This window comes from Numida meleagris, chromosome 3, assembly GCF_002078875.1.
Source record: "Numida meleagris isolate 19003 breed g44 Domestic line chromosome 3, NumMel1.0, whole genome shotgun sequence".
NCBI classification, from domain to species: Eukaryota; Metazoa; Chordata; class Aves; order Galliformes; family Numididae; genus Numida; species Numida meleagris.
The window spans coordinates 91,007,335-91,151,513 of record NC_034411.1 but is presented as its reverse complement, the minus strand read 5'-3'; the positions used below and the strand labels follow the sequence as shown (position 1 = coordinate 91,151,513).

At 36.4% G+C, this 144,179-nt stretch overlaps 2 long non-coding RNA genes across 4 annotated transcripts; one reads left to right on the top strand and one right to left on the bottom strand.

Moving 5' to 3' along the window:
• Positions 48,830–81,391, top strand: LOC110396782. 2 transcript variants are annotated; one of them, XR_002437255.1, is made up of 4 exons: positions 48,830–49,026; positions 55,931–55,993; positions 60,936–61,094; positions 80,627–81,391. It is a non-coding gene; the product is annotated as an uncharacterized LOC110396782 (long non-coding RNA). The 2 variants fall into 2 exon arrangements; XR_002437254.1 differs by lacking the exon at positions 80,627–81,391 and adding an exon at positions 69,019–69,155 and having other exon boundaries at positions 48,833–49,026.
• On the bottom strand, positions 67,254–73,234 carry LOC110396781. Of its 2 annotated transcripts, none has more exons than XR_002437253.1 (5): positions 71,314–73,234; positions 71,103–71,211; positions 70,444–70,568; positions 69,048–69,288; positions 67,254–68,729 (listed from the first exon to the last, which is right to left on the bottom strand). It is a non-coding gene; the product is annotated as an uncharacterized LOC110396781 (long non-coding RNA). The 2 variants fall into 2 exon arrangements; XR_002437252.1 differs by having other exon boundaries at positions 71,090–71,211; positions 71,314–73,233.

The window sequence follows — 144,179 nt, the reverse complement described above, 5'->3', positions numbered from 1 at the left end:
AAATTGTTGTTAGATTGTCTGTTGCACAGAATAACTGCACATAGCATGCAAAGGATTATTGTCAAAAAATTGTACATTTAAAAATAGTATATATTATGAAATCAAGAAGCCTTCCTGTTGATTTATAGATCAGTTATTTTAATTTAATAATACTTATCTTCTCTGCTATAGACTTCTGGTCCTGTTGAATTAACTGCTGATGTAACCTAAGAGACAAATTTTTTTTTTTGTCTGAAAATCTGTTTTTGCTTTCTTTTGAAAATCTATGTTAAAAAAATTGAAAATTGCTGAGACTATCACATTTAATTGAATTTAATTTTCTTACATTGATTTCAACTTCTGCTCTGAATGGGGAAATAAAAGTTAGCTTATCTTGTTAAATGTAGAACATGACATTATCTAGAGGGCTGTTGGTTTAGTATTTCTATGTGCCTTATGAGACCTTCAGCTCTAGATGTTTTTAGATTGGTGAAATTAACACCTTTCAGATAGGATGAAACTCACACTATTATAGCAAAGCAGTCTACACAGCTTAGTTAAACATCCTGATAAATAGAAAAAAAAATAGATTATCTGAAATAGGATTCTTCCCCAGTGCCTTTACTGCCAGCTGCTATTAATCTCCATTTAAAACTGCATGGGCAAAATATCAACTGGAATGCTGTGACCAATTTGGGCTATCGCCAAGGCATCCACAGACGACAGTTGAGAAGAACTGGAATGCTGCAGAAACAGACATGTAAACAGAGATTGAAATATGTGGAGTTCAGTTCAGGGAGGGAATGATGATGGAAATGTGATAGCAATCTTTAAGTACATAAAAAGTTGGTGCAGACAAGAAGGAAGCAATATATTATCCAAATGAAAAAGAAGCAGAATTATTTTAATACTGTGAATTCATGTTGTACCTTCAGGAAAACAAACAAACAACAAACAAAAAAAAACAACCACAAATAAAACTGACAGTGAAGTGCTAAAACAGATTGCCAGAAATTGTGGAGTCTAAATATAGATCTTCAAAAATGGATTAGAACAATTGAAGAATGAGAAGGAACATATGAAAACCTCCTTTGGGGCAGGAACAAATTTAGATTAGCTTCTGAAACTTTTTTAGCCTATATTTTTTCTATTTTATTGAATATTTTTTTCAAAAGCATCTACTTCTAAACACGTATAGGTAGGTCTGAAAAAAGGGTTTTCTAACCCCAAGGATGAAATAAATGGTGGACTCCTGGATAGGAGAGAATGACCTGCCAAGCATTGCCTTTCCCTTTACATCCTTGTGATTTATGTAGATATGGCAACATTTAAAAAATCATTTAAGGCTTAGACTCTGGACTTTTGAAAGTTATTAAGTCTGAGACATTTGAGCATTGCTCTAATCTGGACTACAGTATTTTACTGATGAAGATTAAGTTTCTAAGTGTTGTGTTCAAGGGTTGGATAGCAACACTGAAGAACATTAAAATAATCAAATTTTCAGGATTGACTCCTGAAGTAATGGTCAGGTGTCTAATATATAAAGGTGTGGGAAGTATTTGATGAACAGTGGGCATATTTATTAGAACATGCTCGAGTAATCCCTGGAGTGTCCTTGGAGGCCTGAGACGAGGAACAGCTGTTGTGTTGCAAGGTCAAACATCTACACCTCCAGGTTGTGCTTTACGGGACTGCTAACCACTATCTAACTGCAAGAATGCCTATGTGATGATATCCGCTGTCCAATTAGCAGTGTTGTAGCGCGCGACGCCTACCTGATGCTCTATAAATGTTGTAGTCGAATTGCAATAAATTAAGCACTACGCGATAACCATATTGGTACAGAGGGTGACTTCGGCGTGCGCGTTGCGACATAAAGGTATTTTGGAACCTTATTTTTTTTCAATAGACAATAATCCTTTTCACCTTTAAAAAGGGAATTGAGCTTTGAATAATTTAAAAATATTGAAACGATGGAATCTATGTCCTGTTGTTGCTATCCTAATAAGGGAACTCCTGCCCTAGTATCTATGGAATTTTACTTGAATACAGAAAGGAAGATCAGGGCCTTGGAGACCCATGGAAATGTTCAGAGTGATCTATATGGTATATGTCATGTCAGAGCCAGAACACAACTCACATTGCTTCCTGACATGACGTACTCAGCAACTGCCAGCTCTCAGATCCCCAGGTAGCATGTTTTATAGGACTGAGGCTCATTTGTAAGGCATCAACTGTAAGAAGAAAGCTCATTAGAAAAGTTTAGGACATATAAAGTATTTTGCAGTAGCTATATTGCTCTGCTTGTGCACATTCCTCTCTTGGGTGGTAGCTGTTGGGGATTACTTTGAGGATGAGAAAACTTGATTATCCGGAAAAGGAAAGCCTGTTTGAGAAACTTTTTGGTGTTAACTGCTATCTTTCTATACTTTATTTGAAAGCATGGCTGTTTTCTTTCTGTTTCTAAAGAAGAAGGAAGGTGGAAAAAACTTCAGAGAGAAGGAAAATGTCCTTTAAAATAAAGTTTAAACTTTATTTACTAACTAAATATCCTCTCACTAGCAGGCAGAAATTCTGATGACACAGTGATGGGTACAGGTAGGCCAGATAAGACAAACAGACATCCTCCTGAGGCCCTTTGGTGTGTAAAGATAACTTTAGCACTTTTCAGGTTAGCTTTGTTCCTTGCTTTAAAGCTATTTTTGCATTAAAAAGAGACTTTAGTCCTCTGAAGTGTTATGGAGCTGAGACAGCCTGCAGACAAGAGACACTTCATGTAATCAGTGTTTCTGTATAGAGTTCAGTGTTTTTGTTAGCAATATTTCCTGCTCAAAAGTGTATGTAATGCATTGTAGAAATAGTGTGTTTTGTAATAAACACTGTAAAACACACTGTGATAGGATATTGTTGGTGTAATGAGGACTTCTTTTGCTGTTGTTTCTCATCACATTTAAGAAAGGACATTTTTTGTAAGAGGAGTTAATATGGCACGTGTGTAACCACAATTTCCATTATCACTTAATGACCATCAAGACCTTTCTGACAATTTGAAATAATATTACAGATGTTTTAAATGTCATGCTTGCTCAGGTATCACCTCTTAATGTGAGCAGCAACCACAAAAAGAAAGGCTTCTTCTTCAAATTGGAATCCAATTATTCTGACATGAAAAAGCAACTTAAAAAAATCACCCAACAATTTCATTAGAATTAGAATAGTAAACATGAATAACATAGAAACAATTTTTTTATATCAATAGATTATGAAATTAATTTAGTGCAGTGACATAGCCAGCCATACAATTTCAGAAATGTTTTAGTAAACAAAAAAGTTTGGATTTGAGATCTGAGTCTAGACGCATATGCCAAGCATTCCAACTGCTACTATTTTTCTAATCATTGATTACAGATTTCTTAGTTTGGTAAGGTAAATGGCTTGCTTGTAAATCCCATCGTTCACTCAAATGTCAGAAAAAGAGGTAAATAGTAAGTAAAAGAGGGAACTAAGTAAAAGAGATCTTTCTCATTTAATGACAGAACCAGGAGGTGCTAGCTAGTTCTTTTCAGATTCCAACAAGAAAGGCATAAACTTTTCCAAGACAGATGATCACGGACTGATAGAGTAATGGAAAAGGTGATAGCAAGTTATAAAATACCATATCTCTTCTGATACTGATAATCTTGAGACATTAGAGTACCAGATGGACCTCTGGTCAAGGCATAGTGTACTGCACACTTCCTGTCCCTGATGAGGTTTGGCAGCTCTAAGAGCACCTGTACTTTTGCAGTGGCTTGCTCACAGTACCAATCAGTCAGAGCCTGACAACAGTCAAGCTGTTGAGTTTGATATAAAGGAAATAATACCTTTAGCTTCAAGTATTTCTTAAGATTTTGGATGTGTCCAACATTTTTTTTTCTGTTAGTGGGGCAATTTAATCTAGTGAAGTTGAATAAATCCATCTGTTGATTTATTTGGGAAAAAAAAAGAATGAAGACCTTATGCTATAATAACGAGTGCCAGCTATATAAAAAAAAGAAACCCACCTATACTTAATTTCTTTCTCTATTCTAAACACACTTCATGATTTTAACCAGATTTCCTGGATGAAGATCCAGAGAAAGTCTTAGATGTTGTTTCCAAATTTTTAGCAGCTATGCCCTCCCTATTTTGCTGTGAGGACCACTCTTTCTGGCCTGTGGTCACACTCACTCGGATGTTACAGTGCTACATGAGCTCAAAATATCTGGCTTGGAAACTGCTAATTTGGGTCACTCAAGCAAATACAACGAGGAGATACCTAGGCTAGCTCTGAAAAAGCCAGCACTCAGGCCTTTGCAGCACAGAGGTCATAGATAGAAAGCAAGGCAGCTGTATCAGTATTTTTTTTACCCCTGGCTAGTTAGTCTTGTTTTTATAGGTCCAGTTATCCTAAGGAATGGTCAGATCAAGATGTACCACCTTCACATTCTTTGCTGGAGATGAACTGTTAATGTAGCATCAGAACTTTCTATTACATGAACTTACAGACATTCGATTCCCTTCTATACAACAATAGATATATGTACAAATTCTGCAGATCTAACACAGACAAGAAAGGAAAGCAAAATGGGACTGAAATGGTTGCATCTATTGAAGTATTTGTCATTAACAAAATAATCCAAAATAATTTATGTTACAGGATGAGTAATGCATTCTGCTTCTGCGTAATGGTAGGATGTGGGGCAGAATTTGTGCTTCTTATTTAATGAGAATTATGAAGAGACTCATTTGGCTTGCTATACCACAGACTTTTGTATCATATCAAATTAAGTCAGTAAGCCAGCAAGCTCTGCCGTTAGACTTGCCCTTCAATGCAGACACTGATGCCTCTCTACTTTGCTCAAAGCATCTCTCATTCTGTAATTTAGAAAATGATCCCTGGGAATGTTTTACATCTGAGGACTCAGTTCAGACAGGCTTTTGTCTAATAACAATGTTGCCACATAAAACATGATATTAGAAATGTCATCTTACATTAGTAAAGGGTCAGCTCAGAATAAAGCTATTGTCATCACTGCTAATCAAACTCAAAAGTGGAACCAGACTAACACCGAAAATATTGTAAGATTTTTTTCATAAAATGATTTGCTTTGACTCTGCTTATGTCCCTATTATATTCTCTCTCCACTGCTACTGACAAGAATATAAATACAAATTGTGCATCTCAAGAGAAAAACTTAGAAACCTCTACTAAAAGAGAATTGAGTAAACACATCCTCATTTGAGCATGGCAGCATCATAATGAGGAACAAAGTCAGGAAAAGTAATTTTACTGTTACACAAAGACATCAAAATATAATAAGATATGGTAATGCAAAGCTAAGATGAACAATATAAACTCTGCTTGTAATGACCTCCTATAATAGCCATACCTTTGAATTGCATTGTATTAATTTAAAATTACATCCATCCTCCACACCATAGCATCACAAAAGCTTCAGAATAATACTGTTGTTTTCAAATATAGAAAAATGTTTGTGATTTGTTTAATTAGGTCTGTTCTTTTCTTACTTACGTAAGAGTTACTGAAGTGTTGAGATGAACTTTCCTTTTTCAAGTGTAAGCATTACATTTGGCTACTAATAACTCCTGGATTTACCTACATTTTTTTCCTCACATATAATTCCACAAATAAGTTAATTATATAGGAAAACTGAATGCATTATTATTGAAAAAAAATTAATGAGAAAGAGTACATTTTAAAAACTATACTATTTACACAGGAGTACTTGGCTCTCCCAATATTTCTAATTAATTTTAAGTGGAACAGTTGAGTAAACTGTTATTTCTCATGAAATGCATGGAAGTCCGGAGGCAGAAAGGTGCAATTTCATCTGGGATACACTATTTTCTTTTGTACATAACAAAGAAATAAAATTATTTCTTCAACTATAAGTCAGATCCTGACATGCCCCGCAGGGCCTAGACTAACACCTTAGCAAGGCACTTACATACTGTACCTGCATATAATTCTACAAATATCAAGTTACACATAGAAGTTTCAACAAGTCAGTTGTCCAGTCAAGTGACATTTGTCTTTTGATACTGAAGGTGGCATTCCTCTGGTCTCACGTATCTAATTATCTCTTATCTCTTTCAAGCTTCTTCTATAAATATAAGAAAAAGGATCTAGGAGGAGATCATTTAACAGGTATTTGAAACAGATGAGATGAATAATCTTTTAGAGTTTCCAAGTGCTATTGGACAGCTTAGGTGAATAATTTCTATGACACACGAATATACTCTTTATTAGACTTTCCTGATTAAGATGGAAGCATTATAGTTACTAAGATACTTATGATTTTGGCAAAATTTATCTTTTCCTGTAACAGTCTAAAGATATCACAGAATCACAGAATTGTAGGGGTTAGGAAGGGGCCTCTGGAAATCTGCTGAGGTATGTTCCCTACAGTATGTTACACAGGAAAGTATCCAGGTGTATTTTGAATGTCTCCAGAGTAGGAGATTTCACAACCTCTCTGGGAAGCTTGTTTCAGTGCTCTGTCACCTTCAGAGTAAATAAGTTTTTCCTCATATTTATATGGAACTTTCTACGTTCCAGTTTTTGACTTTTGCCCCACTGCCACTGTTCAGTCACTGGGCACCACCGAAAAGAGCCTGGCCTCATTCACTTGACTCCCACTTACTAGCTATTTTTAAGTATTGATATGTTCCCATCTCAGTTTTTTCTCCAAGCTGAACATTCAGCCTTTCCTCACAAGGAAGATGCATCAGTGCCCTCATCATCTTTGTGGCCCTCTGCTGGACTGCGTTTTGTGAACTGGAGAGCTTAGAGATGGGCACAATACTCCAGATGTGGCCTCACCAGGACAGAGTAGAGGGGGAAGAGAACTTTCCTCGACCTGCTGGCTATGAATCTTTTTAATGTGCCCCAGCATAGCATTGGCCTTCTTGGCCACCAGACCACAATGCTAACTCATGGTCAACCTGCTGTCCACCAGGACACCTAGGTCCTTCTCAGCAGAGCTCCTTTCCTGCAGGTCAGCCCCTAATCCAGATATGTCCAACCCACAGACCGCTGGCTGCATGTGGCCTGGCACAGCTCACACTGTTGCCCACCCCTGCCCTGTGCCATCATGGTGGCAGCTCTTCCCACCAAACTGAGCAGCCTGGCCCAGCCCCAGGAACAGTCCTCACTCAGCATCAACTGAACATCAGTGTGCTATTACCCCTCTCTGGGCTGGAACCAAGACATGGGGTGCCGTGCAGGTCTAACACAAGTTAAGACAAATAAGTTTATACATTTTGTTACATTGGCTAAACACAGTCCCATGAACATCAAAAAATATGCAGCCGTGCTTTCCATTGTGATAAAAGAATTTGAGAATATGTTTCAAGGTTGCTGAAAAATTGTTGAATTTTGGTATATTTGCCACTCCATTCAGTTGACATAAATACATGACCTGCAAATTTTCAAATGGAATATATAGAGTTGTAATCAGATATTCAAATAAAAAATCTGATCATATCTCTCAACTGGACTTTTAGAAGCCCTATCTTAGTAGAGAGAAATATCCCCCGATTCACATTCATGCCTTATACATGTCACCATTGCTTTTCAGCAGTACATACATTGGTGAACAGCTATTCTCAAGAATGAAGCATAGACAAAATAAAATTTCAACAAAAATCTCTGATGAACATCTTGAGAGCTCACTGTGAATTGAAACCACTGCTGCTTGACTTGACTAATCATAGAAACACGGAATCATAGAATGGCTGGGTTGGAAGGGACCTCAAGGATCATCCCAACTCCCCTCCCACAGGCAGTGTTGCCACCCACTAGATCAAGTACTAGATCAGATTGCCCAGGGCCCAGTCGAACCTGGCCCTAAACGCCTCCAGGGGTGTGGCATCACCCCCTAACTGATGTGTTAGTTTCACAAAAATAAGCTTAAATATCCTAGATACATAGTTTTGTTGCTCTTTTTTATGTTTTAATAAAAATATTAAAAATTAAAATATTTTGTTACTTATATATATATTAACTATATTATATATTTTATGAAGGCTGCACTGAAAATAATGCTTCCTGTTTTATGATGTTGGCCCATGACATCAAAGGCAGATGTTGGTGGTATGGCAGCTGAGGTTGAACCTTCCTGCCAATATTGTGTTACGTTTTGTTGCCGTGTGACAGATGGCAGCAGAGGGACAATCTGACAAAATGGTATTTGACATGGAAATGCATATTAAACAAAGGTGTGTCACTGAATTTAACCATGCTGAGAAAATGGCACCCACCCTCTTGACCAAGAGGAAGTCTTCCTTTCCCCAGACTCTCTCTCTTTTCACAAGGGTCTGGGATTCTCGAGGGGCAGCCTTATCACTAAAGACTGTAGCAAAGAAGATGTTCAGTAACTCCACCTTCTCAGTGTCCTCTGTTAGCACCCACCTCATTCAGCAGCATGCTCACATTTTCCCCAGTCTTCTTTTTACTACTGAGATACTTAAAGAATCCTTTCTTGATGCCCTTGACCTCCCTCACCAGATTTAGTTCCAAGTAGGCCTTAGCTTTCCTCATTGTATTATGTATTTGTTTAGCAGTGTGCTGGACATTTTATCCAGAAAGATACTGTGAAAAACAGTATCAAAAGCACTGCTGAAATCCAGAATATTACATCAACTGGATTCCCTTGGTCTACTCCATAGGTAAACTTGTCATAAAATGAAAATAAATTCATTAAGCAGAACTTTCCTCTTGCGGACCTGTGTTGACTGTGACCTATGACTATGCTGTCATTTAAGATTTTTTCAATAACCCTGAGAATTAACTTCTCTGTAATTTTACCAGACACTGAATTGAGAATGACAGGCCTGTAATTACCTGGGTCGTCTTTTCTGCTCTTTTTGCAAACTGGAACAGTATTTGCCAACTTCCAGTCAAATGGAACCTCTCCTGATTCCCAAGACTGTTGAAAAAGATGCTAAAAATAATAGGTATCACGACAGACATCTGTAGCACTCTACTTGTTAGCACAGTTAAGGTAGAGAATGATCTGCTGACCCTCTGAACCACATTATCCAGTCTTTTATCAACCTGGTTATTTACCCATCCAAATCATATCAAATACAAACCTAGAGAAGTGTGTGAGAAGAAATCACGTGTGAAAATCAGACTTTGCTTTCTAAATTAGGAAAAAAATTATAATAACTGGAACAACATCTAAACTAAATGTAAATTCTCAGCTATACTTGTGCTTTTTTCTGACCAAAATGTGAATGTGAATATTAATTACAGATTAAGTTTTGTACTGAAATGATCTTTTATGGATATGAGTTAAATAATTTATGAAAAAATGAATGCACAGCTTGTTTTATTGTCATTCGCATGCCTCTAATACAAAGTGATCTGCTTAGTAGAGCAGGAAGAGAGAACCTTATATTTTGGAAACATTTTTGTTCTAATTAATTTTTGCAAGTGAATTCAGAGCTCATATAATTGCACTACTCAGTTGTAGAGACGTATCTCAAGAGGAAGCATTGTACATTCTTGTATTGCCCAGACAATATCCTTCAGCTGTGACTAGGCAGATCTGCCTTAGGGAAGTTCGGTCTCTGTGCCTATTTTATCCTTGGCGTCACTGCCTAGTCTTATACAAGGGTGTCAGTTATTGTCAGTTGTGTTAGTGTTTGTTTGTAAAGTGGACATCTATCTACTAGTAATTGGACAAACTGCCAACTTATTATATCTGAGCTGCAAAATAGATATCAAATGGCCATAGTTTTCAATCACCAGATGATGGGACACTGAGATTTCTGCTTACAGTCTGGGATCACTTGTACAATTCTGCATTTACACTTCTAGCATACCACACAGATAAGTCAGTCTACACAGTACAACAACTATCTACATTATAAGCTATATCTAAACTAGACCAAAATTGACCGCTTAGATAATAGTTACCACAGTTGAAACAAGGTAAAATTTACATATGCCAAGACAGTCCTGAACATGTCCTGAGACACGTTTTTGTTAGCAGTGAGAAAATATCCCATTTACTGGACTATGAACAGGATGTCAAAAATGGCCCAGGCCATCTGGGCCAGCCACCAAATCTGGCCCTCCCAGAAGTGAGGATGTCTTTCCTAGATTTTCATCTATATTATTTGCTGAAGTTCACAGGGCATGGTGAACTGAATATCCCCACCGACAATCAAATAGCCTAAGCAAAAAGACCTTGTACTTGAACAGTTCCATATTTTAAGAATGAAAAGCCACCAGCTTTTTTTTTCTTAAATGTTATGCATAAATGTTTGTTTTCCAATGCAGTAATCAGTTGAAAAGGACATTCACTTCAACAAGATATTTGTAAGTAATGCAAATTAAATGTAAATTCTGTTTTACATTCTTAAGTAAGAGTACTACAAATTAGGCCAGCTACTTGATTTGGAATTCCATCAGTGAAGTGCAAGAGAGAAACACATGGAAAATATAGTCTTAATTCCCTTTACTAGGCATGCACATCTCTGTCACCTGTCAAGGAGCAGCAAAATGGATGACCCCTAAATAAATTGTGAGTTCTGCTAAGGTGAACAGCAATAACTCATGCTCTGCCTATCTTACAAGCTGCAGAAGAAACAACAGTGAGTAGCAGGTAAGTGGAAAGGATCAACTCTGAAATTGTGTGCTACTTTTCAATGAGATCTGGCTTTGAGAAAGCCTCCTCTGGTAAGCTTTTACCTAGAATAAACAAATGGACATTTTACTCTACTGTTATAGACAGAGATTGCTGTATTCTTGATCTTTCCTTCCTGGGGTCTGAGTCATAGGTTATTTTGAACTGGATCAAAGGATGAAGTGTCCTTGGATTTGACACAGTTTAATTAAGAAGCTGCAATTTTGCTTGTCTACCTGTAGGAAAAAAACAACAACAAAACAAGGAAAACCAACAAGATCACTATTGAACAAGTGACATAGTGAACACAACACAGGAATTAAACAAGCTATTTTTATCCTTGGATATAGGCATGAAACTGAGGTATATTCAGGATGAAAATGGGTGTGGGTTTTATGTCAGGTAGAATTCATTTAAATAAACTACAGAGACTACATCTTGTCTACAGGGATTCCTCCTGAGACTCCCATTACTGTCCATAAAGAATAACAGACACTTTAGCAAGCAAGACATTATTGAACTGCTTACACCAGTCCTCAGCCAGCTCAGTACACATAGCTATGGATTTAGGGCAGGTATTAACACTTGGCATCACCAAAACTGCATTGATGAGACACAATAAGGGCCGAGATTTAGACAGAATCATAGAATGGCTTGGGTTGGATCATCAGGCTCCAGCTCGCCTGCCACAGGCAGGGCCACCAACCTCCAAATCTGGTACTAGACCAGGCTGCCCAGGGCCCCATCCAAACTGAACTTGAACACATCCAGTGATGGAGCATCCACAACCTCTCTGGGCAGCCTGTGCCAGCACCTCACATAAAGAACTTCCCGACATCCAATCTAAAGCTTCCCTTCTTGAGCTTAAAACCATTCCCCCTTGTCCTATCACTGTCTTCCCTTGTAAAAAGTTGATTCCTCTTCTGTTTATAATCCCCTTTTAAATACTGGAAGTCTGCGAAGAGGTGTCCTTGCAGCCTTCTCTTCCAAACAAGCCCAGCTCCCTCAGACTGTCTTCCTAGGGTAAGTACTTCAGCACTCTCATAATCTTCGTGGCCCTCCTCTGGACTCTCTCCAACAGCTCCACATCTTTTATGTACTGGGAGCCCCAGACCTGGATGCAGTACTCCAGACAGGACCTCATGAGGGCAGAGTGGAGAGGGACAATCACCTCCCTGTCCCTGCTGGCCACTCCTCTTCTGATGGAGCCCAGGATACCATTGGCCTTCTGAGCTTCAAGTGCACACTGCTGGCTCATGTTCAGTTTTTCATCCACCAGGACCCCCAGGTCCTTCTCCGCAGGGCTACTCTCAAGGAGTCCTCCCAGCTGTATACATATCTGGGATTACTCTAAATGAAGAGCAAAACCTTGCACTTTGCTATGTTGAACCTCATTAGGTTCACACAGGCCCACCTTTCGAGTTTGTTGAGGTCCCTCTGGATGCTGTCCCTTCCTTCTAATGTGTCAACCGCACCACTCAGCTTGGTGTCATCAGCAAGCTTGCTGAGCTGCCAACCGATGCCCAGCCAGTTCTCAAGTAGTGGAATCCTCCCTGGCCAACTACCCTCAGTTTTATAGTTTCCTCTCAATGCCATAAGGTATGGAACATCCCTTTGGCCAGTTTAGATAAGTTGTCCTGGTTCTGTCCCCACTCAGCTCCTTGTGCCTCCCAGCTCCTTGCTGGGAGGACCGTATGAGATGGTGAAAAATTGAAGCATCCTTTGCTCTGTATAGCACTACTCAGCAGCAACCAAAACATTGGTGTGTTATCAACGTTTTTCTCCTAATGCCAAAACATACTGTCATACCAGAATTATGAAGAAAATCAACTCTGTCCCAGCTGAAACCAGAACAAATGCAACTGTGTGCTTACTTTGTTATAAAGATTTTCTCTTTAATTCATATCAGTTCTATACCTGAGATACGACCTCTCTAGAATTTCTGATTTGCCCATGGAATTTAGAAATGTATCAAAGGCATTGGAACTATGTGAAATTTCCATTGCTTAATGTCAGAGTGCTGTGTTTTGTTCACAGTTAAGCGTCAGTATCTAAAAGGGTAATGCAGAAAGTCACTGATCTCAGATGACTATTGCCCTGTACAAGTCAGACATCTGAATATTATCTCTGCTTGAAGATAATATCTTCAGTTTAAAATGCAAAATTAATGCTTTGTGTTCCAGCTATCATATCATGTCGTATTGCTTTATATATGTTGCTAAATAGTCTACAAGAAAGCCCAATATGTTTTGTAGTCTATTACAGTTATGCTTATTAATTCATAATATTTGTGACGGGAAATGTTAATGAAGCATTACGGCATTACTGCTCTTGCATTTGTTTGAATTTTGTACAGCTAGTATATTGTTCTTTCATCCATGTCTTTTAGCGGCAATGATAATAGCTGAGATAATTTTGCAGTTATGGAATACACAAATTACATACACAGATGTGGAGAGAATATTGCTCCATTATCTAACCTAACTTATATAAGTAATTAATGTAGTATTTTCATTACTATTTCTCTACATCCATGCTATTTAAATGAAGGAAATTTAACTTATATCATCACACTGATGTTATAAATATGCTACGGAAAGTTTGTGAAAACATCTGTTTAGAAATAATGTCTGATCTGCAGTAGAATTTTATGACATCTACTGAAAGCAGTAGTGAAAAAATACATTACAATAAAGTCTCAAGTTAGTGGTTATCTCACTGTGTGCTTCCCTGAATAAAGCAAGATTACAACACCTGCCAGGGACAAAAGTTTTCATCTGTCACAACAGTGGATGAGTATGCCATATTACAGTACACTGTGTGAAAATAAGCCCAAAGGCAAATATAGGAAGAATTCACAAATTTTTAGTTAAAATACTTGTTGTACCATCTGGACTTCAGCTGCTGAAGTTCTCTGTTTTTTTATTGTAGGACCAAAAGGGCATTTCTTGTCTACTGGCATCTGAACACCTAAAGTAGAATTAAGATTCTATGTTTAAATATTTTAGAATATTCCTCACGAAGTATTTCTGAGTGATGAAGTTGAAACAATATCTTTTCAGAGAGAAGTAGGAATTACAGGACATAATAAAGATAGTCTTTAGAAGTTATATTTATAAATCAGTTTCCCATTTTCAAGCACCTGCAGTTAAAGGCCTTTTATCTAAAACAATTATTTAAGAAGCTGATTCTAAAAACCATGCAGCTTTTGAAAGGCTTCTGGGTTAGCTTGTTGACTTGAATAAAGAAATAATAATTCAAATAATCTTTTCTGCCTGGACTTTTAAGTTGAACTAAACACCTTGATTTTATTGCTACAGTTCTCTTCCATTTCCTAACATACAAGGTCTTGATATTTTCGAATATTCTCTTCAGTCATGGTTGCTATAGTTAGATCAGAAAAAATCAATATATATATATTTGCGTAGATAAATATTGGCACATCCACATACATGTGCAAAGTCTTTCTCTCTCTGTCTTATAGGTAAAGTAAAAATATTAGCATTAGATGGGTGTCGAAGTGTGCCACTCATTTTGTAAAGGTGCTTTACAATACGGTGAAGTTTCATTAATACATAGTGTATGTATGAGTGATGTATGAGTTGAGGCTCATTTTTAAACAAAAAAGAAAACCAATGTATTTCCTCAATTTTCTGGATTTATTCAGATCTTATTTTCCCATAGTTGTAGCTGTAATTGACGACTCATTTGTCATTCCTAAGTTGAACCACACTTCTGAAGTGTGGCAAGAATACTTTGAAGTTCTTAGAAACTAACAAAAGCTCTTAGAGAACTGACTTCACTTGCTGACTGAGAAACTGCTTATCATGTGTTGAGTTCATGTTGTAACATTACTAGTATTTGAAAGAAAAAGAACAGACAATGGTGCATTTTTAACCTAATATCTGAGATTAAGCAATTCTGAATTCAGTTATTATGTCATTCCTTATGGAAAAAAAAAAAGACTGAGGAAAAACACCAAACCCCTTAGTTTGTGAACAAAGATCCCTGTCCCAAATAAAAGCTTAGAAATATTTTACGAGCATAGAAAACAGAAGGAACATTTTATCTGAAGGTAATTATGGAAAAAATTCTAACTAGATAATAGTTTTTGAATATCTGGATCAGGCAGTATAGATACAATACCAGTGTGTAGAGAACACCAACCCACTCAACTTCTTTCCTAATACAAACTCTTTTTTTTGCCTCTTCTTATGACAGCAAGGAATTCTGTCCAGTTTGTGTCCCTTGTAATTTATGTTTAGAATTTAATCTGTCCTTCACAAGTCTGTGTTAAGCTGGATACTATATCTACAAGTATTTGTGTACTGTTATGTACTGTTCCCATTATGTGCAATGTGGGGACAGAAACAGTGCTTCTAACACTGAATGCTACTGTTCCGCATTGGTATGACATAGATATTTTTTTGAATATTTGAATTGTGAAAGGTTTGTCAATTATGGCTGTTGTCTGTGCTCTTCTCTTTAAAAGAAAAACAAAAAAAACCACTCAAATACACAGAAACTTATAAAGACATTCTGAACAGCATACGAATTTTTATGCGATACTAAATACTTATCCCATCTGGACAGAGATATCTAAGAAAGGCCAGTTTAATGTCTTTCAGGATGGTCTTACCTCTCTCTAGCAACAATGCTTTAAGAGTTTAAATTAAATGTGAATGACTTCTTTTAGATCACTGAAATATTTGAGATGAATACTTGCTTCAGTGTTAATTTGTACATCAAGGAAAAAGTCAAACATATCTTCATTTTAACCCATTAAGGTAGTAGAGAGTATTTAAGCTCTTAAATACTTCTGAAATAAATCAGATTAAAAGGAAAAAGAAATCCTTTGCTTCACCTATTGCATATGGTTAACTGTCATTTGTCTGATTTGTATTTTTTTCATTATATATTGATTTTCCAGCAATTTGATTATATTTTAGCAGAAAGATGTCTGTTAGTGACCGTCCTGCTTTTTGATGAAGTTGACATTTTGGTGTTACTTTTTATTTGCATCGTGGATCTACCACATAATTCACAACTAGTTTTTGAGTGTCACTTGTGTTCTTTCTCCTTGCAGAAACAGTCAGACTTGAGTTTGACTTAAGCTTTTTCTTCCAAACACTGTTTTCAAAAGAACATATTAATTGCTCTTAATAAAAAAAAAATTATGCATTAATACATATATATTAATTGCTTTAGAATTCATTGTGCCTTTCTTTTTCCTTTATTTTTCTTTACATTGGCAGAGTCAGACTTTGACAGAATTTAGAACAACCATATAAACTCAAATTATCTTTATCTGTGATGCCAGGACATGCTCTCATGTTCTCATTCACTGTCTTCAGCTGTGATGGGCAGTAACCTGCATGAAACAACAAGCTAAATCCTTAAACCATCATATTTGCAAAATGGCTGTGTGTTCAAGTCCAGTTGTTTTCATGAACAATTTCAGCAATCTAAATTACTCCGTGACAACTTGAATAATTACAGATATACAAATCTCTTTCAGGCTATGGAGTACTTGGAAACCATTTTCAGTACTATTTTGCATATTTTGCATTCTAAATTTGTTGCTAATGCTGAGACATAAGACTGGTTGGATGTTTTTCAGGCTTATAGGACATTTAAAATGGAAAAACAAGGAACAATTCTATTTTGAACATTTGCACTAATACAAACGGCATTTTCATGAATATTCATAATACCTTCTCTTTCTATGACATTCTTATAACAAATATTGCCTGATAAAAATGTTTTGTAAAGAGAATCAAGGTGGTTAAAATGCCATCAACAAAATTTGTAGAATTTTCTATTCATATAAAGTAACAATATATTTCTGCATTATTTTACAATAATAATAAGGTTTTGGGATTTTGACTGAATTGCTTGATGTTAGTTTTCTTATTTTGTCCTGAATAGCAATTTTATTTGTGGTGTGGATTTGGTTTATCTACCCATATTTCTGTTTGTAGTTTTGCATATTTGTCTTTTTTTTTTCAGAATAAAACTGAGAAACTAGTTATTACTCTACAAATTACTTCACGCTGTTTTAAACTATTTTGTTTATTTTATACTTTGTACTGATTTAACATTTTGTATTGTCACATCCCACCCGTGAAGGGACAGAGGTGTGACCAGGTTTACAAATACCTCTGGTGAGATTAAGGTGAAACTACTCAAGGTCTGTACATATGAAGAACAAAAAAGAATTCACTGAATTCACAGAATTGCTCAGGTTGGAAAAGACCTTCAAAATAATCAAGTCCAACTGCAATCTGACTGTAGTACCCTAATTCTAACAACTAAATCATGTCCCCAAGCACCACATCCAAACAGTTTTTAAACACATTCAGGGATGGTGACTCAACCACCTCCCTAGGGAGCCTGTTCCAGTGCTTAACAACCCTTTCTGGAAAGAAGTTTTTCCTGATATCCAACCTAAACCTCCCCTGGCACAACTTGAGGCCATTTCCCCTTGTCCTGTCACCTGTCAACACTGAGAAGAGACCAGCTCCGCTCTTACTGCAATCACCTTTCAGGTATTTGAAGAGAGCAATAAGGTCTCCCGTCAGCCTCCTCTTCCCCAGATTAAACAGCCCTAGTTCCTTTAGTCTCTCCTTGTAGGGCATATTCTCCAAGCCCTGCACAAGCCTTGTTGCCCTTCTTTGGACCTGCTCCAGCACCTCCATGTCCTTTCTGTATTGAGGTGCCCAAAACAACACAGTACTGTCATGGAGTTATCTCTGGATCTGTGTCCATGACAGGGAGACAGCAGGCCCACAGGCCCACCAGCCTGGAAAAGAAAGAAAGGAGAAAAAAAAAGTGTTGGCCGTTTACGGGCCGGCCCAGCCCGGTCCCATGACTAATGAGGCAGGGGACCCATGGACCCACGCCTTGGGAAAAAAAAAAGGGAGAAGGGGGATGGGAAGGGGAATTGTAGATGGGTCTAAAACAAAACAGTGCCAGCAATCTGAGGAGGAACGTTAATTTACTAAATATGATATCGGAATTGAGGCCAACAAATCAAAGTGAGAGAGAGTCCAAAGCTGAGCCCTTACTCTGTAAACTGCAGGGCAACCACGTGCTTCTCCACAGTGAACAAAGAAAGGAACTCCAGGTCTGGGAGGTGGCTTCACCAACCCCCTGCAGGCGCAAAGACACCTGGAGAATGCAGCTCCTCCCCTCACCCTCTGAGAACCAAGCACCCAGAAACAGCAGTCCACAGAACCAAAACATTAACTCTTTAACTGCCAGTGCTTTACATGATGATATGATTTGGAATACTAACAACAAAAAAATCACAAAACCATGAGAAATACTCAAGGTGGGGCCTCACCAGTGCCGAGTACAGGGGGAGGATTACTTCCCTAGTCCTGCTCACCACACAGTTTATGACAGAAGCCAGGATGCCATTGGCCTTCTTGGCCAGTCTCCTCTGCTGGCTCATATTCAGCCAACTGTCCATCAGCACACTGAGGTCCCTTTCTGTCAGGCAGCTTTCCAGCCACTCCTCCCCAAGCCTGTAGGGTTGCCTGGGGTTGTTGTGACCAAAGTGCAGGACCCGACACTTGGCTCTATTGAAACTCATATGGTTTACCTTGGCCCATCGATCCAGTCTATCCAGGTCCCCCTGTAGTGCCTTTCTACCCTCTGGCAGATCAACACTCCCTCCCAACTTGGTGTTGTCCACAAACTTACAGAGGGTGCATGCAATCCTCTCATCAAGATCACTGATAAAGATGTTAAATAGGAGTGGCCCCAGAACCAAGCCCTGGGGGACACCACTCGTGACTGGCCGCCAACTGGATTTAACTTCATTGACCACAACTCTTTGGGCCCAGCCATCCAGCCAGTGTTTCACCCTGCAGAGTGTATGCACATAAACAAAAAAGAACAACTTTAATAGGAGATCTCTACAAAATGGTTATCCTACATGAGTTGGCGCTCCCACAATTATATCTACCTAAACTGTGCATTTTTATAGGAAATTCAAGTCAGCCTTGTGTTACTTAACAACTTTAAGAGAAAAAGAGGGAAAAGAAAAAGAAAGGGAAATAAAAGGGAGAGAGAGAGATCACCAGTTATGGATCCAACAGGAAGCCTACCAAAGGGGGTGCTCTGTGTGTTGTGAAATGAACAAAAGTGTTAACAGTGAGAAGTGGGAGTAGCAGAAGTGAAAGAGAGCAAGCTGACCACTCTCCTCTGCCAACCTCATGTTTATAGTCTCCAGTTCCAGGATTGGCTGAGATACTGAACATCAACCAAACCAAAAGAGAGACAAGGCCACCTCCAATGGCTGATCATGTCTCAGCCATTGTTCTGGACTCTTGTAATAAGACTGGTTATGATATCAAGAGATGCTTAGCTCCTCCCTTGGCTTAATTGTCTCTCGAGGTGTTGTCCAGATTTATCTTCTTTCATATATTTATTTATCAGAGTTCTTTTATTAGATGGCATTTATAAATATATCTCAATAGATTTTTTATAAACTCAATATTTTAATTTGTGATTTGAACAGCCACATGCATATACAAATATTTCAAGAAAGAAGCACACCTGTTATGAAAAAGCAGAAATGTAGCCAGCTGTACATACATAGTTACTAATTTTTTTGGAAAAGTACATTTAGAAATTTCCAGTTCTATAAAACTGAATTTTTCAGGATTTTGCCAAACTTTTGCATCATATAAACTAAAAGAATTTATTTCTGAATGAGCATGGTAGCTATCTGTGCAAGAGAAGAAAAGTATTATGAAATTCTTGACAATAATCAAAGCAATATCATTTTTTTTTTTTCCATGATTTCAGGCTTACTATATTATTCCATGTTTCTAACCAGCAACAAATTATCCCTATGGCTCATAATTTTGAGCTGAAAGGCAAAACTTCCATGAACATAACTGCAGAATCATGTTTGAAAGGTGCTGTCAGAGGTCCTTGTTTCTTCTAGGCAGGAAGATAGAACAGACAGATAAACTTGTATGACAGCCTAGTGATGAAGATAACTCAGTCTGTACTGCCAGCTTTAGCCAACTTCAGTTAATTTCATTTTCAATTTTTGTCATGAGAAAATCTTTCCGAAGTAACTGCTCTGAGTCTTCCATGCCCTTCCTTGCTTCCTTTTCCTAATGTTTGGTGGGGACAGAGAAACCTGTTTTGTGCCAGAAAACTATTATGTTTTGTCCCATGTCTCTAAAAATATACTGCTCAAAGCAGTGCGCCACTTCAGCTGTGGTGTTACCAGTATATAGCAGAGAATGAGTTTGTTTCATGTTTTTATGTATGTATGACCCATTTGTTCATGCAAATAAGATATTTTTTACTTTCAGAACAGTATGACTTTGTCATTCTGTGTTCAGTTTGTGGACTGGAATAATATCTATCCCTTTTGAGTCAAAACTGTGATTCGTATTTCTGTAGCAGTTCATTCTTGCCTAATTTTAGTATCCTTTATTTGTCACCATCAAACAGCAAATTGAAGAAGAATGTGAAATATTGCATAATACTAGACCTAGGACAGAACCCTGGAAATCTCTGCTTGATGCAGCTTTCATTCTGACAGAGAAATGTTAATGTTGTCTTTATTTCATATCATTACTTTCATCTAGAGTGTGTTTCCCAAGGCTGCTTATGAGAATGTCTATCAAAGCCTTACTGAGTCACATTGTACGTAATCTGCTTTTTCTTCTCTACTCAAAGATTTTGCTACTCTCTCCTAGGGAGGAATTATTTTTATTGACAAATTACACTCTTGTCAAATCCATTTCAAATTTCCATCACTTCCTTATTTACTTATATCTGCCACTAATGACTTTTTATAGTTTCTAATTGCAGCAGAGCTATGTTTTGAAAACTAGTACACAAAAGCAGTAAATATACTAGCATTCTTGTCATTTTCTATGGTAGCTTTAACACTTTGCTAAATACAAGACTAGCTATTTCCTTTCCATTTTTTTCCCCTCTTTTACTAGAGTACTTGAAATTCTTCTTGTTCTTTGCTAATTATGACTTTTCTTTCCTCTGTGGTTCTCATTTTGTCCCCATATACTCAAGCTATACTTTCATGTTCATCCCTATTAGCCTGGCCTAGTTTCCACTTCCTTTTTGCTCATTTCTTTCTAAAATCCATGAAGTGTTTTTCATTTAGACAAGTAGGTCCCTTACTCTATTTTCTGTTTTTCCTCTTCAGGGGAATAGTTTGTGCTTGAGCCTTTTAAGTGTTTCTTTAAAGAAGTGCCAGATTTTTAAAATATCTTTTCACTCACACTAACATCTTAGCATACGCAGTCCACCAATCCTCTGAGGCTATTGAAGAATTATTTCCTGAAATTCATTGTTTTCATTTTGCACTTCTATCTTAAAAAATCCCACTGCCTTATGATTCCTTTCATCTCAACATTCTTAAATATCTCCCTTTGAAAGAGAAAGGAAGCATGGAAGATATTCCCCTGATTGTTTTCTCCACTAACAGCGGCCACCAATACTTTCCAAAACTTACCGGGCATCTGACACTAGACTGTAAGAGAGAAGCAGCAGTATGTATTTATTGATACAAAACAGTGATTTAACAAGCTTAGATGTAAATAAAACAGCAAAATAACAAGATTTGAGATGGCTAGATACACTTCTTATTTACTGCATAGATGGCAGGGTAAACACACTCATACAGGGGGCTCTCCCATTGAGTCATGAGGTTCTAAACTCCTTGAACTACAGAGGTAAAAAGCCTACGTACAGCTGAATCCTATCAAGTTTGTTTTAAGTGATAAAGATAAGAAAAAAAGAAATAGTTGAAAGCAGTAGAGTGGAAGCAGGATATCAAAGAAAACAGGTCATTTCTTAGTTATCCTCAGATTTAGGTTTAGTCTTTGTATTTCCTACCTCAGTTCTTTCTGTCTATATTTCAAGCAGTTTTCTAAGCATTTGATGAGCTAGGTTCTTCAGCAAAGCATCTCATTGTCAAATATAGAACTGTCAACTAGAAGAATTTATTTACATTTCATGACTTCTCAGTGCATGTTCATTTCCAACTCCTGAAGATTTTCTATACTTTTTAACCTGAAGCTTCACTTCTGCAGCTTTCCATATAAATACAAAATTGTTCTGTTGTCATTTCTGGAAGATTTTTATCTAGAGTTGGTTATTCAGCATTTCTGTTCTCTGTAGAGCTTTTGCACCAGTGATTCCACTGTTTTGAATTTTGCTAAAAACTATCGTAAAAGGAAGAAATATAATAAAAAAATAGTAATGCACAGAAAAAAATTTGAGTGTTCCAGTCAGGGGAACCAAAGCCTTCATCATTTTCTAAACCAAAAAGCAAACCTATTGAGTTACCTCATAAGCACCTCTTCCTAAACGATGCACAGCTATTTCTAGAGAAGGAATGAATTCCTGCTACTTGTAAATCGTTAGCTTAAATGATTGGCTTAATTTAAAAGTATTCTGCAGGACAATGACCTCAAATTTATGTTGTTTTATCTTACTTCTCAAAAACACAGAGAAAAATTATTGAGTACAATGGGTTTATTCTTTAATTGAATTTTAATACCAAAAAAAACAAACCAAAAACAAACTTACAGAAGCTTATTTGGTAGAAAACACTGTAGAGAGCGTTCATATGATATATTTGCAGTTTACTCTTATTCATCAAAAGAGATTATATAGAGCTTTTAATGTTTTTTAGGACAATGAGAGTGATAGACTGAGATGCATACTGTTGAGGAAAATAAAAATGTGAAAGCTTTTTCTCAAATATACCTTTTTTTGTCAGATCATAACATGATTTAAATAATAATTCTTAAGATTTTGCCAAAATAATGGATGATCATTTGAGAACCTGATTAAAGGCCTAATTCATAGCCCAGTCACAGGAGAAGTAATTAAGATGATATCAATGATGGTGCTGTCAGACCCTGACAAACTACACTGCGAGAATGGCCTGAAAAAAGATTTAAGTAAAAATTTTAAGTCTAAACCTAAGAAAATGTGCCAGCAAGTCGTAGTGGTACAGAGATGCAGTAATTCCTTACATTTTGAACTACTAAATAAAAGATCTCTAAAATTAGTTTAAACACACAGCCATGCAGTGTCTAAAGTCTCTTTAGCCTCTGGGTGACAGCTAGAAGATATATAGCTTTAAACATCCATATCCCGAGAAAGAAATTATTGATAGTCTAGGAGAGAGAGGTCCAAATTACATCTCTAGAAATTCTCAGTCTCTCACTTTTGAACATGACAGTCTGACAGAAAATTTTTCAGCCATAACCCTTTAAAGACATGGAATATTATGGAAAATAAGTTTGCTCTGCCAGAAGGGAAACTGTGGTGATTGTTTCACCTACCTTTTCCAGTAATAGCCTCACATTTGAGGCAGCTGATTAAGAAGTGGACTCATGCTTGATCTCTTACTGTCTTTGTCAGGATTTAAATGTATCTTTTATTTCCAAAGTTTTAAGGGAAAATATGGCAAAGATAAGAAAAGGGCTCTCTAGACATGTTAGAAGGTAGGTGGTCCGTTTTCTTCTTCTGGGACCACTCAGGAGTTTTGTAAGTCAAGTGTAGCATAAAAATACAGAGTGAATCTGAGAACTAGGAAACGTTTCACAGAGACTTGTGAAACCTATTGTGACAGACATTTTTACAGATCGAAAAAACACTACATCCATCATAAAATGCAATGACTTTGCTTTGTTTTCAGATGATTGCTATAGAAGCTATTTACCTCTTATACAGTACCGTATTCACTACGTTAAAAAAATAATCCAGAAAAAGTTCAGCTGTATGCAAGAAGTGAAGGTTATACCAGCTTTGATAGGATTGGGTGGGTTTTGTGAGTTTAGACTGGAAGGTTATGGTGTTTGAAACTTCTCAGCATGAGAAAGAAATTAACAGCAAATTTCCAGCCAGTTTTTTGAATGATAAAGCTGCCAGGAATTTATAATAAGAATGGCAGAATGGTCTGTTTTTTCCTTCTTAAAAGTCAGCTTTCCATTTCTTAAAGGTTGAAGGTTGAAGTAGCCAGTCTCTAGAGATCAGAGTTATGTGCCTAAACAGAGACAGGTATGATATATATCTCTGTACTTAATTTATCTTGCTATATGGGCAATTCTTAGTTGGTATTCAGGATTCTTACAGCACCGGTGGGAACAACTCTCTGTCTCTAGATATGACAGAAGCTCTGCTGGGGCCATGGTTTCCATTTTATAGCAACAACAAACACGAGGAACTGAACGTTCTTAATGAATTTCACTCAGTGATTTCACCAAGAAGCAGAATCTGAGAGGACTATTAATATCCGTAATTGAATCCTAAAGGCAATTTCTATTTATTCAGCTTTGCGAGTTTTTATAGATCAGACTTGCCATCATCCATTTCTTTTTGTGAAGCAAAAAAAAAAGAGCAACTCTTTGTATTTCTGGTCAGTTTGCTCTTTATGTACATCCAATATCTTGCAATGCACTTCTGTTATTTGTGTTATAATAGACAACAAATAAGAACAATGTCAGAAATGTGACAAAACAATTTGGGAATACAAAATATAGAACCCTAGAGAAAAGGTGTATGAATTGCAGGCAGAAACTAAAATGTGAAATACATATTGATTGTTTTGCTCTGCCTACAGAATGCAAAATGAAAAAACAATGGAAGGAGGATTATACTGTGTGGGACTCTTTTCTGTGGCATCACTGAATTTATGTCGTCAGCCCTGAAGCAGCAGACAATAAAATCTAATGCCAAAGTGTGTCTCCATTGTTAAAGGTAAAGTTTGGCTTCTCAACTTGCTGAATGTTTCCCTAAATTCCTCTAAAAGGTGTCGTTATAATGTTTGTTAAAATTATCTGAAGATGTCAAGTTGTCATTTTCAGAAACCATGAGCAAACAAAATCTTACCAAAACCAAAACAAAAACAAATAAAAAAAACCCCAACACAGACATTGACACTGCTAGAGCCAGAGTTTTACTAGTGACTTTTCAAAAATACCGCTGTAATTTTAGTTTATGGTCTTTCTTTACCTCACACTGTTCCCTGAACAACATTGCCTTAGGTTAACTCTTTGCCAGACTTTACTTTCTTGTAATTTTTCAGTGTAATGTAATGGTGAAGATTTACTCTGATCTTAGACTTCAAGAAGAATATTTCCTTCCATATCATTCTTTGAAATAATCAAAGCTACTTGATTGCCTGTATTTATTAAAGTTTGTAGTTCCTTTATCATTTCTTCCTACTACAGTTTCATAAATGAGGACAATCACCTATACTAATTGTAAGCTTAAATTGTATCTGTGTGATGTGAGGACATAGGACAAGAATGAAATTTCCCATACTTAGTGGACCTCTGATTACCTGCAGACGAATTATACAGGGTACTCACATATTTCTTTATATTCTTCTAGATATTTTAAAATCATAATGCACTTAAAGTCTGATAATTTTTACAAGAAAATATGGTTTTGATTCTGACTACTACTCTTTTGATGTAAAAAGTGGGAAGGTGATTCATCCCGAAGGATTAAAATGATTACGAATTTAACTAAGTAAAGTTTGTATTTGAAAATGATGGCAGTTTAATACATTTAGTTTCCCATATCTAAGAGAAGAACTAAAATCTGTTATAGTATGGATTTCTTGATCTCGTACAATTGTTTAATTTCTAAAATACAAAATGTATCTGAACCCTTTAAAAAAAGAAAATCTACAGTATTTAACAGAACTGTGATTCTGCCTAAAGATCCAGGATATCATCTTAATGGAAATATTTCATAATGTTGAAAACATATCTATTATGTACTTGAAATACAACTTATTCCCCCCAAAAAGTGTTCATTTGACCCAAGTTAAAGTGAACTGAGGATACATATGAGGAGATATGTTTTTGCCTTTAATTGCAAAAACATGTTTTCATGAGTTGCTTTAAGAGAGATTTTATTGGTTTTCCTAAGAAAAAAGTTAATCAAGACAGTAGATTAATCAAAAGCAATGGTCTCCCTGGAGCCTCCTCTTCTCCAGGCTGTACAGCCCCAGCAATCCCAGCCTGTCCTTGTAGGGGAAGAGTTCCATCCCTTGGACCACTTTTGTGGTCCTCCTCTGGATGTGTTCTAACAGGTCTATGTCTCTCCTGTACTGAGGACTCCAAATTTGGACGCAGTACTCCAGGTGAGATTTCATTAGCACAGAGAAGAGGGGCAGAATCACCTCCCTCGACTTGCTGATCATGCTTCTTTGGATGCAGTCCAGGATGCAGTTGGCTTTCAGGGCTGCGAGGGCACATTGCCCTCGCCACACCAGTACCTCCAAGTCCTTTTCAGCAGGGCTGTGCTCAGTCCTTTTGTTCCCTAGATTGTATTGATAGTGGGGGTTGCTATGGCCCAGGTACAAGACCTTGCACTTGAATTTGTTGAACCTCATTAGGTTCTCCTGGGCCCATTGCTCACGCCTGACTAGGTCCCTCTGGATGGCATCCCATCCTTCAGACATGTCCACTGCACCACACACCTCAGTGTAATCTCCAAACTTGCATGTATTAGATATGGCAAATTTAGAAGAAAAGGTCTTAAATTAAACTGTGAACTTCCTATAGATATGGTATGTTAATGCTGAATTTACAGTAAAATCTATGAATACATCTGAGCAATAAAAATGGTTGAATTAAGCAATTACTCATCATGAATCCTGAAATAAAAGATCAGACTGTTCTATAAATGTTAAATGGGTAGTTTACTATTTTTCACAGTCCATGCAAAATATCTCCATGCAGATCTCCATATTCATTTATTTGTTTATCTAAATTTTTCAGTTCTGCAATAAAAACAATGCATTTGGCATTCCAGGTACAATCATATTAAAAGAAAATTAATGCAGTACAGCTAGCCTCAGTTACATCAAAGATTCTAAAAGTAAATAAAAAAACTCTACATTGTCCGTAGAGTAGTCCTGTCAAGCCTTAACTAACTGCTGTGTTTTTGTGAGCAGAGAAAAATAGGATTGATTTTATGGCATGCCCTAAAAAAAACCACCATACTGCAGATGCTATGAACCAAGACAGGAAACAGTGCCAGAGATAGTGAATTGGTAATAAAAAGAGGCCAGCCACTTTCTGTTATATATACTAAAGTTCAGGTCAGCTTTGTTTCATCTCAAAATTATAGAGATGCAGCAGAGGGTGAAAGACAGGTGAGTCTTATATGTGTGGATCTCCAGCCACTGTAGATCTAAACCAAAGTTGTAATATCGGCCTGACAACTCTAACAGCTAATACAGATCATAGTGCACAAATATAGTATGCTCATAAAGAAAAAAACACTATTTAGCAAATGATGCACTACAGTGCATCATATCTGGTACCAAAAAGATGCAGTACCTTTTTACGGTACCAGTATAACTTAAGTCTTGAAATAACAGTGGCATGGACGAAACTGCAAGGCTGACTTCCTAAAGAAATGAGCCCAGGCTTCAAGCAGTCTATAAATAAAAATAGTCATCCTATCTGTAGCATTTATATGGCCATTCTGAAACAGCTGAAGTCATCTGGAATGCCTGTATGTTTCAGAATCTTTAAAATAAACTGTGGACAAACAGTTCTGTTTCTGTTACAGATGTCCCCTGCCTTTGAATGTTTTTTTCCCAGATAGTTCATCGTACATCAAAGAACATAGGGTCTCAGCTTGCTTATCTTCCATCCAAGCCTTAACCTTTCCTAAACCATGTAATTTACAGTGTATATATTGTGAGAAGGTACTTGTAAGTGATAGAAAAAATAGAACATCTTTAAGCGTTGCCTAGAACAATACAAAGGACAACATCCTGGAAACCCAGTTGTAGAAAAAGAATCAGAATTTATTTTTAAATAATCTTCAGATTTTGTGAAGTCCAACACATTGATTTAGAATATTCAGTTTCAATAAGAGCCGATGGCTGCATTCAGCATCCTGAGATGTTTGTGTATTCAAATGAATGAAACAAGAGAGAAGAAAAGTGAGATCATCTCAAACAAATTAACTAGCCACACATGTAATAAATACTAAATGAATTATTTTTTCTGGAATCTCAGTGTGGAAGGAGCGAAAAGGTTGCATTTTGCAATTTAAAGTTACTGTACATAGGTGTTCCAATCTGCAGTAGATAATTGTTTCATGTAGGAATATGTGCTTAGTTGGTTATGATAAATATGGGGGAACTTATAGCTGTTATTAAACAGCAAGGTTTTGATAACATCTTCATAGTGAAACGGATGAAGTAAGGACTGGATGAGCAGACAGGTGAATTGAAAAATGGATGAAGAGGTCCAAAGGGATAAGTGAGATGAAAACAAGCTGGAAACTAATAGAGTACTCCGGGAATTAATACTGGGTTCAATCTTGTTCAACATCTTCAGAATGATGTAGATGAAGAGGTGGGGTGCACTCAGCAAGATTGCTGATGATACTAAACTGGAAGAAGTTGCTATATATGTACCATACATATATACCATATATATGGTGATATACCAGACAGCTGTGCTGCCATCCAGAGGGACCTGAACAATCTCGAGAAATGGGCCAATTGGAACCTCAAGAAGGAAGTCCTGAAGGCGCAGGAACAAGCTGTCCCCCTGAGCCGCAAGATGAGCCAGCAGGGAAGGAGACCACGAAGGCTTTCAGCTCCTCCTGTTTGTTGTTCATGCTGCAGGCATTGGCATAGACACACTTCAGCTGAGCCCCTTGCCTCACCCCTAATCCCGATGCCTGCCTAGGCACACCTCTTGCAGGGCTGGTTTTATCCCCTTCCCCCTTCCTCTCTAGTTTAAAGCCCTCTCTATAAGCCCTGCCAGCTCTTGGGCAAGAATGCGTTTCCCCCTTTGAGACAGGCCAGACCCATCAGCAGACCTCAGGCCTGGTGCCGAGTAAACCGCCTTGTGATCAAAGAACCCAAAATTCTTGTGTTTGCACCAGCGTCTCAACCACGTGTTTATGAGATGGGTTTTCCTGCCCCTTTCAGTGTCCTTCTCTGTCAGTGAAGGGATAGAAGAAAATACCACTTGTACTCCTATTCCCTGAACTAACCACCCTAGTCCCCTGAAGTCATATTTTGATAAGTTTCAGGCTTCTGTCAGCAGTCTCATCACTGCCAGCCTGAACTATTAATAAAGGATAATAATCAGAGGGGTGGATCAAACTAGGGATTTTTCGAGAGATGTCCCTGACCCGAGCCCCAGGGAGGCAGCACACCTCCCTACAGGTAGGGTCAGGCCGACATGTAGGGCCCTCCGTTCCCCTCAGAAGGGAGTCGCCTACAACGAACACCCTTCTGTCCTTCCTGGCAGAGGCAGTCTCAAGGCGTGGAGTCGACCACCTCACCTTGGGCAACTTTGGCAACCTTGCAGGCAGAGCTCCTCCTGCATCCTCACTCACCTCTCTCTCAGGTTCCAGGGCCTCAAACCTGTTACACAGAGGCACGTGGGGAACCGAGGTAGGCTGGGATGGGGGTTGCCTGCATCGCTGAGCTGGGACCTGCAAGATAGATATAGAAGATAGAAATATAGGAACACATTTTTCACTGTAAAGGCAACAGAGCAATAGAACAGTTCAATCAGAGAGTAAACCAATGTTTTGATTGTTGCTGAGCAATGGGCTGCTTGGTAGGGAAGGCACGCTGCCATTATGGTGCAGCAATAAGGCACAGAGGGGGAAGGAGGGGAAAGAGGGGAGTTGCAGGGATAGGAGAGCTGGCCTGAATTAGGCAAGGGGTTATTCCATACCATGTGACACCATGCAGAAGGTCACAAAGCTGTGGGGAGTTGGTGGGGACCAGCCACTGCAGCCACTGCTCAGGGATTGGTGGGCATTGATCAATGGGCGGTGAGGCATTGCATTGCTAGCAGGTAGTTGGTCTCTCCCTCATCCCACTGCTGGGGAGTATGAGTGAACAGCTGTGTGGTGTTTAGCTGCCTGCCAGGTTAAACGACAACAGGACTTCAAGTTTTTGCTTTATTTTCTAAGATATGAAGCATATTCTATCAGTGCTTTCTCTAAATTATACATTCAGCTGTCTGCCTTACATTTATTGGATATTTTCTTAAGTACCATGTAAATTTTCAAGGGTTATTTCCACAAACTATGAACCTGATATAAAGCTCACTGAAGACAGCAGGGCCCTAAGTGACCAGATAATCTCTTTTCCACACTTTTGTTCTACTCACTGAATTATAATACTCACTGATTGTTCTACTCACTGATTATAATACCACAAGAATAATACACAAGAACAGTAAAAGAACAGAATGTAGACAAGGACAAAAAGATTATGTGGACACTTGGGAGGTTAATGCATGTGGTTCTGCTTTTTTTCTGAAGCTAATACATAATTATTTTCTTCAATTAGACAGAATCAGCTTAACTAATCAATTACTGAAAAAAACTTAAAAAGTAAAAAAAAAAAACCCTTAACGACCTTAAAATCACATCATCACAAAGACAAATGAATGCTAGTCATATACTATGTACTGTTAGAAAAACATTCCACTTTTAAAATTTGTATAAGTAAACTATACGTTTTCTACCATCATTGCTTATTCCTTAATGAACCTTTAGAAGACTGTTCCTGGTACTCATTTTCCTTCTGTTATATATACATACATATATATACACGTATAAATATATATATACACATATGTGTATGTATAAATAATATTTTAAAAAATCAATAAAAATAAGTTGCTCTTTGAATAAGGTTGTTTCTTCTTTATACTGTTAACAGTATCATTTTCATTCAGTAATGAGCCTATGCAATTTTCAAGGTTCATTCAGTATTAATTTATGTAAATAAATAACTAAAACATTTTTCTTATTGTGCTTTTTTCTGCAGACTGCAGCTTTTCTCATGTTGACCTTATTGTTCTTACTAATTTTTTGTATTTAGTATGATCTGAATTACTCAGTTATTTTCCCATCTTTTTTTCCCCATTCATTATAGATTGTTTTTGGTCATAATTTTTACTTTTCTTTAACAAAGGTCTAAAATAACAGCCAAGTTCTTAGTGTCTTCTGAACAGTTGCTTGCATTTCTCTTCCAGACAAATTCAATGGCAAAAACTTTGTTAAGTAAAAATCTCTATGTAAATGCAGAGAAAAGTCTTTTCATCTATAGCTCTTTGCTTTTCCACATCTCTGTCACAAAATTTGATGGTAAACAGACTTCAATACTTTAATACTAGATTCTAAATTTCCTTGGTTGACTTGTGCTTAATCATACATAAACATTTATTTCAGGCTGATTTTAATTTAGCAGTGGTCTATGAAAATAATAATAAAATTAGCAAACAATTCTTTATAACACAGTGTTTGCACTGTTTTCAAGATTGTCAGTAACAGAAACAAATTATTAGAGCTAATGTGTTGGAACTGCAATGATAAAATAAAACTACTGGAAAATACTATGTAAGTACAAAATATACTTTATAAGGTCACAATAAAATCCTGATAAAAGGTTAAATTCAAAGCCCAAAGTGCTTCAGGAGGAAGGGATGCTCACTGATACGCTTTGCAAGTTTAGTAATTCACTTTCCCTTTTTCTTTAGAATCTATATACTTTTACATGAGAAACCATATTCTTTGAAAGTCAATATGATGAATTCATGTGTATGATTGCAGAAGAGATTAAACAAAGCATTGTGAGGAGCTGGAAAGGGATCCTTGAAAAAACCAATTAAAAATATGCTGCATTCCAGAAATACATCTTTTACAACAGTTTCTTTCCTTTTTAATTAAAATCAATTATTATCTCGGATGTGTCTTTAAATCTTTACACTGCTTTTCCTGTCCTTGATAGCTTTTATGCTTTCATGTGTTTCTATAATTTACAGTATGCTGTAGTTTTTGTATACCTTCTCTCATTTCTCTGTTGTACACGTTTCTGAAAATCAAAAAATAACTTTATGTCTATAAACTTACATATTGCTGCTTTTTGAAACAGTAGGTTACGTTCCAGAAAGATTAATTTTATACTAGTTAAAACATCAGGAAAACGCTGCAGGTGCCAAAATAATCTACCTGAAGGGATTTTAGTGATGTCAGATACAATATTCTTCTCCTCAGAAGTTCAGCTAAAGTAGCTGAGATCAAGTGATTCACTGTATTTTCCTATGGGAAATTATCTATGAGCCCCAGTGAGGTAGAGATTAAAGCTGTCCACTTTTGTCAAAGTGTTTGACATGCCTGGTTGTATGACTTAAATATCTTTAAATGAAAAATATCCAAACCAATTTACATAAAAGGAAATGAAATAAAAGTGCCTCTCTTCTGACTTAGTTGCAAATTGGTGTGTATGAATTAATAAAGATACAATAGCTGTGAACTAAAAGAGTTGCCACCAGGTATTAACAGCAGTATCAATCTCTGCAGATGGAGCTCTGACAGAACTCTAGCTACCAGAAATTTCTGTCGTAAATCACTCACAATGTGTAAAGAGGAATAGAAGGAATAAATTTTGTGTACATCTAGTCATTTTTTTTTCAGAGTTGTCTCCACTTAGGGCTAATGTCTAAGTGTGTGAGGTGGAGTATTTCCTCTGGAGGAAATTCTCAAGGAACTTCAACAAACGCAAACTTTAAATAAGTTTAGTTACCAGTAAAAAGTCTCTGAATTCATTTTAACTCTAATGCAATTTGACTATTTTGCTATAGTCCACATTTACAATAGTGGGAACAGGAAAAAATCTGCACCATATTTAGATCTTTTGAAATGAAATGTAAAAGCAGAATGACAAAATAAAGAAGGATTGTGTGAAGAAAAAAAAAAAATTGGGAAAAAAAAACCCTAAACAACTCTCTCAATACCTTCTGAAAAATGAATACCTGGAGAAAAAAAAAGTCCTGAGGTCAATTCTGTCCTCAGTTGCAAGTCTGAGGCTCCCTTTGAAGTCAATGGCACTTGAATCACTTAACTGAGAGAAGAATTTCCCCTCTAGTTCTCATATCCGGGATTGACGTTCTTTAGAGTTCAGCTGACTGCTATATTCTCTAAAAGAGAATAACAGTAACTATAATAACAGAAGAGTTTCATCGCATGTATTTTTCTTTTCACTTCACTTCTCTTCCCTTTCTTTCTCCTTTTCCTTTTCTCCTTTTCCCTTTCCCTTTCTGCATTTCCCATTCCCTTTCTATTTCCTTCATTCAGTGTGTTCAGAATATTTTCTTATGCACCATTTCAGGAAATACAAAAATACTCTTAGCTCCAAATTCCCTTTATAAAGTTATTCAAAATTCCACATTGTTTTATAGCAGTCTCTACTTTTAGTTGTAGTACATCACAGGACACTATGCATATCCTGAGTTGCAAACCTACAGTAACAATGCAGCAGTTTTGTTTTAAGCAAATCTCGTAACCTTATTTGGATGTTACTACCTCATAGCATGATAGAAAAGGGAGAAATGAAGCATAATGTCCTAACTTCAAATATAATAGGAATTCACAACTGAATAATGCATAGAAAGTTTGCTAGTATTCATTTCTCCAACTGGAATCTTTAATCAGAAAAAATGGACAAGCCTACATGCTAAAATACTGAGGAGGCATGCGAGACAGGCCACTTGGCAGACCCCAAACCAACACCTGAAGGTACTTTTGCACGGTGTAATACAATATGAGGCAGAGATCTTCAAGCCAACAACAAGGAAAAAAGATCCACCATGCAGAGAGATTAGAGAGATAAAGAAAATTCTCAGCTACAAAACACTATTTCTCAAAATAATCAGTACCATTAGCTAAGCATTTTCATCACTGATGAACACGAGCCTGCATGCCGTGCTCATAAAAATCTGCACCAGATGAGGTGACCCACTGTCACTGTTGTCATTGCTGAAGTGCACCACCCACCACCTCACTGTGCTTACATCCACTGTTTGGTCTTCATAAACATTCAGCAAGTGTTGATGAATGTCAGCAGGTGCCACTTTTTCTGCATGCAAATCAGTTCCACACATTCGTTTCATCTGCACTTCCATGTCAGATGCCATTTTGTCAGACCTCCCCCCTGCTGCCATCTGTCACATGGCAACAAAATGTCACGAAAGGGAAGGTTCAACCTGTACTGCCATACCATTAACATCTGCTTCTGATGTTGTGGGCCAACATCATAAAACAGGAGGCATTACTTTTGGAGCAGCACTCGTATGTACATATTTGCTTAGGGAGGATAATATACACCAACATCTTGCTGCTGTAGATTATTAGTAGAATTAAAATGTCAACACACATTTGTCTTAACATTACTTAACACTGCAGAGATTTGTTCATAGGGTTATGTGTGAGGAATATGTCCAATTAATGTCAAATTTAAAGGTTATTATTTACAGGAATAGAAATCAGTGTTATATAAAGCTAATATTTAATATCAGAATAATTTTTTATTCTGATATTTTATTTTCTGATATTTTATTTTGTTGCATTTTTTATTCTGTGTTTTTTGTTTATTTAGAAAGCAACAGAAAGCAGTCTTTGTACCTTCCCTCTCCCAAAAGAAGATAAAATATCTACTTCTTCCTCACAACCTTGACTGACAAGATAAATGAAATGGAGACAGAAACTAAACTCAGAAATTCTGAATGCGAAGTGTTTAGAGTAAAATAAACTGTCAAACATTCAATTAAAAGTATCTTGGGAAAAGAACACCATCAATCATCCTTTTCATTCATCGCAAAGGCTCAATACAAAATGAAGTGTCAGGCTGCCAAAAGTAGACAGAAATGTACTATTAAAAATTGTGTATCCTGAACTCAGAGAAAATCTGCAGCAACCCGAATGAAATGTTGCAAAATTATTAACAAGGAATCCAACTTTTAAAATGCATGTGATGATTCATTTGATTAAATACAGCTGGTACAACTTTCAAATACTTGTTATTACATATTGTGCTTGTATTTGAAGACTCCTTTTTTTTTCCTAAGGTATGGAGCTGCTTTGTATTTCTTCTTTTTTTTTTCACCGTCGTTAACTTCCTTCTAGACATTATGTTTCCTTCCACTATAAGAATCAGAACATGTACTGAAAAGCTGAAATCCAAACCTCATTACTTTTTAAAAATCTCATCAACTTTAAGCCAATCACTGGAAAGGAAGATTCATGAGTTAGAAAAGTTGAAGGTTGGTAATATGGAGATAATTAATGGAATAAAAATAATCACTAATTTTTGTTATGATAATTTATTTATTGTAATCTTGTCACAGTAGCTACTCTTTGTGAGGCCAGTACTGAAAAGTGATGCAAAATACCTTTAAAGTGTTTTCAGGAAAGCCCAAGTGATTTTGTGCTCCAGGAAGAAATGTGAATCTGCTGCCACGAGAGAGCAGTGTCACAACAGTCTCCACTGATTCAGCTGTCCCTGTGACAAATGCCACAGTGACTTTCTCTGACAGCTTTCTGGAGGCTGCTAAAATCAGTTCCTCTGAGTTTTGAGATCAAATTATTCTCTGGATAGAGAATGATCCACTGATTTACGGATCATTCCAAGGATAGAAAAGGGTATTGGTTCAGTAGTATAGCATGGTCCAGCAGAACTATCTGGGGGACTCAGCCAAGAGTTGGACTTGTTGGATTTTATTCCACTGCCTCTATCTCCCCCCATAAATGTGCCATATTTTTATACTACAGGAGCACAGCAGGTTGGCACTGTGCAAACTTGCTGTTGTTGATCTCTCTTGGGAATGATCCCTGTCATATTTTTGTGTTAGGTTCTGGATGTCCTTGACATGGTCCCTGCAATGCTGGTGTAGTTTCTAAAGAAAGAGGAGTTCTGAAAGCTTTTCTTCTTTTGTCTTCTTAGGAAACAGCAGACAGCATTTTAAGCAAGGAGTGAGCTTAATTATCTCCACAGCACACTTATGCATTGCAGTTCTCACTTCATTTGAAAGCTGAAGCTACGCTTGCTTTGTGGAGGTGGCAGGTTCCAGCCTGAAAGGGAAAATGATGCTGTTGTTTTTCACCAGCCATCTTAAATAATTCTGATAGCTTTTGATCTACCTTACCGGTGCTACACTACAATAGTTTTTCTTAAGTTTAGGGTGGGTCAGAATGGAGTGGAAGAAATCACATGAAGAGGCTTCAACCTAATGTAGAGGATGAAAGAAAATGGAAACCACCATTTCTCAGGCAGAAAAGTTTCCTAGTTGTGTGGACTTTGCTTCTCTGCTCCACTGAACCAGGAGATTGAATGAGGCATAGTGATGACAGGAGGTGCTTGTAGAGGATTGGTGTTGGTGGTGTGCCTGTGGGCACAACAGTGGTAAATCTGTTGGGTCTCTGAGTCAAACTCTGAAGTTTATCCAGACAGCTATAGTCCAGTACATAGCCAGACTTATTCTTTCTTCAGTGGAAAATAATATGTAACAAGCGGAAGGCTCCAGTAAGTGAATAGTGAAAGTAGGTTGTTATGCGTTTATTATTTGAAACTTTTGAGTGTAGTTGTAACAATGGCATGGTGGAAGCTAGGCACACAACAAACAAAAGTAGTCAAAAAATCCACCGCAGTTTGCTGAAGTAGAAAAAAATTACCAAATTAAAATACAGTGGCCGCTGTGTGTACGTTTCTTTGTGAACTTCAAAATTAGTCAGTTTCCTACAGTTTCTATGGATTATTAAAAAACAAACAACAACAACAAAAAACAATTCCCACAACATAGATACATACAAAGACATACATGATTTTTACTTGTAATTTCATAAGATACTGAATTGTAATCTGCACTATCTCAGGAACTTTGAGATGCATGCACTTGGAAGAAGTGCGGATAAAGGAAGTGGTTTCCCTAGCAACAGCAACTTTGTTCAAAAACTCTCAGAATAGATTCTTGTCTCCTCTTTCCTGTTTATGCCTTGCTCAGTGTTTTGGTGAGTGCACACTACACAATCAGTCCTTTAGAGCAGTATTTGCCAAATATTTACAGTGCCAATATGCAAAACTAAGCCCTTCCTCTGAAAAATCCTGCACTCCTTAGAAATCTTTCCAATAATCTTAAATAATTCACCAAAAAATGTACACTGTACATTTCAATGGCTTTCCCAGAGACAGCATTCTGTGAATTATTTAAGATCGAGGTTATAAACATAGTCTTATTCAGGAAGCTTATACCAAAGTTCAATTTCATTTATGTAAAATTTCTGCTTAAGCTAATGGATATCTCCAGACTGAAAGTTTTCATTTTGCTCACACACACATAGCCTTCATCTATGAACATAAGCTAATGATTTGCTAGATTGGTGAATGGTCAACTGTACCATGTATCCCTGTCAGAAAATGAGATTTGACTCAGAAAAGATTGTAATATTTTCTTATTAACTCAGTCTTCATAATACCCTAAGGTATTATGAAGTATGGTATTATGGCTTAGACAGGAGATGTCTTTATTACTAATGTCTTGCTGACTGCAACCTACATTACTTTTGCTAGCGTTAAAATACGTATTCACAGATAAATATTGCCTTAATGTTTATTCCTACAACAAAAGCATGACAAATTACCCTTTTCCCTTTTCATCTTGTTTTACTACTACCTGCATTACTAGTGAATCAAAAGCAAAAAAGATCAATCTGACTCACGTGCTCCTCCTTGTTACCTATGATATGTTTTTTCCTGTGTGTGTTTTCCACTTTCTCTCTTTTGGTGATTTACATATATGTTAAATTCTCAAGCATAAATCTGAAATCTAGGAATGGAGTCCAGCTCTGTCTTTTCCTCTGGGAGCTATGGGACTGGATACAGTCTTTAGTTAGATTTTAAAAAATTCTTTAAAAAAGAGACTACTAAATATAAAATGGAATTCCTAAGATTTTTGCTGAATCATAGAATGGTTTAGGTTGGAAGGGACCTTTAAGATCATCTAGTTCCAACCTCCATGTTATAGTCAGGAACTCTTCCCACTAGATCAGGTTGCTCAAAGCCCCATCCAGCCTGGCCTTGAATGATTCCAGGGAGGGGGGCATTCACAACCCCACTGGGCAACTTGTTCCAGTGTCTCACCACCCTCACAGTAAAGAATTTCTTCCTAATATCTAGTCTAAATCTACCCTCTGCCAGTTTAAAACATTTCCTCTTGTTTTGCCACTGCATGCTCTTATAAAAAGTCCCTCCCCAGCTTTCCCATAGGCCCTCTTCAGGTACTGGAAGATTGCTGTAAGGTCTCATCTGAGCCTTCTCTTTCTCCAGGCCGAAATGCCCCAGCTCTCTCAGCCTGTCCCTGTAGGGGAGGTGCTCCAGCCCTCTGATCATCTTTGTGGCCTTCCTCTGGACCTGCTCCAACAACTCCACATCCTTCTTGTGCTGGGGGCTCCAGAACTGGATATGATACTCCAGGTGGGGTCTCACAAGCACAGAGTCGAGGGGCAGAATTACTTCCCTCAACCTTATGGTCATGCTTGTCTTGATGCAACCCAGGATATGTTTGGCCTTCAGGGCTGCAAGCACACATTGTCTGCTCACGTTGAGTCTTTCATCAATAGACACTCCCAAACCCTTCTCCTCAGGGCTGCTCTCAAGCCATTCTCTGCCCAACATGTATCTGTGCTTGGGATTGCCCTGATCCAAGTGCACATTTTGGTGGAGAAGATGTAGTACAGTCCTCACACAAACATTATACTTAAACAGGAAATCACCATCAGTTTGCTGGTAAATTAATGTATTAAGTGCAGAATGCTCTCAGTCTGTTGGCATGATGAAGAGTTGGGTCTGATAACATGAATGAGGGTGTGTACAAGAGCAAGGTGGTGGTTTGAGCGGAATTTCTGGAATTTCTGTTTTCTCCAAAAAATGTTTGCCTAACTCAGCATGTGACATGGTCATGATGGCTAAGAAGAGCACTGTGTAGCATGGACACTCTGTATAATTTTTTCAGAGTTTTAAACCAATGCTGTTTTGGAGTCTAAATACTGTCAGTAAAATCTGAATATTAGTGCCAGAAGTCCTAAGTTAATGGGAACCAACTGTTTTTAGCCAGTCTCCCCAAGGCTAGCCTATTAACATGTTATTCATATCCATGTTAAGTCTGCAAAGAGCAGACATCATCAAAGCAAGAAAGACTCTTATCTATAAAGTGGCCAGAAATCTTTTTCTGTAGGAGATGAGATATGCTGAAATAAATGTTCTTTCTTTAAAATTCATATTAATTTTTGCCTTAAAATCTGATGAACACCAGTCACTCATCATTGTTCCAAATAATATATCATGTTTCAGCAAAAAAAAAAAAAAAAAAAAAGAGGAGATATTTGATTAGTGCATATAAAGTACAAACAAATATGGGGAACTTTTAAAAAGAAAGATTGATATAGATTTTTTAGTTTGAGACTGCAGGTTCTGATAGGAGAAATGGAGAAATGTATATCAGCAACAGGATTATTAAGTCAGTGAACCTTTATGAATGTCTAGATATAGCTAGCCAAATGAAGGCTCAGTGGAGAAAGTAGTTCCTACAAACATAGAATCATAGAATCATAGAATACTTAAGAGTTGGGAGAGACATTTAAAGGTCATCTAGTCCAAATCCCCTGCAATTAACAGGGACATCCACAGCTAGATCAAGTTGCCCAGGGCCTGATCCAGCCTCACCTTGAAAGACTCCAGTGATGGGGCATTCACCACATCTCTGAGTGTAAGAGATTATTCCTTTTTCCCTCCTCTTGCTCTGATAATCAGAGTGAGACACTGGGCAACCTGTTCCAGTGCCTCACCACCCTCACTGTAAAAGATTTTTTCCTTATATCTAATCTAAACCTACCATCTTTGAGCTTGAAACCATTTCCCCTTCTTCTGTCACCACAGACCCTGCTAAAGAGTCTGTCCCCTTCTTTCCTGTAGCTCCCTTTTAGGTACTGAAAGGCTGCTATCAGGTCACCTCGCAGCCTTCTCTTCTCCAGGCTGAAAAGCCCCAGTTCTCTCAGCCTGCCCTCATAGGAGAGGTGTTCCATCCCTTGGATCATTTCTGTGGCCCTCCTCTGGACCTGCTCCAACAGGTCCATGTCTCTCCTGTACTGAGGATTCCACATCTGGGTGCAGTACTCCAGGTGAGGTCTCACCAGTGCAGAGTAGAGGGGCAGGATCACCTCCCTTGATCTGCTGGCCATGTTTCTTTTGGTGCAGCCTAGGGTATGGTTGGCCTTCTGGGCTGCAAGAGCACATTGCTGGCTCAAGTTCAGCATCCCATCCACCAGTATATATATCACATATTTTCAGAGCTGCAGTAAGGACCCTTGTGACACCCATGTAATTTCAATTAAAGAAATCCAGCTGAATGGAAGGCTTGACCATTATCAAGAAGCACAAATGAGTTTTCAGCTAGTTCTTGGATCTATAAAACAATAAATTACATATGTGTGTGTGTGTATATATACATATATATATATGTATGTAAGTGTAGGCCAGAAATTATAAATTAATGACTTCTTCTGAACTGGTTAAATGAACTGGAGCAGGACTGTCACTAGTTATTGATAGATTCAAAATACAACCCTTTTCTTGTTATTTTTATTCTCTTTCCAGGCATGCCCTTCTTACTTGTTATCAAGCATAAACAGAACAATAATTTGTATGATTTTAACCATGAATTTGCATTACCTTTGTTAATTTGCTTTAGTCAGTTTGGTGCTGAACACAATGTTGAGTATTTGTTCTCAGCACTGAATCCTAGATTGTTGTTCCTAATCCATTATATAACAAGAATCCTGTAAAAGTTAGAGCTAGTGTGTACTTCAAGAAATATTATGTACTGGAGAAGAGACAATATGGCCTCTGTAAATGGGAAGTCCTGCCTCACAAACAAGCAAAGATGGTCTCAAATCTTTGTGAAAAGAGAAACTCATTTGTCACAACCTTCAGCAGTGAGTACAAGCCCAGAATGATATCTGAGCTCATAGGAAAAGAAAAAGAAAGGAAGAACAGACAGGAAAATTATTCAAGCAATGTCTCTTCTGGTTGCAGTGCCTACACATTGCCTTTAATCTTTCACAGATCCCCATACCCTCAGTGGAGAAGGGACTGTTGCCATTCTTCACGTTTTCCTACTGCAACTCAGAATTCATACATAAAAAGGAATATTACATGTGATAAGTAGGTTAACATTTTGAAGAATAGTATATATATGTTTGTGCTCCTGCTCAAAACCTCTGAGAGAGCAAAAGTGACTGATTCTGCAAGACAAGACCAGTGCAAACTTGGATGTAATTAGCCTACTCACGTTCCAAAAAATCTGTTGGCAAATTGTCTCAGCAAAATAATTTAAGATGTCAGTGAACAAAAGAAAGGTTCTTGTGAGGGTAAGTAACTGGTTAAAACAAGAAACAGAACAGGAGTAAATTATTTTGGAAGAGTAGAGTTATGTTAGCAGTGGAACTCATCAGGGATACGTGCTGCAATCTGTGTTGTTAAAAATATTCATAAATGATGTAAAACAGAGAGGCTTTACATCAGAGAATAGAGTGACACGAAAGTTTGCTGAAGATACTAGATTATTTAAAGTAATGAGGACAAGGGTCAGTGGAAGATATGAAGAGTTATGAGACTGAGTAACTGGGAAGTTAAACAGGTAAAATTCTGAGTAGATAAATATGAAAATATTCTGCTGGAAAATTTACATATGAAATGGCAGACTGAATTCATCAATACTACTTAGAAACAGATCTTTATTCCCTGTAGATTGCTCCGTTGAGTGTCAATTTAATGATCAGATGGTCAGAAATAAATGTTCAAAATGATTAGAAAAGAGAAAAGGAAAAAACTTTATTATATGATTGTTAATCTATGCTTAGTCTAAATTTGTGGTCTTTTCAAACTCTACAAGTATAATGTATAACTGTAAAATGTTTGGAGGAATACAAGGGCTGATCAAAAGTATGAACTAACTCCGGAGTTAATTTATAGATCTGGAAAAGAGAGGACGGATATGAAAGAGTGGTATGAATGCCATGGATATGAGTGGATAGGGCTTGAGATTTCAGTATTTCTTGCATGATGGAGAATAGAAAATAATAAATGAAGTCAGATCAAAACAAAGAAAATAAGATTGCTCTTCCAAAGATTGGAATACCTTGTCATGGGATACAGTGGAAGTAAAAATGTTGTATGGGTACAGAGGGAAACTGGTAATACCTGTGAAAAACAAATGGATTTAGGTTACTGAAAAAAAAACCCTATCTAGAACAGAAAGTTACTAAACTGAAAATAGAACATTAAGCTGAAGTATGTTTGCAGTTTCCCTACTCTTGTCTAAGCACTCATTTACAGCCAGCACTGAAAAGAGGGCACTGAAGAGACAAAAAAAACCTTTCCTCTATTCTTATTCATCTTCAGAGACTCTATTAAAAACTTTTATCAAATGCTTATGCAGTACTTATGCTATGTACTGATATAATCCTGAATATCACATTCTTATTTCCTTACGTTAATCACTCATTTATTATTCATTTCCCCTTTCATAAATTTTTACTATTCTCCAGCTGCTCTTATCTAAGTCCTTCATATTTATTCAGTAATCATACTATTTAATTGAGGTTGAACTTTAATATCTTCTTTTTGTTTTCCTCTGGATATTTTCCAATTTAATTTTTCTTTGGGATTATTCCAAGTCCTTATTAAGACCAGTGAAGAGTTAAAAGAAGAGTAAGCAAACAGTCTAATTTTTATTATTTCATTTTCCATGTGTCCATATTTTTGGATCCTACTCAAACCTACTACTCTTTCACCTGCCTTAATTTATTCTTATCCAGTTCTGCTATCATCACTAATTCCATTACTTCCCCAAGAAAACATTTTCATATATTTCACTGTCCCTGATAAGCAACAAAACACAAATTATATATGATCTTATAATATCAGTCCATTTGTTAAGTTGTTCTTTTGATCCCTCAAATACCTTTGTTGTTATTGATTTCTGTTGCTTTATACAAAGTTCTTTTATCAATGCTTTTTCCTTTCTTGATTCCATAGTATAGCACATTATTAGATCCAGTGTGTGAATGTAGGAAATCTGTGCTTGAAGAAAGTAACTATGCACCAGCTTTACCCACACTTTATAAGGATACAATGACTGATCTTTGTTGGCAAAACTGAGCAGGGGGCAAGACTTCCTGTACTGACTGTAGTAAGACCAAATTTTCATTTTACGCTTGGGTATTACACCAAATTTATTTTCAACATATCCCATCCATACTCCTCTTATTTTACCTGTGAAAATAAAGAATCTTTTAAATTTGAATTTCTTTGTTGATTACCTCATTTTTAAATATTTCTAAGCTGTCATTATTCCTTCTGATGATTGTTCACCCATCAAGTTGCAAAAACTTTTACTGTACAATTCTTCTGTCCTGTGAACTATGCTGAAGGCAGTCATTGCACCTTTAACTTAAACAATTCTTAATTGTTTTAAAAATTCGAAGTGTAGTTCACATTTTTCATGAAATAGAACTATTAAAACTATTCTATATAGCTAACTATTTTTAAAAGAACATCTTGTAAGCCAGTAATCTGTGCTATAGGTCTATAAACTTATATGTCACAAAATTTAAATGCAGGAAGTTTGATCTGTTGATCCACTGTTAATTTCTACCATCTCTTTTATGTCAGATGATTCTTTGACAATACATCTGATGCATGAAAACTGTTATATCTGTCACTGTTCCAAGAACATGTCATGTTGTTAGCAGTATGTATTTACTGTGTCTTTTGAGAACCCTGAGCCACAGATCCACAAAAGTACAGTTTATTATACATATTGATAAACTGTAATATTTTTCTGAAAGTCCTGTTGGGGTATCCGTGACCCTTTAAATCTAATCCTGTGTCTTCAGCACATTCTTAGCACCAAATCATTGTTGACTTTTTGAGCACTTTCCATAGCAGGATTTTAATGTAGACATGTTGTTACTTATTATTTCATTACAGTTTTTCCCTTTATTAAATTTACCTTACTATCCAGCCTCTCTTCCTCTGTGAATATTTTGAGCCTTTTTTGAATTTCTGTGTATCTCTCCTTCATCCTTGTTTGGTGCTTTACTGTGCACGATAGAAACTTTACAGCAACTTTATTGCCTACCCGAGTTTGTCTTATATTAACACTTTTCTGCTTATCTGTCTGTGTTAAGTGATAGCATTTCAGTCATTGTCCTTATCCTTTAGAGGTGATTATATGAAGTTCTGATTTTCCATATATACATGCTGAAAGATAAATGATCCATGTCCATAAACCCTAAATACATCTTCAGTTCTTTCAGTTTGTATCATGGGTAGTACACAGAACTGCCTTCCTTTAGCACCGAAGTCCTTCATCACAGTAGATAACAGTCTCTTGCATTTCCTGCCAATGTCTTGATTTTTTTAAAGAAGTACTTCGGTATGATTAAATAAGGTTGCACTTAGAGTGTTGTCTCCATCGGTTTGCCCTTTAAACAGCGTATGCTATTACATCTGATGTATGCTCTCTTTGGCTGTACATTTGAAATGTAATTTATATTTATTCAAAAACTGCACCTCAGATTGATGCTTTTTGGCTAAACATACACCTTCTGAGCAGGGAAGAATTTATTTCCACGCATGTGAAAGGCCTGGATGCAGAAAACCCAGAGTTCCTTTCTCAAAGTGAAGATATTTTTTTACTTGAATCTTTACTTGTATCTTTATTTAGTCCACTGTATTTTACAGGTTGGACTTGATGATCTCTTGATGTCCCTTCCAACCCCTGTAATTCTATGATTCTGCAATTCTGTGATTCCAGTGGACTACTGACCTTTCTTGCTCTATGACAATTAATTCTATTACTGAAATATGAAAATCTTCCAGTTAAGAGTGTGATCGATTTATTTCCTTCATTCATATTTACTCATTAACTTCAAGGTAATGAGGCTAACATGTTTACTAGCACCAATCTTCTCTCAAGTGTTTTCTGATCCTTACATTTTAATCAATGTAATTGTCAAATTTTGACTTCTTTTTTCAATCCTTCAGTGCCTTTTTAAAAACAATTATTTGTGAAGTTCAGTTTAGAAATTTAGCATTTTAAAAAAATGTAGTGCTCTGCATGTGTCAGGAATTATGCCTAGGATTTCCCTGCCCCCCTCCCCCCACCCCCAGACTACTAAGCAACTGGATTTGATAGAACTTTTAAATAAACTTTTAAATAAAATGTAGTTGTATATCAGTGGCATAACAGAATAATTTGTGCTAACAGTTCATGTTAATACTGGCAAAAAATCGTATTAAGATAACTGATTACTGGGTTTACTTATAGCCACATGTCAAATAAATAGAACCACTGGAAAAACTCAACCTAAATTCAAGCTTCTGCTCTCCTTAGTTTCTTATTTACCTTGAATACTGAAGTAACTTCCTGTTTTGAAATTAATTGATAGGTCAAACAGACAAAATGCACATCTTGACAAGTTACTTAAACTCATCAAGGTGAAACCATTTAACATATATAATTTATATAATGTCTGTATTTCCATAAAAGTTATTGAGCTCAAAAATCGAAAGGTAACCGAGTGAATCTATATCTCCCCACTGAGATAATAAATGTACTTTAACACTGACATTTCTTCAGGCAGCATCCTTAAGAGCTATTCAGAGTGCTTAAAATGCTGACATAAGTTAATCCATTCATTATATCACAAATTTAGGCATCTGTTAATTTTTTTGTTTGATTGCATTGCTTAAGGTTCATAGATATGAACTACAGTGTCAGCACTCCTGTGCATGGTTTTAATTTATATCATGATTTTCCATTTCATTGATTAATCCATTATGGCAATTATCTGGTAGTGCTATTAGCAACAACGCTTTCCAAAATTCTTATTAATTCATTTTCACACAAAATTTGAGTTTTTTATGGGCTATATACATAGAAATTCAATTTAATAAGAAAAGAGCATTTAAATTTGGTTGTCTTGCTTAGTGACAGATGTAACAATATGGTCACGAGGCAATAGGTGCTGATTGTTTTTTTTAAGAAGATATCTCAGATGTGACGTCGGTTATTTCAAACAACAGCAAGTAAAAACCATCCCCTATAAGCAGCATTGTTACATCATTTGGAACATAGCCTTGATGGCATTGTTATTAAGCAAAAAGATGGAAAATCTGTCTTTTCTGTTCTTATCTATTTTGAAGTAAATTCTTAAGACTAGGGGCAAATATTTTGTGATACACATATTCTTTCAAAGAATACTGAAATGATTTATTCAGCTGGGCAAAATGTCATTAGCACAGACTGAAATAGATATCATAGAATAGCTTGGGTTGGAAGGGACCCCAAGGATCATCAAGTTCCAACTCCCACAATATCTTCACTTCCACCCTGATTGTAAAAGAGTTATTCTGTAGCATGATCCAGAGCAATAGAAAAGTTGTTTCTAAATTATCTGACTGCAGAATGCCAAAATACATGACATATGGAGCATTGTGATTTGGGAAAATCGTGTTTTCATTTTTATGTGAATTTGAATTTTTCCTTACCGTGGAGAAGAAATCTAAAAATTATTAATTTCACAGAAATTCCAAATATTTGTATTTCAATCATTTGAACTGCCAATCATAAGAAATACTCTACATTCATGACTTCCTAGCTTATCCTAAAACTTAAGAGTAACATCTTCTGTTCTCTGACACGTTATAAGACAAAAAAAAAAAGAAATAAACTACAAATAATCAACTGTTGTGTTTAGATGTAAGGAATAAGGAATAGGTAATTTTATATTCTCTTTTCCTTCTTTTTATGCCTGCACTTTTTTTCCCCCAAGTTTAATATTTTCATAATGTATTAATTCAAGCATGTGTTATAATATTATAAAAAATGTAGGCAAGTACTAAGACTATTATAAAAATAAGATCTCACATGGAAGTCTTACCATTACTCCCTTGGGTTCCAGCTTTGAAATATACTTTAGTTTCCTAAATCTGCACTGTTTCTTAAATCTTACTGCTGCATGATCCATTTTTTTCTTATCAGTGAAGACCTTTGCCTTTGGGATTTCTTCATCTTCTGTAGTTGTCTGTGTCTGATATTTAACCACAGCACCTTTGCATTTCAACATCTTTTACATCCTCACACTTCCCCTTATGAGAGAGACAAACAAAATTATCAGCTCTTTACTGATGGGAAACTTAAGCACAGAGAGATTAGGGAATAGGTCATGAAATGTCTTAAATGTTTTGATTTGAATGCTGCAATTTCTGACTTACAGGTTTCTTTCTGATGGTTGCATATGCAATGCTAATTCTTGCACTTAGATCATCTGTTGGGAAAAAAAGACAGATATAGCAGTTCCACACATAAATATCTGGTTACTAATGGAACTGGAAGTGAAGAGCATGTGAATTCAGGAACAAAGAAAATTTGATATTGTCCAAATGCTTTGTTTTCCATTGCTGTCCCTATGGCAGTAGCTCAGGATTATGACTCCTGTCCGAGACTACATGGACTTGTATATATCTTTCTATTATGTAAATCAGAACATAAATTTGAATACAAATTCTTTCTTTTTAAATTTCCTACCTACTAATTTTGGCTATTTCAAAAGCAAGTGTTTCATGTTGAAGTTTTTTTTTTTTTTTTAATCTTCTGTGACCATATAATAGATTTATTGAGTCAAAAGAAAAATTTGGGGACCAATTTAGTCCTCTTACTATGGCTTATAAAGCAGCATCACGTAGAAAGCAAATGCTTATGCTCAGAACAACAATTCAGACTATATTCAAGCCTTGATATTCTTAGCTTCATTTTGGACTGCAGAGGCACCAACATACTTATGGACAGGTACATGCACTGAAATAGGTATTTCAACTTAGAAGTTTAAACTCCAGTTTGAGCTGGAACTTAGAAGTTTGATCAGTTTAGAATTGATATTTAAATAGCATTTAAATAACAGTTAATTCCTATCCATTACAAGGCAAATGCCTTTCCATTGACACTTTCTGGAATTTGCCAAGGAAGTAGACAAAGGATGCTTAAGATCACATGAATTTCTGGAAATGTAATTGTAATGTATTTGTAATGAATTCTGGAAATGTAATTGTCACAGCTAGTTCATGCCAGGCAAAATCCTAACAGTAGAGAAGGTTGTAGATGTAAATGTTTGAGAAGGAAAACCTTGGTGTGTAGATTATAACTCTCAAAAAATATATATTTTTTCATTTTACAATAAAAGATTTTGAAACTGAATGCTCTCAGACTTTACATAAAATATAAGTTGGCAAATGTTGGTTGATGTTTTTAAAGATTATCTAGTCTAAATTTTGCAGCTAAGAAGCAAACATAAATGAATTTAAATTCCCTATTAACCCACTTGACACAATAATTTTACCTTTCATTTATTCTCTGAATATCTCATGTCTTCATCTGGCTAAAGGAAACTGAGGTTAAAGTTGTCAGCTAAGATCTAAGAATCAGGAAGCACAGATATCTTTTTCTTACTTTTGAACAAAAATTCTTTGTGGAAAATATAAAGTATGTGGAAAAATAGGTTGATATGTTTGAACTCATCTAACTTAACATTGATGTAAAAAAGCATCATATTTAAGCACAAAAAACATATACTCTAACAATAAAGACTGAATTTGATTAAGTAGCGAATAACAATACACAATATTGCGAGCACATGTATTATTTGTGTTTGCTCAAATGTGCAAACAAAGAATATTCTTCTATGTGTGACAGATAAATTTTCTATTCATTTCTATGACTGAAAACACACATACACGTTCCCGGGTTTCGGCACCACTTGAAAACACACATACACGTTCCCGGGTTTCGGCACCACTTGAAAACACATTCACTCACACGTTCCCGGGTTTCGGCACCACTTGAAAACACACATACACGTTCCCGGGTTTCGGCACCACTTGAAAGCACATTCACACACACACACAGACACACACACAATAGCAGCAAGAAAAGCTTTTTTATTCAAAGGTATAGCATTACTTTTATAATACTTGTTATCCACTATTGCCATCTAAAGCTTACTCCCTTAATGCTGATTGGATATTTTGCTGAGGCATGTAGCAGTGAAGCATGAAGCAGTATTTTCCATCTACTGACATATCAAAAGGTAGCTTATCGGATCATCTTAGTTTGCCGTTTTCCCTGCGTCACGGGTACATTCTTTGGTCAACTTGTCCCTATTCCTTTGGGGAGGGGGCCTTTCTCGTTACACCTCGTATCCTCGCAACCGCCTATTACAACATATGACTATTACCAATATTGAAATCACAGATTAGTCTGAGCTAAATGTTAAATGTCTGTGTTCTGCAGAAGAAAAAGTGCAAGGAGGAAATGAAAAGTAACTGTCAATACCCTGTGTTCATTATATGGAAGCACACAGACACCCTAAGCACACCCTCCTGGAGAAGAAGGAAGTGAGTACAGAATAACTTTTCTGCAATTCCATAGCTTAGCACCAAGTAAACTGACTTATGTTCCAGCTTCAAAGTTCCTAAGCAACTTAGCCCCCAAGTACCATTATGTTACCATGCTTCTCAAACTAGGATTTAGCCTTTGACATCTCCCAAGTGATTCTCAAAGGGACCATTAATGACAATTAGATTATATCTTTGTATTTTCACAGATCCGTGATCTGACCTTGATTAAAATTCAGTAAATCTTAGCCTGTTGCCTAAGTTCAGGCCAGACAGTAACTCCTCTATCTTGACATAATTTTAATAAATGAGACATTTTATTTATCTTTGCAAAATGGAGTGAGATTGCTGGTTTGTTTCTCATTCATGCCCATCTTAGATATAATGGGGAGAGCTGATATTGCTGACATAATGTTAAGCTATTTCAGCTCTATGTGTCATTCTGCAATAAATTAGAGGATAAAAATTTTAAGCGCTGGGCTGGCTACAATATTTAGGAGTGTCTCAGAGTCTAAATATCTTGGTAGCATTACTCCATTCTCATTTTACAAGTTTTAATTCAACTTTATCAAATAATCATTCCAGTTCAAAAATAATTGTTTATAAAGTTCTGGAGATCATATCTGGCCCTCTGGGACAGTCTTGACAGTCTTGACTGTCCCAGAGCTCAGTTCTACTGTTAAAGTGTTTATTAGACAGACTAAAGGGAGAAAGAGGAGAGGATACACATTGCCTCTGAAATTAGTGCTCTTGAAAACAGCTGTCTGGTTTCACTGGAAATGGAGACTTTCTGATGATACATTTGAAGTTGCCCAGGTATATGTCAAATCCTTCCAAAACATTTGTTATAGGAGTACAAACTATATATATAATAGAGTGAAGGCATATGTACAGATGTTGTGCTGCAACAGACTATAGCAACTACACTGGTCTTTCTCTGAGCAGGGGGTTGGGTCAGATAACTTCAGAAGTCCTCTCCAAAGTAAGTCATTCTGTGATTTTGTGAGTTAATGCCTGTCCCATGCAATGCCTGGGCATGAGTGAGCCAGTGTGTTCTCAGTGGACTGTAATGGATGGAAACTTCCTACTTTTTTGGTAGAAAAATGAAGGCAGGCTGCTTCCTTATATGGTTACAGGATATATGTGTTTGTGCTGCTTGCCCTTAGGACCAGACAAGAGACTATGGCTTTTTTATTAATTTCCTACCATAAGTATAGCAATAGGCATGTATTCAAACTGTACAAAATATCTGCTAATACAAAGATGTCAAAGTTCTGCATTTAGTTTCCTGTAGTTTCCCGTGCACTGAAGATACTGGTGAGCCACCAGATGTATTTTCTGTGTCTACTCCCTGGGAAAGGTATAGGACATTAAGTAAAAATCCCTGATGTCCTGTTATTTGTACCATTATGATACAGTTAATGTTATTCTTATACTATTCCTACTTAATACAATTTACCTGAGGTTAATTTCTGCAAATAGCAATAATTATATGTCAACCTATATTTTAGTATTACACATATACATAAAAGGAATATCCCAGTGTATAATACATCTCTAATATAACATTTTTAAAAACCAATTCATAATCATTTAAAAAATATGTTCCATAAATAGATTCCTATATTTCTAGTTAAATGCATGTACTTTTTTTATTCTTGATTTCAAGAGGAACACTTTGTACATTTTTCTAATCATTCATTAAGATAAAAAATTATGTATTCTGAAAGATGTGCTGTGGTTCATGACCTCTTGTACAAACCTTTATGTAAAAGCAGTCTAAACTTAGATTAAGTACTGCAAGTGCAGAAGCAAGACAGCTACACAGTCAGAAATTTCTCACAGTCTACACATAGCAGTAATGTTGCACATTTGGAAACTTTCCCAACCAATCTCAATACAATATTTTATGTTTTGTGGAAACTAAACTTCTATGAATGTCATTGAACCCCTGCAAAAAAGACCAGTAATGATTGGGAGGATGAGTGGAATATCACTAGTCCATCAATGTACATGTGATAAATTGTTTTTGTGTAAATAGTGTATATGAATCTACAAAATAGTTCATTACCACCATATGTAAATTGCCTTCTGTTACCTAAATTATCTTATCCTAAACTATGTTAAAGCAAATAAATTTGATATTTCTGATTTTGTTTATTGTGCATCAGACCTGAATGAGGGAATTTCAGTCAGAGTTACAAGTAAAATGTCCTGTTTGTTCAATCTTTTAGGGAATATATAAGCAAATTTATCTGTAAGCAGCAGGCTTAGCACACACAAACGAACGTGTCACTGTCCTCTCAATGATAACCTTGCTTGAGCCACTGTCATTCTGTTGTTGGCTTCGTTTGTGTACCAGTCCTTTTCTCAGTTTAGTCTAAACTTAAGGAATGTAATGATTTCTGAATCTCTCTATAAGAATGTAATAGTCTACTCAGCTGGAGCAGCATTTCTCTTTTTCTTGCCTGACCCATTTATCCTACAGTGCAGCAAAATAAATAAAACTAAGAGCTCGTCTCTCTACGTAATTCATTTTTCTCTATGCTGTGTATGCAGAAGACAAGGTTAATGTCATTCTCAGATTAAATGTGATGAAAATGATGACAGAATTTCATCTGGTAGGAACAATGAAAGAATTTATTTATTTGTCTTCTTGCTTTTATCTAAATGCAAGCTGCAGATATTTTTTCTTAAATATTTTCACATTGGTTTAACAATATGAGGTGAAATGTGCTTCTTTTAAAGTTTTATATAGTCGTTGTAATGACTAGTAATTTCTGAAATAGAAAATCTTGGTATTCTGTATAACAGATTCTTCCCTTCCCAAATAAATATGTTACTCACAAACATTCATCTATAGTGACATATTTAATATCAGACCTAGCTAATGTATGTTTGATTTGTGTGAATGTCAGTAGTAAAGGATGGAGGCAAATGTATGAAATTTATTACAGAAAAAGATAGCCCCCTCCCCCCCCAAAAAAAAGAATCATCAGCAGAATTCAGCTACTTAGATCAGTGTAGATAGGAACCGGTGGGTTTGAGATTTTGAAAATCTGATCTTTAGAATCCATTCTAAAAGCACTATTTTAAATATATTAATTACTAAAGTGTGTTATTCCTGACAGTCTACAATTAAACAGAAAAATGAAAATTGCTTCTCATATCCTAATTTATTACTGTAGACATAAGCAGGAATGAGAGTTAAAATGAACATACTTTCTTGTATTTCTGGACTATGATATAAGACAAAGTATTTACTTTCCTATGTTGTCCTAGTATAACTTCTTCATTTTGCTGGAAAAAATGTTCAATTTCTGCAGATATCAAATCAATAATGAAGACAATGTTGAAGTAAACATCATCTAAGTTGAGAGCATCATTCATTTATCAATAAATAATGTTACTATGAATTTATAGCAAATGAAGATTTCCCAGTGAAGCTTAAATTATAATTCAAAATCACACCCTAGAAATATTTTTGTGGGAAATTAAAATATTTCCATATTTTCCAGGTTGATTTAGAATATCAAAGATCAATAACTTGTCACAAAAGGACATATTTGTAAAGAATCTTATTATGTTTCCCAATTTCAATGAAATTTAGGTATTATTAGAGAATTTTATATGTTGTTCTTCAAGACTTCACACTAAGCTAAGTATAAATATTTTACTGTCATAACCTTGGAGACTGACATTTTTTTTCAGATGTTACTGCATTGGCTACATTATAATTAAAGAGGGCTACATTATAATTAAAGAGGATAGACATAAAGTACAATAACTGCAAAGAATGGTAGTATAAGGTTGACTCTGCTGTTAAAACACAACCAGTTTGTCAGTTCCTGTATGAGAAAATTATTCCCATCAAGAAGTTTCATGAGAATTGAATGACAATGTATTCAACACGTGAACATGAGAAGGTTTACAACATAATCTCCACTGGTTGAAATAATAGGGGAACTATGATGTTTTTCTGTGGGTACTAGGATAAGATTAATTAATGAAGCTTTCTTGTACAGAAATATTGCTATGAACACAGTATAAAATGACTTCACAACAAGATATATCTACATATGTTTTTTCCAAATGTTTCATTTCAGATAAGACATTCTGTCTTAGGAAGAAATGTGTGCTTTTTAAAAAATAAAATAAAACACTATAAAATGTATTTTAAACACTTTTTACACTTTTCTAAAGCTCAGAGTAACTCCTCTAATTACTATATAACATATAGTATTGAGTTCTTTAACTTAGATATCTACGTTATTTTTAAAAAAATCCTAAACACTAAAACCTAAACTAATCGCTATGGGCTCTTTTCATTGGAAGAATTAATAATTATAAGTATAAATTCCTCCAGTAATATGCAAATAACTCAAGAGGGCAAATCATCTTATATGTTGTAAAATTTCAGGATGACATGACTACCCATTGTTTGTGCAGACAGCACAGACTTATCAGCTTTGACTTAGATATCTAATATAGAAACCTTTTAGATAACTAAGTGTCATGGTTTTATGATTTTCGGTTATTGGTACTCCACATCATAACATCATGTAATGAATGTACCTGGTTCTCAGAAGAGAAGGACTACTACAGTCCCCACGGTACTTTGCTCCTCTGTTACCATTTTCCAGCCGGAGGGAAAAGATAAAAGCTCGCAGTATAAAAACTTGCAGATCACGAGACCTCGTCCCTTTTTTTTCCGCCGTCTCTCATCTTGGCAGGTGAAGAACAGGTGTCCCTGTTCATTGCTGGGGAGCTGGACTAGATGGCCTTTAAGGGTCCCTCCCAACTCAAATGATTCTATGATGCAATTCTGTGAGATATGAATCTGCTTTGATGCTTAGCTCAAAAGTTTAATGTGCTAATTACACTGTTGTAAATACATAGACCGTCTTCCATTCTTATTTAAAACTTGAGGGATCATTCCATTTAGAGGAATCATGCTTTTACATACTTTCAATCTTCTACAAACTTTTTCCTGTTTTCAAAAGGGGAAAGGTAAACTCAGATTATTTAATATTGCCTGCTATTCCTGTGTTTTTTAGATTTGCTTTTTGCATTTAACAACTGATTTGAATCTGTCACTCTACAATGTAGAGTGTAAATTGTAATTATGTAGAGAGTAATTTTCAACTTCAGTTGCCATTGGCGTAGTATTGCATGAGTCATGCTGTCACAGTATTACTGCGGCCTAGGCTTTAGGCAAAATACAAGGTAATGAGAAATAACTTGAAGCTATTGGGAAGAAACAGAGCAGGTCAATAGTAAGTTAAATTAAAAGCTAAATAATAGATGTAGAAAACCACCATTAAATAAAATAGTTTCCTATATGATTGTCATCCACATTTGTGTATCTCATTAACCAACAGAAACTGAAAGATTTTATGCTTAATTTGCCAAATAATTGCCCTATTCAAATATCAAAATCCTTCTAGATCATATTAAAGCTCTGCAGAATCTTTTCATATTTTCCTCTCAATCTACTCACATGGCAATTCTTTTGCACTTTGCCATTTTATGCATTCCTTAGGGATTAGTAGCTATAGAAGTTCTAATTCTCTGCAGCCAACTAGCAGCAACAAATTTTCTATACACACTTCACTGCTTACTCATTTAGCAAAGCACTCCTCTTTCAACAGATTTTATGAACAAGACCAGAAGAAAAATACACATGATTCCATTCTACAGTATTCTGAAAAGAATGATGACAAATAAGAAGATGACTTTCAAACTTCCTATGTGAAATGGCTCTGAGAACTTTTTGCACATATTTGGTAAAAAACTGGTAGTATTGGGAAGGATGGAGTGCCTCTTATGTTCTTTTCTTGAAAAGAATACCTCTGGGAAAAAAAAAAAGTTTGGATATGTTCTTAAATGAGAGTCTATGTTGAGTACCATCTCATTCTCTATTGAAAAACTGCAAGGAATTCCTGTTGAGTATTAGGCTGAAGAAAGTCATGAATGTTGTAACACAAAATTCCACTATAGAAGTCATAAAATCACCAAGGTTGGAAAAAACCTCCAAGATCACGAAGTCCAGCTATCCACATATCACCAATATCACTAAACCATGTACCTCAGTACAACATCTAAACATTTCTTGAACACCTCCAGGGGCGGTGACCGTGCCACCTCTCTGGGCAGCCCATTTCAGTGCCTGGCCACTTGTAAAGCAAGCAAAGGTGATGACAGAGCCTTTATTTGAGATACAGGTGCTACAGAAGAAGATATCAAAGAAAAAAGAATTAACTCACCCTTCTCAGCAACAGTCCAGAAAAAAGGGTGAGCTGAGGAATGCAGCCTTCTCTGGTTTGATCTCTGGCATGCCAGAAGCTGGGGGGGGCAAACCACGCAGGCTCTGAGTGCATATGCACTCCCAGAAGCACCACAAAGAGGGAGAGGGAGGAAGGATGGACCTAGGCTCCCCTGCTCCAGGCACTCACATGCTCACCCAGGTGCTCACCTACTGGCTCAGGCTGTGACCTGGCAATTACATTGCACCACTCTTTCAGAAAAGTATTTCCTAACGTCCAAACTGAATCTCTCCTGGCTCAACTTGAGGCCATTTCCTCTCGTCCTATCGCTAGTTACATGGGAGAAGAGGCTGACTTCCACATCACCACAGCCTCCTTTCGGGTAGTTGTAGAGTGCTATAAAGTCACCCCTGAGCCTCCTCTTCTCCAGACTGAACAATCCCAGCTCCCTCAGCCACTCCTTGTAAGACTTAAGCTCCAGAAACCTTACCAGCTTCATTGCCCTTCTCTGAACATGCTCCATGGAATTTTTTCATGCTGCACCATGGAAAAATACCTAATTCTGCATCCTTGAATGAATCTTTTTTTCAAGTTAATTTTGGTCTTCAACTGCACCATTGCATTTCTTTATGTTTCAGTTCACACTTCTAATATCCCTTGGATGCAGAAGAATTTGAAGTACAAAAAGGAAGAAGGAAAAAGTAAGTAAGAAAAGGAGAAAAAATAGTTTTGGAACCCTTACAACATCAAACCACCCAACACTGAGGGATTGTTATGAAATGTTGATAGCAGTAAGTTTTCTTCACTGGAAATATTAAATGGATAAAGACAAGAGCAAAAGAAATTCAGTCCTTTCCCTTTAATGCAAAAAAAAAAAAAATTCAAAAGTTGCATGATAAGAGAAAGAAATTATGAGTTAAAACATTATGATGTACAAATTAAACACTGACCTAGACCTTACATCAAATCCTGACTTTGAAATTAGACCATTCTGATAAATTATTTTGTCTATCAGATACTTATTTTTACCATATTTAAAAAGTGTAAAAGATAAAAATCAGAAAAGAAGAACTCATGCAGCACGTATACCTGTATTCAAGAAGAGCAACAACCGTTAGCTGAATAGAAGTTCAGGGTCTAACTACTATAGTTTAATTCACTTTAAGAGTCATGTTGTAGAAAAAAAGATCGTCTTCTAGGAAATATCTTGTTTTACAGTGCTACCATAGCATGGCAATGTTCCAACAGCTGCAGGCTCTCTCAACTGAAACTAAACTTCAAGCTGTACTTTCAGAGCAGAGCTTCTTCAGAAAGGAAATAAAGTTTATCTTCTCCCAGATCCTCTTCATGTAATACATATTTTTGGTTGGAAACTATTGTAGGCCTAACTGCAAGTTATTGTTGAAAATTCTTAATGTTGAGCTCCATATCTAACAGACAACATATAAGAACTTGTGGGTATCACCCAATCTTTGTAAAGCACTGTACATGCCAATAGAAAAAAAATTACCAAGCTTAGTTAGTAAAATAAAAATAAAACAAAAATTCTTTGGTTTTAACTCTACTCAAAATTTTTTCCTCCTCTTTATTCAGTAAGCAATCACAAATTCACAGTATTTCTTTTGACAGTTATAGAGTAAGAAAAAAGGAAAAATAAAGCTTTCAGAGTTGTCATTGGTTTGTTGTGAAAAATATTTTCTCTCTTACCTTTTGTGCATCTGAAAATTTACAGATTTAAACTGTTTTTCTTGATCTTATATATTTACAAGAAACAAATACTTATGAAAATATACGTGTGGAGTTTAGAATAAGGAAGCAATAATTGACACAGTGGTAAATGAGGTAAATAAAGAAAAGTTCAGAGGTAAAGAAATTCATTAAAATATTAGAATGCACTGGGAACTAACGCTATGGAAGAGGATTTTACAGCTTAGAACAGTCAGATAATTATCTTTCTTGTTGTTCACGCTGTGGAGTTTAAATCTTAGGCAGCTAAAATAACACTAATCAATCACCGATACCATTTTTATGGCTTTTTTTGTAAGAAAACAGACATACTGTAATTCATAATGTATTGTCCCGTCTGGTGTTGCATTCCATATTTTTAAAGCACCTGATAGGCAAGAATGCAACACTTATGCCATGGATAAAACTCTTCTATTAAGCATAAACAAGGCATTTATGGATGATGCATATGTCTTGGCAAAGAAGTACAAGCCAAGTTTTCACAGGTGTCAGCTCTGTTTTGGAACTTGAACAAACAATTAACTGGGGCACTGATGCTGCCTGTAGGCTTCATCAGCCATTCACAGCCTGATGGCACGCTATGTCACTGGACACAGACAGCACATTATGGAGATGTGTTCTGCCAGCAAGCTTGGTTCATGCTTGGTTGGAAGACACATATGACAGCAAGACCTCACACACATATCAGTGTGGGCAAATCTGAGCCTTGTAAAAGATGTAAGCAATGTGGGAGACAAACCCTCAGAAGTCAGAAGGGGGTTGAATGTGGAGGAGGGAAAGAATAGAGAAGGAAAAATTGAGTTATTATAAGAGAATGAAGAAAATAAGAGAAAGATGTTTAAAACCACAGAATAGGCGAGATTGGAAGTGATCTGTGGAGATCATTTAGTTCTTCTACTTACTTTCTAAAGCATGTCAGTTAAAGCAGATTGCTCAGGGCTGTGTGCAGTCCATTTTTAAATCTAAGAATTGATAACCTGGGCAGAGGACAACCTTTTCTAGTGTCTGACTGTTCACACAGTTTTTTTTCTTATATTTATGTAGAAACTCTTGTATTTCAGTATGTGCTCATATCTTCCTGTACTTTCACAGTATACCACCAAAATTAGTCTGGCTGCCAGATTTTTGGTTCTTTACTTCAGTTTATCAAGAGCATCTTAAGAAAATTCCCCCTGAGCCTTATCTTCTTCAGTTGTCACAAACTCAGCTCTCAATCTCTTCTCGTGTCACATTCTCCAGTCTCTTCATCTACATGACCCATTCTGGATTTCCTCAAGTATGCCCATTTCTCTTTCACTGGGCAGCCCAACATTGGACACACTACTTTAGGTGTGTCTTACCTGTGTTGAATATAGAGCAAGGATCTCTCTCATGCTGCTGGCAATACCCTTCTTCATACAGCCAAGATGCTCCTGGCCTTTATTTTTTGTCAGGGCACATTGGTGGCTCATGTTCAGCTTGGTGTCAACCAGAACCCCATGACCTTTTTACTAAAGTTGTCTACCAGCTGGTCAACGCCCAGCAAGTACTGGTGCTTGATTTTTTTCATTCCAGGGGCAAGAATTTTTGCTTCCCTTTTTAAACTTCATGAGGCTCTCACCAGCCATTTCTCAAGCCTGTTGAATTCACTCTGAATGAAAGGACAACTATTTAGTGTGCTACTTTTCCCAGTTTTGTATTATTTGCAGGCTTGTTGAGGGTACAGTCTGCCACGTCATTAACGAGGATATTAAACAACACTGACTCCTGTGGTACCACTCCACTAATGACTGGACTCCAAGTGGACTTTGTGTCAATGCTTAAAATCTTCTGGTCCCAATGGTTCAGATAGTTTTCAGTCTACCTCATTGTGCTCTTACCTAGCCCATATTGACCAGTTTGTCCTCAAGGATGTTATGGAAGACAGTATCAAAAGCCTTACTAAAATAAAGACAATCACAGTTCTCATCCATCCTCATCTGCCCAGACAGTCATCTCATTTCAGAAGGCTATCAAGTTGGTCAAGTACTATTTTCCTTCATAAATCCATACTGACTACTTGCAACCACCTTGTTCTTCCTGTGTCTGGAAACGGCTTCCAAGACAAGTGTTGCATGTGTCTAGAGATTGATGTTAGGTCTGTAGCTCTTTAAATCCTTCTTCCCCTTCTTGAAGATATAGAGGATATTTGCATTTTTTCAATCCTCAGGAGATTCTCACTCATCATAACATTTTGAAGATAAATGGAAATGGTTCTACAAAATCAGCCAAATACCTCAGCGCTCATGGGTACGTCCTCACGGACTTATGCACATTTAGTTTGTTTAAAAGTTCCCTAACCAGATCATCCTCCACTGAGGGTAGCTCTTTCTTTCTCCAGAGTGGTCTCAAGGTCCTGAGATTCATGAAAGCAAATATTTCCAGAAAAGTCTGAAGTGAAGAAGGCATTGAGTATTGTGATGTTTTCCATGTACTTTATCATGGGAGCCCCTCCATTCAAGAGTGTCTAAAGATCTTTTCCAACCCCAGTTGTTCAATCATTCTGGAATAATGTAAATTTTAGTTTTAATTATTTAACATGACACTCTAGCAGTCTGAAGATGACCGAGAGAAAGGAAGCTTACTCCTTCACAATGATTTCCCTCCCCAGATGCTTGAAAGGCTATTTCTGTTTTAAAAACAGTGCTCCTTCAAGACTTGCATTAAGGAACATTTTTAATAGCATTGTAATAACTGAAATTGTTAGTTTAATGCCAAACAGACAAGTTGAGCAGCTCCTTTAAGAGCAGGGCATTCCCTCATTTCTTGTTTCTAATGCAAGCTCATGACGATGTCTTTACTTAAAATTACTCCTAGATGAACAAAATGACCAAGTTAGAACTTTTTACTAATCTAAAAAGTCATTTGAATATTCAATATTTATGTTCCCTGAGAAATTCAGTGTTTTCTAGCATTGCTCAAGCAAGCTTAATCATCTTAGGAAAATAAGCAACACTAACCAAAGTATCTAAATATTTCCTTCCAAAGGTAATGATTTCAAAACTAGAATATTTTTTATATAGTAAAGGGTAACAGAATTTTCACTAATATTAATCCCTGAAGATAAAACACATTGCAACATTACACAAGGATTGAAGGAAGAATAAAAAGCAAAAACATTCCCTTTAAAGATAATCTAAAAATCTATTCACAAGAAGGTAAAAGCAGTGTTGTCATAAAGCTGGAAAAGAATTAACAGTCTCCTACATATGCATTAGGAGATAGTACATCCATGAAAAAAAGATTCCCCAAGCTCCTTCATATAACAGTGAAACAATGAAAATCTGTCAGGGTTGATATTTAGAACCAGCAAACATCTTTAAAATGTACATCTTCCACTCACTGTGATACAACTGAAAAAGCATAAATCTCTCTGAAGTAAGGTGCTGCTCCCAAAACAGCCAGTTCATTTTATCCCATCCAAACAATGGATAAGCAGTAACAAGATAGACAAAAAGACAAGGAACAAGAGTGTATACCAACTCGTAAAAAAAAAAAGCACAGTAATTCACAGACTGGTAAAGAATCTGCTCTATTTGATTAAAATTCCCACATCCAGCATGCAGTGGAATACTGCTAAGGGACTACATTTAATATTTTCTTTAAATAGTTTTAAGATATTAGAGATTCACTATTGGAAACTTTCAGCTGTTTTTTTTCCCCTTCAACCTTACTGTTTTTCTAGAGAGAAAGCTTTTGTTAACATTTCTAAACTGGGATAAAATCTGAAGTTATCATCCACAACTGGTATTAATTTATTAATTTGTTTCAAGATTACTCTTTTAAGAAAGAGGTGGTCAGTCTACAAATGAAAAATGATTTCTATTCCTTGAAAATTGTTTCTAGTGGCTGATTTTATCATTTTCTTTGGTTTCACAGAACTTGGTTAAAAATGCCTATTTCTACCCAGTTCAGAACAGTGGAAATCAGCTAACTTAACTAAATCTGAATGACTGAAGAAAAACAGATTGATTTCCAGGACACAATTCATTTGACTTATATTAATATCTTCTCAGAATGATACTGCGTTAAATTTAGGTAAGCAAGAGCATCTGTTTTATTTTTCTAAACTAAGTACCAAAATATCAGCCAGACTTCAAATTCAGTTCATCCAAATATACTTGTAATGCAAGACACTTTTAGAGTTAGACAAGAGATTTAGCATAATAATCAGCTATCTTGGACACCTAACATTGAATAACCTACTAATTCCTAATCACACTTCAGCTGATGTGGAGTATTTGAGAACAATGAGGTAATCAGTATACATCTATAACATCAGGGACACCTTATATATCACTACAACCTGTGACATGCTCATATAATTGTCAATGACTTAAAGCAGCACCATTGCATTAATTTGAAAAATAGAAAAAATGGCTCCTGTATAAAGTTGAAATGGGTTAACACTGTCCAATGGCCAAGCTCCCACCCAGCCACTCACTACATTCAGCATGACAGGGGGAGAAAATAGGATGAGAATGGTCACAGACTAAGAGAAAGATAAGGAGATTACTTCAAAATTACCATCACAGGCAAAACAGATGGTTAGTTTTGTGGAAAAAATAATTTTATTTATTGACAATTTTAAAAGATTTGGGTAGTGAGAATGAAAGGCAAACATTAAAAGAACACTTTCCCTTCCTTTCCAATTGTCAACTTCACTCCTTTTTTCCCCAACTCATCTATACCCTACCTTTGAGCAACGTGGAGGAGTCCAGGGGGAGCTGCAGTCAGTACGTATTTTTCCTCTGTTGCTCCTTCCCTCTCCCAGTTTACCTTTGCTTCAGTGTGGACTCTCCACAGTATGGAAATGTGTTGTCAGCTTGGCTGTTGGGCTCAGCTGTGTCCTGTGATGGGAGCACTGCTGAGACAGCTGGAATCATCTGTGTCCAGCATAGGGCAACACCTGGTCTCTTCTTACAGAGTCCACTCCTGCAGTGTACCTTTCCACTTACATACAGTACACCAAATAACAGGAAGATAAAAGGTGCTGAAACTGCTACCTGCAAGTAAAAACATTTTATACTGTCTTCCTCAGCACTCTCCTGGAGAAAGGAGCTGCTTACTCTAAGCTAAGCTACTGTCTGCTGGATAAAATAATAAAAAAAATGGCTGGGCCCAAAGAGTCATTGCGAATGGGGTTAAATCCAGCTGGTAGCTGGTCAGAAGCGGTGTTTCCCAAGGCTCCACATTGGGGCAGTTTAATTTCATATCTTTGCCAATAATATTGTTGAGGGATTGAGTGCACTCTCAGTAAATTTTGCAGACTACTTGCAGTAATAAAATCATATCAGGAAAGGCTGAAATGAAAGAAATATGGAAGTAAAAATATTTGTGTTTTTCCTTTTTTTTTTTTTTTCTGTGGAAGGCAAATTGTATAGATTACCTGAGAATGTTTTGTGTTTTTCATGTATTTCTGCACTTCAATGAGGAAACACTTCCTTTCAAAGACCGGTGTAAATGTTTTTCCTTTCTTTCTTTCTTTTTTTTTTTTTGGCTTGAGAGGGAAATGACAGATGAAACAGTATCATCATACATACTCGCTGAGAAAGTTATTTAATGTGGGAAATGGATCTCGATTATATTTCCCTGAAAAAAATGGAACAGATTAAGCCAGTGAGCCAGAGAAAGGCACATTCCAGTAGTTTACTGGATGATGACTGAGGCAGATGGCACTCGGATGGATTCTAATCATCCAGATCCTCCTTTGTTTTCACTTTGCCGTAAGTGCTAACCGACAGAACATTTCAGAAAGATTTCACCAGTATGATATAATTTTACAGAAGTCAGAAGTCTTCCAGAAAATATCACTTCATAAAAATAATTAGCAAATAGTTCAGGTTCTAGCAGCATTTAAAGTGTTGCATGTTCTTACTGGCATAATATATAAAGCCCAGATAACTGGATTATTGAAGCAATTAGCATTTAATTATTTGACATTTTGAAGCAAAGAAAACACTCATTTTAAAAGAAAATTATTGGGCTTGCTGTCTGTGTTTGTGCAACTTCTTTCTTTCCAGTAAATCCTGTTCACGGTCAGAGAATAAATACTGGAATATACGTACCATGATTTTGCCTTTCTGGGGTAACACTGGGATACTACTTCATTTGCATTCTAAATTTGATTCTCTTGGAAGTCATACATGATAAAAAGGGTGGGAGTTCCTGAATTTAGAAATGTCATCAGCAAGCAAAAAAGAGTGGATCCACCTGCTATATACAAATGCAAATTATACTGATTCTTTCATTGGCATTCTACTCAAAGCGTCACTATTTGGTATTTCTGAGTATGCTTCTGAGTGTTTCCTTTTAAATACTGTCTTCTACGAACACACAACCACTATTTCTCAGTTAAACCTTTGCAAGAAACATACATTAGTAAGTTTTATCTACTTATCATTTAGTTGAAAGAGAATTCATTTTGTTTCAAAACTTTTGACATGCCTCAAAAAAATCAATCTCAATAAATGTCAAGGAACATGGAGATAGAGGTTATTTGTCTGTGATCAATTTTTATGTGACAAAACAGTGAAACAATGAGAAATGAATTTCCTTAGTAACACTAGTTATTCTGTAATACAGAATGATGTTTATATATTCAGGGTCTGTATAAAAAAAAATCTTCATTATTTCAGTGAAAGAGTGACAATTATTTCTTTTCACTCACAGCGTTAGAATATATATGCTTCATTTTTGATTGTCCTCTTTTACATACAGTGTTTTTCCCAGAGGACCTGCCTAATTGTTAAATTGATTTGCAGTACTCAAATCTTTATCATGTGTGACTGAATTACTCCAACTTGTGAAATTATAAGATAAAAATAGAATATATTTTTCCCTTGGTATATTTTTTTGTTCTGTATTTCTCAACATTTTATACTTTGCCAGTTTTAGATCAGAACTGATAAATGCCTATAATAATAGAAATGTAGAATTTCCTGACTTGGAAGGGACACACAAGGACCACTGAGTCCAGCTTTTGGCTGCACACAGGACCATCTAAAATTCAAACCCTATGTCTGACAGTGTTGTCCAAATGCTCTTTGAATTCCAGCACTTGGGGTTGTCACCACTGCCCCGGGCAGCCTGTTCTAGTGTCCAGCCACCCTCTGTGAAGAAACTTTTTCTAACACCTAAACTGACCCTCCCCAGATTGCAGTTCCACGGTATTCCCTTGGGCCCTCTCACTGTCACCAGACAGCAGAGCTCAGTGCTGCCCCTTCGCTCCCTGTGAGGAGCTGCAGGCCACCATGTGGCCTCCCCTCACTCTCCTCTTTCCAGGGAGAGACAAGCCAAGGGACCTCAACTGCTCCTCATACACCTTGACCTCTAAACCCTTCCCCACCTTCGTAGCCCTCCTACGGATGCGACCTTATAGTTTTATGTCCTACTTATGTTGTGGCACTCAGAACTGCACACAGTGCTCACTGTCAGGCCAGAGCAGAGCAGGAATATTTTCTTCAGCACCTGGAGCACATCATCCTCCTCCTCTTCCTTCTTCACTGACCTTGGTGTTTGTGAATCTCTTTCTCATTTCTCTTTCTCACCTGCTGTTGTGCAGCATTCTTTCCCTTTCTTAAATATGCTCTCCCAAAGGTGCTGTCATTGGCTTTGACCAGCCACTGGAACTTGTTCTTAATTTATCTGTAGCCCTTTCCATACCAAAACCTGGGAGCATAAACCCAGTGCATTTCCACAATTCTAATCTTTTTTTACCTTGAAGTTTGCTCTTTCCTACTATACGACGTAGGAAAGATGAGTACAGCATTCCAAGTAATGGAAAATGATTGTTACAATACTCCCAATGTGTTTTACTGATTTTACTATTTTGTTCAGATAATAAACTGTTTGTTTAATAATCTATTACAGAACACTAAAATATATTACAAACAGCTTCACAGGTTTGAGTGGAGATATCAGCTTATCTAATATTATAAGCAGTAACCCCATCAGATTTCATTACTAACCTTTCTTATAATACTTCAAGTACATAGTTCAACTATTCTCACTTCCAACACAGTTCTGAGAGTAGCAGATAAAAGTCTGCAACAGAAGAATGTGATTTATGATATTTATTGTGCTGAGGTTTCTGTTAAACTTTCTTCTTGGTCAGAATGCTGCCATCACACAAAGTGTCACGTTTATATCTAAAAGCAGAATTTGACTGCAAGAACAGTAGTTTTTTGAAAGAGAAGTTCAGTTTCCTATTGTTGGTGTCCCAAATAACAACTATATTTCTTTTTGTCATTTCATTACTCAGGGTTTTGTTATCAAAACTTTATAACTCTCTGGAGAGAGTTCACTGTAGGCAGACAGAATTTACTTCCTCTAACAGTAGCATAGGTTTACACACACCTTGCATTTTTTCATGATGTAAAACATACTTAACATTATAATTTTTTTTTTTCCCAGAGATAACTTTGTCTTCCATCCCTTTTTTCCATTAGTAATTTAATGCTTCTGATGGGCTTCATGACCTTTACTGTCGGAGCTGTATTAGAGCTACTATGTCAAATTACATCTCTAAAAAAAAATCAATGTCTCTTCACTATTCCTTTTATGTTATAATACTTTTCTCATCCTTCTATCACACTTATCCCACTTGTCTCTTTGTTGATCTCAGCTGTTAACTTTTTATATCTCCTGCTGTGTACTCTTAGAAATCCAGGTATCTGAAAGTCTAACCTCAGTCATGTCTTCAGGATATATGACTCAGAACTTAGATATGTTATTCAAATGTTACTTAAGTATACTTCTCTACAGGACAACTGAAGTTTTGTAGAACAAGCATTTTATATATGTATGTGCGCATGCGCATTGGTGACTCGAAAAGTAATGCCTCCTATTTATTTCCATGGAAATTGCAACAGATACAAAGAGACCAATAACACTGTTTAGTAGCGTAGAGTTTTCTCTATCAAAAAGTTTTTCAACACAGCCTCCACCATTTTCACCAGCAATGAAGAAGAGCCTACACGCTACACTTGTAAAAATCTGCATCAAAAAGGTGATACACTGTCGCTATCACCACTGCTGAAACACACCACTGACCGCCTCACTGTGCTCACATCCACTGTTTGGTCTCCTTAAACAAGCAATTGTCAACCATTTTTGGCTGCCATTCCTTCTACCTGGAGGGATTCAGTTCCACACCTTTGCTTCATATGCATTTCCACATCAGTTTTGTCAGACTGCCTCTCCGCTGCCATCTGTTGTACAGCAACAAAATTGAATGGAATACTGGCAAAAATGTCAACCTTACTGCCATAACACCACCATCTGCCTCTGATGTCATGGGCTAACATAATAAAATAGGAGGCATTATGTTCAGAGCAGTCCTCATGAGTATATGTATATATTCACTGTTTTGTCTCATTTTCTTTATACTCTTCCTAGCTCCTTCAACTAATCACAGTAAAAGCCGTTACAGTAAAAGCAGCAAAATATCAGGAAACGATGCTATTCCAATGAGTGAAAGGGAAAAGAGAACTAAACCAAGAATTAGGAGTGTGGGAATGTTAGAATGACAGGGGAAAAACATCAGCACAGCCTGATAAAAAAAAAAAAAAGTAGTCAATGTGCAGTTTTCATTTATGCACTTACTATTTCTCACTAGGCTTTGTGCCTATAATAAATAGCAAGGTTTACTACACTTGGGCAAAGAACTAGTGTATGCATAGATAGTAAAACGGCACATAGACCATTACACCTACATAAACTGACTCAGCATTAGTCTGACTATGAGGCTGTTGTACAATATGATTCATTCATAAAGTTCAAATCCATTAAAATGATTAAGGATCATCTCTGACTTTATGCATGTCAAAAGCCATTTTAGACCCCTAAACTATCTCACATTCAGCTTAGTAATTCAGGACTACTGAAAGATAGTGTCTTTTTCTTTAAGTGAGAAACTCTTTTCCATGCACCAATTTCCTTGAGGTAAGAAATCTAATTGAAATAAACCCATTATTTTCTTACTCTCAGTAAGGAATTAACAGTTGTTTACAGAAGTCTGAAATGCTGTCAAAAAATCTAAATTCTCTGGTTAAGTACACTGAAGCCTGAAATTGAAGTTTAAGGAGAAAATTGCATTCATGTTGTCTAGAAGTGATTGACCATAAGTTGACTGATTGAATTCTTGGGGGCTGGGGTGGGGGGGAGGTGGGGGTGGAAGGGGAGGAAGGGGGGAGAGGGTATCATCTCATTATACATACTTCATGTTAAAAAGCAACCATGAAACATAGAGGAGAATATTTTTCTGTTGAATCCTTTTGAACAATTCTATCCCAGTAAATTCACAGCATAGTTCTGAAATAAGTAACGTCATGTTTGACTGCTTTTCTGAAAGATTCTTTTTATGAGCACTGATAGAACCAAAACCAAGTATTTCAATCCATATTAGCACCTCTTGGGTCACCATTTATATCTAATCCATCCATCCAGAATTTCACAGTTCCTTACAGCATCCAAGATACAGATATACCAACCTATGAAACTTGTTTAATAAGCAATATGAGAAATTGATTTTAGTATCAAATAATAAATGGCAAAGGGTCTATATTGTATATGAGCTTGAAAATGTCATTTGATATTTTAAAAAATAGTTGCAATTAATGTGACAGTATCAAGAAAGTTTTTGAGAAAATGCTCTAAGATGCAACCTGAAATTGATTTTAGAAAAGCTGTATGTTTCAGTAACAGGTTATTGACTCATGCACTGGTAAAACTTTCAGCTTGCAATAGTACGTGACCCTAACATGAGGGCATGTATTATTCCTTTTAAGCAGATATATTCTGTCTATAGTACAAAGTATGCTTGGAAGGCATTTTTACAGCCAAATAAAACATTAACTCTGTAATGTTCCTGAGAGTCCCTGAAATGTCACTGTATTTTACATGTTCATTTGATTTCATTCTTTTTTCCTTTATTTATTTTTGTCCAGAATGAAAAAAAATAAGCTTGGTAAGTTAAATTTTATTCCCGGGGATGTAACTCAATTAAGTAAGATGCAATTTCATTTACTGATTTTGCTCCCCATTATCTCAATCCTGCCCTGTCAAATGCTGTATGCTTTCAGAAACAGTCATGTTATTAAGAGAGCATTTGTGATCTTTTAGGAAAAGTAGTAGTAATGGAGTGAGTAGCAAGCGAGGTCAAGAGTTATGCCTATCATGAATAACAGATATAAACTCAGATCCAGCAAATGCTCACTTCAAAGGAACTATGATGTACAAAGTTAAACCAACAACTCAAGTAAGACCGGATCATAGTGTTTTTTTTTTTTTAAGAGAAAAAAAACACTCTTCACATGCCTTCTTTGTGAAATTAATATGATCTTACTATCTGAATATGACTAGAAAGTGAACAGCTGCAATATCCTAATCTTTGCAGATGTTCATAGAAATGTCGCAGATTTCAAAAGACGCAGACTTCAAAAGAAAACCAGTATTTCCTGTTTTATTGATAAATTAACACTAAGTATTCTAAATGTATCCAACAACTACATTTTTTTTTAATAAACAAAGAAACATATCATGAACAGGTCATGTAATACACAACAATGCCTGCTTTTGTGCTCTTAATTTCTTCCTCAATTGTTAGCATTCATGCCTGTGGTGGCTTAATCCCAGACAACACCATCACAGCCTCTCACTAATTCATTTCAGCTGCAGGACAGAAAGAAAATAGAAGGGAATTGAGAAAACTCAAGGATCGAGATCTTTATAGGAAAAAGAAATGCATAAATGTGTTCTGTTGTGGTTATCCTGGCAAGCAGGTGAGCAACATACAGTCTTTCACTCACTTCCCCTCTTCCCAGTGGGGTAGGAGAGAGAATAAAAAAAGTAGAACTCTTAGGCTGAGATAAAAAATACTACTTACTAAGAAAAGGAAGAGAAATAGCAGTAGTGATAATATTTTATATAACAATAATATTATATATATTTATATTTACAGAACAAGTGATGCACAAAGCGATTGCTTACCATCCTCTGACTGATGCCCAACCCATCCCTGAGCTGTGGCAGACCCCTTGATCAACTCCCCTCAGTTTTATAGTTTTTTTCACATGATGTCATACGCTATGGAATGGCCCTTGGCCAGTTTAGGTCAGCTCACTTGCTGGCAGGACAGTAGGAGAAACTGAAAAGTGAAACATCCATGGCTCTGCAGAGCACTCTTCAGCAACAACTGGAACACCAGTGTATTATCAACAGTGTTTTTCTCCTAAAGCCAAAACACAGCATCATATCAGACACTATGGAGAAAATGAACTCTGTCCCATCTAAAACCAGAATATGTGACAACCATAGGAATGCGTTTCTGAGATTGTGGCACTAAATTTTCCTCAGTCTCATGAGCATGGTTATAAATTTCGCTACATGAAATTACAGAGGAATAAAATATTAAGGTAACAAAAGATAAGAACAGAATATAAGTTACATTGAATTAACAACATTTGCAGTTTTAAAAGAAGAAATGTGTGTTAGCCATGTTATCAAAGTTTTAACAAACAGGATCCGCATTTGGAAATGTGTTTAACTCTTACTTTCACAAGAGGACTGCGAAAGAACTGTAACGTACAAAGAAAGCGCAGTAGAACAGATTTGCCTACAGATTCAAGTGGAAATACTGAACTATTTGAATGTCTCGACCTCCAGAGAGAAAGGCATCAGCAAGCTGAGACACCAAAGTTTTGATGATTCACAATTTGCTGGCTACATTATAACTCATTAATTTTTGAAGGCACTTTTAAAAGTCCCTTTAGGTAGACAGTGTTTTTCAGTTTCTTGAGGAAATCTTGTCTTTTTTTTTTTTTTAAATCATGTAGGTTGCCTATAAATGTTTTATAAACCAGGGTCTGCTATCCAGAAAACTGGGTTAGCATTTCAACTAACTCAAAAATGAAGTTGAGGAAGCAAGTTCAGTGAGTAACCTTAACACTTGTGGAAGAGAGATTTCATTTACCATGAATTAATGGCATTTTTCTACAGGTTTGTTTTTTTTTTTTTTTTTTTTGGGTAGCTGTGGTATCAGGGTGAGTGCACTGCAGAAGTCTAATTAAGGACTACAAAAGTATTGACCAGATACAGGATAAGTATTTGCAACATCTTCTCTGCTTACAAGTGGGAAATACCAGCCTGTCATTTCAGCCATTTGACAAACTAACTGACAACATCTGAGGTTTACAAACTGATAGCACATTTTTATCTGAAGGCCATAAAGATGGCCTACAGGGTTTTGATACTAAAGAATTATCAGCTTTTTTTTTTTTTTTTTTATATACTACATAGCTCATTCCAGGAATGTCTGATACAAGATAATCCCTTAAAACATAAAGGAAAAGTAGGTCAGCACCTTAAATAAACAAAAACCATGTACCTCTAGTAATGTGCAGAAAATTCATCACTGGTATAACTGTGGTCCATGGCCATACTGCACGAATGTGCAAGGTAGATTAGCTGTACTTTGGTAAGACTGCAGTCCAGTTGAATCTTTATGAAGTCCTAATAAGTTAATTATAATTTCATAATTCAAAACCGAAACAAGAAGTATTGTGTACACTGTGCTAATATCATAACTCCTCCAGTTCTGTTCCAACATATTACACTGTACATAGCAAAAATACAGCATTTTCTAAGTACATGAAGTCTAAGACTGAACTCATTTTGTGCCCCAAATAGGCTTCTTCTGTAGTAAATGCTATAGATTCACTTAATATTGTGATGTATTTTAATACAGTATTGTTGTTTGCTGTTGATGTTAGTACTACCCTACATTTTTGCTTTGGTATTAAAAATCCTGTTGTTTTTCCTTCCTTGCTAGTTGAATATTTGAAACACAGTGCACATGAGTAAGAAACAGAAAATAATTCAAACTTCAGAAAGGAATACACTATTAATTCAGAATTTTGTGGTATCTTTTCTGCAACAGCTGTTGCACAAATATAGGTGTTGTCAGTCATTTTCAAAACATTACAAAGTCTATTGAATTTCAATCACAAATAACCACACTGTGACATACTTACTGATTTTAAGTACCTTAATCCTCCACAACTACGTGGATCCTTGCTGGGGATTAACCTGGCAGGCAGCTAAGAGCCACACAGCTATTGGCTCACTCCATTGCATGTGGAGTGGGGGAAGAGAACTAGAAACAAAACAGAACCCATGGGCTGAGATAAAAGATATTTACTAAGATAAAAATGGAAAAAAGAAACAAAAATGCAATATTTGCTATAAAATTACTCACCATCAACCACCAAACACTAAGCTAACAACACATCAGCTGATGTTCCGCTACCAACGCAACACTTAACTAACTACAATCTAACCAGTCCCCAAGCAACAGCTCACACCAAGCCTTCTCCCCCACCGCTTTACAGCCTTCCACATGATGTCACATGGTACAGAATAACCCCTTCCCTAATTCAGGCCAGCTGTCCTGACTCAATCCTCCCCTCACCTTGCCATGGTATCATAATGGTGGTGGTGGCCCTTCCCTGTCAAGTGGCCCAGCCCCAGGCACGCACCCATCACTTAACAACAGCCAAAACATCTGTGTGCTATTAACACCATCCCAGCCAAAACCGAAATACTTTGATTCAGTGTATTTTGGCCTTCCAAAGTTCATTAAAGATGTATATGTAATGGTGATATGCTCTGAAAGCAGACATCTTTATTTCTATAATTGGTTACTACAGCATTTAATAGAAAAACCTCATATATTTGGAAACTTTACTGGCCAGAGTTTAAACATGTCTCATTTTAATCATTTGAGTAATCCTGAGGGGTTTCTGTTACAGTACAGAAAGATTAAAGACAGGAAAAGCTACTCCTTTTAGCAGCTTGTGTGAATGTGAGGAGAAACTATGATCAGGAACATTGTTCTGATGCTTTTCCTTTTTTTGTGTTGTTTTTATTTTTGTTAAAACTATTGGCAAATGATTAAGTATGGGCCTACCAGAGGACAGAATTGCCCTGATGCCTCCAGAAAGTCTTAAATATGCTTCGCTGTAGATGAAGTGTGCTAAAGTGATGGCTGCTATGGTTTCAGTAGTGACATATGCAAATTGTAAATTATCTATCAGTTTACTTCAAATATCTATTGTGAGAAGTATCTTTTTCACTTTCTGATATCTTCACATACTTCTTTTTCTCCAAAATTAATTAGCTCAGTAATGATCCAGTAGCTGTCAAAAGAACTGACTTTTTAAGCAGCTGTGCTCTCCTCAGTATCAACACACACAGGATGTGAGATGTCTCTGACTTTTACCCTTTTTCCCCTACCACCCTCATTATTAGTCATAACAAATAACAGAAGGGATATACCAAATTACTACAGAAAAAAGTTGAAAAAGGCCACATCACATTTGTTAGATCTTAGACATGTTTTGCTGTATTAGATGTTATAATTACCAACTCTGAGACTTACTATTGTAATGAAAGAGATGATGAGAAGCTGTTGTTGAGCAGTGTATCTGACAGAGTGAATTTATGTACTATGGGGCAAAATCTGAAACATTCTGAAATAAATAGAAGTCTTCTCTGAAATATATTTGGAAAATATTTGTGTAAAACTTATTGACAGACAAATAGTGTTCAAGCAGAAGTAAACCAGTAACAACTGACATCATTTTGGTGACATGCTATGAATAGGTCAGTGAGTTGTGTCCTGATGGAAGTTGTTTTTCACCTTGAAGTCTTCAGATCTTATTTCTTCTGTTCAGTCACTGATGACTAATATTTTAATTGTATATGACAAAGAATTTTAAGTTTTGAAATACTGATCTACTGAAATTTGGCTTCATTTTCATTCTGCATTTGGTTTAGGATATTTGGACAAATACATATTTTCCTAAAAAATGTGAGATTAAATGATTAATATAGATTTTTGCTTGTAATTTCTGTATCATTAATAGACTCATCGTAACCTGCTAGGAAAATGTTTGCTATGAAATACACTGAATAAAGAAGATTTTATATGTACAGTAAAATTGTTGACAATTCTTGTTTTAAATAGGAAATAAAGATAACAAAAACTATAGGAGGAGATGCACAGAAGAAACATACAAAACAGATAGGAAGGAGCAAACAACATAATACTTCTGTTTTTGTCCAAGTTATTTTTCTTCTGAAAAAAGAACTGAATGATGTGTTAACATTCTTCTCTAAAACAGTCAATATCCTGATTATCTACATGCAATGAGCCTCCCAAAAGATCTTTAGTTCTTTCTTATTTACAGAACGCAATCTGGATTCCATGGGGCTTATTCCAAATCAGTAGATTCATATGTTTTAAATTAGATTTCTTTAAAACCATAATACAAATCTTATATACATACCTAGTTATTACACTATGATTTAGTAACAAATAATATATCAGGAAGTCTTTTTAAATAGTGTATTTTCTTCCACCTCCCCAACACCTCCAAAAAAAAAAAAAAAAAAATCAACTCAAATTAATAATTAATCCAGCATGGAAAACATGGGCTCAGTCTTCAATTTTACTTCCATCTAATTCTCAGAACTACTCCCGAGGACACCCATTTTATATTGCTTAGCCTTTCTCCTTGTGCAACTTTTCAATTTTGTTACTGATTATGCATATTCACCTTAACTGAAATTTAACCATTTTTTTGATGCCTCATTCTATCTTTGACCTCATTTACGAGAAGCTGCCACATACATTGTATTGTCTTTCTAACGTGTAGAAGTATGAATATATGAGAAAAATAATTCTGCAGAGTAGATTCTGCAAGTACAATACTTTGTTACTCTAATAATGCCTTTGTCATCTAGGCCTAGAAATTTTCCCCCAATTTATGTCATGTGTATTACTGTTTGAAAAAGAAACTAATGTTTTTTTACTCTCAGGTAGAAAATAGTTCACCTCTGTAGAAAATGGCTGGATTTATTCTTGCATTCATAAAGCAAGCAGTTCAGAGCAACATCGTGGGGTGCAGGAAACAGTCTCTTGATCTGAAGAGAACATCATCCTTAGAGTTAGATTTTGGGCTGTTTTCTAGGTTTCTCTTCTTACTGCATTACATAACATTACAGAGCTTCATAACGTTGCTTTAGAAAACAATTCAAGTCCTTTCTTTCCCTTTGTAAAAACATGGGGTCTCTATGAAAGAAAGATACAAGGCTGTAGTAAACATACATTTTAAATATTACTTCATAATATTTAACTTAATTTCTCTTTTCATATTTCGGGCTAAGTGCTTGCCAATGTCTATTGGTAGATGGTATTAATATGCTAATGCAAACCTGTTTCTTTAAAGAAAATGGTCATAAAATCCATTCATTTTGAGATAAGAAACACAACATAAACAAAAAATTCTAGTTTATAGTCAGATGTGAATGTCTTTGATAAGTGGTGCTTTATCAGTTATAATCAAACTGACATGGTGAGTGTAAAATTCTAAGGCATCAGCCACTAAAGGTTAGGTCACGGATAACAAAAATGGCTATAACTATTTGGAAAGAAGAAACAGTAATACAAATCCTTCTCACTGTGTAAGAATGAGAAGAGAGATTCAGAAAGTTTAAGCCAGAAGGGAGTATTTGATCATCTAATCTGTCCGTATGTATTTATCACAGTTCATTATATTTCATTTACTTATCTCTGTGTTGGTCCTGTAATTCATGAACCTCTGACAAGTCTTGGGAGCTATATCTTTTAACTGTATATGGAAGGAAGCTGCTGAAGTGGAGTCCCAAACACCACTTACGTCTTAGAACAATATGGCAATATCAATACACAATATCAAAAAGATTAACATACTGTTACAGAAGTGGTCTAGATGCAAGAGTGTAGTGAATAGCAGAAGTAAAAACAGAACATGAAGTGAACTGTGTTATGCAGTCACTTTGTATCCTGTGAGATATCTAACAGGAGAATGTAATCAAATCAGTTTTTATGTTTCTCGTCTCTTTCAGAGGATCAAAAAAACCCAACACTCATTACTAGACGAAACTACATTGTGACATTTTAAAGAAGAGGACTGTTATTTGTTGACTAATTTATCACCCCATTACATTATAGAATAATATAGCAAACAAATGAGTTTACAATGTAAAAATATACAACATAAAAATATAAGATAGACAAGTTAGTTTTGTAGCTAAAGAATTATTTGCTTAGTTGTTTATAATTTATTTGATCAAGGCCAAAAGTCATAAGAGATGCTTTATCTTAGAACCATTTTTTTCAAAGCGTACCTTTCAGGATAGAGATCTTATGTTCCTCTGCTAACCCCGGGGATATAAAAAACATAGTATCTCCAATACTTCTAACAGCAACAGCATTGAATTAGTGTATTCACATTAGCATAGTGTTACATTTATATCAGGTTTATACAAGATAAATTATATCAATGGGAATACAAAAAAAAAAAAAAAAATTAAACCAAGAAACAACATAATGTGATCCCACTATTCCATCTCCTGACAGAAAACCTGGGCACACCTCAAAACCTGTGACCTCAGTTGGTGCACATTCACTTGGGAGCTCTGTCTGGGTAACTAGGTCAGTTTCAGAGGCCCGAAAGGCCACAGGGAATGCAGAGGACATAGCTTTGTGTTGGGTGGATAATGACTGGAACGTCTTGCAAGGGTGTTAAGGTCTTGGAAGTGGTAGAGTGGGAGGGCCACAGTTACTCCTGGCCCTGTCCTTGTCTTGTCCACTGCTCTCTTGGGAGTTGCATGCTCCTGGTGGGCCTTTGCTTTCCCATGAGCTTTCCCCAGTGCAGTAAAACTTTGTATACTGCAGAACTACACTGCACTGCAGATCCTGCTGGCACCAGAGCTGATTTCCTTGGCTAGAATTTTGCCCTTGCCATGGGTTGGAAGTTTGCAGTGAGGGATCCTCCCCTCATGTCAAGTTTGCACTATTGGCAGTCTTTCAAAGTGAGTCAAACTCTGAAATACTGAGTACACACAAACGAAAGCATTAGGGTTCTATTTTTTGGTCTCTTAGCTAATTGCTAGTCAGCTCACTATCATAAGGGACTATGATATATTTATTGCTGTCTATTAAAGCAAACATAACTTAGTCCAGATTTAATTTTTAGATGACTGAAGAAAAGGAGGTAAATGTAGCATCCTTCTGTAATCGAAGTCTCAGATACACAGCTCAGGGTAATCTTATTCATAAGACTTTATGAAGCAGCACAGATGAACAACTTTGTTAGATGTTGTAACTTGTACACATTGTATTAAAAGGAGAGTTCTCATGCTCTAGTTAATTAATTGGATTATGCCTTCAAAAGGATTGACACTTAGCATGTCCTCATTTTAAGCATTATTAAACAAAGTTTGCAAATTAGACTTCAGGAGAACAACCTAGAACACATACAAAGGACTAAAGAAGAAATTGATAATTTCAGAAGGTCTTCAGATCTGTAAAACAAACAAACAAACAACAAAAAAACACAAAAGAAACAAATGGTCTAACTGAAGCTGTTTAACTGAAGCACAGTCAGTTAAAACCCATCAGAAATTCTGAAAGATATCACAATTTAAATGTTATATTTAGAGGTTAGCAATGACCCCATGTTTGAAATAAGTTTAACTAGACTAAAGTTGTAACCTTGTGGGAATCAATCCTGATTTGCTAGAGATGATCTATGAAGGATCAGAGACTCACAACTGTACATAGTGGATTGTAAAATTATTTCAACTGAAAGCCTGACTAAACTGATTGTTTGATCTGCTTCTTATCTATAGGTTCAGAGTCTGTGAAGAATGTAAGATATGGTTAACTACGCTGCTCTCTGATAGGTGGCCTTCAATATATTCTTCCTTCAGACTCAAAATCCCCCTATTTCTGTCAGTTACTAAAAGCTCCATAGTCCCAATAATCAGAAAAATTCTGGTACATTAAGCATTCCATAAAACCTGATACAATTTTATTATTTAGATCAAGCTCCCTAGTATTATTCTGAACAACATTCCCCATCAATGTGTTTATTGGAGAAAGTGACAGCACAGAGTGATAGTGATTAGAGCTATACATATCTAGATTTTTACTGAAACTTTGTTGTCTACACATTGCTCGGGGCAGAAAGAACTGTGCATTGTAACTCAAGACTACTGCAGGACAAGAAAACCACAGTTTTATCATGAAAGTAGTCTTTAATGATACATATTTTATACTGGTATGGCACTTTCCATTTCAAAGGATTCTGATAGTCTGCATGCATACACACATAACACCATAACCTGACATTCAGCACTGCCAAGAGGAAGAAAGTAACTTTTCTGTCTTGATATCAGAGGCTGGACTATTCAATATCAATTTATCTGCAGTTCCTAATGAAAAATAGAGCAACCGATACACCTGGTCTATAATTTCTTTTTTCAGAGCATAGAAAGATCACAATAAACACCAAGTCACTAATCTGAAGAAGTGCTGGGAGGCTTGGAAAAAATATAATAAAGCTGTTAATATTTAAAACTTGTCTGGAAAGAATCCTTTTTAATATTTATAAGGCATCTTAAAGCTACACCAGAAATGCTAAATAACTGCAGAAATGCTTAAAATCCAAAATGCAAGTATGCTTCTCCAACACTCTTTCACTTAGATGGCTTCTTTGGAATTTCTTGTAGAAGATACACTTTTTCTTAAGAAAATCTTGCATGCAGAATTCCTCTTTAATTGCTTAAATAGCTGTTGAAGCACTGATTATATTTACTAATTCCTATTATGCAAATTCTTCAATGACTATCCTATAGCTGATTTGGTTTATAGAACGACAAAGAATAAAAGTATTCTCATTTCATTTTCCATTTTGCCTAACACTTTAACATAATGATTGTAAAGACTTTACAGTGGTTTTAAATAAATGTTTATTGGGAACTTGGAACACCTATATCATCTTATTAAGATAGCCAGGGGGTTGGACTCAATGATCTCTGGAGGTCACTTCCAACCCCTGCGATTCTGTGATTCTGTGATAAGAAATATAAAAAACAAGAGATCTATGGATTGATCTTAAATTTTTTCTCTCCCCTTTCAGAATTTTGTTACTACTATGTAAGAACTAATAATAATAATTTTATTTTCTTATAAAGTTATGGCTCTGTGTGATTACTGCAGTATATTTGTAAAAAACATGGTTAAATAATAATATGATATGTATGTGTTTATACATGAGGAACTTAGACACAAAACAATAACATTCAAAATGCACTCTAATTTGGGATGGGTTATATTGAGCTTCTAAGAACAATTTTCCAAAGTATTTATTTGATATATTTAATCATAATTTTCATTATTTGTCCATTCAACCATCTTGTAAGTAAGCAATCACAGGACTGAAACACACAAGTTCTTTATTATCCTGACAATTTAAAAAAATAAGTACTTTCACTCCAGACCTAGTTCATACTAAGAATAATGAGGTAGTGATGTCAGTATTCCGGTTCCTGTTCCTGAACTAATTATCATCACAGTCGAATCACATTTTTCCTAATGTGAGTCTAATTGCTTTTAAACCTTACTAACGTACTGGAACATTCATGTTGGTCCTGAATACCAGATGCAATTAAATTTTTAATTACAAATAATGTGTTTTTGTAATGTTATTAGGTAGTTTCTTTTAGGAAGAGTCCTCCAAATGGCTAAGTAATTGAAAAGACCTCTCTAATACTCAAAAACCAAGTATTACCTTAAATTTTCTAGTATCTGTAATCTTGTGCTCAATTAGGCAGTTCTCTAGGAGCTGTTACTTATCTTACATTCAGAAACTCAGTTCATGGCTTGATACACCTTTTTCTTTGCCCAGGAGCCAACAGTTCAGATATTAAGAATACATTTACTGAAAGGATACCTCCATAAATGAGCGGCTTTCTGAAGCGAGCTATGGAGTCTTGTATAAAGGACAAGAGGGCATGAAAAAATTGCCAAACCCCGTCTTCTCTCACTGTCTATGCACAGCAGCAAAATTAAAAGTGCCAGCTATTCTTAGCAATATCACTTGGTATTCTTCCCCAATTTTAATTACAGAAAAAGTCATTCACACAATAATAATTCCTGAAATTACTTATGTACTTCAGATAACTGATGTCACAGTGTGACAAAACCAACTTTACATGTTTAATTCTTTCCCTTATCAATGCCTTTCATTTGAATTTAATGATCATGCTTTAAAATGCCATTTCAGATATGCAAATATATGAAAATTTTTTTGCTAGAATCTCAATGAGGTTTCAGTACAAACCATACAAAAACATTTTGTTACTATGATGTTGTATATTGTTAAAAGTTTAGAGTAAATTATGTACTTTGTCAGGATCAGTACAAAAATTTTAAACATAAGAAAAAACATTTGGGTAATAATATAAAACAGTTGATATTCTGTGTTTTGCAATAGTAAATAATCAGTACTGAAATATAAAAATGTAATCCGCTAAGCTAGGGCTCCAGTCAAACAAACAAGGTCTTATCAAATGAAATTCAGATTTTCATGTTTGATTATGGGGAAGGTGAGGGAAAAAGCTATCAATTTATTAAAATTTTAAGTTACCTGTGTCTGTATTATACCATATACAGAATATGCTATATGTAGCAAATACATCATAATTAGTGTGATTTATCTAACAAACCTATGAGTCTGCTTTACTATTCTCAGAATCGCAGAATTGTAGGGATTGGAAGGGACCTCAAGAGATCGAGTCCAAGCCAAAGGTAAAGCAGATCCCCTAGAGTAGGTTACACATAAAATCATCCAAATGAGTCTTGAGTATCTCCAGAGGAGGAGACTCCACAGCCTCTGTGGGCAGCCTGTTCCAGTGTTCTGTAACCCTCAAAGTAAATAAGTTTTTCCTCATGTTTGTATGGAACTTCCTGTGTTCCTTCACAAGTAAAGTATAATCTCAGATTCTGTGGTCTAGATAGGGCACTCATCTGTTTTGTCTCAAATATAGCTAAGGAGAAAAAGTAAGTAGGCTTTTTCTGTCCTAGGAAATTTCTCACCAGTTTCCTCCAGATTCTTGGATGATTGACTTGCCAGTGTTGCATGTATGCTGGTTTAGAAGAAGACTTACCATCTTCTTCTAAAAGTAATCCTGTAACTGACTGAATGAACATTTTGATCTGGAATTCAGTTCAGACACATAATTTATGGATATGCACTGTGCTAGGTATAATACCTAGGAACATTTCTCTAACGACTGTCCAAGCAAACCTTTTGATCCCACATGCTTTCATTCTACATTTCAGGAAGAGCAAAACATGTCCTCTCAGCCTCTCACAAAATCTTTTTGCAATTTTTGATCTGAGATGATTATTTCAGACTCTTTGAAATGGAAATTACATACACAGATTTAAGTCATGAGGTTATCAGGGCAAAACATTATTCTGCTGAAAAATCTGCACCAAGCATTCTTCAGTGTGGATTCAGACAGTTCACTCCAAATAGTGATTGCTTCACGTTGAGAGAATTAGTTTTTTAATTGGTTTGGAGGTTCAACATCATCCTCTTTTGGTACACTAAACCTGTATAAATGGTGAGAAGAATGATATTACACAGTTGTTTAATTTACTATTTTTTTTTCAGGAAGTTATTGACACATAGGACTTTAAGAAAGCTTCATGCTGGAGCGCCCGGAAGACTAGAAGTCAGAAAAGTTCAGTTCAGTTTCTTCACTGTGATGACCAGATTAAAGGATGTATCTTCACAAGAAAGATACTTAAGAAAAATACCTTTAGCAATGATCCTAGACAAAGTGACTAGATGTAAAGGTCACGACAGGATTTACTTTCAATTTGTTCACTGTTGTTTGGCTTTTGTAAGTCAATACAGTACACAAAATGCAATGACAATTGTTTGGTCAGCTTTGGACTAGCTATTAGTGTAAGAAAAATGAAGCATATTTGTCATTTTTGGGCAAAGAATGTACATGTACTCTACTGATACAAAGCCTACCTTAACAGACTGCTTGACAGAAATGAACTTTTGTTTTTTCCTGAATTGAATATCATTGCCTTGGAGACAAGAAATGAACATGAACATTGTGTGAATCACGTTCTCTTTCTGACTGAAGGTATACAAAACAGAAGAATATCAACAATTGAACTATAACAGACAGGGACAAACTAAAAAGGCACATAGGATATTCTTCCAGACATATATTTTTACCTGTCTCTAATTTAAACTAACCAACAAAATAATGTGGAGATAATGCACACATAAACACATACAGTGTTCCTGTTCAAAAAGACATTTTCAAATGGCTATAAATTTTGTTTATAGGGATGAGAAATAACTTTAAACTACTCCTAACTAAGAACAGTGTGGAATAAACTATAATCACTTATGAAACTGTGTGGAAAACGCCTTTATAGTTTACTTGCCTACGTTACCTAGCAGCTCTCACACTGGAACACTTCATCTGCAAATATAAAGCAGGTTTCTCATAAGGAGTGGAGGCGTAAGCCTTTCTCATCAGAAGTCCTCATCATTGCTCTAGAATAAGCAGCACGAGTAGCAGACCACTTAAACTAACAATGCTGTGGAAGGTGCAGTGTGTTTTTCTCTTAGCTAGGTCTGATCTAAGATTTTCTTACCAATCTGCACTCGTCAGCTTCTACTTTCTTGTATTAACCACAATAAGCGTCTAAAGTCTGTAAATTGACAGATGCTGAACAGTATTACAGTAAACAGAGATAGAGCAGTCACAATCCCTGAAAAATGGCAAGAAATGGGAAATGTTCTTTCCCCCGCATACAGATGGAGATGAAATACAGAAAAGTAATTTGATGAGAATCCTCAATGACAGTAGCTTCTAATGGAGAATTGAACTACAATTCTTAAACTAATGGCTAAAACTCAGCGCTTTCTTCTCCAGCGGGCTGAAAACCCTATTTTCACTCAAACAATAGTTGTCTTAGTAAATTAACTTTTCATAGAGACATGAAATGCGTTTCACAGTGCCTTGTACAACTATACCTTAGTCACACATGTACACAAAAAATAAATCTTAGGAGGAGCAGAGGCATGAAAAATCAAAATCCCAAATCCTTTCACAAAGCATGTAAACCTAATAAATTACTGTGCAATAATGTTGCACCTTTCAGATCTTGAACTAAGTAGACAATAGAGACTGTGACTGAAATATTAATATTTTATTTTCATTACTCAGTCAGACTGAATATGCATTTGTTTTTCCCATAATCCAGTGTCTGTCTTGTAGCCAAAATGACCTTGTTTTATGCTTCTATTTGTTGGGTTTTTTAAATCCCTAATTCAGACTTCTTACTTAGTTTTCTTGTTGTAATTATCTATGACATTTTTTATAGTCACCATCCTCTTTGAAATCTATGATTATTTTGCTAAGAAGTTGACTTCTGATTTCATTAAGATTAAAAGAAATTTCCAAATAAAAAAAATATATATTTTTTGAAATTAAGTCTAAAATTTCTTTCTTAAAATTTGCTATGATTTTTTAACCTTCTGACTTCTGTCAGATCTCACTTATTGATGAAAAACAAGCAATCTGAAACTCAGGACAGATCCTTTCAGAGGTTAAATGTTAGACATCATTCTCAGCTATTCCTGGTCAATATTTCCATTGGCAACCACATTTGCCTTTGAACTTGCTATGTTTTTTTTACAATTACATTTTTCCTCACTTTATATTAATATAGCATTCATTTTTAAAATTACCTATTATTTTTTAAAAAGAACATGAAGTAGGTAACAGGATTATTTAATCTTGTTCACTCACAAATTACTTGCTGCTCTTTTAATGCATAGTTTCCTCCTTCATCCTCTGAAACACTAGGTTTCTTTTGTTAACTGATGCCATTCTACAAAATTATCTTGAAAGATAATGGATTATGCTCTCATGCACTGACTCGTTCATATAAATATGTCTGTCTGTCAGGCTGTTTATATGATACCTTTCTATTTTTAGCTTATAGTATATGTACACAAAAGATCTCATCCAAAGTCAAATAAATCAATGGAAAGAATCCAACTGACTTCAGAGGACCTTGGATGAAGTCATAGCTCATGATAGACATCTAATATTTCATTGTCAAAGCAACTTATAATCAGACAAATTAAGATATTTATGATTAAACCTCAATTGCAAGGCATAAGAGACAACTTAATGACATGGTGTTTAGTTTTTCAATGAGAAATGTATATCTAGCAACCTGAATTTTAATAATTGTCAGCTTAAATTCAAGTGGCAGTAATCTTCAAAGAAGAAGTCTATCTGCAGGTTTGTTAAGATGTTTAATAACTTAATTTCAATTTCATACAGATAGTATTGTGACATTTCTCAAAGCTTTACACAGATAAACAGGTTTATTTATTCTCTTTTCTTCTGAAGCATTGGCTGGTAGAACAAAAATAGATGTTACATTTCCCAGATATGTTTGTGGAAATATCCTTCTATTCATCTTGAAGCAAAGACAGAAAAATTATACAATAATAGAAGCATAGAATGGTTTGGGTTGGAAGGGATCATCTAGTTCCAACCTCCCTGCTACAGGCAGGGACACCTCGCTGTAGACCTAGTTGCCCAGCCTGATCTTGAACGACTCCAGACAGGAGTATGGGGAACCTGCTCCAGCATCTCATCACCCTCACAGTAAAGGATTTCTTTCTAATATCTAGTACAAATCTAGTCTCTTCCAGTTTAAAACGATTTCCCCTCATCTCATCACTACATGTCCTTATAATAAGTCCCTCCACAGCTTTCCTGTAGGCCCCCTTCAGATACTGGAAGGCTGCTATAAGGTCTCCTTGGAGCCTTCTCTTCTCCAGGCTGAAGAGACCCAGCTCTCTCAGCCTGTTCTCATAGAAGAGGTGCCTTAGCACCTTTGATCATCTTCGTGGCCCTCCTCTGGACCTGCTTCAACAACTCCATGTCCTTCTTGTGTTGGGGGCTCCAGAACTGGACACAGTACTCCAGGTGGGGTCTCATGATAATAGAGTAGAGGGACAGAATCACTTCCCTCAACCCGATGGTCACGTTTCTCTTGATGCAACCCAGGATACAGTTGGCCTTCTGGGCTGCAAGTGCACATTGCTGGCTCACACTGAGTCTTTCATCAACTGAGACTCCCAAATCTTTCTCCTCAGGGCTGCTCTCAAGCCACTCTCCACCAAACCTGCATCTGTACTTGGGATTGCCCCAACCCAGGTGCAAAACCTAGCACTTGGCCTTGTTGAACTTCATGGGCATGGTCCCACCTCTCAAGCCTGTCCAGGTCCCTCTGGATGGTGTCCCTTCCCTCTAGTGTGTCAGCTTCACCACTGAGCTTGCTCTCTTCTGCATACTTGCTGAGGGTGCACTCAATCCCACTGGCCATGTCACCTACAAAGATATTAAATATCACTGGTCCCAACACCTATCACTGAGGAATGCTACTCATCACTGGTCTCCACTTGGAGATTGAGCTGTTGACCACAAGACTCTGAGTGCAAGCGTCCATCCAATTCCTTACCCAGCGAGTGGTCCATCCATCAAATCCATTTTTTCTCCATTTTGGTGACCAGGATATCATGTGGGACAGCGTCACATGCTTTGCACAAGTCCAGGCAGATAATATCAGTTGCTTTGTCTACTGTTGTTGTAACTCCATCATAAAAGGCCACCATGTTTGTCAGGCATGACTTGCCCTTGGAGAAGTCATGTTGGTTACCACCAATCACCTCATCTTTATTTTCCATGTGCCTCAAAAGGGCCTTCAGAAGGATCTGCTCCATGATCTTGCCAGGCACAGAGGTGAGACTGACTGGCCTGTAGTTCCCTGGATCTTCTTTTTTTCCCTTCTTGAAAGTGGGGGTTATATTTCCCCTTTTCCAATCAGTGGAAACTTCACCAGACTGCCATGACCTTTCAAATATGATGGATAGAAGTTTGGCAACTTCATCCACCAGTTCCCTCAGAATGTGTGGATGGATCTTCTTGGGCCCCATGGACTTGTGCACCTTCAGGTGCTTTAGATGGTCTCAAACCTGATCTTCACTTTCAGCGGGCAGAAGTTCCTTCTCCTGTTTCTTACCTTTGCTTTGGGCAAAAGCCCTGGCTTGGGCAGTGCAGCTAGGGCCCTGGTTGGTGAAGGCTGAGGTGGAAAAGTCATTGAGCATCTCAGCTTTCTCTCTTTCCCTTGTGATCAGGTCTCCAGTTTCTTTCTGTAGGGGGCCCACATCTTCCATGACCATCCTTTTATCATGGATATACCTGTAGAAATTCTTCTTGTTCCCCACTGTGTCCCTGGCTAGATTTAATTCTATCTGGGTTTTAGCTTTCCTAACCTGATCCCTGTCTGTTTGGACAATTTCTTTGTAATTAAATCATTGCAAAGATTTAACAGAAACATCAATGACAACAGAATCTCACAAAGTATTCTTAAATCATCCTCAGACATTTCATTTTAAAACTTATTTTAATTAATAGCAGCCACAGAATAAAGAGAGAATTCAAATAGGTTCCAATGTATGGCATTGTTCACTTTTTTGTTTGAGGGCACATCTGAAGCAACTGAAACATGTCTGCCTGATGAATCTGCATAATGTAAAGTTCATTGTCCATAAATATTGGTTAGTATCAAGGCCATTCTTCTCTCCAAGTTTATTTACCATCTTAATTATCTGGAAAGCAGGATAAATACATTACTGGAATGACAATGAATTTTAATGAAATTTTCACAAGGAACTAAAAAGACGGAGGAGAAAAAGAAGGGTAAAAAACGTAAAGAAATTATAAACAGCACACACAATGAAACTGAGATAAGTATCTATAAGGAAAAAAACCTGCTTTGATGGCTGTTATATGATTAAAAGGCACACAGAATATATACAGTGCTGTATCTGAGAGCTGTGATCATAAATACAAGCAAAAATTCAATTTTTTTTCTGCATATGCGTGGAACTTGCATCATAAACCACTGTTTATAGTCCTATTTTCTGGAGGATTCTAATGGTGTGATATTATACAACAAAGTCTCCTCAGCCTGGCCTGTGCTAACCCACAGTCAAGGATGATTGTTTATCTGACTATCATGGAATAATGTTCCTTCTATTTTTCAAGAAAAGTAGAGCCAACAGAAAACAAACAAACAAACAAACAACAACAAAAAAACCCAAACCTCTTTTCCATTCTCCTTAATTCATCTGCAAAGAAATCAGGGAAATCATGTAAAGAAAAATGAAGGATGTTTTTAAGAAATGATGGAATTAGGGTGGCTTGTTTCACAGTGGCATAGAACAAAATAGCAAAGATGGCATATGCTAGGCAATTGCTATCTACATGACTTTCTGAAACATTACTTAACAGGAGTGAAGATCACATTGCTGATTTTTTGTTTTTCCTAATGTCTAATGGCTAACGGCTAACAGGAAAAAATTGAGAGACCGATAGCAGAATTGATAAACAGTTTTGAAGAGTTAGTTTATGATAATAGCCATGTAGCTCACTGCAAATTTGATAAACTAGAACTTCAAGGGTCAAGGGTAGAATTATTCAAAAAAATTAACCAGTCCTTCAGGACAGATTGTGGGAATCTCAGCACAAACAGTACAAAAGAAAGAATTCAGAGTCAAAGCATAGAATACCAGCTCCCCTTCTCATGGAGACAGGTCAGTAGGCAAGATGGCATAGACAAATTAAACAAAGAAGAAATATATTGAGAAATCTCTAACTACATTTCATTAGGTGGAGAAATTATAAGTGTTGTGAACATGAAAGATTAGGAAATAGTCTAATTTAAAAGTTAAGAAAGCAAGAAGTGATAAAAATCGATGAAAGTCTATTCAGATTTGTTGTTAAATAGACAATTCATAACATTCTGTTTCTATAGATCATGCAGATACAGCTAGTAAAGTCCAAAATTTCTTTTCAAAGAATTATGCTAGAAAAAAATGTATTTGTTAAACAAGATGCGTTTAAAATATAAATTTAGTTGGTCTTGAGATAATATTAAATAAAATTTAATTATGCTTTTTATTGTGCAAATTTAAATGCAATCAAAGACCAATTGATTTGAGAACAATGAGTAGGCTATTATTTGTAGATTAATTTAAAAATACAAAATAATATTTTGTCCACTCTCTCCAACTCTGGAACATAAGACAAGTACATATTCTGGTTCTTATGGTATGTATTCACTAAATCTAATCAAAAGTTCTTTCTTACTGAGACAAGGGTATTATTTATTAATTTTCAAAAGACATATTAACTTAGTTAACAATCCCATATTTGATAGATATTCTGAGAAATCAAATTATCTGCTTGCTGTTAGACTAAATAACTTATACTATGGAAAATCAGTATTATTAAGACCTATAGTAGAAAATTATATTGTAAACATGTAACTAGTTTTTAATCTGCCTATCTTTCATTTTTTTGACATAAATTTTGGCAAATAGGCTGCAGACTGGTTGCAGAAAACAAATTCTGTAATAGTAAAATTCAGAAAAAAATTTTACATCAGCCAGAACTGTATATAGTTTAGGTATAGCTTAACTAGACTGCATTCTGAAAAATAGGCATCTTCCTTTATACCACTGCCATTAGTAAAATAGCAATTGTAGATTTTCAGAATTAAATACACAAGTAACTACCCATTAAATATTGCCTGAATTCTAGATTACTCATCTTTTCTGTCATTGTTTTCTCTCATTAACTTCCTACATTAATGTTCTACCTCAGTTAGTATCTGAAGTCTTTTGAAACATTATGTTCAAAACCTGTAGTATTTCATCAAAGCTTATGTCCACAAAGGGATCTGTAGACTAAGTAATGCTCTATCTCCCATTCTGGTGCTTAATTTCCAGAAATGGAGCTGGACATCTAAGTTTACTGTATTATATGAACAGTATTGAGGTGTTTAAGATCTAGAACAGCAGCCAATAGCACACTACCAATATGGACGACCAGGGAAAGTATCATAAAAAATGTCTTCCTACCTTGGTTTAAACATGTATGTGAGTGGGAAATGTCTGAAATTTTTCCCAGAATCTGGAAATTGAGATGTGAATCAATAAAGAAGAGTAACAAAGAAAATAATACAAGAACAGAAAAATATTATAATGAAAATCTATATTTGAGGTAATTACAGCAAAAGAATTAGAGAGTCAGTCTTGTTATTTAACCCTGGTTTTGAACTCAAAGTAAACTAATAACTTCTTTCATTTATGAAGAAGAAATTACAGTTATTTGATGCCCCATTATTGGAATATGTGCCTATGGGTGGAGCATATAGTTTATTCCAGCCAATCCATCATTCATTGTTTTCTAGGCATATATTTTCCTTTTTTTCTAGATGCAGAAATGCAGTGGTGTCTCTGAAATTGATAGTGACCCCCCTGTTCTACAGGTGGTTGCTGTACAGGCATAGTGTGCCTCCTGTCCTGATGCACAGTGGTATTTTGTTTTATGCCAGCACATAATGTGCTGGTCATGCTTAGCATAGTGGGGAAGTAGAACTTCTATGGTCAGAAGGCTACAAGAAACTGGTCAAGATGGAGACTGCTGACTCCATAAAAAGCGCCACCCCTGCATGAATGCATGACAAAAACATATTCAATCTCTGTTAGGTGGGTTAAAATACATCAATCCTACTTCTGATTTTATTTGTGGAATAAAATTTAAAATCTGATCTGAAAGAAAATAAAATTCTATAGAACAATTACATCTTTTTTACAAATAACTGAATTTATATCATTTTTTCCAACAAAACTCATTTTGGAGAATTCTCATTCTGCCTAAGATTATATGTCATGTAATTCCATATATCATTATTAATAACTATAAATGATTGATGACACATTTAAGTAATCCTCTAGCTATGTGCATTATACCTACATTCTCTGGCCTGTGTAGGAAAGACAAATCTGATTAATATATGATGAAAGTGCACTATTTGCCTTTTTTGAAGTTTTATATGCTTTAAGTATTCAGTATTTTTCACTTCAGACTATATATTTTCGACATTGACTATAAATTAATTTTCCTTTGATTTTTTCACCTGAAACAATGTCCTCACTTTTGTCTATATCAGACTCTCATAACAATATCTTTTCCCATCTTCAAACATTTTATAGCCATTAGTTTCTGCAAATAAACCTTTTACATCACTTTATCCTTAAATATATACCAGGGACAATTCTAACTGCAGTAAATGAACTGTTACAAAATGGATACCCATTTCAGTGCTAACACTGAAATAATTTGCACTCAAGGTGTATGAGATCAGAATTATTAACATTCTCCACATTGTCTGTCCTTAGACAATCTTCTTCTCTGAAAGGATTCAGTAGAGGAATTAAAAATACCTCATATATTCCTAAAGTACCAAAGGTGTCTGCCCAATTGAAACAATTTCTTTTTTGTGTGTGTGTGTGTATTTCCCTATTATCTATTGCTATCTAATTGCTCAACAGTTTTGCAACTTTTGAAACAGTTGAGCATTTGACATCTTGACAATGAGTTTGAATTGAAATTCCAAATGAATTCCAGAAGAAATTATCCCCTTATTTCTTAAATTTTCAAAATCTTCTAACTTGATTACTTGAAGTATTTTTTTCCCCACAAGCTTAAGAAATGTGGTGGTAAGCTATGGTTTGAAAGAACTGGAACCAACAAAAACTTTACAGAATGATTTCTGGATGTTCATTTTCATCACCTTTTTTTTCCTCACTGAATGATGTCTTTGGATGCTGTGCAAATACTCCATCATTCTGTACTCATCTGTGTTGTATTCCCAGTGGCTGCTATTCTACAACAGACAAAGCAAATAATATTTTCAGCCAACTCTCTCCTCTAATTCATATAAACTATTTATCAGTTTGAAGTTAAGTATATAGAATATATACATTCGTATTTGTTCTGTGAATATGAGTTGCAAATGCTTGCATTTGTCACATAACCTTTAAAGCTGTCTGAGCCTATACAATAACTACACTACCAAGATAATATTTTTAATATAATAATTATAAAATTTTTAGTATTTCTTTTGAATAAGTACAGCTACACATATTTTTAAGGACCAACAGATTAGAATCATCCACTTATATTGTTAGAATTATGACACATTTTTCATTTGTGATAACTGATTTCCTTTTGTGTTTTGAAAGAACCTCTTAAGGTTGAACAATGTGAAGCCAACCTTCTTGAACAATAGGGATCTTACAGGTAGGGACTCAATAGGGATCATAGATTAGGGCAGATCATGCCTGACCAATTTGGTGACCTGCTACGATGGGATGACGGCATCAGTGGACAAAGAAAGGGCAAAAGATGTCACCTACCTGGACTTGTGCAAGGCCTTTGACATGGTCCCGCACCGCATCCTTATCACTAAATTGGAGAGATATGGATTTGAAGTCTGGACTATCAGGTGGATAAAGAATAGGTTAAATAGTCATAGAAAGACAATTGTGGTCAACAGATCAATGTCCACATGGAGGCCAGTCTTGAGTGGTGTCCCCCAGGGGTCCATCTTGGGATTAGTGCTCTTCAACATCTTTATCAGTGACATAGACAGTGGGATTGAGCATATCCTCAGCAATTTTGCTGATGACACAGAGCTGAGTGGTGCAGTTAACGTAATAGAAGGGAGGGATGCCATCCAGAGGAACCTGGACGTGTTTGAAAAGTGGACACATGAGTATCTAATGAGGCTTAACAAGGCCAAGTGCAAGGTGTTGCACTTGGGCTGAAGCAATCCCAGATATGAGTACAGACTGGGAGAAGAACTCACGGAGAGCAGCCCTGCAGAAAAGGACTTAGGAGTCCTGATGGACAAAAAGCTGGACATGAGCTAGCAGTGTGCTCTTGCAACCCTAAAGACCAACAGTATCCTGGGTTGCACCAGAAGAGGGGTGACCAGCAGGGTGCAGAAAGGAGATTGTCCCACTCTACTTTGCCCTTGTGTGGCTCCATTTCAAGTATTATGTTCAAGCCTGGGGACCCCAGTAGGGGAAGGGTATGGAGGTGTTTGAGCAGGTCCAGAGGAGGGCCACAAGGATGATCAGAGGGCTGGAGCACCTCTCCTGTGAAGAAGAGTTGAGGGAGTTGGGCTTGTTTAGGTTGGAGAAGAGAAGGCTCCAAGGAGACCTCATTGTGACTTTCTACTACTTGAAGGCAGTTTGCAAGCAGGAGGGAGACAGACTTTTTACAAGGTCTGATAGTGACAGAAAAAGAGGAAATGGCTTTAAACTAAAAGAGAGGAGATTTAGGCTAGATGTTAGGTGGAAATTCTTTACTCAGGGGGTGATGAGGCACTGGTCCAGAGAGGTTGTAGATGCCTCATTTCTGGAGGTGTTCTAGGCCAGGTTGGATGGAATCCTGGGCAACCTGATCTACTGGGTGGCAACTCTACCACGGCAGAGGAGTTAAAACTAGATGATCCTTAAGGACCCTCCAACCTAGGCCATTCTAAGATTCTATGATTCTGTGATAATCAGTCTCACAAAGATGAAACTATCAGTGTTATAGAATCATAGAATTAGCTAGGTTGGAAAAGACCTACAAGATCATCCAGTCCAACCATCCACCTACCACCAATAACCACACTAAACCATGTCTCTCAACGCTATATCTAAATGTTTCTTGAACACCTCCAGGGACAGTGACTCAACCACCTCCCTGGGCAGCCCATTCCAGCACCTGACCACTCTTTCAGAAAAGTAGAATTTCCTAATGTCCAGCCTACATCTCCCCTGGCGCAACTTGAGGCCATTCCCCCTTGTCCTGTCACTAGTTACAAGAGAGAAGAGGCCTACCCCCAGCTCACTACAACCTCCCTTCAGGTAGTTATAGAGAGTGATAAGGTCTCCCCTGAGCCTCCTCTTCTCCAGACTGAACAATCCCAGCTCCCTCAGCCGCTCCTCATAAGGCCTGTGCTCCAGACCCCTCACCAGCTTCGTCACCCTCCTCTGAACATGCTCCAGGGCCTCATTGTCTTTCTTGCAGTGAGGGGCCCAAAACTGGACACAGTACTCGAGGTGGGGCCTCACCAGGGCTGAGTACAGAGGGACAATGACTTCCCTGCTCCATATCCTACAAGCCAGGAGATGGGGTGAAAGAGAGGCTGACTTGTACACTAAACTATTTATCATCGTTATTTTACCAAGAGTAGCATTATTTATATTTGCTTTTGACTGGAAGGTGATAATTAGGGCAATTGATTGATGACTCTTTGAGACATTAGAATTTTAATATTTTGAAACATCAAATACTTCATATATCTATTTTAGTATTAGTACATTATACAAAGTAAGGAGTAGTAAAATCCCAATTTGTGTTCACTGTTACTTCCAAATTATTAAAGATAAATTCAGGTACAGTAGTAGAAATACTGATTTTGATTACGTATTGGTTTGAAATTCTTTTTCATGGAAATACTGTTTTGTTGTTGTTGTACAAATCAGAAAAGAATCACACACAAATACTTTAAAATTTATAAAATCAAGTCTGGCATAATGAAATATATGTACATTTTTGATATTTTCATTTTGGTACAGCTGGCATGGTATGTAAAAAAATAATAAAAATAATTCTGTTTCACAGACAAGAATTCAGACACTTCATCTGACTTATCTTTGCGATCCTTTCGTATGGGTAATCTAACTAAAGCTATCTTAAAAGGCTTAATGTTTTGTTTCAGCTTTGAATTTTGTCTCCAAGTGTTATATGCTGTGTGTTCCTGCAAAGTGCCTTAAGTTTGACATCACTCTGAGAGCAGAGCATATCAACGTTTTCTTCACATACGTTAAAGTAATTGTGAAATCCCATTCAGATCAACACAAAAACACTGCAGTGTTTATGTAATAGCACTGATAAGTCATTTTGCAAAACTGTCTCGGTGCTTACATTACATTACATGCTCACTGTAGAAAGAATATTCTGGAGATGTAGATTTAAAGTAACATAGTTACCATTCTAATGGTAATGGACAGAAATTCTTTTTAACATGTTAGATGGAGTGTGTTAAATGAGTGTGCTAATATTTAGGCTCTTTTTCCTCGAAGTTCTGCAATTACATTCTATATAATTTTAGAACACCTTACTGAAATGAAAATTGATATTTTAAACCTTTTAATCACAGCGAGCCTCTGAAGAAAATACAATAGCTTAAAAAATGTTAGATAATTCTTTTTGGCAGTGCTGGCTTCCTGCTATGGGGTAACATATATTGTCATACTGCCGTTTTCTTGATCTCATACCTGTTTCAGCAGGTACTGAGTCCCTTTTTAAATAGTATAACAGCTGGAGGGGGAGTGCGCACTATTTTACTATTAACTTACTCATAAACAGGTTTCCTTTTTTTTCTTTCTAATATTATCGTTGCGCTAGTAGTCCATCAACATCATACAGAATACAAAACAGAATTGTAATATTTAAAAAGGCATTTTGAATTCATTTAGTCCTTTTCCAACTACAGTTAGCTATAACTACTCTTGTAGAGTAATTCTGAGAATGCACTAGTGATACTGCTAGAACTCCCAGGCAAGCAGGTACCACAGCATGGTGTCTGCTCACATAAATATCTGTATGTTTGTCTTCTGTTATATCACTGTTTTTGTAGAATTAACTGTTACTGAAATATCTATATCTAAGGGTTCTGTGTTAATAAACATAAGTTACATTATCAGGAAACCACAGGATGAGGGTTGTTGAGAAATGAAAGGAATGTATTAGAGTTCTCCAAAAGTGCAAACACAGAATAGTGGCAAAAGCCTCTGAAGTGAAAGGCACAGGATGAAGGCAGAAGAACAGTTACTAGTCACTAAAGAAATGCAGCCTTGATACTTGGGTATAATTTGCTATCCTACCTAGGTAAACCACACCATATGTTGTCTATTTGGATTTAAAATGGAGTGCTGGACTTATGAAGAAGGAGTTGTAGGTGTCAGGTATATTACAAAAGATTAAAAAAATATCCAAAGAATAATCTAGAATGAAGAGTAAAAAACTCGCAGCATCAACATTAAATTCCTTTGGCAAATAGCTTTGAATGCTAATAATTTTCTTCAACCCTCTTATCGCTCTTCATCAGCTTTTGGATCCAGAAGAATATAGGAAAGGTGAACATAGTCCCATATCATTATAGAAAATGAGTTTTAATTGTTGGATAATTTGGACAATAACATTGTAATAGGACTAATAATTATTATTTGATTGGATTTTTAAGTCCTTAATTGCACCAGCCATAAACCCTTGGCTTTGCACATAAGGTGTGATTCTTTAAGCTACGTAAACTGCACAGGATGTTCTATCTTGTACTCCCACCTAGATAACTGGCTATTAAATGTGCATATGATACGATCTCATTATCAGTATTTCTGCCACTCCATTCTTAAACACATCTTTGGGGAAAAGCCATATATCTCTAGATTATTGACTGGTTCATTTCTCTATCACTTTCTACATTATTTATTCTTTCCATTTTCCAATCTATTGTCTTTTCCATTGCAAGAGAGAAAAGATTGCTCCCTTCCTCTTTGGAGCAGAAAAATTACCTCTTTCTCTTAATCCCAGACATCATTTTGATATGCCCTAACAGTGCACTTAACCTGCTTTGCTTCATTTAAATCCTATTGTATCTTCTCAAGCCCACATGGAAAAGGAAAACATTTCTGTTTATTCTTTCTTGAAACTACAGGTTACATATCTGAAAATGAATTGTTCTATCAGTTTCTACTTTGTTAGAATATTTAAAGTGACACTGTTCAGGATTTCCTCAAAAATCATAATTTCTAGAACTATGATCATGTACAGTGCTTTCCTTTGGACTCTTGAAATGATTTATGTCTCAGAAGTACACAAATTGTAACGTTTCCCAAAACATGACATAGTATCTCACTGAATGCTTTATTAGTGCTGAAAGTTATCTTCAGGCTGCATTCTTCCACAATCCATGATGGTATGTACTTTCTCTGTATCAGAATATAGTTGTTAGTTCAGGTGCTTTCTAATACATAAAATCTACCACAAGACTTATTGGCAGTCTTTTTATTTTTTTTTTCTTGCATTTTTGTAGCTGATTGTTCCTGGATACATGTAGTAGCTTGTTGTTTCAATTATAAACTCAATCTATAAATTATTTGCTGTCCTTTCTGGCTGGTATTATTTGAAGCTCCTTATAGTATTAAGTATTAATGAATAATAGTGAATTCAAAGGTCATTCACAGAATCACAGAATCACAGAATTGGAGGGGTTGGAAGAGACCTCTGGGGATGACCTGGTCCATCCCCCTCTGCTAAAAAAGGCGTTCTACTGGAGGTTGCACAGGAAAGCATCCAGGGGGGTTCTGAATATCTCCATAGAAGGAGACTCCATAACCTCTCTGGGAAGCCTGTTTCAGTGCTCTGTCACCCCACAGTAAAGAAATTCTTTCTCATGTTAATATGGATCTTCCTGTGTTTCAGTTTGTGTTGCATTTTTACATTTTCCATTAACACTGAATACAATCTGTCAACTAGTTTTCTGCTAATTTTACAGCAGAATTACATACAAAGTGTGCAAATAGTTTCACAAATAACCTTGCCCATGAAACTATAGTAGGACACATGTAAATAAACAGTCACACAAAAAAATATGTCTTAGTTCTAAGCTGTCATAAAGACAGGCAAATGGTCGTGTTCACTTACATCAGCTGCAATAGCTACATTATTGTAGGTCATAATATCCAAGCTTTAGAGTAATCTCAAAGTTTACAGACTAACAATATCCAGGAGTTTTCCAGAGAGAACATGAAGAAACATATTAGCAAGTCTAATCAAGTCATCATTATGCACTGACTTACTGAGAAATGCTTTAAAATCATTAACTGGTTCTCTATAATTAATATCTTAGTTGACATTTACACTCACATTACACTGAAGGAATGCGTAAGATAAATCTCTGCATATAGAATGAAGGCAAATATTTTGTCATGCCTCCTGTTTAAATGCAATGTGGCAACTTAGTAAAGAACATTCCAAATAAAATGTTGAGATATCTTCTTATATCGACACCTCAACAGACCAAGAAAACAAAATCTTTAACTACTACATAAGTAAACTGTTTTAACTGACTTACTACTTTATCCTCCACTAGTACTAGAGGTAAGAATGACTGTGTATTGAGATAATTGCAGGCTCTGGGTACCACATCAATAACACTACTTGAATGTCTTCTCAAATTATGGATCGTGTGATGTACCTCACCTAATCTGCTTTTTGTGATTCAAGAGGTTTTACTCTTCAGTACCTTTTATTATTTATTTTGCCCTGCTTCTGGGTTTAATAGAGGCATGCTGGTAAATGAGAAGCTTTGCTTTCCCCAGTAGTTTTATTTGGTACAGTATATTTCAACTTCATGACTTCTGTGAAGAACAAGGTAAATTTATAATTAATATAAAATTAAAATTTATAGTATCAAGTATTCCTCATGGAAACTTGGTACTCTCACCCCCTACACAGATTGAACTGAGTACACTTGGGATTTCAGAGAACTTGTGGTACAGTTACTGTTCATAGTACCTTGAAGTAGGGGAATTGGAAGATGCTTTTCCTTGGAGCCATACTATACATCTTCACAAATCTCGTGCTGTGGAATAGAGGAGAATTCTGTACATCTTGTGATACTCATGAGAAATATAGCAGCACTGTGAGACTAGTTCATTTACATGGATTATGACTGACATGGTCTACTGCATTCAGCAGCACAATCACTGAAAAAACATGCCCATCACATCTTATGAGGAATCACAATATAAGCAAAACAAAATTAAAATGCATTTTTTAAAGCTACTTCTGCCTCCTCCCAAACGTTGTTTGATTTTTTTCTAGATTAAGTAGTCCTCCTTGAAAAAAGTAAAATACCTGTATCTCTACTGAGACTTCAGCTTTTTCGTTTGCTTTATGCCAGCTATATAGCTTGACTATCACAGATTGAGGTCAATTATTTAATAATGATTGTGTACTTTAGATGATATTAAAATTTTGGAAGAAAATCTAGTCCTTTATAATAATAATAATAAAAAATAAAAAAACTCAACTAGAATCAAAAAAGAAAGACCACAGGATCACACAATGACAGAAAGGTTGAGGTTGGAAGGGACCAGGGGAAGCCATCTCTCCAAACACTGATCAGTCAGGGACACAGGGCATGTTTAGGTTGCCCAGCTTTTGAAGATCTCCAAGGAAGGAAATACTGCAATGTCTCTGGGCAATTTGCTCCAGTGCACAGTCAACCACATGGCAAAAAAGTGCTTCCTGATGCTTATATGGAATGTTTTGTGTCCAGTTTGTGCCTTTTGTCTCTTGTCCTGGTACTGGACATGGAAAGGAGCCTAGCTCTGTTTTGCACCCACCTTTCAAGTATACATTCATAACATTCATCCTTAGCCTTCTCTATGCTAAACAGTGCCAGCTCTCTCAGTCTTTCATAGAATCATAGAATCAGATGCTTCAATCCCTTAATAATTTTACTGACCCTTTGCTGGTCTCTTCCCTATATATCCAAGTCTCTCTTTTAGCAGGGAGCCCTGAATTGAACACAGTACTCCAGGTGAGGCCACACCGTTGGAGAAGGGTCTCCTCTCTCAAATTGCTAGAAACACTTTACTGAATACAGCCCAGGATAACATTAGTTTTCCTTACTTTTCTAAGTACTAAACTCCAGTTACTAGGCAAAACACTTCCTCCACAGGAGGGAAATCATTAATTTGTATTCTCTCACAGCATCTGGTATTGCCAACAACTGCCTTGTCACCTTAACTTTAAAAACAAATATTTGCTGATATGAAAAACGGAGATCAGAGGGAAAAAAGCCCACAAAAAAACCAAAACAAAACAAAACAAAAAGCAACAACAACAACAACCAAAAAACCCACAACAAAACAAAAACAAAACAAACAAACAAACAAAAACCTCCAGAGAATTCCAGACTGTCTATCAATATGATTTGGAAAAAAAGCAACAAGAGTATAGGTTAGCTGTATTAAGTCAGAAGAACAAATCTTCATGGGAAAACTTGAATAGTCAATTAAACCTGTTCAGTATACTTGGATTTAAAGCAAGACTGAATGCTACCCATTCTTACAAAATTAAACTTGAAGACGGGAAGAATTTTCTTATCAGAAAAATAGTTAAGGAGAACTTTTTGTTATTCCATAATGAAAGCCACACTTTGTGTTATTGCTGCAGTGCTGTAATTTCAAAAATCCACTGTGGGAGTGGTATGTTTTCTATTCTTTCCAGGATCCATGGGGATATGAGCACATTTAAAAACATGTCTGAGGATGAGAAGAGTGATATGAAGTATTTTATCAGCTTCGGTTCCCCTCAAAACATTAAAATGATAGAAGACTAAAATAGAAAAGTATGTCTACTCTCCTTTTGACTGATTATTACTGGTAACCAGGTAAAATATATGACCTTACACTTGGAATAATGACTGTTGTGAGCTTTGAAATGTCTTTTTAAGACCTAGTCTATGTTTTTCTTTCAAAAAACTAGCTCACAGAAGAAGCGTGGATTTTATTTTCATTAACTAACACTTCACAGTAATATCTATTATGAGTTTTAACTGCAATTTCTAATTAGTGCATGTCCCTTATTAGCCCAGATTGAATAAGAGAAGAGTCAGAATTCTGCCTAGTTTTTTCCTCTACTAACAGGAAAGATGGGGAATTTTATTAGTGATGGAGTAGTGGATGGGTTATCTAGAATTTCATGAAAAAGCAATTATTTACAATTCTGGGATGACAGAACTGGAATTTCCTTTCCTGGAAAAATAAACAAATAAATAATCAAATTGTCTTCCTACACTCCAGATTAAAGTTATGTGTACTTTCTACTTTAATTCCAGGTCTACTGTTCTGTGACAGTAAAATTGAAAGGCAAAATTCCTGTCTCAGTGACAGCAGTAGACACTGGCTAAGGTTCCCAATGTCTTCTTTGCATTTGCCTTTAAAAGTCAGACCAATTGTCCTCAGGGTGCACTACTATCTGATCCAGAAGTCTGGTATGGGGAGCAGAATAAATCCTCCACGATTCATATGGAAACAGTGACCTCCTACTCCACCTGGACTGTCACAAGTCCATGGGGCCAGAGGGGATTCACCCAAGGGTGTTGAGTGAGCTGGCAGAGGTGATTGCCAAGCTACTTTCCACCATCTATCAGTGTTCCTGGTCAACTGGAGAGGTTCCAAAGGATTTGAGATTTGCCAGTGTGACTCTCATCCAAAAGAAAGGTCATAAGGAGAATCCAGGGAACTACAGGCCTATCAGCCTGACCTTGGTGCTAGGGAAGATTATGGAACAAATAATCTTGAGGGAGATCACGCGGCATGTGTGGATCAGCCAGGGGCTCAGGCCCAGACAGCATGGATTCATGAAAAGCAGGTCCCGATTGACCAACCTGATCTCCTTTTATGATTGAGTGACCCAACTGGTGGATCAGGGAAATGTTGTTGACGTAGTCTGCCTAGACTTCAGTAAAGCCTTTGACACTGTCTCCCACAGTATTCTCCTGGAGAAGCTGGCAGCTTGTGGCCTGGACAGGTACACTCTTTCCTGGGTAAAGAACTGTCTGGATGGCTGGGCCCAGAGAGTGGTGGTGAATGGAGTTAAATCCAGCTGGTGATTTGCCATGAGAAGTGTTCTTTGGAGGTCAGAATTGGGGCCTGTCATGTTTAGTATCTTTATTGATTATCTGGATGGGGAGATTGAGTGCCCCTTCAGCAAATTTGCAGATGACACCAAACTGGGAGGAAGCATTGATCTGCCTGCGGGTAGGAAGGCCCTACAGAAGAATCTGGACAGGCTGGATGTGGGATGAAGTTCAACAACACCAAGTGCCACAACAACCCCAGGTAACGCTACAGTCTTGGAGCAGAGTGGCTAGAAGAATGTGTGGAAGAAGTGCACTTGGGCTGTTGGTCAGTGCTCGGCTGAAATGAGCCAGCAGTATGCCCTGGTAGCAAAGAAGGCCAATGGCATATTGTCTTGTATGAGAACTAGGGTTGCCAGCAGGAGTAAGGAAGTAAGGAAGTTGTCATCCATCTGTACTCAGTACTGGTGAGGCCGCATTTTGAGTACGGTGTTCAGTTTTGAGCCCCTCACTACAAGAAAGTCATCAGAGCCCTGGAGCATGTCCAGAGGAGTGCAACAAATCTGGTGAGGGGACTGGAGCACAAGACTTGTGATGAGTGTCTGAGGGAACTGGGATTGTTTAATGTTGCCTCATACTCATCTCACACTGCTATTGTTCAAATGCTTAATAATAATTCATCTTATTGTTTGTGTCACAATTCTTTCAGTAACAAAGCTTGTCTGGTTTATAATTGCCTAGAGCCCTTTCCTCCTCATTTTTCTACAGATAAATATTGTCAGCCTTTCTCCAGTCTTGGGTATGTAATTTATCAGCTTCTGAAGTCAGCTTAGACAAAGCAATACTACATTTAGAAAAACACTGAGATTTCTTCATGATGAAATCACCAGCCTTGTCTTCTTGCTAATGAGTCTTGCAGTTTTTGCTAGCCTATGTGTAGCCTGTAGGTACTGTTTTCAAGAACGTGTTCACTAAGTCTAGAAAGATTTTGCTACAGTACAACTGTGGTGATATTGCCCTTAATTTCTTTCAGTTTTACTTTTGAGTTAGTAGCATTTATCCATTTCTGAGATACTTCAATTCTTGTCTTATTCCTGACTTTTCTTCTAGAAAACTCTGTTGTACCTTCACCAACTTTGCTTTTATGCTTAACATTTCACTCCTCTTTATATTTATTCTCTGAACTTGATAAGATAATTACTGCTGAGCTTTTCCCAGCTTAATATCTATGATCATTAAGGCAAAAAGAAAATGAGCATTAATATGTCTTCCTTTTAAATATGTTTCCCTTCCTGTAAAGCACACTGATCTTAGTAGAATTAACTGTCTCACAGTATTTTTTTTCTTATTTATGGAGAATCAAGGGAAGGAGTATTGTTTTACTTTCCGGGTAGTGAATATGCTATCTTTATATTCAACAATCTTTTAAATAAGAACGTAATTTTAATTAAGAAAACATTATTGTAGTGCAGTCAATATAATTTTTATTGCTTGTTTTTGTCTAATGATTACCAGGGCAGCTATAGTTCATGCACACAAACATCTTGTTCTCACTCTTCATTTCCTCACCTCTCCTTAGCTGTCAGTAGTCTCAGTCTGGAGGATATTATTTTCATGGCATTAAAGATTTTCTCTTCATACTAAAGTTAGGGAGTATGATTCAGGAAATCACATTCAAGCATTTACTTCAGAGAAAGAATGAAATTGCTAGAAATGAATAACAAGCTTTTTTTCCTTCACTGATATGCCTGCCTATTCCTAACCGAAATGGATGAAAATGAAAAGCTGCTTCATCACCTTGGACACTGAATGCTATTTAATGTTAGAACAACAATTTTACCACCCAACAGTAAAATCCGAAGAAAAGATATATGGAGGTGCAAGTGCTGAGGATACTTGAATTTCCAGGTGACAGTGCACAATTCATGAGCTCTAGTGTCTTCTGCTCTCTCGGTCTCAGCTGTCCCAAGCTGAGGCAGGGATTGGAAATACATAAAACAAGTCACATGGGAAGAGAAAGGAAAAATAAAAGTCTTATAAATGTCTTAGAAAAATAAATGCTAACAATTGTGCATTTCAGTATTGTTTCCATGCAGATTTATGGCTTGCCAAAAAAAATCAATGTCAAATGACATCCAAAGTAAAACAAAATCTGAGTGAACTTACGCAAGAAAATTGCAGTAGATAGAAAACTGATAAAGTGACATTTAGACATAGGTTAAAATAAAAGTTGTTAAGATAAAAAAAATTTCCAGTATCCTTCAAGGATTATATTTAAAACATTTCATGTACTTGTCATGCATGGTATTGACATTCTTTTTCTTTTGAATCATAGTGTAGTTTATTTCTTCATAGGGTATATCTAGTTTCTTAGAACATCATGTTTAGTCTTTGTGTGAGTTTTATTTCATTTAAAAAGTAATAATGTAAAATTCATTCATGTTAGAGAAACCTAAAATGACTCTCTGTGTGAAAGTCTGTATTGAATGAAACCTGTCAGTATTTTCATATTATCCTACAAAAGACAATAAAATGAACCTGAAGACAAAAAAAAAAGAAAAAAATAAACAATATATTTTCTAAAGAAGCTACTACCAGTACAAATATGCATACTTCATATAAACACTGAAATAGGGAGACTTTTGTTGAGCAATATTAATGAACTGTCCTTGACCTCTGCCACCAATTAATCCATAAAAGCAGCACGTTATTTTACATCTGCATGGGCAAAAAACACCAACTAGATATTATTATGGATGATATTAGATATCCATGAATATGAATTAAAATGTATCATAATTATTTTGATTATTTTTTTCATTGTCTTGTACAATGTCTGTCATTCCTTAATGTCCTCTGTTAGTGAAATCTGCTAATTTCACATCATTAAATATTCTACATATCCTGATAAAAAATAGTTTAAAAATTTAAAAATATAATTCAAAATTTTCTTTGATGCCTTTTCATTGCACAAATAGGTTAAAATTTTGTTAATTAACAGAGGTATTTATTCTAAGTCATCTGTTTAACAATACTGAATAAAGAATAGAGATAAAATATCAAATATAATGAATAACAAACAGATAAAATATAAAATATTTCAAGAAATATTCTATCAGTATTGACTTTTTTCATGGAAGGAATGAGATTAAATAGGAGATTAAAATTAATTTTTCAAATATGATGGTGTTGCAAGTGGTGGAGGAAGTGAAGGAAAAGACAAAATGCTATAGGCCACATGATGATGTGATCAACATAGATTTAGACTGTAGGATAAGGATTGGTTTTCTTCCAGCTTGCCTGGAACCAGAGGTGAAGGCAAAAGCCATCAGTCAAGAGAGGCTAAAAATCAGAACTGGAATCCTAAGTCCACATACTCAGTGAATGTAGGGAAGAGAGCGGAAACAGATGTAGAATCAAAGAAGGAGATAAACTCTCCCCAAGGGCAAGATGAGAAGAAGCTAGGCCAAAGTCTGTAAATGTATGTTAAGACATTAAAAGAAATACAGGAATGCAACATCTACAAAACAAAAGCCAAAGTCCTTCAGCTGTAGCAAAATGATCTGAAATAAGGAAATATACAATGAATAGGAACTGCAATCAAAAGAGAAAGCAAAGAGGAATGATGCTCTCATATATTTACAGTTGGAATAGACTTAAAAGGGCATGGGATGCACAAGTTTGGAATGATAAAATGGAAAAGTAAGAACCAAGAGAAGGTGAAAAATTGTAGAGCAAGGCTGCTTGAAAAATATCATGGTCAAACACATCAAAGGCTTTTGAAAAATAAAGGAAGACAGGGAATGACTAGTGCCAATGAGATTTGGCAAGGAAGAGATGATTTTCAGCTAAAGTGAAACATGGTTAAGATAGCTGGAACTACTGTTATTTCGTACAGCGGAGCAAATTATACTCCTTCCTTCAGAGCAAGACATCAAACAGTAGATTCACAACTTCCAACTGTACTTAAAATATATATTTTATGACAAAACAGGACAACATGAATGGGAGATATATCCCTAAATGTGGTGTGGAAAAAAAAGGTCAGTTATACTGAAATTGCTTCTGAAATAAATATGTCTCTAAATCAAAACCAGCAGTAACATCAGAAAGAAGAGAATGAGGGTAAACATTAGGAACAACTGAATCTGGTAGCATGATAGAGGCAAGACTGAGCTACCATAACTTCATGGCATTCGTGAGCTCACACAGGGATACAAACACACAGCTAATGCTCTCAAGGATCTTAGTCTATCCTTTCACTTGCCCCTGGATCTCTGGGTCACTCATTTGCCTCATGCACATTCTTTATTGGGTGACCATGGTAAGACTTTGGTAGCAGTGAGTCTGCAGGGGCATCATCTATGAGAAGAAACATGGGCTGCACCGTGACAGACTCAGTCAGTTCCACCTCCAGCATGCCCCTTTGCTGGCCAAAGCTGAGCCAAGGATCAACACTGGTGGCACCTCTGTCCTAATACATTTAAGAAAGAATAGAAAATGTCACATTGCAGCTGTGGAGAGAGGAGTGAGAAAAACTGTGAGGGGAACAAGCCTGCAGAAACCAAGGTCAATGAAGAAGGATGGGAAGGAGGTGAATCAGGCCCTGGAGCCAAGACTTCTCCCTCAGCCTGTGGAAAAGATCAAACTGGAGTAGATGGATGTGCCCTGAAGGAAGCTGCAGCCCACTGAGAGGAGCCCAGATGGGATAAGGCTCCTGATAGCAACTGTGGCCTGTGGGGGACCCATGCTGGAATAGTTAGTTCCTGAAGGACTGCACCCTATGGAAAGGACCTATGTTCGAGAAGTTACAGCAACCCCACACATGCAGTATCCTGTAACTCATAGTCTGGCTCCATGTACTGACACTCAGACAACCAGACACAGACATGCATGCAAAACAATCCCTCATGCAGGAAATTCTTTAGCAATGAGTCTCATATCTTTAAGTCAGGTTGATATGAGGCGCCTTCGAGGTGCCCTTGATGACTTTTGCTTTGGCCAGTCACCAAGATCCCTGGGGCTGAAGCTCACCTGTAACAGACTGGTGTGTGGAGTGGTCACATATCTGCTAAGCATATTTGGATGTTCACGTCTACCTTAGGATCTCTAGGCTCCTTTCTGTTTATATGACTTTAATCACATAGCCTAATAGTATATGTAATTAGATATCAGGAAAAAAATCATTATTTTATTTATATTTTGGTATAACAAATATATAAGAGCTAGAGCTGGAAGGATAATACAATTATCTTGATTTATTTTACATATTTATTTGTTTGGTTTTGTTTTTTGTTTTAAAAAATCTAAATAGGGAACAAGGAATGTGGGAGAGAGAAGTGGATTCTCTTCAACTTGAAATAAAACTTGATTTGTTTGTTTTCAGGGAAACAAGGAAACTAAAATCATCAATTTCTGGCCATCACAAAGCATTTATGTGGAGAAAAAAGTATTGTTTAATGCAAAGCAAATTATTTTGTTTCATCGTCATATCAAATAACTGTTTTAGCCTTTATTTTAATTCATCTGACTTTTAAAATGCAAATATAAATTCTTTCCAGTGGTGCATTAAATAGCAAAAAGCACATGAGCTCCATAAATATTTTCTCATTTTCCATCTGAATAAAAAGAGCACGAAGGATAATACACAGTAGTTTTAATACATTATATGCATATACACATACACTTCCATACGTTTATTTAGGAAAAGTCAAGGTTGAAGATACAGGTTTTCATGATCAAAGTCTGTATGTATTCTCCTAATGCTGGACTACACAGTTCCAGTTTAATGGCTCGTTAAGCAACTGCCTCAGACTTTGAATCAAATCTAACAAAAGAGATGTTCATGGAAGCATCCAGAATAAAAATTTATTAAGCATGTCCTTCAAGAAGAAAATCTAACTATTTTTCAGCATTAGCCTATGTCTTTCCATTTCCCTCATCAGTGCTACCACACTGTGCTTTTTATTTCAAGGCCAGAAACTCCACAGCAACTGGATAAAAGTATGTGTGCTTAGAATAAAGGAAAAGATGTATTACTCTCTGAGTTCTAACATCTGATGCCTTTACTGCTACCAATTTACAAAGTAACCGGAAAAGTGGTGTCCCAGGGAACTACTGGTTCTTAGAACAGGACTCCAGTTCCTAGACTAACAGTTTTGATCATATTAAGTCCAGATCGTCTCAGGAGTTTATCTGTAGGTAAATAAAATAGAGATTTTATAAATCTCTATTGAGAATATAGAGAACATATACTATACTTATATTTGTGCAAGAACTTCTGCTAAGGAAATTCATATATCAAAATTAAGTCTTGTCATTTCTCTGATTAGAAAAGAATATCAAATATTTTTCCAACCTTCCTTTTGCAGACACTTTCACATCATTTCAACAAAAAAAGAAATCAAGATACAATATAAAAACAATAAAGAAATGGGAACAGATCATTGAAATCAAGATAAATTAAATGTTGGTTGCAAGTATATTCTGAAATACAAAGTTTCTGTTCTGAATGGCGTTCCAATAGTTCAGTATATTTTCCTAGTATACTGTATTCTCCCAAAATATTTCTGAAACGTGCCACTTTTGCATTAAAATGAATGAAAGACTTTACAAATAGAAATACTGAAAAAATCTACTTTCTCAAAATCAAAATGAAAGTTGGAAATGATTCCTTCAAGCATAATCCTATATTTTGGATGTTTTTAAAGTTAATACATACCCATGAAGCATCTAATTTAATGGCAAAATTGTTCCATCTAAGAATTTCTGCTGCTCCAAAAGTAGTGCCTCCTATTTCATTATATTGGGCCACAAAGTCAGAGGTGGATGTTGGTTGTATGGCAGTACAGGTTGAACCTTCCCACCAATATTCTGCTTCATTTTATTGCTGTGTGACAGCTGGTGGCAGAGAGGCAGTCTAACAAAGTGGTGTCTGACATGGAAATGTGGATGAAGCAAAGATATGTAATTGAACTCCCCTATGTAGAAAAGATTGCAAGCATTGACATTCATCAATACTTGCTGAACATTTATGGAGACCAAAAAGTGGATGTGAGCATAATGAGGTGGTGGGTGGTGCACTTCAGCAGTGGTGACAGTGATGTGAAAGATAAGCTACATTTTGGATGGCCATGCAGATTTTTACGAGTTTGGAAATGTTCACTGCTGCTAAAATGCATAACTAATGGTGGTGACTATTAGGAAAAATAGTGTTTCATAGCTGAGAATTTGCTATATCAAACAGTGTGATTGTGCTCATTGTATTTGTTATCATTTCCATGGAAATAGATAGGAGGCACTACTTTCAGAGCAAACTACATATATGAGTTTTTTTCAATACAAATAGCATTCGTAGTATTGTGTATTTATTTTAATAATATTATTTAATATTCAATATATGTATACATTTAATATATTTTTATATTTAATGTTTCATAAATATTGGTCCTTTTATTTTTATGAAATAGTTTACATTTAAGGATGAGTTATAATTTCTCTCTAAGAAGTAAACTTTTTGATAAATTTGAGAGGTATGCAAAATGTTACGCTTGAAATCCCTGATGCTTAATGAAATAGTAAAAACATTATTTTTCTTCTTTGTTATCTGTAATATTGTTCCACGTGTCACAGGAAGTTATTTAGTTTAATAAATGTATTTTTGTCAGCAGATTAACAATGAACAAGAAATAGCTTGTTATAAAATGTATGAATATTGTTGTTAAGATATGTACTTCCTAACTTAAAGCATTTCAACTTCACTTTCCCTAAAGGATTCCACTGTTTTAGAATTTTTCTCTTAAAATAGTCTAAATATTTATAAGAATTCACAGCTTTATAAAACAACTTACCAATTCTTAAAAAATCACTAGTTGCCTCTAAAAAAATAGCATAATGAGTATTCATAGGTTTTCCATAAATTTCATATCAAATAAAAATCATTTAAAAGTAAACTTCTTTTTAGCCATAGCCAACTATTCTGAATTATCATCAAGGATTCCGAAATATAACCCTTAATAAAGAAAAAAGTCTTAAAGTTACCCACACTACAGTAACAAGAATTCACATAGTTATCTGAAGCTCGGCATCCTTGAGAGTCTTACATTAATTTGTGCACATAAAACCTTAATCTGAAATGCCTGACTTTATCAGAGTACAATAAATTTGACAAATCATGTAAGAACTAGAATTTGCTTAATAAGGTTATGACGATGGGCATCCTTGAAGAAACTCCAATATGTGGACTTAACAAGTGAAAATAGAGATAAACATAACTAAACAAACACTTTCATTTGTTCTTTTTATTAACATAAGCAAATAGAACAGAAAAAGACTGTGAAATTCAAGCTTGCACAGATAATTAGCAAAAAAAGATGGGCAGTCCTTAGCAACCTCCCAGATCTTACTTAAACTTAGCTCTGATGAGATTTTCTCCAGACTCTCTGAACAGTGGTGATTTCCTTTACAAGCGCAGATATGAACATGAGTTAATGAAAAAACTAATGAATGTTTTCTTATTGCAATCTAAATTAAATATATGGAATCATTATAATAAATAGTTTGATTCAATGGTGAAAATCATGTTTTCAGAAAGTTCAGAAGTTATGAAAAAATCGTGGAAAAAAGGAAACCTGAAACAAAGTTTTCTGTAGAACATTTGGCAAATTTTTCATGCCTTTAGACATCTATGGCCAATTTATGCATAGCTCTCCTTTCATCTTGCCTGGAACCAGCATTTCTAGGACTACCAAAAAAGGGAACAGTTCAAAATTGTACATCAGGTTTATAAAAGTTCCTATCTAAAGTTTAAGCAATTAACCATCAGATATATGTCTTTTTTAAAGCCCTTTTCCTTTCATTTTTTGCATTTCATTTATTTGTTTTTATTTGTTTCTTTAATTGATTGATTAATTTTATTTTTCTTTTCCATCGTCAGATATATAAATGTAAGTTAGGAAGGACAATTGATTTATAGCTGTCTCATTAGTTTTTGTTCCCATAGCATTGTTCATATTGATGACACCTTTTGCTGTCTATGTAAGTCTTTGAAACTCTGATTCTATATTCCATGCCATTTTTAGTAGCCTTTTATTCCTGTACAATGTGAATGCACACAAGATGTATTTTAATTAGACTCTGGTTAAGGCACTTTTTTTGTCCAAGAGTAATACCTACATAAGGGGCAGGATTGAGAATTATTATGACAATCTCCTTTATGAGAAGGATAAAGAAGATGAACCAACTTGGAATGGAATTATTATTATGTCCTGTGTTTTACATATTTTTCTCAAGGATTTTTAGTTTCAAATTGCTTTAGCCACTTGATTTCCATAAAGTCAGTTGGAGTCATGTGGCTTAAATACTACACAGCACCATGCAATGCCAGGGAAACAATTATGGACAGCGTAACTGCATAATAAAACTCATATAGTTTCCAGCAGATGTCCCAGATATGTTATCTGTGCACACTGATGTTTATTTAAAATCTTATTTCTTCTGGAAACTCTGGGCAAGTGTGGATAGTTTAGTTGTTGGAAGAGTAGTGGTTACTGAAGTCCAACAAAACTACAATAAACAGGTACTCTACAATGTCTGTGGCTTTTTTTTTTTTTTAAATAAGTGATAGTAATATTGTGCTATGCTATGTGGTTATAATCCTGTTCCCGAACAATGAAGATAAAGGATGAACATTTTATTTCAAGACTGGAACTACATTATTGTGCTGTAAAACAGTGCATCAATTCATGATGGGCATCATGTGTCTAGTATTAGCGTTACTGTTTTTTGTACTTTTAAACTCTCTAGCTACTCTAGTGAAAATCTTATTAGAGCCATTTTCCATTTATGAAATACAGAGAGTGAGATGATATTGGAGTTGAAGAAGTCTGTAAATGAAACCAATGACTATATCCGCATTACTCTGAAAAACAAACACACAAAAAACCCAAACAACAACAACAAAAGCAACAAGAAAAACCATGCGTGAATAATAATGGAGCTTTTCAGTCTGCATACAGCTGAGAGAATATAAACTTCAGTCACTGCGCCTTTAGTCACTTGGTGAGGTAAAATTCATAAAGTAGATGACACTGTCTTAGGGCTGATCTTCAAGCATCTATGTTTTGCATTAATTATGCTTGTCATTATATGCACGTACTTAGATATGTAACTTTAGCCACACGTTAATATTCATGGTCAGCTGCAATATCTTGTTGATTTTACTTTCAGAATCCTGATATTAGCAACTAAGCATAAATTCTTCTCTTTGCCAGTGTAAAGGAAGAAGAATATTTGTGGAATGCAGTCACTAGTTGAAGGCTGTCCACTGGAGTGAAGGAGAGTCTCCTAGGTAACAATTGTCAGCTGCTGGCAGGTTACAATTTACTCTCAGTCCAAGCCTTTTCCATTTCTTTATTTAGAGTGAGACAAAACTGTATAATTCCTGTCTATGATGAAAAGCTTTTTTGCTATATCCCATGGTTGTTACTCATTTGGTCAGATTTCTCCAGTTGTCCAGTGGAATGTTTTTGACAATTATATATCCCAGAAATCCCAGTTCTTCTATAGCTGCTTTTTCCTAACAGATTAAGGAGAAAAGGTAAAAGTCTATTCCCAGCTGCAGTGAAATATAAATAATTACTTTCCAGAGCATGGAATGAGTAGTACAATCTCTTGAAGAAAGCCGGAAATAAAGGGAGAGGTATGTTTCTGTTTTTACGTTCTGTTGTGTATCTGTCCATTTCTGACTCCCAATTATCACTGAAGTATGAGTCTTATCCATACAGAAGACTGTGTGCGATGATGAATGAAAAAATTTTATTCTTTGAACTAATATAAAAGTTAAAATACAGCATTCAAAATCGTAGAAATTTAATTGTTTTTGTTAGAACTGCTAGTAAAAATTTCCTACAGTGTAATTTAAGGGCACATTGCAGTCTTGAATTCTTCTTTTAAAAGCAAATTCCTCCAAACAATCTTAATATTAAAACAATATACTTAGTTTAATTCCAAAACATAGAAATATCCAAATGGGAGAAAATAAGATCGAAAAAGGAAAAATTAGAAATGATATATCTAAAAATTGGCAGAAATTTTAAAAATTAAAATAATCTTTACCTTTTAGTTTAATAAAGATTATGTTGTACTATATAATATGTAAAAGCTAAGAGGTTCTTGGAAAATGAAGATAAAAGAAACACTGACGATCATTACATGAAGTACAGAGCAGGACATTTTCCTGCTGCTATGGAGAAAAATGAACTGGAAGCTTGGCTACTGTGCTTGTCTGCAGGTTAAAGCATCTTATTCCCATTTGGACATGGATATACCAAGGCTGTATTTTATTATCAGGCTATATTCAAAATGGTTTCATTAGTGAATCTCTGTTCTTTTTTCAGGCTCTACCTTGTTTATTTTCTTCTTCGTAGTTTATTACTATTTTATACACCAATTAATTTAAGATTTCAAAATATAATTTTGTTGATGTTCAAAACTTTGCATTGTATAAAATAACAATATCATTTTGACTTTGATAGTTCCTTAAAACAAATCGCTTAGAAGAATGCCTCTTCAATATTTCTAGGGTATGATGTGGATTCAAAAAATTATAGTCCTTTATAGTCTTTTACAAGACTTTTTATTGAAAAATTCTTTCCTTACTACAAGCACGGATATTAACTATCAGTCCTCCCTGTACCAGTAGAATAAAACTTAAGTGTGTATTTTCAGGCATTGTGGTATCCATATATATTGCAATCTAGAAAGATTTAACTACAAAAACATTTTGGCTTAAAAACAAATGAAGAACAATATACACTATGTATTTTTCCTCTGACATTCAGATTTAGGAGAAAAGAAGCAAACACTGGTTTTATCAACTATCATATCCTTGTTGGCTTTCAGTGAAAACTCACTCAAAGAATGAAGACAAATCCGAAAGTCTCCCAAATTAATTGATTTATTTTTAATTGTAACATGGACTAGCCACTATGACTGGGCTCCCTAGCTACTATTTATCTTCCTTCTGTTTTTTCTCCACTACCAGCTTACTCAAACTGCGCTTCGAAGTAAGGTTAAACTACTGCTGTGGAAACCTGTTTTTTGCTTCAGCAAACACAAAATGCTGCAGTTTTTCATGCAAGTTACTGCAGATATGTAACAGACACTGCCTCTTTCCACCTTCAGCTAGATACAAGAAGACTCTGGTAGTGTCATGGTTCAGTATTTGTGAAGGCAATAGCATAGCTTTGCTTTCTACACCACTGTATAATTGTGAAGTAACTAATCCTATGCCATCCGTGCAAGGTTGATAAGTATTATCCTTCTCATACAGATGAGACAGTAAACACTAATGTCTAAATTCTTTGACGTCAGCAGAGAGTTATTAAGGACTTTGCAGAAAATCACAGAGTTAAAGCGTCTCTAGTTCCTAATTCTGTAGCCAGTCCAATGACATAAACTGTCCATTAATAAACACATTTTAGTACTTCTCTTACAGAGTCACAGATCATCCCCAAATATGCTACATACGAAAGGATATTACACATCAACTGCATCTAATGTTCTCCAGAAGCCTATAAAGACATGAAATGTAGAAGAGTTTCTTAACTTACAGCTATATTTTCCAGTTCCTTCCTTCTTACCTTTGAAAGAAAAAGCAACACAGCCACAAGTTCATTCATTATTTAGGAAAAGTGAAGTTATTTTAATCTCTTTCTGATTAATCCTTTCTAGGGTTTATCACTCAATTACTTGTATGCTATGCAGCATCTGCCTATGATAAAATGTAATACACGCAATTTGGCAAATAGTAAATGCAGGGAAATAATAGAATTCTTAGAATTTTAACATGTTATTCAAAAAGAAGCACTGCAAGCTGAATGCCAGCTGCTAAACATGCCATAAAAGCAGACAAGACAACGTTATGTAGGAATAGAGTGTAGATTGGTCTAAATCTGGTTCAACACATTGAATTTTAATGGATCATCACTATAACAGAACTCTGCTTAAAAAATATATATATATAAAAAAAGGGATGAGGGGGGAACATGCTATCCTCTTCTTTACCATTCCCTTTCAAAATACTGCTATTCATGGTGGGTTACTGAGAACAGTTGACATGGATGGTCAACATCATGTCAATTCTTAGATGGCTAAGAATTCCATCTGTGAAGAATTCTTCTGTGGTCACACAGAAACTGCTTACTGATTATTGTCCCTGGCCTAGAATTATTTTGGGGGTTCCTATTTAGCAGAGATCAAAAGAAAGTCAAGAACCATCCTTAGTACTTTTACAACAACTGAAGTCCATAACCTAGCAACATCCCCTGAAACTTTAGCCTACTTGCACAACATACTAAAAGTCCTTGTTTTACCTGCTTGCCTAATCTTAACCTGATAACTAAATAGAAGATGGGATATGAAGACTCTGGATAAAAGATTTTACAGCAGTAGATCTACAGCGATTTGTAGAGTAGATCTACATCTCTGCATGTGTATTTAGCATCAAATTAGCCAAAATATGTTATGAACTTTAAACAAATCTTTGTAATTACTCAGGTGACTACTCAGCTTTTGGGTGCTGTCTTCTTAGAGTTATTGACCATTTTAGCTGAGATGTTCCAGTTTTTAGCTTGAGGGTGGGAATTTCCATCAGAAGGAGAGGAAAAAAGGATTTATAAACTCTAAGTCATTTTGTTCTTAAGAAGCCATTAAGTTCAAGCAAAATCAACCATACATAGAAGTCTTATAGTCCATAGTGACTATAAGGAAGGTCTCTGTTCATGTTAATTAAAGGATTACAGATACATAGATAGATGTGATTAGCACAGTGCCTTGTACAGTAGAAGGTGTCTCTGTTCTTTTCCTGATACTTAGAGCTGATTTGTGTGTGTGTTGTTTAGCTGCTGCTGTTCAAGCATTGTCACAGAATCTATTTTAAAGAAAACACTGTAGCAAGATATTTACAGAGTAAGTACAATTCATCTGTCCAGTTTATGAAACTATTTAAGGTAGACATGCCTTTCAGCAGAGTGCTTCTATCAGGATTCTGTTTTAGCCAGTAATAACAATTGATGTAACAAATAACATTACCTTTCCTTAGTTTATGTCTCATATACATAAGTACTTGTATTATGGATTCTGTTTTGCCTGCATATTTTTCCATAATCAGACTTTGTGTGTCTTCAGAAATATTTTTGAGTATTTCACAGTTTGGAGGTTTCGATTTATTATGATCACATCTGTGCAAGTTCTGTACATAATCTAGGAAAAGTTCGTCCATTAAAGCTCATATATTAACTAGCATGCAGGATACCATGCTGAGATTCACACACAATAAAGTTAGTTTTTTTCTTCAGAAGACAGGGTTTTCCGGAGCATACCCTGGCTCCTTATCTGTCATGTGTCTGGATCAGCTAGGAAAAAAAACCAACAAAACAAAAATTACATTAGTTGATCTCCCGCTGTGGGATAAGGAGCAGGATCAAAACTACATGGCAGACTATGGCCAGTCAGCGGACTATGTCCCAGTTCCATTTTCAGATGCAGTTTTACTGTAACTTCTTGCTTTTAACTGAATATTTCTTACAGCCTATACACACAGTTGAGTTTCTGATACTAAAGGCGTTACCAGATGTGAACATAGTCATAGTGACATGCGCGTGAACACACTTCCTGCATAGCAAATGTAGGGCAAAATGAAATATTTCATTCTCAGTAAAATGTTTTTCTTTGCTCTTTCTGTGGTTTGCAAATTACACATAGTTAATTTACTGCAGCTTTATGAACATGCAGAAAAACATTTAGATGATGTAATTCTATTTCACATCTATGGCCTCAGACACTGAATTAGGAGAGGGACTATCTTCATTGTTTGGTAAGCTGAGAGACAGGGTCTTGAGTATAGGCTTACCAAAAAAAAAAAAAAAGTATTTATTGCATTATTTGACTAGAAAAAGTACTGTAATCACACACACACACACACAAATAATCGACATTGCTTCACACTTGTGAAAAAGAGATCTGTGGTACAGACTTAGTTCTACAAAATTGCTTAGGAGTTCCATTGGTCCAGTTTAGAGAAGACATTAGTTTCCAGTTTGGGAAATGTTTCTCATAGTTTTTGTACTCCATGCAGAAATCATTTTTCCAGAGACTTAATATTATTAAGAAAAACAATAGTTAGAATATTTCAGGAAATAAGTTAGTATTGTGAAGTTAAATTTAAGGATAGTAAAAGCAGTGGTGACTTTGAAGTAGTGCTAAATGAAGAAGCAGCAATGTTGATTAGACAGGAAGGAGGACATCGCTTCAGATGTTGTAAATTTGACAGAGATTATACAACAGCAGTTATTTGAATTACAGAAGGTAGAGATTCACTCTACAAATACAAGGATAAAACCTAAAGTAGATGCTCCTATGATAGTGAACTATCATATGATAGTGAATTGTGCTGCAGGCATCCTTCTATTTCTTGATTAGATTATCTCTAACTACAGTGGGCAGAAAGCCCCTTAGTGCCCCTGTAGACATCTAAAAGAAGATATCAGTCTCATGATGAATGCCATCCCGTTGCACCAAAACATTTGCATGAAGCTCTCATCTAGATTAAGGATCTTTGTAATGCTCATCCAGGTTCACTTCTTTCCTAATACCTGTCTTTTGTCCAGAGGATGTCAAGAAATGCTAAGGGATGGCACATACTCTACAGACAGGACTGCAGGACTTCCCACTGAAGACCTCTATCCCAAAGTTTAATAATGCCACATCTGCAGGCATGAAAAGCTTCTGTTTTATCTAAACAAAAGACAGAGATGGTGAAATAAGGAGGTTTTTCTGCTTGCCTTAGGAGCTATTGTTTGGAACAGTAGAAGTATAGGTAATACTAGGGAAAGAGAAAACAAAAAAGAAACTTAACTTCAGAATGCTTAGAGGTGATTAGGTCATTATTTGCTTAGAAATAGGAGGAAGCCGTAAAGACGACCTCAGTCATAGCTCCTATGAAACTGAAATCACGTTTCATACGGTCAGACAAGGACATCTACTCAAATCTTTCATTTTGAATATATATATTTTTAAAGACTATGTAAAAGTAAGTAAAGCTATATGACACCTGCATGATTATTAGTAATCCATTTGGGGGTTTAATCACTTTTTAATCAAATGCATGGCTTAAATACAGGCTAGATGGCATACATGCAAAATCATTTTAAAGAGGGAGATGGTTGTCCATATAGAAAGCTGACAAATGATTGGTTTCAGGTGAGCTCTAGTAAAGATTTCAAAATTTTCTGCCTTTCTGCATTACATTTCGGAAGCAACACAAGTGACTAGTGAACATGCTAATATATTTTTAACATCTCAGGTGCTTTATCTCAGTGGTAATTATTTTCATGCAAGAGAGCTCTGGGGAAACTTTACTGTTATACAAGGTAAGAATTTAAAAGGCGTATACAATGGAGAATTTTTATAACTAAATAGAGACCATTTAAAAGTAGAATCTAGGCGTAGAAAAAAAATGATACTTTTGTTGCAGTGTTACTTGATGCTGGGACTTATGTGGTTCTTCTTTGTTTCCTGTGAGGGAACAATACAAGCTAAATTTCCAAAACAGCTGATGAGCAAGATGTCAATAAAATGTATCTTTATGATGAATACCAAAATAATCTGAACCTCCAGGAAATGAACATATCGAAATATTTCATTCTTAAAGAGAAAGAATCTATCCAACTTAGGAACGTCTTGATTCCATGATTAATAGTGCTGTAATCTAGCTGTGTATAGTTCAAATACTAATATTATTTATCCCCTATCTTCTCATATTACTTAAAATGAATGACTTCTTGCACCTACTTAAAAATGAACGTACTCGCAGTTATCAACAAAGTACATTCATCCTCAGCCTTTTTTTGAAAAATGAAAATAAAGTTACTAATGAAGACCTTACTAATAGTAACTAGACAAATAGAAGTTTAGAGGCAATAGCTTTTTTATTTTGAAAAGGATGCTATAGGAAAGAAATATAACTAGCTCCTAACTTTGAATTCTCTATGCAATGAAAGATTAGAAATTTTCAATTTTCAAAATTATTTCTAAATTTCTTAACAGAAGTGTAATAAAAATTTACATATACATATTCATTTAATTACTTTTACACACACGCATACATATAACGAATACAATCCCCAACCTAACAAAACATGGATGCATGTTGCTAACATATAGATTGCAGCCCTTTGTACATAAAAGAAGACTGTAACTCAGAACATAAAAAATCAACCATATTTTTAAAAAACCTTTTGTACTTTTGTGAATATGAAAATTCATTTTTTTGACTTTGAATATCACTAGATCTCAAACTGAAGTAACATAGTAATGCATTCTGTTCTTTCTTTAAAAATTCACTATAATGATTCTTGCTTTTTATTCCACTCTAATTGCAATTAGAGTTTATAATAATTCTGCTATGATCAGGCTTTGATTATCTGAGTACTTTGTGACTAATAAAATAATAGCTTCACTTAATTGGTGATAGCAAACCTTAGATAAAAGCATCACTTCTCTAAAACACCAAACGCATTGGTGCTACCTATAAAAATATATCACAAATACATTAAATGCAATCCTTATGCTATGTGTTACCGTGAATCAGAAGAACAACATTCACAAAAGAGCTAAAGCACTTACTCCTCCTTCAGTAAAAGTACAGATAATCCGACTTATAAAAGATATTAAAAACAAAAATGGAACTGTAATGCATGTAAAGTGCTCACTGAACAATGCATAAACCATTATTTCAGTAAGCACTTGAAATCCAAGGAAGTATTTTTTGTGACTGAGTATTGAGATCAGTAGAATAATAAATTAAAAAAACAAATCATGCTTACTTTTATATGCCCTTTTACTTTCACTTAGTACTATAATACGCTTTCACTTGCTTAACATTTCCATCCTGGGTGCTGATCTACATATATATCATTCATGATACTGAAATAAAGTATCATGTTTTACTATACACATTGCTGAATGTATTGCCGCATGATTTTGATGAAATGAGTTGAAGAATGAACTCACTTAGCTATAGAATTCTATACAGGGAACTGTAATTAATAATAAGTAAATAAATAGCAAGCAAATTTATGAAAAGGTAACTCAGTAGTTATAACAAGGTTGCTCATACATCATTGTGAAACTTGGGTAAAGCATTTTTATCTTACATTAAAATACAAATATCCAGCAAATGTGGAATCTCTACAGTGGCTCTAAACTATTGAGATTAGAGTCACAGCTTTTCGTTGTCATCATTCTTCTAGAGACCCAGATGTATCGTTTTCTGAACATTTGAACACAGGGCTGAACTGTGGCACTTCCCAGAAACAATTTTCTTTAAAGCTTCAGAATGAAAATGCTGGTAATCATTTTTAAAAACTATAATTACAAAATTAGATTCACAGTAAAGTATATACTGAAAAGAAAAAAAAGGAAAATGAAGAAATAAATGTACAAAAAGGAAAACTTTTATATAACTCTTCTTTCCCTTTACTAAAGGAAAGTTGCTGCTGTGGTTTAACCCAGAAGGCTGATAAGCACTACACTTGATCACTCAGTTGGATGGGGAGAGAATTGGAGGGAAAAAATAACAAAACACAACTTTTGTGATGAAATAAAAAGCTATTTACTAAAACAGAAAAGGGGAATAAAAACAGTAGCAATTATATACACTATATACATATATGTGGCAACCAGACACGAATTCAGATGTGAATGATTCAAACTGCTTATTACAGGTTCTCACATCTCCTATATACATTCACAAGTTTCCTCTTTTAACTTTCCCATTCGCCTTTACATATCAGCAAAGCATTCCACAAATGCTCCTTAACCGTGCATGCAGGCATTTATCCAGTCAGAGCCATGAGTTGTTCCTTTTGCTTTTCTCTTCTGGAGAAGTCCTTGGTTCTCAGCCTTGCTTTCTCATGCCGTTTATCTTGCTCCGCAGCTTCTGCTCTTAATAGTCTTTCTTGTATCCCCACACACAAATGCACAATGCGATTGCTCACTACTTGCTGACTGATGCCCAGCCAGTTCCTGAGCAGTGGCAGACTCCCCTACCCAACTTCTCATAGTCTTATTGTTTTTGTAATTTGTCATATAGAATGGAATATCCCTTTGGCTAGTATAGGTTAGCTGTCCTGGTTCCTGCCTCCTCCCATCTTCTTGTGCCCCTCCAGACCTTCACTGATAGGACATTAGGAGAAAATGAAATATCCTTGGCTCTGTGCAACAACCAAAATTATCACGTGTTATTGTTTTTCTCCTAAAGCCAAAACATAGCATCATACCAGACATTATGAAGAAAAATCAACTCTGTTGCAGCTGAGACCAATACAGCTGCTATTTTAATAAGCAAGTCAAATTGGTTTCGACCACTGAAAAAATAATGTTAAAAAAAAAAAAGAAAAAATACTTCTCTTTGAGTAGCATATTGTCCATGCTTCTTCTAGTGAATTGAAATTTCTGTGTAGAATTGTCTAATAATCAGTTGTATCTAATGTAATTGTCACCAGTCTGCTGCTGAGCCAAGGGACATGTATTGAGAATACTGGATTTCATGATCTTGTCACGTTTATTTGCACAGGAGCAAGGGCTTTTGATTTTACTAGCCATTTAAAGGTCCAAAAAAATCTCTAATTTAGCAGAACTGCAAATTGGGTGGAGAAGATGTAATGGGAACAAGTTCTCAGTCAATTGCATGAGCAATTAATTAATTGTTCACCTGTCTGGAAGTACCCAGTTCTTATTATGCTCAGACAACTGTGTAAATATTAACATCACTCATAAATAAATAAGTATAAATGTAATTTACATCACTCTTCATTTGCATAGCAGTTTCCGCAACAGCAACTCTTTCCTTATCTGTGCAATAAATAGCTCTACATACTCTTGCAGACTGCCTTTCTGCTTGGTTTGTATGTACATAATTATGAAGGAAAGCTATGAAGACTGAACTTCAGATGTCCCAATACAAAAGGTAAGTATAAAGAATGTAAAAAGGTTTTTATTTTTCTGTTTGTTTCTATCTTAACTCAGAAAGTTGATCAAAAAACACTATTTTCTCTATCTTCTCTAGTGACTGTAGTAAGATACCACTAGGAAGAGCCGTCATATGTATCTCTTCCTCCTCTGTGCAGACATGGACTCACAGTAACGTAGAACTAATTTTCTTCGTAAAATCATTCCCTCTGTATATCTACTATTCTGGATTACCCCAAATCATGATTATTTAGGCCAATTTCAATACATTTTTTCAGTGAGGGAGCTGCAACAGTTTTTTAAAGCTTTTCAGGTTTTCTTCAGCTATGTGATGGCAAATACTCGCAACAGAATCTTAGGTACTGCAAATTTCAGCACAACACAGGATAATTAAAATTCTTTCTCCTTACAGCTGTGTTGCTAAACACTGCATTCTCATTTTCAGTATACCTCAATGTATTTTGCATTGAAAATAATTAATGCTACTCAGGTCAACAAGTTTTTCATACTGAAGTATAATAATGCTTTATAAAATATTAATATCTAATGCTAAGTGAGAGAAAAACAATTACTGTTTTCAAATCTTTAAAACTTTCTATACAAAGTATTGCACCAACTTTCACTAAATCACTTTGATTTCCAGTTAGCAAGACCAGCAGAAAAGGACTGAGGGCCTTCAGATAATGGGCTAATTTTAAACATGCACACATATATATACGCACCAATTCACACTGAGGAAGAGGAGAAAAAAAAAACACAAAAGCAACCATAAAAAATCTAAACCCTTCTTTCACTTTACATTTCACAATATTGACCTCTATTATATTTCAGCTAGCATCTCCATCCTTAAGATGCTTTACCTACTGCAAGATGAAAGCCAGCACAATTTTTGAAGCTAAAGTTACAATATTAAATGTCTCAAATATGTTATTTGCAGAGGCAGAAAGCAGTAAAACAGTGATTTCTAAGCATCAGTAACCTCAAAGTTTACATGTAATTAATGCTGTGTCTTATCAGTAAAAACTGGGGCCTCCTGTCTCCAGGAAGCAGTACCCTGCTCCTCTAAGGCTGGAGTCCTAGACTCTCACTCTAATCTTACTTGTTGATCATTAAACTAGCCCCCTAATGGGGTGGAACATTTCTCTTTTTCAAATTACATTTACAGATAATATCTATATCAATTGATGTTAATGAAATGTCCTTCCTTTGGTATGGAAGAAATCAAGCTTGATTTGGTCAACAGACAAAATTCATTGTGGTCATATGTCTACATTCTCCATGTACAATCCACGAAGTCAAGCTGGGGAAGGAAGGCACTAAACCTTAGAGAAATCAAAGCATTTAATTTCAATAAAAATTATACAGATTAAATTTATATTTTCTGCCATAACAGTGAAGGTAGATACCAATGCTTATGCTACCTGAGAATGTTTCTTCTCTGATGGTTCATGCTGTTGTTCATGCTGTTTTTTTTAAGAGGTTGAATTAGATTTAGAAATAAATTAATCCATTTAATGCATTGTTTATTATTACTTTAAATCAGATTTTTTTCTGTGTGCTCAGAGCAATTTGATTGTATCTACATTTAATTACCAGTTTTCATTCTCTATTAGGTCCCAAACAAAATTGGAACAAGAACAAGAAGATACACTGAAAAAACTTGTCTCTATAAATTGTTTTCCTTATCAAACTAAGATACTTCAACTTACACTGCTGTGGAATATTTACTGGAGGTGACTTACTGAAAAGTCTACCTCTTGAGAGAAGGCAAATCTTCATGGTGGAATGTGTTAGGTAATCTGTTCCTTTATAGTTCTCTAAGCAATGTGACCTGTGACCTTAGCTGTAAGCAAACACCAGGGGAGCCTGGTATGTTAACTCTATGTAAGAAACAACATGGAAAGTGGAGTGGGGCGGAGGTCCCATGGCCAAATTCTGTGATCAGCCCGCAGGGATGGGAACTTGATTATAATATTGGAACTGATAAATGACCTTGTTTTTCTGAGCCAGCAGTTTTCCACTTTTCTTCCAAAAATGTTTTTGAGTAAACTTTGCAAGAAAAAGCTGTTTGATTAGAGTCACTCAAGCTCCACCTGAAAATAAGAAAATAGTATAAAATAGCTTAAGAGAGAAGAAAGTCTGGGGGTGTGGAAGGATACCATCACAGACAAATAGCAAATTTATCATCATAGACTAACTGGGATCAGTCAATGAGCTGAGCATCTCTCCCCCTCCCTTCCTTTGCTAGGGATGCCTAACACCTATTGGGTAAGATTCACATACTTGAGTGTGCTGAGTGCTTCCCAGGGAAACTTAGAAACCTCTATAAAGTTATTTTGTGATTTAACACTGTAAAGCAAAAAAAGGCAATGACAGAGCTGTTATTTGAGATCCAGGCACTATAGAACAAGATATTAAAGAAAGAAGAATTAACTCACCCCTTGCAGCAACACTTTGGAAAAAAGGATGAGCTGAGGAGTGCAGCCTTCTCTGGTTTGAACTCTGGCACACTGGAATAAGGAGGAGGAAGAGGAGAGGAACTTGCCCATGTGCTCTCAGTGCATATGAGCTCCCAGAAGCATGGCCAGGAGCACCGCTGAGATGGGGAGAGGAAGGAAGCGTGGATCTAGGCTCCCCCCACCTGCTCTGGGCACTCAGGTGCTCACGTACTGGTTCATTGCTGTGACCTGGAAATTCCACATTTCACATAACTGTAGTTGTTTGTACTCTTGGTTAACCTCACATGCATTGTAGATAGTGCATTTATCCAAAAGAATCTGTAATCTGTTGCTTTAATAAATTACCTTATTCACTAATCTAGCTGTGAGAGTTCTCACAGGGCACGGCCAAAACTCCTTAAGAGTGGTTGAGAGAGCCCATTTGAATGTGACTAGATGAATTGGCCAGTGCATTACTTGTGATTCTGTAATCATGGTAGTTCATATATTGAGTGCAACCACACTTACAATGCAAAATTAGGCCTCACTCAGAATCTAAGCTCAGCCACCCCCAGCTCCTCTGATATCTGAAGAAAATCTGGAATGCAAGGGGTTTATTTCCTACCAAACTTCTCTGTTCATTTCTTGTGACAACTGCTGAAGTTAATAAAAGAAGTCATGAAACATCTCAGCAAAGTTGGATTCCATTTGCCTTTTTTTTTTCTCTGCTGACTATGTAAATATTTCCCTCCAGTGGGTCTTTTTCTATGAGATCCTGCAGCTGCATCATGTCTAACTAGAATTAATTACTGAAACAAGAAGATTGTGCTGGAAAACTAGGTCAGAAATGATGTGACTGCAAATATGTACATACTTGGATTTCTACATATCAGTTATGTAATTGAAATTTTTTTTAGGAAGATTTACAGAGAAACTGGAAGAAATTGCTTCAGGCAGGGGATGAAAAACCTACTGCAGGAAAGATGAAAATGTCAAATATCTGCAATTTAATCTTGTCTTTTCCTATCAGAAACTTACTCTGTGTTAGCAAATGATCCAATCCCAAAATTTGGGCTTAATAAATGATGCGTGCATATTTGTTTCTAAGCACATACACAGACATGCACACACAGATCCATGCAGAGATTTTCTGAGTGAGGTTTGGATCAATTACAGGAATGCTGAAAGAAGAAAAGAAAATAACAGAGATCATTCTCACACAGAGAATTAGAACTTGGATTTTTTAGAAGGTAAAAGAAGGAGGGCAGACTTCTCCATCTCTTGGAGCCTTAAAACTTCATTTCCTTTCTTAATGTAAAGAAGAATGCATATATTGTTTGAACCACATACTCTGAAACAAGTGTTCAGGCATAGGACAAGTAGGCTTCTACAGTAACACTGTAGAGGACGGAGAAAGGGCAATACTAAGTGACTTAAGACTTAGTTGTGGAACTCACCTGAAGTATAAACAATGTCTTGTTATGTTGGTCATTTGATCTTTCTGAATCTGCTACAGGAGCATGGCTACCCTCTGTCATCTCACGTGCTTTCCCTCCACTTCCATTCACCAGGAAGTAGTAAAATATAACTCCAGTGTATAACCTGTGAGTTTTCATCCAATGCCTCATGCCGAACATGGCATACATATTTGCACAGGGGCATAAATATAGTTAGTCATAAAGCTCCTCAATGTCAGTGAGTTGGAAAAAAATTGTACTGTATTGTGCATTGTGAAACATTTATTTTTTCACATCCAGAGGGCACAAAAGGCCAAATCCTCGTACATTTGAAGCAAACTGCACAAAGAACATACTGAGAATGTGATTTACACATTATTGGATAATGAATTAGTTCGTTCTATTAGTACATAACAATTCATGTCTTCATAGTGAAGGTGAAAGTTTATCAGTGTTTAATGAGAAATTGCTCTTCTAATCTATGTTTTACCACTGTTGCTCATGATTAAATCACAAGGTATCAGATGCACTGTTAAGTGATATGTGAAGGGCCACAGCCTGAAAGCAAAGCACTGATGTCATTTAAAGTCTTAGTAACCAATTTCATATCCCACTGCTTCATGCAGACATCATGAATCAGGAATAGCTATGCTCCAGTATTACACTGCAACCTTACAGGTTAAGATTAAAAATAGCTTTGAAAACAGATCTACCATGCTTTGCAATAGGAAGAATGCATTTCAGTTTTGATAGAAATGCATATTTAAACTAAACACACAGGGTAGTAGGCACAGTATTCAGGCTTACTTGAGCGTTTTTTCCTCTGTATAATAAATACCATGTTAGTGGTATACAGCTGTCCATAATTAGAAAAAAAAATCTTAATTATGAAGTCAAACCAAAATTTATGTAATTAATTTTCCTAGTATTTTTAAAAATATAAATCCACAGAAAAACAAGCGATGTTGTTCCATTCTTGTTCAACTTTTGGCATCATATTCATTGACTATCTCTTGCCTAGGAAACATTTTTTAAGTCTTAGTTCACTTATACATACTCCTGTAAGTTTTATCTTATATTAATTAATTGCTTCAATTAAGGTATTTGCAGTTGTAAATTTACTAGTTCACATAGAAGTATTTTATGATGGAAGGCTTTGGTAAAAATGGAATTAAACAGAAAAACTAAAATAGTGTATCATTTGGATCACACTTTACTTCATGCTCTAGGAATGATGTGAGTTATTTTCAAGTGCTGAATACCTTGGAAACGGGTTAGCATCTGTCACTCACCCCTATTTTATTTAGACACTGGTCCTAAGCCAGTCCTAAAAATTTATGTCTTTCATAAGACCCATCAGTTTTAACTACCTCTTGCAGTGATTCATGAAATACTTGGCTTCTGCTATTCTTTTGAAGATTGAAATGTTTTTGACTTACTGCTTGTTTACTTTGTGTCTTTCCTCAATGTAATTCCTGTATGAATTACAGACAGATAAAGCCAGGATAGCACAGTGCTGGATTTAGCCCGCTATACAGAATAAATAGACACATTACTTTTGAGAAAGCGGAGCAGTTCTGATGCAAATTCTAGACTTTGCACTGGGAATAAGTGTGTACAGGCAAGAAGAGAACCACATATTAATCTTTGTAACTGAACGTCAGGGAGTAGTATGTTACAGCAATAATACCAGCATCTGCTTGAGTCTGTTAAATTGTATGTGGAAAAAGAAAAACCTGCAAATGTTAATTGCTTCAAAAATCATGTTTAAGACAGTAAAGATATTGATTTTTTCAATCCAACTACTCCAGCTGAGCTATAATTGTTCTTATTAAGTCAGTTGTGAAAGGTTTTGGAAGAGAATTTACAGTAAAAATGTTAAAAATGGGGTTTATAATAAAATATAATGAGTTTATTTGAAGACTTATTTTAATGTTTTAATGCATCTGGCATTAATATCCACAAAACAGTGGTACTTTAAAAAAATCTAGCTGCCTTCTGACAGTCAGAAAAAAAAAAAAAAACATCAAACTTGATATTGGAAAAGTTTTGTAACATTTAGAAGATACTGCATTGAATTCATTTGACATAAAATACTAATTCAGTTAGGTATATCCTCTTGTGTCATATTTGAATTTGGACCTGAACTTTGAGAAAATGCAATACTTTGCTGATATTTTTCAGATCTGTATGTCGTGCTGCACTGTAAGGAAAGTTCTAAAAAGCTATATCCACATAAGTATTGTAATTAAATAGGCTTTGATAACTATTTTTGAAATGACATCTCTGGAATTATACTGCTAATAAACACGAACATTTACTTTAGAGCAATTTTGCTAAAGTACCAAATCCTAAATTTAACTGATCTTGTATTTACACTTTGCAGAAATAACTAGATTCTACTATTTAATTATGATTGTGCTACTGCCCTCCTTGAAAGCTTTAATATTTTCTTACTAAGATGAAGTTGACCCTTTTAACAAGATTCTTCTGAAAAATCAATTTTATCTTATATTTTCTCAGTTTCTACGATATTTCTACTTACAATTATGTATGAATAACAAATTTTGTTTCTTTCACATTTACTTTGATACTGAAAGAGACCCATCTTTCATCATGTTACAACATTTGAAAAACTTTGCTTATTTATATTTCTCAGCCCTGGCCTGGACACTGTACTCCAGATCTGGTCTTACTGGCCCTGAGTACAAAGGAAAGGCCACCTCCCTCGACCTGATGGCAACATGTTGTCTAATGCAGCCAAGGACGCAGCCAGACTTCTGTGTGGCAAAGTTTGGCTCGTGTTCAGACTGGTGCCCATCAGGATACCCAGGTCCTTTTCTGAAAATCTGCCTTCCATTTGTGTTATTCCTCACCAAGTGCAGGACTTCACAATTCCCCTTGTTGAACTTAATTCTCCTGTCTTCCCATCTCTCCAGCCTGTCCACGTTCCTCTAGGTGGCTGTACAGCCACTCCTCCCAGTTTTGTGTCATCTGCAGTCTTGCTGACAGTACATTCTGCCCCACCATCCAGATCATTAATTAAGATGTTGTACAGGATTGAACCCAGTATAGGCTCCTGGGGTCAATCATACACGATCAATTGCACTTGCAGTATACCCATCTTGTGAGTCCTTTGTGGATGCCTTGGAGACAGCTTTCTAGGAACAACGCTTTACCAGGGGCAGCAGTAGCACCATGAGGCTGGCTCCTGTGGAAGAGTAAAGAAGATGCTGAAGCAGTATGCAGTGTGTGAATGTGTGATGCTTTCCTGGCATTTGCTGATGTATGGCTAAGGCAGATGAGACAGGGTATTTGTTGAGAGCTGAAGTGCAAAGCATTCTGGGATAGTTTTCATGCTGTGATGTATTCCAATTGAGATGGAGGATGGATATGACTCATTTGCCCCAACTGTCTCAAAGCTTTCCCAGAATAGAATCTGTACTAGCTGGTCTGAGAAATGCAGGATACTTCTAGGTCACTTTCTGAAAGATACAGAAATGTGGATCTAAAGAAAAAATATGCAAGTTTTTCCCTTACCCTCTCCCAACGATGGATCTCTGTCTTGCTTGATGTACAAGGCCATGTAAAGTAATTATGGTAAAGTTTTGAATGTCAGCTAAGAGATTTTTTCCACAAAGCTGGAATAAATTCCACTGGTTACTGCAGTTCTCTTGAAAGAACTTAGTCTCTACAAATCAGACTATCTTTGGGACTTTCTGCCTTTAGGTTATAGACCCATGCAATCTAGAAATCTCAGTCCTGTTCAGAGGTTCTGAAGCAAAACACATTAATTCACTCTGGAGTTAACAGAGGTAATTTTAACTCCCCTAGCTGAAGTGAAACTACTTCAGATTTAAACAGATACAAATGAAATAAAAATCGGATTTTAAGTAATGGATTTACAGAATCACAGAATCATAGAATCATGAAATAATTGATGTTGATAGGGACCTCTGATTCCATGTGGTCCAACCCCTGCTCCAGCAGGGTGCTGAGGAACGTGTCCAGGTGGCTTTTGAATATCACCAAGGAGGAGATCCCACACCTTCTGGGCAACGTGTGCCAGTGCTCCAGCCACATTAAAGTAGTGTTTCTAGGATGCTATTATCCAACAGAGAAATAAGGAAGATATTAAAAAGAGAAAAAGCTCAGCCATGCCTATTGTGTAGCAAGATGGATTAAATAACTTGCCGCTGTGTCTAGCACTGCACATAGTGCATAAAGACACAAGATAGTAGGGGTGGAAGGACAATTTTTCTAGTGATCTTTGGAATAACATATTGTGTCTTCTCAATCTTGCTCTGATCTACCAGTTTCACAAGTGTCCTCACTGTCTCACTCCAATTTACAGGAGGGAGAAGGGGTTCTTTTAATATATGTATACCCAAAGGCAAGATTAAGACACAATGGGTCAAATGTTAGCCCAATCAGTTTATTACAAATCCTAGTAGCTTAGGGAGATGGGGAAGGGAAGGTGAGCGATAGAAAAGAGATAAAAAAGCAAGGAGTCTTTGTAGAAAGCAAGAGAGATAGTCACCACCAGGGGTCCAGCGTTGTTTGTAGCGCAGACGTTGATCTTCTTGGGTGATGGGTCATCAGGGCTTGTTGTTCGGTTGCCAACCACTTCTGGTTGACAGCCGCTTTGGTTGACGACCCCTTTGGTCCACAACAACCTCCAACAGCAGTACGAACTTATTTATAAGTCCAGATTGGTTGAGTCAGCTCTCTTTGGAGTGCCAGTTCAAATCCAAAGTGGTTGAGTCAGCTCTCTCTGGAGTGGCAGCTTCTGGCTTTGGGATCTCAGCAGAAAACTCCTTTGTTCCCATCTTCCGGGCCTTGCCAGCAGATAAGAGGGAGTAGAGAGGTGCCCACCTGCATCCTGTTTTTCACAGGATACGATGGTATCATTCCCCAGTCTCCCATACCAAGCTGGCGCTCACAGGCCAGATCTTCTGCCAGTAAACACTCCTGAGCACTCTCTTCCTGGGGCAAACAGCTCTGAAGGAAATGCTTTCAAATGTTCACACGGTGATGTTGATTGCCACACAGCGACACCCACCATTTGCCTCCTTGGTAAGTCAGTTAGAGTCTTATCACAAAACATACCTCAGAAAGTAAGCTTTGAGCCAAAAGAAAAGAAGGGTTCAGACACTCACCTACTAGTTCTGAAGATATTATATGTTATATATCCTCACATAAAAATGCAAATAATTACTGAGTGTTTGTTTTAAAAAAAATCCATCTCTGTTCAGCTCTTAGTCACAGATCATCCACTTTCGTGCTTTATAATCCATAGTTATTACTTTATAGTGAAGTAAATTAATTAATGGCAATAAAGAGAAAAAATCAGTAGTACTTGTAGTGATAATGTAAGATCTAACCTTTCAGGACTCTCTTAAAAGAGGATACGATTCTTTGTTATGCATATGATATAACTGTGGGTTTCAACTTTCGTGTCTAAACCAGTCTAAATGGAATGTGAGGGTGTACAATACCAAACAGATCAGACATGAATTTCCCTATATACACTAGTAAGGTTTCACTGAAGGCAAAATCAGCAGATGGTAGGGAACAAGTGTAGTTCTCTCTTCATGAAATGACAAGAACGGGAAAAAGTGAGAATGCTTATTTGCTTTTGACATATTCTTCATAAAATAATGTTTTAATTTCATCAGAACATCTGTGAACTAGCTGTTGCAAGATAAGAAGCCAAATGGATTCCCCAAATACAGAATAAAGATTCTCTCCCTCAGCGAAATATTTTTCATTTGGTATAAAAACTAGTTCAGGAACTCTTTGTTTTGATCCACTACTGCAATACCTTCGTCCCTTTATGTCGACCTATGGGAGCACTGGAAATAGATGCAATGGACCAGTAGGTCATAAAGAGGGTTTCAAACTAAATATAGCATTCAAAAATTCCTTGCAAAGAAAGATCTTTTCTGTTGATCAGTAGATGGCAAGCTTGCTACATCTAACTTTCAGAAAGTGTTCTGTTAACATTTACTCTACAAGTGTTGTGTTGTATTATTATTTCTGATATCTATAAATTCATCATATTTGATTTATTGTATAAATGACATGAATGACTGCTGTATGAGAAGCTCCATATAGATGGTATACACTTAAAAAAATACTCAACTGTAATACATTTTCGTATGTGCTCACTTCTTTCAGGTAGTTTTCATCCTAAATTCCTTATCTTACGTGACTACATATTTTGATTCTTCAACGTTTTATTTTTATTTGCAAAAACAACTGCTTTATTAGTGTTAGCTTATTTGTTAGTGAGTGTATAGTTTCTTTACCTTAGTTTTTGTCTTCCTGCCCTTGCCCATAGCTCTTTATAGGGATTGCAGAAGACACCTAATAATCAGAACTATCTTTTGTACTTGCAAGGGCAAACCACAAAGTAGCAATACTAATATGCTTAGTTTACTATAAATCTGCAATTATTCCTTGATGTTCCAGGCATCTATCTTTTCTAATAGCATACTAATCATATATCTTTGTTAGATTTTGTTAGGTAATATTAATATATCTAATGGGAAGAAAGTAAGGAAAATACATAATTTTAATACAAGGAAATGCAAAAAAAAAAAAATTTAAAGGAATGAATTAACAGGATTAAGAGAGATTATAAACAAACTGAGAAGTTATTATTTTTTTTTTCTCTAGGGTCAAAAGGCACATCAGGTTATTTCTACCCATGTCTTTCAGTAGTTAGTTTTTCTGTTGTCTTGAATATTCCAGAGTGTGTTTACTGACTGTAAGTAATGAACATTTTTCCCTAATATTTGCAGGGAATTCGATTGGCACTGAAGCTCATTTGTACAGTTCTAAGAACAGAGCCACACATTACTGCCTGACCTTGGAATTTGTTGTAGTTCTGTAGCAGGAAAGTAAATTGGTTGATGCTGTCATTGTTGTTGTTTTTTACTTGGGAGAAATCTCACTAAATATTAAATATTAAAAAATTAACTACAATTGCTTTAAGGAGAAAATGAAAACAAAATAAATAACTTGTCACTTTCAGTAACATTATAATCCAAGACATAAAGTCTGCTTTCATGTACATATTATGCACAGGAGTGAAGAAAAGAAAACATTAGGGAAATCAGTGGCTAGAAATCTTAACGGCCATGGGAGGGAGATCATGGATTCAGCGTTTTAGCTTACCAGATCCTACAAACCGATGGAAGAACCAAAAACCTTGTGGATTTAATGTCAAGAATAACTAGAAAAATTATTCTGATTAACAAATTTACTTACAAGCATACTGATTGTATTAAAAAATATGAATTTTAAAATATCATACTGATTCTTTGGTTGAAGTAATCTGAAGCTGTTCACTATATTGTTGCAAGACTACTTCCACTTCAAGTGCCACTGCTAGATCATTTTTTTGGTTAATGCAGTCTGAGACCATGATAGCTCCATATTTTTTGTGAGTACCTCTTCAAAGAGACACTCATTTATGACATATCTAATCTCTGTGCCCAATAATTTGGCAAATACAGCATAAGAATTTTCATTTTAATATGAAATACTTTATTATTAAAAAGTCAAACACTGAACTGCAAACAGCCAAGTGCAAGGAAAACTGAAAAATACACAAAGCCACATGCAAACAAGTTTGAACATCCATAAGATCTGATCATAAAAGACAGTTCACAATAAAGAGCTCCTAGTTACAGCTTGTTAATATGCCTTCAGGAAGACCACAGTAAATCTGAAGTAGTTTTTTTCTTTTTTTTCCAAGTGCTTTTTTTTCAGTTTATAAAATAAACATCCCTGGTATTGCAGCTGTACTACAGCAGTAATCAGTGTATCAGAGAGAAATTGTCACTTCTATTGAGAAGGTGGAACTAAAATAATAGCTTCAGTGACCTTTTGAGGGCCTTTCTTGTTACTTTCATGTTATTCTTCACTACAGTAGGATTCTCTAATTTGCTTTTTTTTTTAAAGTAAAATTTATACAAACAGAACTTTAGAGACTTTGTTTTTCCATCAATATATACTTCATAGTGTACAATGCACAAAAGTCATTTCAACAATTTCATGCCATCTTTTACTTCTAAAATGCAAATACTTAAAAGTGAAATTCCAAACACGTTATATGAATAATTTTCACAAGACATTTCTGTTGTCAAAGTCATCTGTTAAAAATATTTCTTACAAAAGTCATGATGATTCTTATACTATATTGAGTTTTTTAAAGAATTCTCACTTAGAAGACTATTATATAAAATAAGAAAAATTTGTACACATGCACACACAAACACATACAGCTCCTAAGATGAAAATTTGTCTAATTCTACCTAGATTTTCAATTTCTTGCTATTCATAAGGTCCACTGGGGAAAAATCACTGATTAGTTTATGCTTATTTATCTCCAGTAATTTCTAGGTAGTTCCATATTTCTTCTGACCCAGGCAAATTATAAAAGCTATTGTGTAACACAATTAAACAAGAATGGGAAATGTTTCATAGGACAGATTTAGAAAAAAAAGTAATCCTTTATAGACATAGTTTTGAATTTTTGTTGCTATAGTAACAACACATTTCCTCTTTGCTGTACATTTCTTTACAGTATACTCAGAGCTCGACATGACAAAACAACAATTTTACAGTCTACAATTTAGTCTCAAGAAGATTTTCCCCCTCTAGGAGAACATGATTAGACTTGTACTTACAGAGCTTCTAAAAGTTTGGGGTCTGTCAGCACTTCTGACTTAATTCCAGGGGTTTATGACCTACTTAGAAAACTTCTTTTTGGAAGGAATCGTAGCATAGTTTTCTCCTCCTGGAAATAATCTGTAGCATTTTTAATCAAAATTTTAAAAATCCATTTCACAGCCTAATTTATAAAGAAATTAAAAAAAAACAGTAGACTAAAATAGTGACTTCAGATATCAGTTGTGCTGTTTCAAAATTTCTTTCTTAGCATGTCTGTGAACATGATAACAGGCTATTGGTGTGAATAAGAATCACAATGCTAATGAAATAAAGAAATCGATGTAACTGAGCTGGTAAAAGCAATACTTTGAGCTTCACAAATCTTTTCTAATCTTCATGTACACATTAGAACACAACTGCCTATTTGTATAACAGTGGCAACATTGTATAACAATATATGTTTCATACTATATTAATCTGTAAGAGTTTAAGATTTCTTTTTGATAGCAAATCAGGCATTTCATTATTTCACGGGTAATTAGACTCAATTCTCATTCAAAATAATTAGGTTTAAATGCTAAAATATATATCAGACTCTGGGTTGAAAATACATGTAAATGCTAAACAATATACACAAAGAATAGGGATTTCCATAGGCAACTATAAAAACCTGTGATATCACCTGGTTTGATGACTCTGTAAGCCTAACCAGATGTCTATCTACATCACTAAAGGTACAGTTCCTTTCCAAATCTGATCTAACACGTCAATTGATGGTTTGAAATTAGATGCCTGAAAGATTTTCAGCAAAAATAAGTTGTTTAAATCCAGAAAATCAAGCTAAATACTCCATGTTCTGGGGCCTGTTCAAAGTCAATATGATATTTGCAGCTTTGAAGAACAAGCACTGGTGCTGAAGACCTTCGGGATCCAACCATTAATTGCTGCCCAAGTCCCAGGAGCAGCCCCATGTTTTTGACAGAGATGATCAGCATGTCAGTACAAGTGGCAGGTTTCGTAGGGTAGTAAAAGCTAACTGAGTACAGCATGGGTGTATCTTGGGTTTATAAATCACTTCTAAGCACTGGAAAACATACTTTTCATTCTCAATTCTTTTATTTGTAGAGTGATAGGGTATGCTTACATAAACAGAGTTACTCTGGCAGTTAATTTTTCAATGTAAGAATGATCTTATTAAGAGATTTAAGTGTTTTTGAAGATAACCTCAGTGCCTACAGTCAGCGCATGTAACACACGTTTCTTACTACAGGCTCTTCTTTACCAAGGGCAGAGACAGGCTTTTTTTCTGCAGCCTGTTTTTCCCATTATCTGTGAAAATGCTTTTCCATACTCAGCTAAATCCAAGCAATTTCTGGCTGAAAATGGTTGGTCAATGGTATACGGGTTGGTTTGGCCCAGTTCTGTGACTAATGGGGTGAGGAGACCCACAGACCCATGCCCCGAGAAGGAGGAAAAGGGGAAAGAGGAAAAGGTAAGGAGACGGGTCTAAAAACAAAACAGCAGCAATGATCTGAGGGGGAAAGCTAATTTACTAAAAAAGATATCAGAATGCAAGATAACACAATATAATACAGTATAGTACAATGTAATTGGAATTGAAGCTAATTAAATAAAATGAGAGTGTCCAAAAACCAAAAGCCCTTACTCTAATGCTGAAGGCAAGACGCTTCTGAGATGAGCAGAAACGGAAGAGAGAGCGTCTTGTGATCTGCAAACAGTTTTATCTTTCCCTCTGAACAGAAAACTGAAACAGAACAACGCAAAGTCCTCTGGGAGATATAGTTCTTCTGAGAACCAGGTACCCGGAACAATCCACGATCCACAGAACTGGAGCATTAACTCTTTAACTCCCAGTGCACTACAAGATGTTATGATGTGGAATACCGATAACAAAAGTCATAAAATCATGACACAGACTTTACGCAAACTAAATTTGTTTCCCTACTTCTATAAGTTGAATGGCAGAATATGATCTCTACCTCTAAAATCTTAGCTATGGGGAGACTCCTGCCCTGCATTTTTATCAGAAAATAAAAACATGATTCTAGATGATGCATCATGTCTAGTGATTACCACTTCTAGCAGATATTTAATCACAGGTGTTGAGGGCTTGTGTGGCAAAACTCTGTTACAGGAAATAATTGTGACATTATTCAGAAATGGCAGCAAAAGATCATTTATGAGCATACATCTTCACAGCCTCATATCAGGTAACTCAGTGAATCTTTCACCCGGATTATGCACAGTAACAATACGTACAGTAGCAACTTATTCTCAGATGTCTTAAATGTATGCATGGTAGAAAACATTAAGAGACAAGAAACTAATAATTTTGAGGCAGGATTTTTTTCTGTATGAATTTCTGCTACTTCTCTCATCACAAACTTTGTTTTCAATGAGGTTTTAGATTTCACATTTCAGTGAAGTGAAAGGGGTATAGGAGATATGAGTTTCAAGCTTTGATGCTGTTGTTTGAATCAGAGGGTATTCATTAGTGTCTTACTAATGGTTGTGAGATGGCTGTGCCTTAGCAGTGGAAAAGGTCATCTTATTATAAAAACAGCAGGCACAGCATTTTCTGAACAGAGTTGCACACAGCTGAATCGACCATCAGAGGATTCACCACTTTTTTCCACCTGCTGCTTTTTTGTTTTTGTTCTTTTCTTTTTTTTTAATGAAATCATGACTTTTTCTTTTTTTCCGTTATTGTGATGGAAGTTCAACAAAACATTTACAAACTCTACAGCCTTGTTCCTGCTGGGAACCTCTCATCAGCTCACTAGAGGAAATATGCAGGAATTTCACAGTAATAAACCTTTAATCCTAATGCTGATGGACACTGTCAGCTGCTTACAATGATTTTTGAAGAAAGTAAGTGCTCAGTAACAGTTTAGCGGTTAGTATCTGCAGTGCTTTAATCATAGCTTGGCCCCATCTCAACTTGTTATATCAAAGCAGCACAGGGATGCAGACACATAACTTCATCTGATACAATCCAGGAATCCTCTGAGGTTCTAACATTCCTGCAGAGGAGAGGAGGGTAGGTAACTTCTTCCTCCCCATCTTCATGCATAATACTTGTTGCATTCTTTTAAATTCTACTCCTGCATGAAAACCATCACAACGTAACTCTTTATTTGAATTAGCAATTACATATTGAGGCAGACTGCATGAGGAAATCACCAGGCAGTGGAGTATTCAGGAACTGGAGAAAGAAATTGATGCATATCATGCAGTGACATGAGCAAACCATCAGCCTTGTCTTAAGTCCTTGCAAGGGGAAGAAGCTTAGGTAGTTTCCAACCTTGAGGAGGCAAATGTCAAAAACATCCAAGATGAGAGAGACTGGACCCTTGTCTCTGCCCAGAGCAGAAGGAGGAGCCCCCCCTTGTCCCTGAAATCCCCCTAACCAACAGGCATGAAGATCTGAGGACAGGAAGAGAAGAGGATGTAGGCAGTGGTTCAGACCCAGGAAGGGACAACTGTGTTAAGTTGGCCCAAACAAGGACCATAGTTAGAATTAGTATTAGGTATTAGGTATTAGTAACTGGGGACTCCACGCAGACAGGCACTGAGGCACCTCTTTGTCACTCTGATAATTTCTCTATAAAGGTTTACAGCTGGCCAAGGGCACACATGGAGGGCAAGATGAAGCTACTTGGTCTGATAAAGCCAGGGGACTAGTATCCACTCCTACTCTTTCAATTTGGAGCAAAGGAGGCTGCAATAAGAAAATTACAAAATACTAAAAGATAATTTATGTCCCTTGGGATGGGATCAGGAGTACAGGAAGTGCTCTTCTTGATCCTCCTGGTTGAAAACTGTGACTCGGGTACTGGGAGAAGACCGGATCAGTTGAATGAATGGCTGAATGGATGGTGTCACACTCAGGCTTTTGGGTTCTATGATCTACAATGCATTTCTGAAAGACTGGGGATTTTGACATTGGATGGGACACAACTGACCAGAAGGGGCAGCAAGCTGTTTGGACTGATTAGCAGAGCTTCAAGCTAGAGTCAAAGGGGGAAGCTGGTGTACTTCTGAGTGACAGAGGGGAGCCAGGGAACACTGTCACTTTGGGAAGTAGCAGAAGAAAACCTCTGATCTGTACCAGAGGGAAAGTTCTTCCAGGAAGATGGAGGTCATCTAGTCCAGCTGCCCTGAAATGAACAGGGACACCTACAGCTAGATCAGTTTGCTCAGAGTACCGTCCAGCCTGACCTTGATTGTCTCCAGGGGTGGAGCATCCACAGCCTCTCTGGACAACTTGTTTCAGTGCTTCAAGGCCACTATCAGGTTGCCCCAGAGCCCTCTCTTCTCCAAACTGAACAGCTCCAGCTCTCAGATTTTCCTTGTAAGAGAGGTGTTCCATCCCTTGGGTCATTTTTGTTGCCATTCTCTGGACAAGCTCTAACAGGTCCATATCTCTCCTGTACTGAGAACTCCACATTTGGACACTGTACTGCGGGTGAAGTCTCACCAGCAAAGATTAGAGGTGCAGAATCACTTCCCTTGGCCTTCTGACCTTGCTTCTTTTGATGCAGGCCAGGATACGTTTGGCTTTCTGGGCTGTTAGAGCACGTTGCTGGCTCATGTCCAGCTGGCCATCCACCAGTACCCCAAAGTCCTTTTTGGCAGTTGTGCTCAATCCTTTCATCCCCTAGCTTTTGTCGATAATGGGGTTGCCGCAACCCAGGTGCAAGACCTGGCACTTGGCTTTGTTGAACCACATGAGATTCTCCTGGGACCACTGCTCAAAACTGGCTAGGTCTCCCTGGATGGCACCCAGTCCCTCAGGCATGTTGACTGTACCACACTTCTTGGTATAATCCACAGACTTAATCAGAGCCCAGTCCATTCAGTCTCACTGTCAATGTCATTGATGAAGATGTTGAAGAGCTTCAGTCCTGGTACAGGAGGGAGACCAACAAGTTTCATAGCAAAAGATGGTGATAGGACATTGGGGAATGGTTTTAAACTAAAAGAAGGGAGATTTAGTTAGGTATAAGGAAAATATATTATACTTAGAGTGAGGTGAGGCACTGGAACAGGTTGTCTATAGAAATTGTGAATGCCTTATCCCCAGAAGCCAAGCCAGATGGGTCCCTGGGCAGCATGATCCAGTGGGTGGCAACTCTACCTATGACTGGGAGTTAGAACAAGATGATCTTTAAGGCTCCTTCCAACCCAAGGCATTTTATGATTATGTTTTGCATCTCTTAAGTTATATGGAAACATTCTTAACATTCTTGATTCAGTATCTCTCTTTATTCCTCTCTTACTGATTCTTTTTTTTTTTTTTTTTTTTTTTGTATTTGATTAAGAAATTGAATTTGCAATTGACAAAGAACTATAGAAAATAAACACTAAACTAGTCACAGAAAACCAAGGGTGAAAGGAAGATATTTTTCCTCATTCCCATAAGATACCTTGGTTATTGACTGTTCTGTTAAGGCTGTTCTGCTCTGGAAAATGGTTAAAATAAGCATCTTGGTGTTCTCTGTCGGTGATTTCCTTCAGCATCACATTTGCTTAGCATGCTTTTATTTCATTATTTACATTTTTTTTCTTTTTTTAGTGTCATTTTCAATAACTAAATTGCCCTTATGTCTTCTAGAGGCAAGTCAAGGTTTTGCTTGGTGTCAGATTAACAACACCTGCAGTGAAAATTTTGTAGTCCAAAGGGTAGCCTTCTTTACAGTAGGGCAGTCTCACTGGAGGCTGATATCAATAGCTAGGCTGCATAAATGCACATGATGTCACCATTTAGCCTGGAGGATCTCAAACCCTAGTATAATACACCAATAGCATAAATCAGAATTCATCAAATAATATTACACTGTTACAAAACTTTAGTAAGCAGAAAGACTCTGGACTTATATGCTTGACAGCTGGTACAAGAAGAAAAGAACCTCACCCCAGGCTATGTTTGTTGAAATGACAGTTAGGAAAAAAGAAGCCTGCTTTTATAGGGGAGGAGAATCATAATAAACTGTAAATCAGATCATCTAGTAATCTTTTCTGAGTAAAACTCTTAATATTTGAAGTCACTCTCAGGGAATGTCTCTTTCACTCACCTCTAGCTAAGGGAATAACCTTCCCTCACTCATCCAGTACCTTGCAGGCTGTAGCACAGCTACCAGCATTATATTGTTTTTTCTTCAAGGAGAGACTACCTCACACCTATTAGTGAGGAATGCACCCCAACCCTCCAAAAAGGTTCTGCCAAAAAGGTTAGACAGTCAAGGACCCAAACAAAATGCCTTTATACAAATGTGCACAGCAGAGGAATCACACAGGAGGTGCTAGTAATGAATCATGGAAACTTGACGGGATGAATCACACAACTGGAGTGCTGCAGTTGATGACTACAAACCATTCAGAATGGATAGGCAATAAATGAAAGGTGGGGGAGTTGCCATCTATGCAAACAGTGGGATTGATTGCACAGAGCCCTCTTTGAAGAACAACAATCCATTGGTTGACAGCATAGGTAAAAAATATAGACTAGGCCAACACAGGAAACTCCATGGTTAGTGTTTACTACAGGCCACCTGATCAAGAGGAGAGTAATGATGTTCTTTTTTTTTTTACAGGAAGCACCATGCGCAGAAGTTCTGACCCTGCTAGATTTCTTCAGTCACCCTGACACGTGTTGGAAGCAGAACAACAAACTGCAAGCAGTCCAGGAACCTACTGGAATGCATTGGGGATAACTTCCTAGCACATGTGATAGAAAGATTAACCAGATGAGAAGTGGTGCTGAACCTGTTGCTCACAAATGCAGGATAACTTATCAGAGAGCTCAAGATTGGAAGTAGCCTTGGCTACAGTGATCATATTCTGGTAGAATTCTCAGTCTTGCAGAATTCAGAATAGACAAAAAGTAGTCAAGACCATAAATCTCAGAAAGGTAAACTTTCAGCAGATTTTGGGCACTAGTGCATGGGTCCTTTGGGAAGCTGTTCTCGGAGATAAAGGAGCGAAGAGAGAAAGGAGCTGGGAGATATTTTTCTAAAGGCACAAAATCTCTCAATCTCAACATGCAAGAAGTCATATAGGGAAGGCAGGAGACCAGCTTGGCTAATTCAAGACCTTTAGCCAAAATAAAACACAAAACCAAAATGCATAGGCAGTGAAGGCAGGGATATACATGCAGAAAGACCATCTGCTTGGGAGTGCAGAGAGCAGATCAGGAAAGCCAAGGCAAAGCTGGAACTGAATTTCACAGGAGAGACAAAAAATGACAAGGTAGATTTCTTCAAATACATAGGATAACAAAGGAAGATAGAAGAAACTGTACTCCTGGTCAGAGGCTCGTATAATTAAAACTCAGATTAAAATTGAGAATGCACTAAAGGAAAGGAGAATTTTATAAGACAAAATAAAATCAGGTGAAGTTTAAGATATATGTCATGAATATGACATCAAGCTGAGTGGTGCAGTCGATACATTGGAGGGAAGGGAAGCCATTCAGAGGGACCTGGACAGACTGGAGAAGTGGGCCCACGAGAACCTAATGAGGTTCAACAAGGCCAAGTGCAAGATGTTGCACTTGGGCCGGGGCAATCTCAGGTATTTATACAAACTGGGGGAAGAACTCCTTGAGAGCTGCCCTGCGGAGAAGGACTTGGCGGTCTTGGTGGACGAGAAGCTGGACATGAGCCAGCAGTGTGCGCTGGCAGCCCGGAAGGCCATCTATGTTCTGGGCTGCATTAAAAGAGGAGTGGCCATCAGGGAGAGGGAGGTGATTGTACCCCTCTACTCGGCTCTTGTGAGGCCTCATCTGGAGTACTGCGTCCAGGCCTGGGGTCTGCAGTACAAGAGAGACGCGGAGTTCTCGGAACGGGTCCAGAGGAGGGCCACTTAGATGATCAGAGGGCTGGAACACCTCTCCTGTGAAGAAAGGTTGAGGAAACTGGGCTTGTTTAGTTTGGAGAAGAGAAGGCCCCAGGGAGACCTCATTGTGGCCTTCCAGTACTTGAAGGGAGCGTATAAACAGGAGGGTATGATGTTTTACATGGGTGGATAGTGACAGGACAAGGGGGAATAGTTTTAAACTGAGACAGGGGAGGTGTAGATTGGATATTAGGAGGAACTTTTTTCACTCAGAGGGTGGTGACGCACTGGAACAGGTTGCCCAGGGAAGTTGTGGATGCCTCATCCCTGGAGGCATCCCTGGAAAGCTGCCTGACAGAAAGGGACCTTGGCGTGCTGATGGACAGTCAGCTGGATATGAGCCAGCAGTGTGCCCAGGTGGCCGAGAAGGCCAATGGCATCCTGGCTTGGATCAGGAATGGTGTGGTGAGCAGGACTAGGGGAAGTCATCCTGCCCCTGTACTCAGCATTGGTGAGGAGTACTGTGTTCAGTTTTGGGCGCCTCAGTACAGAAGGGACATGGAGGTACTGGAGTAGGTCCAAAGAAGGCCAACAAGGCTGATGAAGGGCTTGGAGAATATGCCCTTCGAGGAGAGACTAAAGGAACTGGGGCTGTTTAGTCTGGGGAAGAGGAGACTGAGGGGAGACCTCATTGCTCTCTTCAAATACCTGAAAGGTAATTGCAGTGAGAGCAGGGCTGGTCTCTTCTCACTGGTGACAGGTGACAGGACAAGGGGAAATGGCCTCAAGTTGTGCCAGGGGAGGTTTAAGTTGGATATCAGGAAAAACTTCTTTCCAGAAAGGGTTGTTAAGCACTGGAACAGGCTCCCTAGGGAGGTGGTTGAGTCACCATCCCTGAATGTGTTTAAAAACTGTTTGGATGTGGTGCTTGGGGACATGATTTAACGGTGGGTTGTTAGAGTTAGGGTAGTACGGTTAGGTTGCAGTTGGACTTGATGATCTTCAAGGTCTTTTCCAACCTGAGCAATTCTATGTTTCTATGATTCTATGATTCTGTGATTCAAGGCCAGGCTGGATGTGGTCTGGGCAGCTTGGTCTAGTGGTTGGCAACCCTGCACACAGCAGGGGGCTTGAAACTAAATGATCGTTATGGTCCTTTTCAGCCATTCTATGATTCTATGAATGAATTTAGATAAATAGATTGACGAGATAAAGCAACTGAAATACAGATTCTTCTGAAATATAAATATGCCATACAGAAGAGGAGGCAGCTTGTGTTTCTGCTTGTGAATCTGAAGTGCTCCAAAGTAAGAAGTAACAAATTTTGCAGCAGAGATTGAGGGATCAAGGGATCATTGTTCCTATTCCTTCCTCCACCACTGTGCCACATTAATATGATGCCTTCAAGTTTATTTTGCATCATAAAAAATAAAGTTTAATATTTCTTTCAGATGGTTATTATTATGACTATAACTCAGACATAGCTTTTTCAATGCTTCTTTTGAGCTCTACTTCAACATTTGTTCTTAATGCTTTGGCATCAGAATTATGACACATGAACGCTTCATATTCTTATCACACTACTTGTGCAGATGTTCTTCTTCATATTCTTCAGTACATAATCATGCAACTCTATTTGTCCCTTAAATTGCAAAGCCACCTTTGTTGGAATGAGAACCACTGTTTTTGCAAATGAGTGACCCGCAACGGCTGGAGCATTAGGGAAGTAGGAGAAAGGCAATAACATCTTCTAAGCTTCAATTTACTATATCTCAAGGAAGATGCAACTAAATGCCACAAAAGCTACAGAAGCCAGCTGTTAAGGAATATAGTGAAATTAAAGTGGCTCTAAAGAGCCTTTTAAATCTGATTTTTGTAGTCTTTGCATTTAGCTTGAATAATTGTATATTTTATCCAGTATAGAAAAAAACAGAGCTGCAAATCCAACTGAGATATGCAAAGCTCCCTCAATTGTGTTAGGTTCCTTAAAAGGTCATAACTGTTGACATCTTCAGAAGCATTATTCTGCAGTAAGGCTTTACAAGTTCAGTTATGAAACTAATGTCTAAAAAAAATTTTTTTTTAAATGACATCTACAGAGAGCATGTATTCCTCAGAGATTTGATTGAATGCCCAAAAACTCAGTTGTTTTCAAACACAGAATTACTATAGTCTCATATAGAATCTGATTTTATTAAGAAAAGGTTACAGGCCTGTAAAAGTCATTCTTTAAGTAAGAATTCTATGGAAAGGAAAAAAATATATATTTTTGGTTCATGAAGAACAAAGATACCAGGAGGAGAAGGGTGCTTGGGGGCAGGGGAGAGAGTAGCAAAGCAGAAACAGAATCATTTAATTCTTTCTCATACATTTCCTGCCATGTACAAAACCAGGAGCTGTTAGGTTTAGATCCTTGTTTGAAAATATCTTGACTCAAGCATGTCTCATCTGGTTGAAAACATCATTATAGATTTTGTAGAATAAATCAGTTGCTTAATTATAGTGCTTGTATTTTGAAACACTGTTTTTTCTCTAGACTGCCTGATGTGCCTGACAAGCTTTACCATCCCATCCTATCCTTTACTGCATCTGATCTAGTTTGGCACTGTGAGTACTGTGTGGAAGGCCCACAGAAACAACACTTCCTCTGATTACCTAGATGGGTAATTCAATAAGTTCAGCACAAGAGACCTTGTCTCTCCTGTATTTTGAAAGGTTCTTTTCATCTGAGCACTGATCAAAAGACTTGCTATTCTTCCAAAGATAATAAAGAGATCTTTATCTTATACTCACAAACAAGATGATAATAAGATAACTCTATTTTGATTATTTATTCCATAATCTAATTTTGGAATTTTAACTAGTGTATATATAAGATCAGTAAGTTTCAGTGAAGTGCTGCAGTGAGAATGAGAATAATATTTCAGTACAATCATAGAATCATAGAATCATAGAATCATAGGATGGCCTGGGTTGAAAAGGACCTCAAAGATCATCTAGTTTCAACCCCCCTGCTGAGAGCAGGGTTGCCAACCACTAGACTAGGCTGCCCAGAGCTACATCCAGCCTGGCCTTGAATGCCTTCAGGAATGGGGCATCCACAACCTCCTTGGGCAACCTGTTCCAGTGCATCACCACCCTCTGAGTGAAAAACTTCCTCTTACTATCTGACCTAAATCTCCCCTGTCTCAGTATAAAATCATTCCCCCTTGTCCTATCCCTGTGCATCCTCATAAACAATCATTCAATCAACTCTGTAGCAGTGACAGATGACTTCATGTCTTAGATAAACTCTCTTGTAAGAAATAGAGAATTGAAAAATGGTCCATGGTAATTAAACAGACAGTGTCACTGACAGATCAGTTCTGCTTAATCTTGCTTCAGTAATTTAAATTGTTTCCCCTCCTGTCTGTTTCAGGGTTTTGCCTTTATAACATAAACAGCAGAAGAGAGTGTTTCCTCATGTCTCAGCCAATCACTCAATAGTTCAGGAATAGCTTCCATTTTGCTGATTCCACAGTTCCAAAACACCCCAAGTCTTTTAATTTATAACTGTGTACATAAAGGATACTATCTGTGCCAAAGATTAATTATTAAGACCTTTTCTTTGTTGTTTTTAAGACCAGAAATCAACAGTCTCTGTATAACCTGACAATTTTGCTGTTGTTAAAACTGATTCCAGACTATACTTAATTTTTGAAAATTGAAAACTATAAGGGCATACTTATTAAAAAGTACATAATGGTAGTGCTCTTGTCTTTACCTCACATTCAGTAATAAGTTACTATAATGTGTGAAGAAACGAAAACCCAGTAAAATAGTGACAGTTTTCTAACATTTACATTAATATTTTAACAATATATTCTCATGTGATAAAAGTACATGGGATACAAGGCAGGAAAGTAAGGCCTAGACTAGAGGTAGACGTGGAGGGAAAAAGAATGGCAGAATTTGTTCTTTAAGAATTAGGTACACAGTTTTTCATCACATTTGTTCACTCTTGACAGGAAAAGCATCATAGCTATAATTTTTAATGCATGTTCATGTGTGATGCTGTATAATATTGAAAACAGTTCAT